General features: G+C 60.5%; 5 protein-coding genes across 5 annotated transcripts; 2 read left to right on the top strand and 3 right to left on the bottom strand.

The window, feature by feature from the left end:
* Window positions 1-6,814: 6,814 nt before the first annotated feature.
* Window positions 6,815-14,507, top strand: PLD4 (phospholipase D family member 4). The gene is made up of 10 exons (XM_060003201.1): window positions 6,815-6,925; window positions 9,340-9,536; window positions 10,242-10,425; window positions 10,595-10,715; window positions 11,154-11,281; window positions 12,206-12,406; window positions 13,074-13,213; window positions 13,378-13,543; window positions 13,618-13,714; window positions 14,063-14,507. The coding sequence occupies exons 1-10, from the start codon at window positions 6,899-6,901 to the stop codon at window positions 14,263-14,265; spliced, it is 1,464 nt and encodes a 487-aa protein (XP_059859184.1). The 5' UTR covers window positions 6,815-6,898; the 3' UTR covers window positions 14,266-14,507.
* A 3,264-nt stretch (window positions 14,508-17,771) lies between these two features.
* Window positions 17,772-50,761, bottom strand: AHNAK2 (AHNAK nucleoprotein 2). The gene is made up of 13 exons (XM_060006405.1): window positions 50,707-50,761; window positions 45,556-45,753; window positions 45,337-45,425; window positions 44,506-44,723; window positions 41,454-41,600; window positions 40,543-40,754; window positions 35,337-35,395; window positions 35,126-35,224; window positions 34,288-34,360; window positions 33,389-33,399; window positions 33,196-33,346; window positions 32,415-32,599; window positions 17,772-32,286 (listed from the first exon to the last, which is right to left on the bottom strand). The coding sequence occupies exons 1-13, from the start codon at window positions 50,759-50,761 to the stop codon at window positions 18,199-18,201; spliced, it is 15,585 nt and encodes a 5,194-aa protein (XP_059862388.1). The 3' UTR covers window positions 17,772-18,198.
* A 4,073-nt stretch (window positions 50,762-54,834) lies between these two features.
* On the top strand, window positions 54,835-64,382 carry CLBA1 (clathrin binding box of aftiphilin containing 1). The gene is made up of 8 exons (XM_060006404.1): window positions 54,835-54,897; window positions 55,413-55,512; window positions 57,035-57,222; window positions 57,536-58,315; window positions 59,462-59,607; window positions 61,063-61,192; window positions 62,221-62,325; window positions 63,268-64,382. The coding sequence occupies exons 1-8, from the start codon at window positions 54,835-54,837 to the stop codon at window positions 63,430-63,432; spliced, it is 1,677 nt and encodes a 558-aa protein (XP_059862387.1). The 3' UTR covers window positions 63,433-64,382.
* A 2,870-nt stretch (window positions 64,383-67,252) lies between these two features.
* Window positions 67,253-78,302, bottom strand: CDCA4 (cell division cycle associated 4). The gene is made up of 2 exons (XM_060003188.1): window positions 78,271-78,302; window positions 67,253-69,249 (listed from the first exon to the last, which is right to left on the bottom strand). The coding sequence occupies exon 2, from the start codon at window positions 69,241-69,243 to the stop codon at window positions 68,569-68,571; it is 675 nt and encodes a 224-aa protein (XP_059859171.1). The 5' UTR covers window positions 69,244-69,249; window positions 78,271-78,302; the 3' UTR covers window positions 67,253-68,568.
* Window positions 78,303-91,907: 13,605 nt separating this feature from the next.
* Window positions 91,908-101,822, bottom strand: GPR132 (G protein-coupled receptor 132). Its single transcript, XM_060006403.1, has 2 exons — window positions 101,759-101,822; window positions 91,908-93,197 (listed from the first exon to the last, which is right to left on the bottom strand). The coding sequence occupies exons 1-2, from the start codon at window positions 101,820-101,822 to the stop codon at window positions 92,170-92,172; spliced, it is 1,092 nt and encodes a 363-aa protein (XP_059862386.1). The 3' UTR covers window positions 91,908-92,169.
* Between the last annotated feature and the right edge of the window lie 11,129 nt (window positions 101,823-112,951).

The raw sequence follows: 112,951 nt of genomic DNA, 5'->3' as shown, positions 1-112,951 counted from the left end.
TAAAATAGGCCATCTCGTGTGCACGTAGCGCAGGAGGGGCGCTGGCGCTGTGTGCCGGGGCCCAGCTGCTCCCAATTCCTTCTCCCTTTTTATGGCTTCAGAGGGGTCTGAGGCCTCGCCCGCTCTGGGGTGACATCACATCACCCAGTGCCTCCAGCCCAGGGGCGATACTGTCCCCCACCTCCTGCTACAGGGAGGACCCAGAAGCAAGAGGGACAGGCAGCAGGAGCAAGCGGCCCACCCCAGAGCCGCTCGCAGGTCACTTGTACCCAAGCAGCTCCCCACGCCTGCTCTGTCCCACACCTGCTCTGTACCCGGACCTGCTCTGTCCCCTCGCCTGCTCTGTCCCACACCTGCTCTGTACCCGGACCTGCTCTGTCCCCTCGCCTGCCCTGTCCTTGCACACATCGTAAACCCCAGAGTCAGCTGTCAGTTCTTGTTGTTTTTTTTTTTTGCGGTACGCAGGCCTCTCACTGCTGTGGCCTCTCCCGTTGCGGAGCACAGGCTCCGGACGCGCAGGCTCAGCGGCCATGGCTCACGGGCCCAGCCGCTCCGCGGCATGTGGGATCTTCCCGGACCGGGGCACGAACCCACGTCCCCTACACCGGCAGGCGGACTCCCGACCACTGCGCCACCAGGGAGGCCCTCGGCTGTCAGTTTTAAAGTCCATTTGCCTTTCCCTGCATGTACCTTTGGTATTCTGCTTTGCCTCCTGGATTTCCATGTTTCCTTCCTTGATCATTTTCCGAAAGCCCTCCACTGAGTTTGTTTTTAGTGGGCGTTTGCTGCGATGAGATGAACGCCAAGGATCATACTCAGCTGGATTTGGCCCAGGGCTATAGTTTGATGAGCTCTGGCCCCAGCCACAGGCCCACCGAAGCGGGGAGCGCTACGCAAATCTGGGACCTCTGTAGGGGCTACACTCTCTGTGTCAGGATAGAAAGGCAAAAATCCACCTGTCTCCGAACTTCTTTAAAAAAATTATTGATTTAATTTATTTATTATTTTGGGCTGCATTGGGTGTTCGTTGCCGTGCATGGGCTTTTTCTAGTTGCGGAGAGCGGGGGCTACTCTCCATTGCGGCACGCGGGCTTCTCACTGTGGTGGCTTCTCTTGTTGCAGAGCACGGGCTCTAGGCACGTGGGCTTCAGTAGTTGCAGCACGCGGGCTCAGTAGTTGTGGCTTGTGGGCTCTAGGAGCGCGGGCTTCAGTAGTTGTGGTGCACGGGCTTAGTTGCCCCGCAGCATATGGGATCTTCCCAGACCAGGGCTCGAACCTGTGTCCCCTGCATTGGCAGGCGGGTTCTTAACCACTGCGCCACCAGGGAAGTAAGTCCCTGCCTTCGAACTTGAAGAAACCTGTCTGTCTCTGCCCCAGCTTCGGATGAAAAAAAAAAAAACCCAACAAAAACCCCCCAAAACTCTCTTGTGTAAAGGATACCGAACAGAAAGCCTTAGGCCCTGCCTGGTATACGTGGAAGATAGTGGGACATGGGTTAGACACACGTAGGTGAAGGAGAAACGCAGCACCCCGTCTGTAGGGCCCCACAGACTTGCACAGAGGCAAGCTCGGCGGGTACTGATGGGCCGGCTGCGCTAGGAAAAGGCGTCAGGGAGGGTGTTAGCCACACTTTACTATCTGTAAGTTGATGCTTTATCACCCACCTGAGGGCCTGTTAGCCATCGCTAAGCACATGAAGACTCGCCTGGGGTACCTGGAGTCCTCACAGCCTCAAGCTATACGCCCGTCACACTCCCAGCAGCTTCTGGGGTGGGATGCCCTTCAAACATAACCGGCCCATCCTCAGCCTGCCTGCCCTGCCTCACCCCCCCTTCCCGCAGAAACCGCAACGAAGGCGCTTCCTCCCGGTTCGCCCCCTGCTTTGCGACCGGCCCAGCACTGCCCTGGGTGCCCTGTGGGGCCAGCTGTCCTCTCCCCGTGGAGCTGGAGCATAGGTGCAAACTACCAGGTATAAAGTGAGTAAGTTACAGAAATGTGATGTACAGCACAGGGAATTATATTATAATAACTTTATATGGAGTGTAATCTCTACAGATGTGGAATCACTGTGTTGTACACCTAAAATTAATATAACATTGTAAGTCAGCTACACCTCAGTGGAAAAAAACCCAGGGAGACAGACCAGATCCCTGAAGATCTCTATGCCGTCAGTGGGAGACGGAGCAGATGCCATCTGGGAGCTCCCACCGCAAGGCCTCCTGGCTGGGTAAAGACTCGTATTAAGAGTTTCTGGGTCCAGGCCTCGATGTCAGCTTGTTCTTTCATTAATCCAACTTGGAACCGTTGCGCCAGCATCTTCCAAACCTACAGGAAGAAAGAAGAGCCGTGAACGCCACCCACGTGTGTCTCTTCTCAGTTTCCTTTGTGTCACGTGGGCCTGGGGCTCAAATTTATGTATACAGCCCCAGATGGGTAAAGAACCTCCAGGATGAGTGATGTACACAGAGTGGTTCTGGGTTGGTCGCCATCCCGGGTTCCCACAAAAGCAAATGCAAATCATGTCTGGAGAAAGGCCTCTTCCGCCCAGGACCCTCCACTGCCCCACAGTACGGCTAGCCCAGGATGAATTCCTGGTCAAAGGTCATAAAACACACCATGAGCGACACTAGAATGAAATAACAAATAAAATTGTATTGGAACTTCCCTGGCAGTCCAGTGGTTAAGACTCCGTGCTTCCAATGCAGGGGTCATGGGTCTGATCCCTGGTAGGGGAACTAAGATCCCACATGCCGTGCAGATTGGCCAAAAAAAACCCAAAAAAAGATTAGAAAAGAGCAAAAGAATATAAACTATAGCCAGAGCTGGAAAGGCATCACACTGAGAAAGATAATGACTCAGAAGAAAGCTTTGTAAAAAGCTCAATAAGAGAATTCAATAACGGGTTAGACGCAGCTAAAATAAGAATAAGTCAGCGGGGACTTCCCTGGTGGCGCAGGGGTTAAGAATCCACCTGCCAATGCAGAGGACACGGGTTCAAGTCCTGGTCCAGGAAGATCCCACATGCCACGGAACAGCTAAGCCTGTGCACCACAATTACTGAGCTCACGTGCCACAACTACTGAAGCCCGTGTGCCTAGAGCCCGTGCTCCGCAACAAGAGAAACCACCGCAATGAGAAGCCCGCGCACCGCAACGAAGAGTAGCCCCCACTCACCGCAACTAGAGAAAAGCCCGCCTGCATCAACGAAGACCCAACACAGCCAAATATAAATAAATAAACTTATAAGAAAAGAAAAGAATAAGTCAGTGATGAGAAAGACGAGAGGAAGTTATCCAAATGCAATGCACAGGAATGTGGAAGTAGAAGCTATGAGGTGGGTTGATGGCAGAGAGGACTGAGTGACAAAGTGGAACATATCTACTTGGTGTTCCTGACAAGGGAAAGGGAAGAGCAGGGGAGAGGACGTATTCACAGAGAGAACAGAGAGGAATTTTCCAGAACTGGGAAAGACATGTGCTGTGGGTTGAATTGTGTCCACCAAAACGATGTTAAAGTCCTAACACCCAGGACCTGCGAATGTGACCTTATTTGGAAATGGGGTCTTTACAGATGACCAAATTAAGATGAGGTCACTGTGAGGGACCCTAAGCCAACATGACTGGTGTCCTTAGAAAAAGGGAAATGTGGACACAGAGACAGATGTGCACAGAGGGAAGATGACGTGAAGACACAGGGCGAACGCCATAGACAGGCCAGGGAACCCCAGGGGCCACCAGAAATTAGGGGAGAGCCTGGACCAGACTCTCCCTCCTGGCCTCAGAAGGAACCAACCCTGCCGACACATTGATTTGGGTCTCCTAGACTTCAGAACTGGGAGACAGTGAATTTCTGCTGTTTAAGCTGCCCAGTCTGTGATACTTTGCTACAACAGCCCTAGCAAACTAATACAACATGTATCCACGGCTACAGGAAGCATAATGTATGCCAGGACAAAAGGAAGAAAAGGAAACTACACCTAGTTACATCATGGTAACAGACATCGACAACGAGAATCCGCTAAACACAAGCAGAGCAAAGGAGTCCCTGCAAAGGAGTGACAGCAGGTCTCCCAACGATGATGGAACCCGAAAGACTTTGGGGTTCCAGACAAAATGACTGTCAGTTAAGAATTCTGTACCTAGAAAAGTCCTGTCAGTAATGAAGGAGAATTAGAGACATTTTCATGTTACTGAAAACTGAGCATCTGTCAGCACGCTCCCAGTTCATGGAAAATAACGGGCAACTGAGAATTTTATCCCCAGCTGAACGGTTAGTCAAGTCTGTTGACGAAAATTCAAGGAACTATCAAGTTAAGAAGCAAAAAGCGAACTCCATTCAAGCCAACTGAGGCTTCTCACTGGGGAAGCAGATCCTCAGACGCTCTGAGGACGGCCCTGCTCGCTCGGAGTGGAAGGCACAGCCACGCACATGTTCGAGACAAAGGATCGTACGTCAGAATGACATGCGGCATTTTACATAAAGGTCCCCAAGGAGGCACAGCCCAGGGAAGCACGTACAAAGTGGGCAGCGGGTCACCGTGACCCCTACAGAGCTGGGAAGGAACGCTATTCCTTACGAAGTTACACTGCCAGCGTCAGAAAAAAGGAAGAATCAATCTCTACGGGGGGCAGGCAGGCCCGCCTTTGAGGACCTCTGGCTACGGTGTGACGCAGACGCACCTGGCACACTAGGGAGGGAGGAGGCCCAAACAAACACAGAGAGAACTTTACGTTTAATTTTTTCTTGTCCTGCCTTAAAATATAAATTTTATATAAAGTCCATTCTAAAAGATTATTTCAGGAAGAAGGACGGTGATCACAGAGGGAAGCTCTGAAATAAAAGAAGGAATGATGAGTAGATAAACCCATAAAAGTGAGGAATTCTTCAACACACCCTGAGTGGATAAAATAATTATAAGGTGCAAAATTTGCTGGGGGGGTTTCTTTTTGTTTTGGTTTGGTTTTTTTGGCTGTGCCGCACGGCTTGTGGGATCTCAGTTCCCTGACCATGGATGGAACCCGGGCCATGGCAGTGAAGGCCCGGAATCCTAACCAGTAGGCCACCAGGGAACTCCCTTTGGGGTTTTAAAATAATAATAATAATAGTATTACAAGCTGGAATTTAGAAAAAAAATGACAACAGCAGAATATAAGGAGGAGATCACTGGAGCTGAAGTATTCAGACGTCCTCACATAGTTCAGGAAGAGGGAAAGATGTTTCTTATGTATATATCTTCTCATGTCTGTGGGGCAAAATTGTAAAGCTAAGCTGAGTCGTGTGGAAACACACCACCTCCTAACACCGGTGGATCAGCACAACCAAAGCACAGTTACTGCTGATGCGAAGTCTGCTGCCGATCGAGCCCGAGGAGCTCTCCTATCGGGGCTGCACGGTCAGAGCCCCGAACAGACAGGAGGGAAGAGCGGTACTTCCTACACCCGGGATTAAAGGCTTCAGAAGAGAACTGACGTAACGCCCTTTCACTCACAATGCACTTGGTCAGGACCTGTTTGGTGACCTGCCGGACCACAGGGTGGCCAGGGCAAAGAATCCTCCCCTGCCTCTGTGTGAGTTTCCATCACAAAGCATCATCCCCCAAAGCCTAGAATGAAGGGTATAGGAGAAAATGGAATAAGAAGAACAATCCAGAGGGCTTCCCTGGAGGTGCAGTGGTTGAGAGTCCACCTGCCGATGCAGGGGACACGGGTTCGAGCCCTGGTCCAGGAAGATCCCACATGCCGCAGAGCAACTAAGCCCGTGCGCGACAACTACTGAGCCTGCGCTCTAGAGCCCGCGAGCCACAGCTGCTGAGCCCACGCGCCACAACTACTGAAGCCCGTGTGCCGAGAGGCTGTGCTCTGCAATGAAGAGTAGGCCCCTGCTTGCCACAACTAGGGAAAGCCCGTGTGTAGCAACAAAGGCACAACGCAGCCGGAAATTTAAAAATAAATAAATTTATTTAAAAAAAAAAAAAAAGGAAGGAATGAAGAGAGCAGCCGAAGGGAGGAAAAGAAAACCAAATCCAAAAACAAAAAGCAAAGAGAAGGGCTATTCTAAAGGCCGCTGTCTGCGGGGGCGGGGGGGGGGGGGGGGCAGGGGGCATGGGGTGGGCGGGGGGTGAAAGGGTCCTGTATTCAGAGAGTCCTGGTCGGCGGGGTGGTGGCGGGATGGGGCAGGCGGAGGCAGAAATCCTTGCTGGGGACCCAGGCTGAGCACCAGCGAACTATAGCCAGGCCTGCCTTTGCAGGCAGCCCAGTAAGCCACCGACCTGCGTTCTCCCGGATGGGGGTCCTAGCTGCCTCCATTTCCCAACCTCCCTTGCAGCTAGATGCAGCCATGTGACTAAGTTCTGAATCATGAGACAAATGGAAGTGCCCTGTGGGACCTCCAGGATGGTTCCTCTGGGATATCCCTTATGCTCTGCTAGGAACATGAGGTGATGGCTGAGCTCCAGCAGCAATTATGGGGCCATGAGGCTGCCAGTCAACCCTAGGGATTGGGAGCTGAGAGCTGGAGGGAGCTGGCTCCTGATGGCTGTGGAGCCAACACCATCCCTAGGCTGCCAGCCCCAGAATCTGCTCAGTGTGATGGAGAAAAACAAGGTTCAAGCCCTGGCTCCTCAAGTCAAGTGTCTCGGCACCAAAACTAACTCGGATGCATAAGCCTGTGACTTGGGGTTGGGGGTGGGGAGGGATTTTCTCTGGATGTGAAAGTTTTCAGCCCCACCCCCTGGCTGGCCCACCCACTTCCAGATGTCTGTCAAGGGCGTGGAGGGAGGTACTCAGGAAGAAAAGCAAGTGGCCAGAAGGGGAAGCAGCAGGCTGCAGAGAGGAGGCAGGTGGGACCTGATCGGGCGCTCGCTGGCTAGCTGAGGGCCTGCGTCTGTGGCAAAGCCAAGATGAACGCCAAGGCAGGACCCCTGGAGGTAAGTGCCGGTGAGGCCAGAGGGGAGAGTCAGGCCAAAGGTCCTGAGACGGGGACTTTGGTCCACTGCCCCCTGGCCCCGTGCTGCCAGCAGCCCTGGGCCCAAAGGGTCATCAAGTCCAGCTAGGCCTGCAGAGCACCCATTCCTCTGCCAGTCTGTGCAGCCAGGACCGCCAGGGCCTCGGCGTCTCCTAGAGAGCTCAGAGCAGGCCCTCCCTCCGCCCCAGCCTGAGCTGGGCAGCTGTGCCACATGCCCTGCGCGGCAGGAAGTCCCACCCCTTCACCCATGCCTGCAGGGTCCCACAGCTGCCCAGCACAGGGCTGGGGGGAGCTCAGAGCTGTCCCATGGGAGTCTCCCAGCCCGTCACGGCCCTGAGATGCCAGCGCTAGTGGGTCATCCTCTCCCAACAGCCAGCCCCACCCCTGGACACGCAGGGTCCCCAGGGCTGCAGCTGCCCAGAGCCTCCTTGGACGGCTGACCTCCCCAGGCCCCGGTAGTTCCCAAGGGGATGGGTGGCCCGGCAGGTGCCTCGGCCGTGCTCCGAGTCCCAGACGGGGGCCGTGGGGGCAGGGCTGCCGCGCCCCAACCTTCCTGTCCGCCTGGGGCCCCGGGCGGTGCGGCAGACGCAGCATCTGTCCAAGGATGGCCCTGGGGCCCCGCCCAGGACCACACCCCGATTGCCTCTCCTGAGGGTCAGTGAAGGGGCCTGGGGCCTGTTCACTGTGAAGGCCTGATGCGGCCCCCAGCCCTCCCCAGGCAGGCAGGGGAGGGGCAGGCCCCCGAGCGCTCCTCTGCGGCGTGCGGGTGGGGAAGCACCCTGACTCCCCTCTATGGGGGCTCCTGGCAGGGAGGGGCGCCGGGCCTTGGGCACTCTGCCTGAGTCCCCCTCTCTCACTCTGCTTTCTGGGGCCCCCGCCTCCCAGTAACGGTTCTGGCTCAGGGCAGATGCAGCCCCCAGGCCCAGCTCCTATGGCCGCCCCTTCCCCACATGGAGGCGGGCCAGCGTGTCCTGTGGAAGGACACCTGCTCCCTGGGCCCCAGCGCATGGCCAAGCTGCACTCATGCAGGCAGCGCAGCCCAGGCCCCAGGCCGCAGGGACCACTTCCCCACCAAGGCCAGGAGGGAGGGCTGCACCCACCCCGCACCCACCCCGCACGGATGCCTCGGAGCTTGGCTGGCCGGGTGGGGCGGGGCGGGGGGTCCCTGTCGCTGCGCATGGGCCCCTCCCTGCCCTTCGGGGGGGCCGCGCTGACCTCGGGAGCGTCCCACTCGTGGTGGCGTTTGAGGCTGCTTTGGGGAGCGGCCCAACCCCAGCCGGGGCCCAGCCGGCCTGGCTTCCAGCTCCTCGTGGGAGTGACCACTCTGAGGGGACAAGACGCGTCCTCCGTCCCCAGCGGGCTGCAGAGTCCTGCTGCACCGGGAGAGCCCTGCTGGCAGCATCAAGGCGTCCCGACTCAGCCCCCAGCCCCGTGAACAGCAACACTCTCTCTGTGCCGGGTCTCCCCAGCCAGGACAAGGGCTGCTGCCTGGCGCCCAGGAGGGGCTGCAAGGGGCCAGGACGGGGGCGCCCAGCCCGGGAAGGGAAGCAGCTGTTTACAGGCCAGCCTTGAGAGGGCCGAGCTGGAAAGCAGAAGTGGCATCAGACTCGTTGAGGTTGTAACTGAAACAAGGAACTGAGATTCAGACACACACATGCCCGCTGAGAGGGGGTCCGAGAGGGAGAGCAGCGGGTCACGTGCGTCCCGGGAACAGACCGGGGCGCACACACACACACGCACGCAGACATGCACACGCACTAGTGATGGGCACGGCACTCGCCAGCTTCAGGCCAGGCTGTGCTGAGGGCGTGACCGTGGGCAGGAGTGGGTGGCTGTAGGGTCCCCACGAGGTGGTGGCCCCTGTGCCCAGCTGCCCAGACCCTGTGGAGCCACTGCAGCCGGGCCTGGAGCTGTGGGTGATGCCAGGTCGCCCCAAGCAGGTGCGGATGCCTATGCAGACCACATTGGTGGCCCCCGCGTGGCCCCGATCCACGCCAGCCCGCAGCCCACGGGACAGGGGGGCACGCCCAGTGGGACTTGGGGGCCTGAAGGAGGGGGCTCAGCAGCCTCACAGGACCCCTGGGCCAGAGTGGCAAGGACAGAACTAGCCACGGGGGAAGCGGGCACCCTGACTGGAGGGCTGCCCGGCACCTGCCACGTGCCCTGTCTCGGGGGACCTGGGAAGATGGCCAGTGACCATGCGGCCCCGGGCTGCGCCCCGGCGGTGGGCTCGGGCCTGCGTGGCCCCGTCCTCGCCAGCCCCGCCCAGCGGCAGCAGAGACGGTCTGTCTCAGCGCTGGAGAGGCCATCAGGCCCACCCGGAAGAGCACGGCCACGCCCCAGGGACCCCGTGGTGACGCCCTCCTCCGGTTGCAGGTGCGGGGGGCTCTGGCCCTGCTGTGTCTGAGCGCGGTGACCCTCACCTACGTGCTGTGGCAAGCGCTCTCTCCCTCCACCTGGGGCCACGTGCACCCCGAGGAAGGGCCCACCACGTCTCAGGGCCTTGGCTCCAGCCTGGCCTGGGCGCCCCTGGGAGGGGAGGCCCGGCGGCATCAGCAGAACGACTCCTGCCGGTGAGTGAGCCTGTGAGGTCTGCAGGGTGGCCACCGCCTGCCTTCCCCCTGGGGCTCCCCAGCGGGACGAGCATCGCCCTCTGCCACCTCCTGTTGGAAGAGGCAGGTTCCGGGGAGGGTGGGCTGTGAGGCAGGGGGAGTGGTCGGGGGAGGGGGAGAAGCCCCGAACTGTATGGGCCGGAGTGGGGGCGGGGGCGGGGACGACTTGGGGCGCTCTTTGCAGCAAACGCAGGCTGCCACCCAGAGACTCCGACAAGGCCGCTAGCCCCGGTCCTACCTGGGGTGGAGTCGCAGCCCCCGCCCCTCCCGCCCCCTGGGGGGCCCTGGAATCCCAGCACACCCCCAGCATACCCCCACTGGCCCAGCCCTCCCTTCTGGGTCAGCCCGGGCGTCTCCAAGGCCTCCACAGCTGCAGGAGCCCAGACCCAACACCTCTGCCGGGCTCCGCAAGCGACAGCCCTGAGCAGACAGCACCTGGGCTTGGGGTGGGCCTGGGCCCCAACTTCCCTGCTCTCAGGCCCCCCACTCAGGCCCCTCCCTGGGGTGCTCCTGGGTGTCAGGCCTGCCCTGCCCAGTCTGGCCTGCAGCGCCCTCCCTGCACCCTCAGCCTGGGCTCAGCCCTCCTGCTTGGCTGGACGGGACGGAACAGGTGATGTGAGGCTGGCTGGTGGCTCCTGCGCTCACACCTGCCACCTCCCTCCGCAGGCTTGTCCTCGTGGAAAGCATCCCCCAGGACCTGCCGCCTGCACCAGGCAGCCCGTCTGCCCAGCCCCTGGCCCAGGCCTGGCTGCAGCTGCTGGACGCCGCCCGGGAGCGTGTCCACGTGGCCTCCTTCTACTGGTCCCTCACGGGGCCCGACACTGGGGTCAATGACTCTTCTTCCCGGCTGGTGCGCCACCCCTCCCCTGACTCGGAGGCTGCGGGCCGTCCAGGGGCCAGGCACACAGCAAGCCTGGCGGGCAGCACATCTGTGGGCGGTCAGAGGCGGCCTCCTGGGGAAGTCTGGGCCCTTTCTGGTGGGATGGGGGTGGCCTCTCACCGCTGGCCTGCTCTCTCAGGGAGAGGCCCTTCTGCAGAAGCTGCAGCAGCTGCTGGACAGAAACGTTTCCCTGGCTGTGGCCACCAGCACCCCGACACTGGTCCAGAACTCCACCGACCTGCAGGTCCTGGTGGCCCGAGGTAGGTTCCTGCCGTCCTGGGCCTGGGGACGGGCGAGAGCAGTGGGGCCGCCCGGTAGGGGGAGGCCGGGAGCCCAGCGCCGCAAGCGCCTTCAAGTGGGCTTCCCCGGGGGCTGGTTCCAGGGAGCCGGACGTGTCATTTCCCAGGGGGCAGAGCACAGGATGGTCTCCGGGCCTTGCTGAGCCCAGCCGCTTCAACCTGTGGGTGGTGGCTTGGCCGGGAGCCAGAGGCAGCAGGGACAATCCTCACAGAGCCGGGCTGCCTGGAGGGACCGAGGCTGGTCAATGCCTCAGTTTTCCCATCTGTAAAATGGGAATAACAGCATCAACTGAGTAGGACTGCTGTGAGGAGAAAGGAATCCACCCAACTGCAAAGAAAGAGCTGAGAATCTGGCTCAGCACGAAGTGGGTTCACCGCACCGTCCTGCACCCTCGTCAGGTGCCCAGGTGCGACACGTGCCCATGGGAAGGCTCACCGGTGGCGTTTTGCACTCCAAGTTCTGGGTCGTGGATGGGCGGCACGTCTATGTGGGCAGCGCCAACATGGACTGGCGGTCGCTGACACAGGTGAGTCCCTGAGCCCCGAGAGGGGAGACCCCATGTTCCCATGTGGGCAGCCCCCCTGGGGGAAGTGGCCATGTCTGTGACATCGCTGTGGTAGAAGCACCCGCAGACGGGTTACGGGATTCTAACGGCACTGAGCTCCTGCTGCGGGAGGTCATTTAACCGCCCGGAAAGATGCTCGCGGCACCTTATCCGGGAACCCATGCAGACAAAGCGCGACCCCTTCTAGGAAAAGCAGTGCTCTGGCCGTGAGTCCAAACGGGGACAGCAGCTGCCGCTTAGCAGTGGAGAGGGATTTTTTTTTCTTTCTTTGTGCATTTATGCGTTTTCTATTGTCTGTTGGTAATAAACACGTATTGCCCTTGGAATACAATGTTGAGGAGAACAGGGACCCGCAGGGCACCCCACCCCATGGCCCCCCAGCACACCCCACCCCACGGCCCCCCCCGCGCACCCCACCCCACGGCCCCCCCCGCGCACCCCACCCCATGGCTCCCCCAGGGCACCCCACCCCACGGCCCCCCAGCGCACCCCACCCCACGGCCCCCCAGCACACCCCACCCCACGGCCCCCCCCGCGCACCCCACCCCACGGCCCCCCCCGCGCACCCCACCCCACGGCTCCCCCAGGGCACCCCACCCCATGGCCCCCCAGCGTACCCCACCCCACGGCCCCCCCCGTGCACCCCACCCCACGGCTCCCCCAGCGCACCCCACCCCATGGCCCCCCCCAGCGCACCCCACCCCATGGCCCCCCCCAGCGCACCCCACCCCATGGCCCCCCCCGCGCACCCCACCCCACGGCCCCCTCCCGCACACCACCTACTACGGGTTCTCACGGGTGATGGCTGCACCTGCCTGGCACCCCCGGCCCAGGGGGTCCACACGGCCCCAGGGCCCTCCCGCAGCGCTGCCCCGGTGCCTGCAGGTGAAGGAGCTCGGGGCCATCATCTACAACTGCAGCCGCCTGGCCCAGGACCTGGAGAAGACCTTCCGGACCTACTGGGTGCTGGGGGTGCCGAAGGCTGTCCTCCCCAGACCCTGGCCGCGGAACTTCTCCTCCCACATCAACCGCTTCCAGCCCCTCCGGGACTACTTTGACGGGGTGCCCACCACTGCCTACTTCTCGGTAAGAGTGGTCGGGGGGCCGACTGGAGCCCCTGCTCTCCTGGCTGGCCAGAGGCACAGGGAGCCCCGCCCACCCTGGGCCTGCCCTGCAGACAGCCCAGAGTCTGCTAGGTCCTCGGGGCCACGGCTCCAGGACCTGGCGCCATGGATGGCAGAGGGGCAGGCCCGGCCCCAGGAGAGGACGCGGTCATCGTCATCCACGGGAGACAGGCAACCTGAGTGCTTGTGGGGGTCGTCCTGTGGCCCTGGGGGCCTCAGAGCACACTGTTGGATGGGGTCTGACTCAGGACCAGGGAGGGTGGGGGAGGACCCGTGCATCAGGCAATTGTCACTCTGGGGGGAGGAGAGGGGGACTGAGGGGCGGGCGGTCATGCCCACCAGCCACGGCCCCCCTCAGGGTACATGGCAGCTACCCCAGCGCTGGGCTACAGTGGAGACCCTGCCTCGGAGGCAGGGACGCTTCCCCAGATGTGGGGACCCAGGCTGAGCCGCGCAGGGGGCTTCCTCCGGGGTCAGGCCAGCCCGGGGCCCCTGTTTAGACCCGACGTCTTGTCTTCCTCCTGGCTCCCAGTGCTGGAGGGTGGGTGCACCGCGGCGTCACGGGTCCAGGGACCCAGTGGCTCAGAACCGGGTGGGCAGTGCCCTCAGGGACCTCTCTGCCCACACAGGCATCGCCGCCCGCACTCTGCCCCAGCGGCCGCACCTGGGACCTGGACGCGCTGCTGGCGGTGATAGGGGGCGCCCGGGAGTTCATCTATGCCTCGGTGATGGAGTATTTCCCCACGACACGCTTCAGCCACCCTGCCAGGTAGGCCAGGAGGGAGCCGGGTGGCCCCGGACAGGGGGGGCCCCTCTGCCCGTGGGCAGCTCCTGGCCTGTCTCCTCGCCCACCAGGACCCCTGCCCACTCGGGGTGTGTGCGCGGGGCCCGGTTGACCTGAGGACCCTGACCCTCCCCCTCACCCCTCCCCAGGTACTGGCCGGTGCTGGACACGGCGCTGCGGGTGGCGGCCGTCAGCAGGGGTGTGCGCGTACGCCTGCTGGTCAGCTGCTGGCTCAACACGGACCCCAGCATGTTCCCCTACCTGCGGTCCCTGCAGGCCCTCAGCAACCCCGCAGCCAACGTGTTCGTGGACGTGGTGAGGACCCACCCCCTGGCCGGGCCGGGAAGTAGCCTCCCTGTTGGCTGACGCACCCTCTCTGTTCCCCCAAGAAAGTCTTCATTGTGCCCGTGAGGAACCACTCCAACATCCCCTTCAGCAGGGTGAACCACAGCAAGTTCATGGTCACGGAGAAGGCGGCCTACATAGGTGAGCAGGGGGGAGGGCTGCGGGCAGCAGCTCAGGACCCCTGAGTCCTCGTGGGCTGCCGAGCGAGCGGACACCAGCAGAGGGCACACAGGCCTGCGGTGGCCAGGCCGGGTGCTGAAGAGGGCGCTGTTCTTCTGTCCAGCGTGGACCCCGGGCGGGGACCTGCTAAAGGGCTCAGGCCCTCCCCCATGGAGGCAGGTGGGGACTCCTGGCACCGAGCCCCCCGAGCACTGAGAGGCTGCGGGGCTGGAGTCGGACCACGGCAGGGTGGCCGCTGGGGCCATCGGGCTGGGCCAGACAGCAGAGGACCCCCCGTGCGGCCCAGTAACCCAGCGTCTCCGCCCACAGGCACTTCCAACTGGTCCGAAGATTACTTCAGCAGCACCTCGGGTGTGGGCCTGGTGGTCAGCCAGAGGGCCTCCAGCGCCCAGCCAGGGGCGGCCACCGTGCAAGGGCAGATGCGGCAACTGTTTGAGCGAGACTGGAGCTCCCGCTACGCTGTAGGCCTGGACGGACAGGCCCAGGGCCAGGACTGTGTTTGGCAGGGCTGACGTCCAGTTCTTCCTGGCTGCGGAGCCCCACTGTTCCCGACCAGGCCTCCCTGCCTGGCCCCCAGTCTGGACCCCGAGCAGCTCCATCCGCACAAGCCCTGGTCAGGGGCAGGACTGCCCAATGCAGGGCAGGCGCAAACTGTTTGCTCTCCAAATCTAGCCCCTCTTAAACCCCCACCTCCTCCACGGAGCCCTCCAGGATGCCCTCCCTGGCTCCCACAGAGCCGCAATTCCTGCCCACACACGGAGCCTTTACAACACTGTGTGCCTCCCTGTTTCTTCTGTGAGTCCTGGGTCAGGCTGCGTCCCACCTTCTCAGCCCCAGGCTGGAGTTCAGCCTCTACCCACCTGGGAGGCGCCTGTGTCCACGAGGCCACATTGAGGCGGGGCTGGGCTTCCGCCACGCTAGCCCCTGACTCTCCCCAGCGTCCAGCCTCCCGCCCACAGGAACCCCACAGGGACAGAGCAGGGGGCGGGGCTGGCACCTGGGGTGGGCCCAGGCCTCATGGGGGCGGGGCTGGCGCCTGGGGTGGGCCCAGGCCTCATGGGGGCGGGGCTGGCACCTGGGGCGGGCCCAGGCCTCATGGGGGCGGGGCTGGCACCTGGGGTGGGCCCAGGCCTGATGGGGGCGGGGCTGGAGCCTGGGGCGGGCCCAGGCCTGATGGGGGCGGGGTGGCGCCTGGGGTGGTGGGCCCAGGCCTGATGGGGGCGGGGCTGGCGCCTGGGGTGGTGGGCCCAGGCCTGATGGGGGCGGGGCTGGCGCCTGGGGCGGGCCCAGGCCTGATGGGGGCGGGCCCAGGCCTGATGGAGGCGGGGCTGGCACCTGGGGCGGGCCCAGGCCTGATGGGGGCGGGGCTGGCACCTGGGGCGGGCCCAGGCCTGATGGGGGTGGGGCTGGCTCCTGGGGTGGGCCCAGGCCTGATGGGGGCGGGGCTGGCACCTGGGGCGGGCCCAGGCCTGATGGGGGCGGGGCTGGCGCCTGGGGTGGGCCCAGGCCTGATGGGGGCGGGGCTGGCGCCTGAGGCGGGCCCAGGCCTGATGGGGGTGGGGCTGGCGCCTGGGGTGGTGGGCCCAGGCCTGTAGAGGCCAAGCTGCTCGTGGCACCCAGTCCTGGTGTATAAGGGGCCAGGAACCGGGCGGTAGAGTTGTAGAGTGGAGAGGACCTGGGTTTGAGCTGGGGGGGAGGGTGACGCCAGCCACATGGGGTTTGGGTGCAGCCCCATTGGAGCTCACCCTCTCTTGGGCCTCGCCCAGCACCTGCCCTGCAGAGGCAGGAGCTGAATCCTGGTCTGACAACTCGGTTCTGGCCCTTCTGCTAGGAATGCTGGGTCAGAAGCCTGTCTCGGCCCTGGCCTCACCACCTTCTGGTTTCTGACCTCGGCTTCAGAGCCCACCTGCCCTCGCAGAGGCCCCCAGGGCACCCGAGGCTAGAGCTGGGGGCTGGCTCAATGTCCAGGAGACCCTGGCCGCTGAGGGAGCTGAGCGAGCGGACCCCAGGCCCACCCCGGGCCGCTGCTCCCCAGTTCCCGCGTCATCTCGGCCCCAGGGAGACCTGACTGGGTCCTCGTCTGCAAGGAAGATCCCCAAACCCAGCCCGTCTCCCTGCCCAGACCCGCGGGGATCTGGAGAGAGCGGCATGGCTCCGCGCAGCCCGAGACGCGCCCAGGGCCCCTGGGTGCTGGTCTGTGCGTGAGCTCCCCTGGCGGCACGCCACTCCCACCGCAAGCGTGCTGCAGGCCAGCGCCCCAGGAGCAGCAGACCCCAGGCCCGCTGCTCTCTAGGCTGATGGGCCGTGGTCCAGGAGGGCTCTGTGCGCCAGGCTGTGGCGGGGCAACGGGGTGAAAGGCCACAGCCAGCGCAAGCCCCCTTCACACACGGTGGGTCTGGTGGCCACACCTCAGCGGCAGCCTCAGAGGCCTCCAAGGCAGACCCCCGTCACAGGAGGCCCGGGGATGAGGCGCGAGAGGCCCTGGGACCCCTTCTGGGGTGTGGGAGACAGACCCTGCCTCCTGGGACCCTGGAACCCAGGCCCTTGTGTGACCCCTCCCTCGAGGGAGGGCACTGGCTGCCTCGCCTGCGACAGGTAGAACGCGCAGAGGTGGTTATGTGACATGAGGTGGTAACAGCATCTTGCCGGGGGCTGACCCTTGCTGTGATGAAGGAGACGCCTGTGAGCCGTCCTGTGGAAAGGCCCCAGGAGCAGCCTCCAGCCTCCAGCCAGCAAGAAACAGGGCCCTCAGCCACCCAACTTGCACCCAGCAGCCTTGTGAGGGTGGGAGGTGGCTCCTTCCCCCGCTGAGTCTGGAGAGGAGGCAGCCTGGCCAGTGCCCCGATGGCGGCCTCGCTGACTGAGCTGCGCTGGGACTCCTGGCCCAGAGGCGGGGGTCGTAAGTGTGTGTTGTTTCAAGCCACTCGCTTGTGGCGATGCTGTGACACAGGGCAGGTGGCTCACACACGTCACACAGAACAGAGGCCACACGGAAGGTGGAAGGGCCTGTGCTGTCAGTGGCTCCCCACAGGCTGACAGCCGCCTGCTCAAGGCTACGATATCTCACGCCTCGACTCTGGGTTCAGAGAGGAACGAAACCCACGGAGCCAGGCAGACCCCGCCGCAGTGTTCCCAGGGGGCTGTGCTCCCCACGTCGGTCTGATGGGCGGGGCGAGGCTGGGGCTGGGAGAGGCCACTGCAGCCTCCTTGACTGCGGGACCCAGTCCCCACTGAGCTTTCCCTCCCCCGCCCCACCTTCCAAAGGGCTCCACATCCCATACCTTGGGGGACCTTCCCAGCCGGCCACGGGAGATGGGACTTCCCATGGTGACCAGGGGGAAGGACCCAGCCTCCCAGGCTCTCTCAGGGCAGCATGGGGAGGGGGTGGGGGGAGTAGCCTCGGGGGCAGCAGGATGCCCTCTGGGCCCAGCGTCCCCCCAACCCGCCCCGCCCAGCCCTGCTCTTTTTCCTGTAGCCGCAGCCACGAGGGCAGCGGCTCCTCTCCAAGCAGAAGGGAGGTGGGATAGGCTCCAGCTCCCACTCCGAGTGCCTCGTGCCCACGGGCCCCTGAGGGGCGTCCGAAGGCAGCCGGGAGGAGGTCTGACCCCTGGAAGTTCATAGGAAACTCCTCCAACTTGTTCCGAATCTGCTTCCCGTGGGCTGCTTGGGGTGGAGGGCCACCACGGCAAAGGAAGCCTCTGAGATGGGCCCCCACCGCGGGCGAGGACCCAGCTCCCCATCCCCGGCCCCCGAGGCCAAGGGCCCCTGTGTGCTGTCCCTGCTGTGCCCACCACCCACGCCTTGCGCTGCCTCCCCGGCCACACTGTGGACTCCTGGGCCCTCGCCTGCTTCCCCTTGGTCTCTCGCAGCCGCTGGCTCAGAGGAGGGTCTGGACAGACAAACGGATGAGTGAGCCGCCCCTGACTCTGCTTTCCCGAGCAACTTAGGACGGAGCGCGTGGGGGAGCGCAGGGATGGATTCCAACCAGAACAAACACCTCACAGTCAGCACTGGGGAAGCAGCACTGGGTTTATTGCCCGTCCAGGGTCCCGTCTGCAGCCTGGCCGCAGCGGGTACACTGAGGGGCCGGGCACGCGGCGGGGGGGGGGGTGTGCCGCGGGCAAGCGGACGCCCACAGACCGTCCCGTGGGAACTCACGGCCTCTGCTGGCTCGCCCGCCCCCAGCCCAGGGCGCGTGCATTTGCCGCGCTGGCGGCCAGGCATCCAACAGCGGAGTGAGCTTGTTGCAAGCGAGCGGGGAGTGGGGTCTCCTGGAACACGCCGGACTCTGCCCGAAAGAGCGAAACGACCTTCACCAGGAGGCAGCAGCAGGACAGGAGTTGAACCCCAAACGACTTCTGCACCCACGGCCGTCACAGCCCCTTCTCCAAGCAGCAGTTGTGTTCTCGAGGGCCTGGTGGGCAGGGGTCTCGAGTAACACGTGTCTAACCAAGACCGTCAGGGGCACAGGACCCCGCGTGGGGCTGGGGTCGCATGGGGCGTCCGTAACAAAGACCGTCAGGGGCACAGGACCCCGCGTGGGGCTGGGGTCTCGTGGGGCGTCTGGGTGCCGCCTCTGCTGCTGAGGCTCTGGGAGGCCGGCGTGTTTGGGGTCCCACTTCGGGGGGGCTGTGTGAGGGCGGGGCCCCGCCGCTCTCGGGCACCTCTGCTTCGCTCTCGGTGCTGTGAATCAAGGTGGACACGCGCGTCCTCACGGTGGGAGCTTCGCTGGGCCTCCTTTCGTCTGTCTGTCTGTCCTCACTCTGTGGTGGGCCCGGGTGCAGGTGCATCCCGCCCTCTGGGTCCTGCTCCAGCAGGACCAGCCCCGTCCTTGCCGTGGACGTGGCCATCGCTCTGGCGCCCGCAGTCTCCGCCGGCCCCCCGGCCCCCTCGCCCTCTGGAGAGAAGCTTTCTGGGGCATCAAAGAACGTGACCGCTTGTTCTTGGGCGTTTTGCTCTGCCAGAGCTGCCTCGTCTTCAGAGCTTTCGCTTTTCTTGGTGGGAGAGGAGGAGAGCCCTAATGTGGGGAATCGCAACCAGCCCGCCCTCTGGGGCTTCCTAGGGAGCTCTGCCTCGGGCCGTGCCCCAGGCTGTGTCTGGAGGGCAGCCGCCGCGCGGGCCTCGCCTTTGGAATCAGCGCGTGGCTCTTCGGCAGAGGAAGAAAAGCCAATGTTCGGAAGCCAAAACCTGAACAGACCAGACCTTCTACCTCCTGGTTTCTCTCCTGGAGCCGAGCCTTCCTCTGCCCGGGAGGTAGCTGCCTCCCCGCTGGCTTCTTTAGGGGGAAATGCGAGAACCTCTGCACCCTCGGCCTTGTCGCAGCAGCTGTCGGCACCCTGGCGGCCAGAGTGCACTTTGGGCGTGAACGTTGGCTGTCCAGGCACATCGACACTGGGCGAGATCACTTCAGACGGTCCTGTGGTGTCCGGCTGCGGACCTCCAGAGGCGGGCTCTGCTCCCGGGGCGGCTTGTTGGGAAGCCTCCTGCAGGCCGTCCCTCAGCCGGGAGTCTCGGACACTCACCCGCGTGCGGGGCTCCGGCACCTTCACCTTTAGCAACGAGAATCCATAAGAAGCCGTTTGGATCTCAGACGCGGGGATCTCCAGTTGCCGCACGACCTGGGTGGAAATAGCCTCGGGTCCCGAGAGGTCAGCCAACTCTGCCGTCACCCTGCTGTGGACGGCGACCTCGGGGCCCTCTCCCTGCGCACGCTGAACGTGCACTCTGACCTCGGAAATGGGGGAAGCTTCCGGGGAGAAGCCAAGGGCCACGGGCTGCCCCCCGGGGGTCCCAGCACCTGCCCTCAGGATGCTGGCGCCCCAGACTCCCGGGCTTCCCTCGTGCAGGGCGTGGGCAAGGCTGCTCCCCGGGCACTGCACTTCTGTCACAGCGGGGATAAAGACGTCGGCCTCGGAGCTGGGGTCAGGAAAGGCGAACCTTGGCACGCTTAACCTGGGCAGTCTGACAGTTACCACGGAGCCTTCCCAGGGCTGACCCATGTTAACGACAGAAACCTGGGACGGCCCGTCGGTCCTGGACGCCTTCAGTTTAATGGGGCCTTCAGGCTGGGAGGGCCATTCCTCTGCCCGCCCCTGCCCCGCAGCAAGGCCTGGTCCTGCAGGCCCAGCAGGAGGGGCCTGGGTTCCTGAAAGCCTGCCGCTAGGCATCTGAAGAGGGAGGGAGCCTTCGCCTGGACGGACCCTGGCCTCGGAAGGGGAAAGGCCTGCAGCAGGTGCCCCTGCAGGGGAGAGGTGCAGCTCTGAGCGTTTGTCCTCAGGACCTCTCTTTAGGACGTCTGCGTCTGCGTGGGACGCGAGTTCCGCTGCTGCCTCGTCTGCCCCTGCCTCTGGGGGCTGCAGGGACATAGCTTCTTCCACCTCTGACCCAGGAACCCCCTGACCCCTGACTGGAGCTGGGCTTTCTCCTTCCCTCAGTGTGCTGGCAGCAGGCGCGGGCACTGGCGCCCCCCGAGCCCCAGCCGCCCCCCTCTCCCTGGCGGGGCGCCGGAGGCTGGGCAGGCGGAGCGCGGGCATCCTGAACCAGCCCCCCTGCGAGGCCACGCTCTCCACCGCGGGAGCGTCCACATCTGCTGGGCTGCAGGACGGCTGCTGGGGGTCTCCTACTGAGGGGGCCATCGCCTCGCCGAGAGGCTGGCTTGCCGGGCCGTCCCGGAGCCCGTGCCCTTGGCTGCTGTGTCCCGGAGACGGAGGGCCACCAGCTGACGAGCTCCCCCCCACCTTGGCCTTGCTGGGTCTGAGGTCGGGTCTGACAAAGTCCAAAAGGGGAGCGTGGGCCTGTGGCAGATGGGGGTCCACGTCCGCTCCTTCTGGAGCGCCACCCCCCGCCGGGGGCCTAGAGCGTGGAGCAGCGGGGTCTCCGCGTGGCAGGCCGGGCCCGCCCTCTGGAGTGAGCCCTGTGAGGGGTGCGTGTTCCAGCACAGCGCAGCCAGGCGACCCCACGCCACTCTCCTCTCCGTCCTTCTCCGGAAGCGCGTCCACAGCCACCTCCACTGCAGACACAGGACGCCCAGGGGGCACGCCCTTGTGACCCGTGTCCACAGCCACGCCGATCTCTGCGTCGTCCAGGCTGCATTCAGGGTCCTCTGGGGGCACCGCCCCCTTCTCTGGGGACCAGCTGAATGACGGAAGCTTGATCCACGGCATTTTTAAGGGACTATCTTTCCCTCCACGTTCAGTATCTTTAGCTGGGCTCTCACCTGCAGCCACTGCTGACGGCCACGCGCTGCGCGGCACAGCTGTGGAGTCCAGGCCCCGGGCAGGGCCAGTAGTGGAGAGAGAGGGGGCACAACCCCCGGGACCGGCCTCCACCTCTGCATCGGCTGCTTCTGGGACAGAAAACCCGAACTTTGGTGGATGAAACTTAGGAAAACTCACCCGACCGTATGACGCAAGAAACATGGGGTCCACAGGGCCTGCGGGACTGTCAGTCTGGGATGCTGCAACTCTCTCCTGGGTTGGAAGACTGGCAGAACTTTCTGAGCTGGGAAGATAGGCATCGTTCTGGGAACAAGGGGCCGCTTCCAGAGGGAGCCCCGGGGAGACAGCGGCTCCAGGGAGAGTCACCTGGTATTTTGTGAGTACCTCACCCTTGGCGTCCTTCAGGTCCAGTTTGGGCCCCTCAATGTCCACCTTGGGCACCTTGATGCTGGGCTTCTCCAATTTGGGCAGGTGGCCTTTGAGCGCAATTCCCAGCGCCACTTCCCTGGGCTCTGCTCTGAGAAGGTGGCCCTCTGGGAGCTTCACGCCCACCTTGGCACCCTTGACCTCCAGCTCGGTGGAGGGCAGCTCGATGCTGAGGGCACTGGTCTTCACGTCGGCCTGCACCGAGGGCAGGGTCACCTGGGCCTGGACATTGGGTACGGACTCTTCCAAGGTGGCTTCGACGGACTTGCTGGGAGCCGACACCCCGAAGGACGGCATCTTGCACTTGGGCATTTTGAACTTGCTGTCTTTGGCGGCCACCTCCTTGTCCCCAAGGGACACGTCACTCTCCAGCTTGGTTCCCGCAGCCTGGGTGTCCACCTCCACACTGGGCAGTAACACCTCCACGTTGGGGGTAGTCACCTCGCCCTTGGCGTCCTGCCGGTCCAGTTTGGGTCCCTTGAGGTCCACCTTGGGCACCTTGATGCTGGGCATCTGCACCTTGGACAGGTGGCCCTTGAGTCCAATTACAGCTGCCGCTTCCGTGGGCTCCACTTCAGGAAGGTGGCCCTCCAGGAGCTTCAGGCCCACCTCGGCGGCCTTGACATCCAGCTCGGCGGAAGGCAGCTCGATGCTGAGGTCACTGGTCTTGACGTCGGCCTGCACGGAGGGCAGGGTCACTTCGGCCTGGGCCTTGGGCACAGACACCTCCATGGCGGCCTGGACGGACTTGCTGGGCACTGAGACCCCGAAGGATGGCATCTTGAACTTGGGCATTTTGAACTTGCTGTCTCTGGCGGCCACCTCCTTGTCCCCAAGGGACACGTCGCCCTCCAGCTTGGTGCCCGTGGCCTGGGTGTCCACCTCCACGCTGGGGAGAGACACCTCCACATAGGGGGTCATCACCTCGCCCTTGGCGTCCTGCAGGTCCAGTTTGGGCCCCTTGATATCCACCTTGGGCACCTTGATGCTGGGCATCTGCACCTTGGACAGGTGGCCCTTGAGTCCGACTTCAGCTGCCGTTTCCGTGGGCTCCACTTCCGGAAGGTGGCCCTCCGGGAACTTCAGGCCCACCTCGGCGGCCTTGACCTCCAGCTTGGAGGAGGGCAGCTCGATGCTGAGGTCACTGGTCTTGACGTCGGCCTGCACCGAGGGCCGGGTCACCTCGGCCTGGGCCTTGGGCACGGACACCTCCATGGCGGCCTTGACAGAATTGCTGGGCGCTGACACCCCAACGGATGGCATCTTGAACTTGGGCATTTTGAACTTGCTGTCTCTGGCGGCCACCTCCTTGTCCCCAAGGGACACATCGCCCACCAGCATGATGTCCGCGGCCTGGGTGTCCACCTCCACGCTGGGCAGCGACACCTCCATGTCGGGAGTCGTCACCTCGCCTTTGGCGTCCTTCAGGTCCAGTTTGGGCCCCTTGATGTCCACCTGGGGGCCCTTGATGTCCACCTTGGGCACCTTGATGCTGGGCATCTGCACCTTCGGCAGGTGGCCCTTGAGTCCGATTCCCGCCACTGCTTCCTTGATCTCTGCTTCACGAAGGTGGCCCTCCGGGAGCTTCAGGCCCACCTCGGTGGCCTTGACCTCCAGCTTGGAAGAGGGCAGCTCGATGCTAAGGACACTGGTCTTGACGTCGGCCTGCACCGAGGGCAGGGTCACTTCGGGCTGGGCCTTGGGCACGGACACCTCCATGGCGGCCTGGACGGACTTGCTGGGCGCTGACACCCCGAAGGACGGCATCTTGAACTTGGGCATTTTGAACTTGCTGTCTCTGGCGGCCACCTCCTTGTCCCCAAGGGACACATCGCCCTCCAGCTTGGTGCCCGCGGCCTTGGTGTCCACCTCCATGCTGGGCAGCGACACCTCCATGTCAGGGGTCGTCACCTCGCCTTTGGCATCCTGCAGGTCCAGTTTGGGCCCCTTGATGTCCACCTTGGGCACCTTGATGCTGGGCATCTGCACCTTGGGCAGGTGGCCCTTGAGTCCGATTCCCGCTGCCGCTTCCTTGGGCTCCGCTTCGGGAAGGTGGCCCTCCGGGAGCTTCACGCCCACCTCGGCGGCCTTGACATCCAGTTCGGCGGAAGGCAGCTCGATGCTGAGGTCACTGGTCTTGACGTTGCCCTGCACCGAGGGCAGGGTCACCTCGGCCTGAGTCTTGAGCCCAGACCCCTCCAAGGAGGCTTCGACGGACTTGCTGGGCGCTGACACCCCGAAGGATGGCATCTTGAACTTGGGCATTTTGAACTTGCTGTCTGTGACGGCCACCTCCTTGTCCCCAAGAGACACATCGCCCGCCAGCTTGCTGTCCGCGACCTGGCTGTCCACCTCCACGCTGGGCAGTGACACCTCCACGTCGGGGATCGTCACCTCGCCCTTGGCGTCCTGCAATTCCAGTTTAGGCCCCTTGATGTCCACCTGGGGGCCCTTGATGTCCACCTTGGGCAACTTGATGCTGGGCATCTGCACCTTGGGCAGGTGGCCCTTGAGTCCGATTCCCGCAACTGCTTCTTTGATCTCTGCTTCGGGAAGGTGGCCCTCTGGGAGTTTCACGCCCACCTCGGCAGCCTTGACATCCAGCTCGGTGGAGGGCAGCTCGATGCTGAGGTCACTGGTCTTGACGTCGGCCTGCACCGAGGGCAGGGTCACTTTGGCCTGGGCCTTGGGCACGGATACCTCCATGGCGGCCTGGACGGACTTGCTGGGCGCTGACACCCCGAAAGACGGCATCTTGAACTTGGGCATTTTGAACTTGCTGTCTCTGGCAGCCACCTCCTTGTCCCCAAGGGACACATCGCCCACCAGCTTGGTGCCCGCGGCCTGGGTGTCCACCTCCACGCTAGGCAGCGACACCTGCATGTCGGGGGTCGTCACCTCGCCTTTGGCGTCCTTCAGGTCCAGTTTGGGCCCTTTGATGTCCACCTGGGGGGCCTTGATGTCCACCTGGGGGGCCTTGATGTCCACCTTGGGCACCTTGATGCTGGGCATCTGCACCTTGGACAGGTGGCCCTTGAGTCCAATTACAGCTGCCGCTTCCGTGGGCTCCACTTCAGGAAGGTGGCCCTCCAGGAGCTTCAGGCCCACCTCGGTGGCCTTGACCTCCAGCTTGGAGGAGGGCAGCTCGATGCTGAGGTCACTGGTCTTGACGTCGGCCTGCACCGAGGGCCGGGTCACCTTGGCCTGGGCCTTGTGTACGGACACCTCCGCGGTGGCCTTGACAGACTTGCTGGGCGCTGACACCCCAACGGATGGCATCTTGAACTTGGGCATTTTGAACTTGCTGTCTCTGGCGGCCACCTCCTTGTCCCCAAGGGACACATCGCCCGCCAGCATGATGTCCGCGGCCTTGGTGTCCACCTCCACGCTGGGCAGCGACACCTCCATGTCGGGGGTCGTCACCTCGCCTTTGGCGTCCTTCAGGTCTAGTTTGGGCCCCTTGATTTCCACCTGGGGGCCCTTGATGTCCACCTTGGGCACCTTGATGCTGGGCATCTGCACCTTGGGCAGGTGGCCCTTGAGTCCGATTCCCGCCACTGCTTCCTTCATCTCTGCTTCGGGAAGGTGGCCCTCCGGGAGTTTCATGCCCACCTCGGCAGCCTTGACATCCAGCTCGGTGGAGGGCAGCTCGATGCTAACACTGTTCTTGACGTCGGCCTGCATTGAAGGCAGGGTCACTTTGGCCTGGGCCTTGCTCACAGACACCTCCATGGCGGCCTGGACGGACTTGCTGGGCACTGACGCCCCGAAGGACGGCATCTTGAACTTGGGCATTTTGAACTTGCTATCTCTGGCGGCCACCTCCTTGTCCCCAAGGGACACATCACCCGCCAGCATGATGCCCGCGGCCTTGGTGTCCACCTCCACGCTGGGCAGCGACACCTCCACGTCAGGGACCGTCACCTCACCCTTGGCCTCCTTCAGGTCCAGTTTAGGCCCCTTGATGTCCACCTGGGGGGCCTTGATGTCCACTTTGGGCACCTTGATGCTGGGCATCTGCACCTTGGACAGGTGGCCCTTGAGTCCGATTCCCGCCACTGCTTCCTTGGGCTCCACTTCGGGAAGTTGGCCCTCCGGGAGTTTCACGCCCACCTCGGCAGCCTTGACATCCAGCTCGGTGGAGGGCTGCTCGATGCTAAGGACACTGGTCTTGACGTCGGCCTGCACCGAGGGCAGGGTCACTTCGGCCTGGGCCTTGGGCACAGACACCTCCATGGCGGCCTGGACGGACTTGCTGGGCGCTGACACCCCGAAGGACGGCATCTTGAACTTGGGCATTTTGAACTTGCTGTCTCTGGTGGCCACCTCCTTGTCCCCAAGGGACACATCGCCCTCCAGCTTGGTGCCCGCGGCCTGGGTGTCCACCTCCACGCTGGGCAGCGACACCTCCATGTCGGGGGTCGTCACCTCGCCCTTGGCATCCTTCAGGTCCAGTTTGGGCCCCTTGAGGTCCACCTTGGGCACCTTGATGCTGGGCATCTGCACCTTGGACAGGTGGCCCTTGAGTCCGATTCCCGCTGCCGCTTCCTTGGGCTCTACTTCGGGAAGGTGGCCCTCCGGGAGCTTCAGGCCCACCTCGGCTGCCTTGACCTCCAGCTCGGCGGAAGGCAGCTGAATGCTGAGGTCACTGGTCTTGACGTCGCCCTGCACCGAGGGCAGGGTCACCTCGGCCTGAGTCTTGAGCCCAGACCCCTCCAAGGAGGCTTCGACGGACTTGCTGGGCGCTGACACCCCGAAGGATGGCATTTTGAACTTGGGCATTTTGAACTTGCTGTCTGTGACGGCCACCTCCTTGTCCCCAAGGGACACATCGCCCGCCAGCTTGCTGTCCGCGACCTGGCTGTCCACCTCCACGCTGGGGAGTGACACCTCCACATCGGGGGTCGTCACCTCGCCCTTGGCGTCCTGCAATTCCAGTTTAGGCCCCTTGATGTCCACCTGGGGGGCCTTGATGTCCACTTTGGGCACCTTGATGCTGGGCATCTGCAACTTGGACAGGTGGCCCTTGAGTCCGCTTCCCGCCACTGCTTCCTTGGGTTCCACTTCGGGAAGGTGGCCCTCTGGGAGTTTCACGCCCACCTCGGCAGCCTTGCCATCCAGCTCGGTGGAGGGCAGCTCGATGCTAACACTGTTCTTGACGTCGGCCTGCATTGAAGGCAGGGTCACTTTGGCCTGGGCCTTGGGCACAGACACCTCCATGGCGGCCTGGACGGACCTGCTGGGCGCTGACACCCCGAAGGACGGCATCTTGAACTTGGGCATTTTGAACTTGCTATTTCTGGCGGCCACCTCCTTGTCCCCAAGGGACACATCGCCTGCCAGCTTGCTGTCCGCGACCTGTGTGTCCACCTCCACGCTGGGCAGCGACACCTCCATGTCGGGGGTCATCACCTCGCCCTTGGCGTCCTGCAGGTCCAGTTTGGGCCCCTTGAGGTCCACCTTGGGCACCTTGATGCTGGGCATCTGCACCTTGGACAGGTGGCCCTTGAGTCCGATTCCCGCTGCCGCTTCTGTGGACTCTGCTTCTGAAAGGTGGCCTTCCGGGAGCTTCAGGCCCACCTCGGCGGCCTTGACCTCCAGCTTGGAGGAGGGCAGCTCGATGCTGAGGTCACTGGTCTTGACGTCGGCCTGCACCGAGGGCCGGGTCACCTTGGCCTGGGCCTTGGGCACGGACACCTCCACGGTGGCCTTGACAGACTTGCTGGGCGCTGACACCCCAACGGATGGCATCTTGAACTTGGGCATTTTGAACTTGCTGTCTCTGGCGGCCACCTCCTTGTCCCCAAGGGACACATCACCCGCGAGCATGATGCCCGCGGCCTTGGTGTCCACCTCCATGCTGGGCAGCGACACCTCCACGTCAGGGACCGTCACCTCACCCTTGGCCTCCTTCAGGTCCAGTTTGGGCCCCTTGATGTCCACCTTGGGCACCTTGATGCTGGGCATCTGCACCTTGGGCAGGTGGCCCTTGAGTCCGATTCCCGCTGCCGCTTCCGTGGGCTCCGCTTCTGGAAGGTGGCCCTCCGGGAGCTTCAGGCCCACCTCGGCTGCCTTGACATCCAGCTCGGCGGAAGGCAGCTCGATGCTGAGATCACTGGTCTTGACGTCGCCCTGCACCGAGGGCAGGGTCACCTCGGCCTGAGTCTTGAGCCCAGACCCCTCCAAGGAGGCTTCGACGGACTTGCTGGGCGCTGACACCCCGAAGGATGGCATTTTGAACTTGGGCATTTTGAACTTGCTGTCTGTAACGGCCACCTCCTTGTCCCCAAGGGACACATCGCCCGCCAGCATGATGTCCGCAGCCTGGCTGTCCACTTCCACGCTGGGCAGAGACACCTCCACATCAGGGACCGTCACCTCGCTCTTGGCGTCCTTCAGGTCCAGTTTGGGCCCCTTGATGTCCACCTTGGGCACCTTGATGCTGGGCATCTGCACCTTGGACAGGTGGCCCTTGAGTCCAATTTCAGCTGCCGCTTCCGTGGGCTCCGCTTCTGGAAGGTGGCCCTCCGGGAGCTTCAGGCCCACCTCGGCAGCCTTGACATCCAGCTCGGTGGAGGGCAGCTCGATGCTGATGTCACTGGTCTTGACATCGGCCTGCACCGAGGGCAGGGTCACCTCAGCCTGGTCCTTGGGGCCAGACCCGTCCAAGGAGGCTTCGGCGGACTTGCTGGGTGATGAAACCCCGAAGGACGGCATCTTGAACTGGGGCATTTTGAACTTGCTGTCTCTGGCGGCCACCTCCTTGTCCCCAAGGGACACATCGCCCTCCAGCTTGGTGCCCGCGGCCTGGGTGTCCACCTCCACGCTGGGCAGCGACACCTCCACATAGGGGGTCGTCACCTCGCTCTTGGGGTCCTTCAGGTCCAGTTTGGGCCCCTTGATGTCCACCATGGGCACCTTGATGCTGGGCATCTGCACCTTGGACAGGTGGCCCTTCAGTCCAATTTCAGCTGCCGCTTTTGTGGACTCCGCTTCGAGAAGGTGGCCCTCTGGGAGCTTTAGGCCCACCTCGGCGGCCTTGACCTCCAGCTTGGAGGAGGGCAGCTCGATGCTGAGGTCACTGGTCTTGACGTCGGCCTGCACCGAGGGCCGGGTCACCTTGGCCTGGGCCTTGGGCACGGACACCTCCACGGTGGCCTTGACAGACTTGCTGGGCGCTGACACCCCAACGGATGGCATCTTGAACTTGGGCATTTTGAACTTGCTGTCTCTGGCGGCCACCTCCTTGTCCCCAAGGGACACATCGCCCGCGAGCATGATGCCCGCGGCCTTGGTGTCCACCTCCACGCTGGGCAGCGACACCTCCACGTCAGGGACCGTCACCTCACCCTTGGCCTCCTTCAGGTCCAGTTTGGGCCCCTTGATGTCCACCTTGGGCACCTTGATGCTGGGCATCTGCACCTTGGGCAGGTGGCCCTTGAGTCCGATTCCCGCTGCCACTTCCTTGGGCTCCGCTTCGGGAAGGTGGCCCTCCGGGAGCTTCACGCCCACCTCGGCGGCCTTGACCTCCAGCTCGGCGGAAGGCAGCTCAATGCTGAGGTCACTGGTCTTGACGTCGCCCTGCACCGAGTGCAGGGTCACCTCGGCCTGAGTCTTGAGCCCAGACCCCTCCAAGGAGGCTTCGACGGACTTGCTGGGCGCTGACAGCCCGAAGGATGGCATCTTGAACTTGGGCATTTTGAACTTGCTGTCTCTGGCGGCCACCTCCTTGTCCCCAAGGGACACTTTGCCCGCCAGCTTGCTGTCCGCGACCTGGCTGTCCACCTCCACGCTGGGCAGTGACACCTCCACGTCGGGGGTCGTCACCTCGCCCTTGGCGTCCTGCAATTCCAGTTTAGGCCCCTTGATGTCCACCTGGGGGCCCTTGATGTCCACCTTGGGCACCTTGATGCTGGGCATCTGCACCTTGGGCAGGTGGCCCTTGAGTCCGATTCCCGCCACTGCTTCCTTCATCTCTGCTTCGGGAAGGTGGCCCTCTGGGAGTTTCACGCCCACCTCGGCAGCCTTGACATCCAGCTCGGTGGAGGGCAGCTCGATGCTGAGGTCACTGGTCTTGACGTCGGCCTGCACCGAGGGCAGAGTCACTTCGGCCTGGGCCTTGGGCACGGACACCTCCATGGCGGCCTGGACGGACTTGCTGGGCGCTGACACCCCGAAAGATGGCTTCTTGAACTTGGGCATTTTGAACTTGCTGTCTCTGGTGGCCACCTCCTTGTCCCCAAGGGACACATCGCCCGCCAGCATGATGCCCGCGGCCTGGGTGTCCACCTCCACGCTAGGCAGCGACACCTGCATGTCGGGGGTCGTCACCTCGCCTTTGGCGTCCTTCAGGTCCAGTTTGGGCCCCTTGATGTCCACCTGGGGGGCCTTGATGTCCACCTTTGGCACCTTGATGCTGGGCATCTGCACCTTGGACAGGTGGCCCTTGAGTCCAATTACAGCTGCCGCTTCCGTGGGCTCCACTTCGGGAAGGTGGCCCTCCGGGAGCTTCAGGCCCACCTCGGCGGCCTTGACCTCCAGCTTGGAGGAGGGCAGCTCGATGCTGAAGTCACTGGTCTTGACGTCGGCCTGCACCGAGGGCCGGGTCACCTCGGCCTGGGCCTTGGGCACGGACACCTCCATGGCGGCCTGGACGGACTTGCTGGGCGCTGACATACCAAAAGACGGCATCTTGAACTTGGGCATTTTGAACTTGCTGTCTCTGGCGGCCACCTCCTTGTCCCCAAGGGACACATCGCCCGCCAGCATGATGCCCTCAGCCTGGCTGTCCACCTCCATGCTGGACAGTGACACTTCCACGTCAGGGACCTTCACGTCGCCTTTGGCGTCCTTCAGGTCTAGTTTGGGCCCCTTGATGTCCACCTCGGGCACCTTGATGCTGGGCATCTGCACCTTGGACAGGTGGCCCTTGAGTCCGATTCCCGCTGCCGCTTCCTTGGGCTCCGCTTCGGGAAGGTGGCCCTCCGGGAGCTTCACGCCCACCTCGGCGGCCTTGACATCCAGCTCGGTGGAGGGCAGCTCGATGCTGAGGTCACTGGTCTTGACGTCGGCCTTCACCGAGGGCAGGGTCACCTCAGCCTGGTCCTTGGGGCCAGACCCGTCCAAGGAGGCTTCGACGGACTTGCTGGACGCTGACACCCCGAAGGACGGCATCTTGAACTTGGGCATTTTGAACTTGCTGTCTCTGGCGGCCACCTCCTTGTCCCCCAGGGACATGTCGCCCTCCAGCTTGGTACCTGCGGCCTGGGTGTCCACCTCCACGCTGGGCAGTGACACCTCCACGTCGTGGGCCGTCACCTCGCCCTTGGCGTCCTTCAGGTCCAGTTTGGGTCCCTTGATGTCCACCTGGGGGGCCTTGATGCTGGGCATCTGCACCTTGGGCAGGTGGCCCTTGAGTCCGATTCCCGCTACTGCTTCCTTGGGCTCCGCTTTGGGATGGTGGCCCTCCGGGAGCTTCACGCCCACTTCAGTGGCCTTGACCTCCAGCTCGGCAGAGAGCTGCTCAATCCTAAGGTCACTGGTCTTGACGTCGGCCTGCACCGAGGTCAGGGTCACTTCGGCCTGGGCCTTGGGCACGGACACCTCCACGGCGGCCTGGACGGACTTGCTGGGTGCTGACACCCTGAATGACGGCATCTTGAACCTGGGCATTTGGAACTTGCTGTCTCGCTCTAGTCCACCTTGGCCTTTCACATCCGTCTCTAACGTTTCTACTGTGATGCTGCTCTCCTTTTCCTTCTCTGTTTCCTGGAGTTGTGTCGCTTTGTCTCCTTTTGCCTCCTTCGCTGGCGACCACCCAAAGGAGGGCAGCTTGAACCTTAGCATTTTCATCTTCCCCTCCTTTTCGTCCGTGTGCGGGCCCCTGCCCTTGCTGTCCTCGTCTCTCTTCTGGGCTGCCTCTTCCTCCGTTGCTCCTCCCTCTTGCACTGGCGGATGGACTGGGGGTTGTCTGGGCCTGTGCTTTTCTGCTTCCCCTGCATCCTCCCCCTTGGCCTCCGTGCCCTCAGCAGAGACCCTTCTCTGCCGTGGTCCCTGCTGGAGAGCTGTCGCGGCTCCTTCTTTCTCGAGCACTTTTTCTTTGTAAAGTCCAAACTTGGGTGTCTTTAAAGTGGGTATGCGGACATGGAATTCTGGTTGGTGGTTTTGGTGGATGCCTTGGTCTGCTGAGTCTTGCAGAGACAGCCTGGCAATGCCGAGCTCCAGCGACTGCGTGCCTTCCCCGGCCCCCTTCCTGCTCTGTCCTGGCGCTGGGCCCAGCCCAGCGTTTCCCTGGGGCACAGTCTCCCCCCTGTCCTTGGCCTCTTTTGTCTTTCTTCGGGGTCTGGGTGCTGGGCCGGCCCCTTCCCCGGGGGCTCCCTCAGTGGGGAGGCCGGGCTCCGTGGGGGGCTCGGCGGCCTCTGGCACCCCTGCCGTCCTGTCCTCTCTCCCGCCATGGGCGGCAGCCCTGGAGGCCTCTCGCCCGGAATCCCGGGGCCCTGTCTCCACCAGGACCCCAGCCTGGACTGTCCCCCCGTGGGCTCCCCTGCCCGACAGCCCCTTCCCTGAGCCCACCCGGAATCTCAGGTTCGGGAAGCTTTTCTTCCGCTGCCTGCCTGGCCCTGCTTCCGGGAGCTGGGCCTCCGTGTCTGTGCTCGTGGGGGACAGGTCAGGCACGTCCCCTCGCTCGCTGGCCTCCGAGGAGCTGTGCGACCTCCGGGGCCCTGGCCCACGCTTGCTCTTCAGAGCTTGGAATTTGGGCCAGGAGAGCCGCTCCCTCTGGGGCTGCCTGCCTCTGCCCTCCCTGGGCTTGGAGATGAGCCTCTCCTGGTCTCCATCCTCCTGCAGCGTTTCCGTGGGGGTCTCCGTGCGCCCTTCGGCGATATCCTGGTCCTGAAACAGGGAGAGAGCACCTTTCGGGCCGCCGTATAGGGAGTCGAAGGCAGGGGCTCCGGGGACGGGAGGGGGCAGTGGGGGTCCCCTCCCAGCCTCAGCCTGGGCACCCGGCCATGCAAGCGCACCTGCTTCTTGCTGCCCCTCGAGCCACGCGGAGCGCCGCCGGAAGCTCCCTCCTCGTCCTCCCGGGCGGGAAGCTGCCGCCTGACTGTGAACTGAACCTTGTACGGCTCTGAGTACTGGAGGATTTTGAGAGCGTCTTCGTATTTAATGTCGTCAAAGAATATGGTTGTGCTGAGCAGCTGATCCCCTAGACGAAGACAGAGCGGTCCCCGCACCTCAGTGCCCCGGACCTCGTCGGGCCTCACGGGAGGGGTCCACAGGGGTGCGTGACCGAGGAGGCGACCCTGCTCAGGCTGCCCGGCCCCTTCCTTCTCTTGAGCCCCGGGTGGGAAGGAGCCCCCATTTCCAAGCGGAAAACCTGTCAGAGCGGGTGGCCCCAGCCCGGACACGGCTAGGTAGTCTCTAGGGACTCAACTGAGTCCACTGTGGCCCGTCCCCCTCAGGCCCCACCCGATCCTGACGGGACCACGGGGACGTGGGGGTGGGGTCGTGGCACCCGATCCTGATGGGACCATGGGGACGTGGGGATGGGGGACCACGGGACGTGGGGATGGGGGACCACGGGGACGTGGGGATGGGGCCATGCTGAGTCCACTGTGGCCCGTCCCCCTCAGGCCCCACCCGATCCTGACGGGACCACGGGATGTGGGGATGGGGGACCACGGGACGTGGGGATGGGGGATCACGGGGACGTGGGGATGGGGGACCACGGGGACGTGGGGATGGGGGACCACGGGACGTGGGGATGGGGGACCACGGGGACGTGGGGTGGGGCCGTGGCACCTTCTCTCAGGCTGAAGAGCTTGGCAGCTGAGGACTCCTTCAGCACCTGCTTGACAAAGATCCCCTGGTCCCCGCCGCCCGTGACAAGGTAGCCACTGGCTCCGGCCTCCACCTTGGTCTTCAGTGTCCCCTCCATCGCCTCCTGCGTGGACTAGAAGCACATCGGGCCCCAGTGAGGATACGCCCGCCCCACAGTGGGCCTGGCTGCTGGGAGGCTGCCTCCCCTGAGGCCAGGGACCCCGGAGTCCTCCGTCATTGGGCAGCTGAGCCCGGGCACGGGGTCCAGGCTCTGGGGGAAGCCAGCTGCCGCCGTCTCAGCTGGGAGCAGCCTCCCCTGTCCCCGACCCCTCCTGCCAGGACTCAGGAGCAGCCCGGCCCCGACCGTCTGGGCCCAGCGGGGCTCGACAAGCAGCGGGGAGGGTCTTCTGCCTGCACGTGGCCAAAGCGCTCCTTCATCAGCTCCTGGCTCACCGCCGCCCTCACTCCAAAGCGCTCCTTCATCAGCTCCTGGCTCACCGCCGCCCTCACTCCAAAGCGCTCCTTCATCAGCTCCTGGCTCACCACCGCCCTCACGCCGAGCACCAGTTACATACGAGGCAGCTGGTGCTCAGACCAAGGAGGGCCATAAACGCTGAGGAAAAGACCGGAAGCGGCAGGGCCAGCCTGGCCTCGGACACGACAGCTCCTCTGGGTCTGGGAGAGAGTTAGGATTGCTGGGGCCACCAGTGACAGCAGGCAGCGCACCCTCCTGGCTGGGAGCCTACAGAGCCCAGCCCTTCCGTGGCCCTGGACGCAGCAGCCGTACCCACTGTACAGCTGAGAACACTGAGGTCCGTGCGCCCGGTCCATCTGGTCAGCAGTCTGGGCCCTTCACCGTGAGAGCAGAGGGGTCTGGGGGCCGGCCTGGACCAGTGTTCCGGAGCCCCTACCCACCCCCGGGCCTGATGAGGGAGGTGGCACGCCCGTCCGCAGGGCACAGGGCCACACTGCCGGCTTTCCGGCTCCTCGCCTTCTCGCTCTGGCCCTGGCTTCCCCCGCCGGAGCCCGTGTGGACGGGCCGCCCCCCCACATCAGCTCCTGGCACACCCAGGCTCATCCTGGAAAGCGTCTGCGAGTCCCCCGAATCCCGCTTCCACCAGGACCTCCGCCTCCTTGGCGTGTCTTCCTGCAGCAGCGACAGACAGCGGGTCACCAACCTGCCCCTGCCCAGGGGACGGGAGGGACTCGGGGAGGCCCCAGCTCAGGGGCTAGATCCCCCAGAGTGTGCTGTGTGCAGGGGGAGCTGAGTTTCTCCAGGGGGAAGGTGACTCTGGGCCTTTGTGATTCCCACAGGGCCCAGCCCCCGTGTCCGCAAGTAGAGGGGGCAAAAAAGAAACAGTACAAGAAGGAGGCCTTTGGGACTTCCCTGGCGGTCCAGTGGTTAGGACTCCGTGCTTCCACTGCAGGGGGCACGGGTTCGATCCCTGGTCAGGGAACTAAGATCCCACATGCCGCCGCACGGCACGGCCAAAAGAAGTAAGTACGTAAACAATTCTGAAGAAAGAATGAGGCCTTCAGTAAACACGCCTAGTCCGTGCCTTCCCCCAGGTGTCTCCAGGGGTGGCCGCGGGACCCTGTCTATGTCTCCTCGTCAGAGAGGGCACGTGTGTGCACATATCCTCTGTCCCGTCGCACGCAGGAGCACGAGGTCTGTTCCCCACACACACACACGTGTGCCATCTCAAGTGCGTCCTGGCCAGCTGATGGGAGGGCTCCAAGGAGGACCGAGGAGTCAGAGAGGACAGCCGAGCGGACGCCGCTGTGGCAGGGCAGTGTGGCTGCACAGGTGCGAGCGTGAGGTGCCCACACGGGGGATGCAGGAGGCGTGGTCACCTGTGGCCGCACACCTGAGCCTTCCCCGAGCCTCTGGCTGTCTGTGGAGCAGGCTTACCGGGAGTCCGAAGCCGGCGCCCTCAGTCACGTACTCGTAGACGGGCGAGGACCCCTGTGGCCGGGGCCGAATGATCTCATCCACAGACCCTTCCGTCACCTGGCAGGAGGAGAGAATCAGGTCACCCTCAGCCACTTGGGCTCTGCTCAAGTCCAGGAAAGGAGGGGGTGGGGGCTACGAGTGGGGCACATCCTCCCTGGACCTCACTTACGGACTGGTCCTCTGCGGTTTCTGCATCTGGCTCTTCAGGCTGCAACTGCCGGCCAGACGCTGCAAAGGGAAAGGAGGAGTCAGTGGAGGCTTGCAGGTGGGCAGAGCAGAGGGTGGAGCTGGGGGCAGGGGCCCAGGAGAGGCTGTGTACCACAGAGGTGGTGTAACCCTGGACCCTGGGTCTGGGAGCACATGCAGGGGTCGGGGGAGGACACACAGCCCCTGAGCCAGGGAGAGTGTGAGATCAGGTGTGATGGCAGTGAGCCAGGACAGACAAAGTAGATGGCTTCACAGAGTTAGTCACAGAAAGTTACTAAACAAACACACAAACAAAGCAATAACTACCACCCTGACGGGGAGAGTCAGGATCCAGAGTTACTATAATAATGTCCAGCGTTCAATAGAAAACTACATGACATGTACAGAATCAAGCAGGTAGGATCCACACTGAGGAGCAGAGCAGTTAATGGAAACAATCTTCGAATGTCCACAGCTGTTGAATTCGGCACAGACTCCAAAGCAACATTCATAAATTTATTCAAAAAAGTGAAGGAGACCATGTTTAAAGAATTAATGAAAAATATGATGACAATGGCCCAATGAAGAAAGAATGTCATAAAGAAATAGAAATTATATTAAGAAAAAAGAAAAAAGCCAAATGGAAACTCTGAAGTTGAAAGTTTCCTAGAGGGGCTCAATAGAGGGCTGAGATGCCAGTGGAAGGAAGCAAAAAACTTGTAGGTTAGGGGAATTCCCTGGCAGTCCAGTGGTTAGGACTCGGCACTTTCACTGCCAGGGCGCAGGTTCAATCCCTGGTTGGGGAACTAAGATCCCTCAAGACACACAGTGCAGCCAGAAAAAACAAAAAATGACCAAACAAAACAAAAAACTTGTAGATTGATAGAAATTAACCAATTTGAAGAACAAGGGGAAAAGGATTGAAGGAAAATGAATAGAGCCTCAGAGATCTGTGAGATGACATTAAGAACACCAATATATGTGTAGTTGAAGTCTCAGAAGGAAACGAGAGAGAGAGAGAGAGAGAGAGAGAGAGAGAGAGGCAGGAAAAAATGTTTGAAAGAATAATGGCTAAAAACAATCTATGGATCTCAGAAGCTCAACAAACCCCAGTAGGATAAACACAAAGGGATCCAGACCTGGACAATCACATCAAAATGTTCAAGGGAAAGAGAAAAATTTGAAAGCAACAAGAGAGAAGTGGCCCATCACATTTACCAGTACAGCAATACAATTACTAGTCAACACCACAGAAGCTAGAAAAAAGCGGAACAGTATATTCAAATTGCTGAAAGAAAAACTTTGTTAACCATGAATTCTACATCTAGCAAACTGTCCTTCAAAAATAAAGGCAAAATAGGGACTTCCCTGGTGGCACAGGGGTTAAGAATCCGCCTGCCAGTGCAGGGGACATGGGTTCAAGCCCTGGCCCAGGAAGATCCCACATGCCACAGAGCAACTAAGCCCATGTGCCACAACTACTGAGCTTGCACTCTAGAACCTGTGAGCCACAACTACTGAAGCCCGTGCACCTAGTGCCCATGCTCCACAACAAGAGAAGCCACCGCAATGAGAAGCTCACGCACCGCAATGAAGAGAGTGCCCCGCTCACCGCAACTAGAGAAAGCCCGTGCGCAGCAATGAAGACCCAATGCAGCCAAAAATAAATAAATGAAATAAATAAATTTATTTTAAAAAAAGATGAAAAAGATGTGTAGCTAGTAAGTCAGTAGTGGAAATAAAATGCAATACTAAAAATACACGTTGTTTTATACATATATATAATGTATATAAATAATTTACATTAATATATAAAGTTAATATATAATTAATTATATATAACGTATACATCTATATTCATTTATAGATACAAAATTTATATTTATATATGTAATATATGTTATTAAGTAATTATATACCTGTGTATATATTTAATTAATTCTAAAACAAGACAAGGAACCAGGGAAAGAGGAGCAAAGGATGGATGGAATAAAATAGAAAGCAATTAGCAAGATGGTAGGATTTAAACCAGCCATTTTGACAATACATTAAATATAAAAGGACTTAAAATTCCAATCAAAAAGGTAGAGATTAAATTTAAAAAGCAAGACCTGACTACATGCTATCTAGGAGAAATGGACTATAAACAAAAAGAAGTTAAAAGAAAAGGAAATAAAAAATACATACAGTGCAAAAACTAATCATTTCATAATAATAAAGGGCACAATTCATAAAAAAAAATAATAACAAACCTAAGTCTGTATATACCTAGTAACAGAGGCTAAAAGCACTGAAGTGAAAGCTAGCAAAAATGAAAGGACAAAAAAGACAAATCCACAATTACAGTAGAGATTGTAACATTCCTCTCAGTAATCGATAACCTTACAAGACAGAATAGGTAAGAACACTGATCCACCCATCAACCAATGAGGCCACGGCGGAGATCACCCCTCCTGACAAGAGCAGAGCACACATTCGTCTTAAGTGCACATGGGACATTCACCAAGATAGATCATAGGCTAGCTCATTTAAATGTCTCAGTAAATTTAAAATAATTAAGACCATTTCAAATCAGCTAGGTATTTTCTCTGACTCTCAACGGAATCAAGACGGTACAGTATAACCACAAATATCAGTGAAAACGAATAGGAAGTCCAGAATGGTCCCACACTTTGTAAGATCAGTTAACTTTTGACAAAGCAGCCAAGTTATTTCAATAGAAAAATAATAGTCTTTTCAGCAATGGTGCTGGGACAAGTAGATATTTATTTGGGGAAAAAAACCCTAGACCCTTACAACATAGCACATGTAAAAATTAACTCAAAATGAATCATAGAGCTAAATGTAAAACTTAAAACTTCTAGAAGAAAACACAGGAGAAATTCTTCACCACCTTGGCGGGGAGGCAGTGTTTTCTTAGGCAGGATACAAAAGTGTGAATCATAAAAGAAAATCTGATCAATATATTTCATCATAATTAAATACTTCTAGTCTTGAAAGACATTCTTTAGAAAATGAAAAGGCAAATTCAATATATCCGACAAAGAACTTGCATCCAGAAGAATTTCTGCAAATGAATAGAAAAAGACAAAAAATAAAAAAAACCTCAATTAAAAGTGGGCAAAAGATTTAAACAGACACTTCACAAAAGAAGATGTACCAGTAAGCACGGAAAAGATGGTCAACTTCTTTAGTCGTCAGGGAAATGCAAATTATTAATAAAACCAATGGCACAAAACAAAGGTCCCGGAACCAGACTCATACAGATATAGCGCTGTGGGAAAGTAATGATCTTTTCAGTCAGCAGTGTGGGGTCCACTGGAAATTCACAGGGAATAATATTGATATCGACCCCTAGGTCAGCCCCAGGAAGTATTAATTCCATGTGGATTGCAGATCCAAAGTTTAACGATACAGTTTCCAGAAGATAAACCAAAATGACACTGGAGATAGGGAAACAATTCTTAACCAGGACACAGACAGCACTAGCCTTAAAGGAAACAACTAATTGTTAAAATTATTAAATTAGGGACTTGCCTGGTGGCACCGTGGTTAAGAATCCAATGCAGGGGACACGGGTTCGACCCCTGGTCGGGAAGTAAGATCCCACATGATGTGCAGCACCGCCAAAAAAAACAGTAGAACGAAAAAGACTTGGGAGTCTCTGTCCGATGAACTGCGTCCACAGACAGTGTGGGTGAATTTCCCAAACTTAGTGCTGCAATAGAGCTAGACATAAAGAGCTCAGGCAGAACCCGCTGCGCGCAGTTCACAGGTGCACTGGTGCTGGAAGCCCTTTGGGAGGGGGCAGGCCAGCGGGGGAGAGGCCTCTGGTGAGGATAAGGGGCACTGGTTACACCAGTGTGGCCACTTTGGGAAAATGCATCCAGCTACACACATACGATTTGTACCTTTCCCAAAAACTGTTTAAATTCTACATAAAATTGAAATGAGGAAATTATAAACTTTATGCCAATAAATCTGAAAATGTAGAGGGATTGGACATATTCCTGGAGAAATAACTGCGAGCACCGCGCAAGGGGAAACAGGCTCCGCAATAGCCCTGTGATGGTTCAGCAACAAAAGCCCTTCCTTAAAACCGGTCCACAGGCACCTCCGGGCCCAGCGCCCCCAGAATTGTCCTCAGTATTCCAGGAGAAGCAGCCCAGGATCTCACACTAGGTCTGGCCCTGGGCTCAGCCACACCGTCTGCGTCTGTGACTGCATTGCTGGTGAGGAGGGGACACGGGTGCCCACTCCCAACCCACCGCAGCCAGCAGGGCTCAGAGCCGGGAGGGAATCCCTGTCCCACGGGCCGGGCAGCCGGCATGGGCACCAGGCGCGTCCCAGCCCCCGTGGAACACACGGGGGAAGCCCAGTCCTGGCGGGGTGCAGGTTTGGCTGCTGCCCCCTGGCCAATTTGCTGTGTGACCCTGAGCAAGCCTGTCCCTTCTCTGAGCCCTGATTTCCCCATGGATGTCAGAGGGCTACTCTGCCCACCCAGAAGCCCAGAGGGACCGCAGGGAGTGGGAGGTGGGCGGAGAGGAGGTTGTGGAGGAGGCGGAGGGGCGGTGGGGGGGGGGGAGCGCGGCGGGGAGGGGGGAGCGAGTCCCAGGCTGATTCAGGCCCCGCCCCCGGGAGCAGTGGCGATCAAAGCCTGTCCCCCACCGAGCCCGCTGCCCTGCGCGGAAGCCAAGGGCAACGGCAGCTGACCCCACTCTCTCCGGCCGCAGTTCCCCTTCCAGTTCTGCCGAGACCCTCACCCCCAGCCGCAAAGTGGGCGCGCTGTGGGTGAGCAACGAGGAATCTGAGGCTGGGGGAGGGGAAGCCACTGGCCCGAGGGGGCTCAGCCCGCGGGGCTGCGCGGGGACTAGACGCGGCGGGCGGAGTCCAGGGTGGCCGCGCTCCCACCCCGGCCATCCCGGGACCGGTCATTGCGGGGCTGCCTCTCTCGCCCTGTGACCGGCTGGGGGTGTCGGAGGGTCCCCACCGGCCTGGGCTCGGGGCTGGGGCAGCCGGCAGAGCGGCGGGGAGGTCTGCGGAGCTGCGCGGACGCGCCCAGAAAGGCAGCCCGGCCTCCCCTGAGCCCCACAGCTTTTTCTGAGTCACCGCAAGGCAAGGCCCGGACTGCCCTCCGCGCGGGGCAGGCAGGTGTGTCCCTGGGGGCGAGGGCGGCGGTCCGCCCAGACCTGGGAAGGCTCTGGACCGCGGCTGCTGGAGGATGGGACCCCGAGCGGCTGTGCGGTCGCGCCAGCCAGCGGGGCCTTGAGCTGGGCGCTGTGTGTCGGGGGCGGTGCGGTGGAAGGTCCCGAATTCGGGCGGGGACACCCGGGCCCTGAGAAGCCGTACCCCCAGATCCGCTCCAGGGCAGGGGTGAGGAAAGGTGTTAACAGCCGGGAACCTGGGGACGGGGGAGGCTCAGCCAGCCCTGCTCCAGCTGGACCACCGCGCCTGCCTCTGGGCCCCCACCCGGCCCAGTCCTGCCCTCCCAGCCACCTGCTTGGGTGCAAGAGCCCTACACCCGAGGTAGGAACAGAAAGCGGGGCTCGGGGAGGCGGGGACAGGCCTCGCCCAAGGTCAGACCGCTGGGAAGATGCCCGGCGGGTCCCTCTGCACCCTTAGGACAGAGCCCCAGGCTGGTTGGAGCCTGGCCGAGATGCACAAACAGGAAGGAGGAAATCCTGCCTGCCACAGGGCAAGGCCGCCAGCAGCCCTGCCAGCCTCAGACGTGCCCCTGGGGAGGGAAAAGGAGGCACTCAAGCACCCCCCAGAGCACTGTCCTGACAGTCCCCATGTCCTGAGGGCCCCACCCCCTGAGTGCAAGGGAGGTGTCCTAACAGCCTGCCTGGCCTGGCCTTGGCCCCACAGATAGCCCAGACCCAGCAGTCGCCTCGAATAATGACTAATAAAATAAGGTCACCAAAGCCCCACTTTACAGAGAAGGATGTGGAGGTGACATGCTGGCGCCTGGTACGTCGCCAAATGCCCTTCCCCCCGTCCTCGAGGCTCAAGGCCCTGCTGTGGCCCCAGCACCCTGGTTGGGCTACGTGTCCATCCAGCCCCTCACCCTAACTCTTCCATGGCCTCAAACACTACCTACCGGGGGCCTTGGGTGCGGGGCGTGGTTGGCACCAGGCCAGCTGAAAAGCTTCGCTCCCGGGAATTGTAATATTCTGGGGTGGGACCTCCAGGAAGTGAGTCTATGGAGGGGGCAGAGCCGAGATGTGCGATGCCGGCTGAGGGGGACCTGGTGGAGGGGGTGCAGAAAGGGGGCATTTGCCTGGCTGACTTCCCCATACTCACCTTGCCCTTTGGGCCCCGGACTGAGTTGGGGCCTCTCCCGCCAGCCCCCAGCCAACTGGGGCTTCTTAGGGGGCCCAGAGCAGGGCCACTCGTGGGTGTGGCAGTTTTGCTTAAACAGAACCCAAGTTTGCATCCAAACTGGCCGCTGCCAGGGCCCAGCTCCAGCCTCCAAGTGGGGCCGGGCGTGGGCGCAAGTTGGTGTGTCACGAGGGCAGCGGTGGGGCTGGGGGACTGTGAGAGCGGTGGGGAGGAGAGCTGCGAGCAAAGGAGGGCCCTAGATAGTGGCCTGAGTGTCCAGCCTTGGGTGCGCGTGCGCGTGTGTGTTTATGAGCACGAGGGCGTCTGCTCACGGGGTGTTCGTGCTTGTGCTGGGTGTGTGTGTGAACGTGCACAGCCTCAGCTGAGGCCCCCGGCCGGCCCAGGGAGCCGAGAGAGTGGGAGCCCCGGATGTAGGCTCCCTCCTCGGGGGATGCTGGTGCCCACAGGGGCGCACGGGACGCTCGGCCTCACCCCATCCTGGAACCCCACGAGGAAAGTGCCGAGCTCGGCTGACTTGTCATGAGACCGTCAGACTTTCTGAAGCAACACCCACGGGCAGCCGAGGGCCCGCCCCGCCTCCCCAGCATTTCCCAAGATGAGCCTGCTGCACAGGGGGGCATCCCAGCCTCCTGCTCTGCCTCCAAGGCTTCGGGAGGGCCCAGGAACCAGCCTCGGCCTGCCCGGGCCTGGAGGCCAGCACTCCTCACCCGCCCCGCGGCCACTGCCACTGCAGCCGCAGCAGCAACCAGTTTTCCCATCGCCCTCTCCGGCCTGTCAGTCCTCCTGGCCCGCCAACATCGGCAGCCTCCCCAGTCTGCACCGCTGCTGCCTGGGCCCCAGACCTCCGGAGCTGAGCTCCAGAGCAGGCTCTGCCCCGACCTCTGTCCTTTCCACATGCAGTTTCCTCCGCTTGGCCACCCTGTCATCATCTCTGGCCGCTGCCTGGTCCCTGGTCCCTAGAGCAGTCTCACAAACGTTCAGAGCCCGGCCCCCACTAGGTGAACGCTAGTGCTGGGCACAGGTGGGCAGAGGAAGGGAAGGTGAGTCCCGCCCAGCCTGAGGGCGCAGCGGGGTCTCGAGGGCTGGGAGGGGCAGCAGGTGGGCCCGGCGCTTCTCCTCCTGCACCTGGAGACACCGAGACCGGAAGCAGGCCCACCAGTCCACCACCTCCCTGGGCCCGGCAGCCGAAAGGAGCATCCCCACCTCCTGTCCACCCCAACAGGACCAGCGGGCCCGAGTCTCCTTCTCTCTGGGCTGAAAGGCCAGCACCTAGATGCCCAGCATGGTGTGACCCTGTGACAGGGCAGCCCACCACCACGGACACCCCCCCCGCCCACCTGGCACCTGCAGGTAAGCGTGTCTGAAGCACCCTCCCGCCACCCCCCAGGGCTCCCAGTGCACCAAACGGCCATCTTCTGAGGACCCCCTGCAGGCCACACGGCCCAGCCTTGGGGATCTGCCTGTCCTGGGACTGAAATGGCCATGCTGGTGCCCTTGAGCACCCTCCAACATCGGCTGGAGCTGAAGCAGGGCAGAGTCAGGGAGATGCCCGGCCTGGCTCTGCCACCCCCCACCCCTGTGCCCCCACCCTCCACCTGCTGGGTGGTGAGGTGATCAGGTGCCCCAGGGCTAAACCCAGGAAGGCAGGGGACAGGGGGCGCAGGGTGGGCACAGAAGACAGCGCAGCCACTTACCGAGCCCGACGTCCTCCCAACTTGCCCAGAGGTGAAGGTCCCAGGTTTGCAGCTCCCTCTGGCCGTCCTCCCCACTCCTCGCCTCCACAGCCCCTCCCTCCACCGCCCCGCCCACAGGCCCCTTCTCTGCTGTGCCAAGAGCCCGCCAAGCCCCCTGCCAAGCCCCCTTCGCCCTACCAGAGGGACTGGGCGGGTCCCCTTACAGGCCCCCACAGCTGGGCCAGGCCCCCGCCCCTCCCCCAGAGCGCCCCCGGACTGGGGGAGGAGACACCGCCCAGCTCGGGGTGTGTGAGTCACTACACCGCCCCGGTCCAGTCTAGTCCTGCTGTGTGGACAGACTCAGATGTCACACAGGACCGTTCGGCAGGCTGTGCACGAGCCTGGGACAGAGGCTGAGGGCTGTCGGGCTGGGGGTACAGGGGAGGGGTGTGGAGGCATAGCCCAAGGCGGGGACGGAGGCCCTTCCAGGAGGGAGCCAGGATGGGCACAGGCTACTGCTGCCTCTGGAACCTCAGTGCTGCACGGCCCCCCAGGCTCTGCTGAGACCACTGCCCAGGGCACAGCCAGCCCCTTCCACAGCCAAGGCCACAAAGGCCAGAGCGGGGCCAGACCAAGCCCACCCACGGCCTGGGCCAGTGGCCTTGGGGAAGGTGGCCTTGGCCACTGCCCCCCTGCCCATGCCCTTGGAGGGTGGGTCCCCGGAACCAGCAGTTTTAACCACCCCCTCCCCAGTCGTCGCCCAACTCCCCCGCTCCCCAGACCCCACCTGCCGGGCCTGCCCCCTCCTGTCACCTCACCCTTCTGCCCCCAGGACTCCCAGCTCCTGCCCTGGGGGACCCCTGAGGGGGGCGGGAGAACGCGGATTCTGGTTCCAAGGCCCCTCCCAGCTCCAGGAGCCCAGGCAGGCCCGGCAGGCCTATCTGCAGATCTGCTGCTGGTCCGGGGGCTGCCCTGCCCTGCGCCTCTCAGCCCCGTGGGGTGGGGCCCAGCTGGCTGCGGGCACCTGCACCCCACAAGCAGGTCGGAGCAGGCTGGCACAGCTGAGGGGCCCAGGCTGGGGTTCAAGGGTGGCGATGGGTCAGCCCGAACCTGCACCTACACCCCCACCAGACACACCAGGCCTGCAACGGTGGCCGCAGAGCTGAGGGCTCCTTGCTGAGGGCAACAGGCACCGGAAGCAGCTGCTGGGAGGCCGGGCCCCACCAGGACAGGGGAAGCCCGGAGCGACCTGAGGTGGGGTGACAGCAGGGGAAGGCCCCCGGCCGCTCGGAGGGCTCCCGGGTAGGCGGAGGGCTCCACCAGCTCGAGGCCAGTTCCCGGCACTGCTGGGAACACTGGGTGAGAGGCCTGAAGGAGGAAAAGCACCCAGGGCCCCCCCGGCCTGTCCCCCGTGAAAACCTAACGGTCATAAAAGACTCTAGTCACACTGAGACAGGAAACCGGCCAGGCCTGCTGGCCAGTGACCTCACCTACCCCACCGGCCCACACAGTTCTCACCTGGGAATTCTTTGTTTACTGCTTGACACCCCACCAGACTGTTACCGACACCCCCAAACGCCCCGCCCCCGGGCAGGGCCGGGCCTGCTGACTCAGCTGGGAGGCGGGGGTAGACGCTGGCACGGAGCAGGGTCACCCCACCCCGCCTCGTCCCCTCTGAGCCTGGGCGCTCCATCACAATGAAGCCGTCCGCCATCCTCCTGAACCCTCTACCACCTCCCCTGCGGCCACCCGCCGGGCCCTGGACCATTGTGACAGCCTCTGCCGGGCTCCCGTCTCCTGCGGCCAGGCACCCCCACCCACTGGCTGGAGGAGGCCTCGGCCACACTCTCCCCGACACCCTATGCTCTGACCCCGCCCCCCACAAGCCCTCTCCAGACTCCAGCATCCACCTGCCCGGCTCAGACCCTGGACTCGCTCCCTCAGGAGGCCAGCGCCAGCAGCCCTTGCCGTGCTGTGCGGGGGCAGCTCCAGGGCGATGGGAAGTGGCTGGGGAGGGAAGGAGTCAGCTGCTGGCACGGGGCTCTGGGTCAGGACCACTGTGACCCGGTAGCGGCGAGAGTCAGGGGGCCACTCCTCACCACGCCCCTGGGCTGGTGTCAGTCCCGCAGGCTGTACCTGGCTCCCCAGCGGATAAGGGCTCTGGGTGAGGAGGCCCTGTCCACCCACCTTGGCTCCCGGGGACCCCACCTGCCGGGCCCCTGGCTCCAGGCAGGTGCTGGGCCAGCTGGAGGGACGCTGGCCGGGCAGCTGCTGCGCTGCCACAGCTCCTGGCCTGGATGCGGGCTGCCCAGCACGCGTCCGCCGACCCCCGCTGCACCGGCAGCCGCAGCTCAGAGCCGCCAGGACTCCAGGCCCTTGGAGTCACTGTGGGAAAGGGCGGGGCGGGGCCAGGGGCGGCTGATGGTGAATCCGCCGGCGAGGAGGTCGGGGCAAGCGTGGCATTCTCAGGGCATGTGTCACGGAGGAGCCCGCAGGTGCTGCCACCCAGGAGCAAGGCCTGCCGGGGCGGGGGTGCGGGAGGAGCCGCCTGGAGGGGTCCTGCATTCAGGTGCCGGGTGGGAGGCCACCCTCTTCCCGCCTGGAAGGGTCTGGCAGCACTGGCAGCTCTTGGGAAACAAGGGCACCAGCCAGGGTCGGGGGAGGAGTAGGAGGGGCGGGGCCCCCAGAGCCCAGTATGGGCAGCCCACGGTCTGACCCCCACCCTGGGGTGGGCAGCCAGCCGGAGGCTTGAGCCCCAAACAAAGTAGCCTTGACCTGGCCCAGCGGGGCCTCACCTCCGGGGCCTCCAGCCCACGCAGACACCGGCACCTGGGTGGACCCTCCAGTGGACAACGGGGCTGAGCGAGCCTGTCACCGCACTGTTGTGACAGGGAGGCCCAAATAAGGATCCCACCCCAGGTTTCCTGGCCCGCTCCTTTCTGAGCCTCGGCCATCCTCTCGGCAATGGACACCCACATCCGGTGCTGTGTCCGGGCAGGAGCCCATCTTGGACCTTCCGGGGACTCCTGGCAGTTCAACCAGCTAAGAAGGTGGAAAGCCCGCCTCTGCTGGCGGCTGGGAGCCACAGCTCCGCCTACCGCTCCAGCAGCAGCCCTGGGCGCGACGCGCCGGCGAGTGTCTACGGCCAAGCTCTCTGGGGAGGGGCCCAACGCCGCGCCTCACCCTCGGGTACACACACTGGGTCCTCCGGCTCCCCGCAGGGCAGGAACCAGGTGAGCAGTGGGCACGGTGGGACGCCACCTCCCACCCTGCCCGGGCCCCTCAGGCCTCCTGGGCCCAGCTCCATCTTTCCATTTTAGAAAGTGCTTCTGACTATTAAATATTTATCCCAGCGAGGTGGACCTTTAGCGCCCAGCCGCCTGTGCCTCCAAAGAAAGAAAAAGGGAAACCTGAGGAAGAGGCCAGGCGGGCAGGCAGGGCCTGGAGGTGCCCCTGAAGGCGCCCGGTGTGCCCGGACCCGGCCAGGAGGGGCAGCTGCGCTTAGAATGGGGAGGGGCTCAGGGGAGCGTGGCCAGCTCTCGCGTGTGTGCAGCTGAGGCTCCCCGTCCACCCTCCCCACCCTCAGCCTCAGCTCCTCGATGCCCCTCCTCCGCCCTGCTGGGCCTTATCCCTTCCCATGGGACCTGCCCTGAAACCCTCTGAGGCTCCCCGGTGCCCTTGGAACATAGCCCTCCCGCCTAACAGCACGGTCCCTACACCTCTCCACCCTTAACCCCACCCCCATCCCCAGACCCACCCTGTTAAGCTACGTGCTGCTCCCCAGTCAACATTCTCTCCAGGCCTCTTGCACACGATGCCGCATCAGGCAGCCCTTCCTCCTGGAAGCCCTCCCTGACTTCCCTGTGCACCGAGGTGGCACTGATGGCAGAAGCCCCACCTGTCTCACCTTTGATGAATGAACACTGGTGAATCCCTGCTCCCCAATGTGTGAACATCTAAGGCCCAGAGCCCCTGGGATGCACAGATGGACGGGTGGGTGGACAGGCAACCCCGCTTCGCATTAGCCCTAGGCGTAGGGTCTGCCTCCTCCTGCTCCTGTCCAGGCAGAGGGCCAAGCTGGGGAAATCTGGGCTTTTCACCCCTGAAATGGGTGGCGGGGGCCCCCAGATGGCCCATGCCCCACTCCACCTCCCTGGGGTTCTCCTCGCTGGGACCTCCACTTCCCCACCCCCAGGCAAAGCAGCCCCAGTCTGAACCTGAAACACAGCCTTTCAGCAAAGGCAGTCACAAGAGAAGATAGAGAGAGGGTTGGAGTCTGAAGGAGAGCAATCCAGGGGGTTTCCTGGAGGAGGCAGCTCCTGGCTGGGCCCAGCATGGAAGACTGGCCAGAGGGAGAGAAGGCCATGGCCTTCACAAGGGCAAGGCCATGATCAGCCCCAGGTGGAGTGGGCGCACAGTGGGAGGCAGGTGGTTTGGGGCACTGGACCCTCCTATCCACTCCTGGGCCCCACCCTGCTTCCTGAGGCTGGATCTAGGCTATCCAGAGTGTTTCTCCACAAAGAGAAGAAGTGGGGGTGCTGTCAGGAACCCGTATGCTATCACCAGCGGTGGCTTTCAGAATCGTCCTCATTAAAGTGTCAGGAGGGTCGGTGCTCCTGCCCAGGATGGCCTCTGAGGCCTCTTCTCTGTGCCCGGCCTTGTGGGCCCCCTGCCTGGTGGGGCAGGGCAGCATCAGAGCGTGTGGCATGGCTGCTCTGACCCCTGTGGAGGTCAGAGAGGCTCCACTTTGGTTCGGGGCTCTGCCTCACTGCTCTGAAACTCAGTGTCCCTGTCTGCAAAATGGGGACACAGCCCTCTGCCAGTGTGGACAACCCAGGCAAAGCCACCAGTTTGGACTGCTCACTGGAGCCACCCCTTGGCCTCCCTGGCTACACGGCTCTACCTCTCTGCCCCGCCTGGGCCGTGAGCAGCCATGGTCGCTCCTGTTCATAGATTCGAGATCCAGCCGTAGCCCAGAGTCCAGGCCTGTGCGGAGGCCACCGGCCCTGTTCAGAAGGGTGAGGCCACCACAGGGGATGCCCGACATTGCACTGCTTTCGGGAAAGGCCCCAGTGTTGCCGTGGCCCCCTGCCAGGGAGAGACCACCCAGATACGCCTCATGGTGTCATCTGCTCCTGGGGCTCTCTGACCCTTGTGGGGGCTTCTCAGGGTGGGTGTGGGAGGGGCCTCAGGCCAAGCCAGGGGATTGAAGGTGCAGCGCAGAGGCCCAGCCTGGGAGTTGGGGGCTCCCTATCAGTAGTCTAGCTGCCTAAGACCCAGCTCTGCCTCGGGAAGGAACCAGCTGCCCCTGGGATAGGAAAGGGGGGCCCATTCCAGGTGGAGGTCGCCTGGGAAGGCAGTAGTGGGGTGGGGGTGCGCGGGTGCTACTCAGACTGGCCAGGCACAGGGAGGCTAGGCGGGTCCTGGGCTGGTGTGTTCCCAGCACAGCCACCAGGGGGCAGCCTCCGAATGCAGGCTGGACCAGACATGGCTCCCTCCCCGGGGCCCCTGTCTGGGGCACCGACAGGATGTGGGAGGGGTCTTCAGAGGACCTGGAGGGACTGGTCCAGGAGGGCAGGTGTGGGCTGGGCAGAAACACGAGGGGCGGGGAGGGACGGGGAGGGCCTGCCCATCTCTGGCCTGCTAGGAGGGAACTGCAGCTGGAAAATGCCTGGACTGAATCCCCATGGCTCTGTATTAGGAATGCATGTTCCCTGGCCCCCTCAGAAGGATGGGGAAGCCTGGGAATCTGCATGCTGGACACAACCCCCCAGGGCCAGGTCTCCTGCCAACGCCCATGAAAGCCACTGACCTTGTTCCCTAAGAGGGGATGGTTTTGCAGGCTGGACACAAGGAGGAACTGCCCCAGAGGCCAGAGAACCACATGTCAGAGTAAGAATGAGGGCCTCAGCTGGGGAGGTGCTCCCAGCACAGGCCTCTGCAAGGCAGGAGGGTGGATAAGATGGCCTGAGACCCTGCAGCTTGGGAGTCTCCAGGCGGCCAGTAAGTGAGGAGAAGGCCATTGTGGGATGCGAGGCAGAGCAACGGCCCCAAGTCCTTTGGGCCCCGCTCCTCTCCCTGTGACGCGGCAGATTCCCAGGGATGTGGGCCAGGCCCGCCACAGTCAGGAAGAGGGGGCTAGGGACCCATGATTCTCCCGTTGGCTGTCCAGGGAGAATCGGGGTGCCTTGGGTTCCCACCTGGGCAAGGGAGGCCGAAACAGGAGGTCAGATGGGCTTCAGTGCTAACCAGATTAATGGGCAACAGAAGGGACCATGGGGGCTCCTGCTGCAGCTGAAGGGGAGCCCCACCCCCCCTGCATCAGCAGTGCCATCGTCATCGATCTCCGCTTTCCCCAGGGAGTGGGGTTCCACCTGTGCTAATGCAGTGTGGCGCCAGCCCCCCTTGCTGGCAGCTGGCCAGGTGTCCTGGGTGTGGCCAGGCTGCGGCATTACTGACCCTGGGCTGGAAAGACTGTCCCTGCCCCACCCCACCCTGCCCTCCACGATGCTGAGACACCCAGACCCTGGAACCAGGCCCAGTGCAGGGACAGACAGATGACAGACAGAGCACCTGGTTCTCATTCTGCGGCCAGAGGTGCAGAGGGAGGGGTCCTGCCCCATGGGCAACCCCCACCTACCCTTGCTCAGAACTGGGGGACCCTGTGGCCTGAGCTCTGACCCCACTCAGGCCCCTCACCAAGCCCCAGACCTCAGCCACCACCTAGCCAGTGAGCCAGCACACAGCAGCCACACGCTGGAGCCAGCCCAGCCCAGCCTAGCAGTCCTGGACCAAAGCCAACAACCCCAACTCCTGGTCCAGCCAGACTGCTCTCCCCAAAAGCAGATCAGAGGGCAGTCCTGGCGGCAGGTTCCCACCGCCTGCTGACCCACGGCAGTCATGCCCCACTTACACGTGCGGCCCGCCCCAGGCGGCTGCCTCTAGGGACAGCACACGTCCCAGAGGGCTACAGCAGGGGTACAGTTGACAGAGAGGGAGAGACAGACAGTGAGTTACAGAGAGGCGAGGAGTGACAGGGTGGTAGAGGCGCGTCAGCGACCCAGAGAAACAAAGTGAGCGGCAGGGATGGAGAGGGGTGGAAGGCCAAGGGACAGGGACAGGTAAGAGATGAGACGCAGGAGGAGGGAGGCACAGACCCGAGCAGCCCCCGAGGCGCAGAAACGCGCTCGAGACCGCGGGCCGGTCCCGGAGGCTCCCCCACCCTGGCCGGCGCCGCAGCCCACCCGCAACGCGCGCCCCAGGACCCGCCCGGCGCGCGCCCCGCGCGGAGCCCACCCGCCCCGAGGGGAGCGGGCTGCAGGCGGGGAGGAGGCGCACCGCTGCCGGGGGCTTCGGACCAGGTGGGCAGCATCATGTGGAAGCAGTCGCACATCTTGGCGGCCGGGCGGTGCTGGCCGGCGGCGGCCCGTCGCGTCCAGTCGCAGATCCCGGCTCCGCCGCGCGGGCGGCCAGGGTGCGGGCGAGCGCAGCGCTCTGCCTCCGCTGCCCTGCGATGCCGCTGGCTGCAGGCCGCGGAATGCGGGCAGAGCCGGCGCCCCCAACCCCGCCGCCGCCAGGACCCCGCCCGGGCCAGCCCAGCCCGAGCCCAGCCACTGCGGAGCGAGCGCGGGCGGAGCCGCCGGCCTCATTCAGCCCATTGGCTGCTGCCCGCCAGGCCACGCCCCCTAGTGGCCACGCCACGCCCCTGTCCCTCCGGGAACCGGCTTGACCCAGGCCCCGCCCACTAAGGCCCAGCCTCTCAGTCCGGACCCCGCCAACGTCCCACCTCCAGTCCGATCACCGGCACAGGCTCCGCGGCAGGCCCGCCCCTCCACTAGATTGGCCCCGCCCCGCGCCCCAACAGAGTCCTGAGTGTTGACTTTGGACGCCTGCCCGGGGGGGTCGGGGGTGGGGGGCCCGGGGGCGGTCCCCGGACGCCGCGCCAAGACTCCCGGACTTGACCTGCGCGCCGCAGTCTTGCCTTCCAGTCCGGAGACAAGACATTTCGGTCACAAGCTGGGGAGCAGGGCACCCTGGGCGAGGGCGTAGGGGCAGCGGAGCCCAGGGAGGCCACGGCATGTGATCTGACTCCACTAGCCCGGCCCTGGGGGCTCCTGGTCTGGAGGTGTGCGCAGCGGGGTAGCATGGTGCCACGGTGGGGGTGGGTAGGGAAGGGTCCTGGAAGGCTCCGGGCAGACAGTCTAAGCTCGGACTTCAGGAGTAGGGAACAGAGTTCTGGACCGAAGCAACGCAGTAGTGTGTGTGCAGAGGACAGACGGAGTAAGAGAGCCGAAGCTGGTTCACACCGCGGAAAGTTAGGCTCAGGGGGGTTGGGGGCAGGGGGCAGCAGGGCTGACTACCAGGTGGCTGGGGGATGTCCCTAGGGGCACAGTGCTGGAGGTCAGGAGCCCCGCAAGAGGGTGGGGGCTGGACCGGGGCAGGGTTGTGATGAGGGAGAAGGGTCCTGGATGTTCCGGAAGCTGGCAGAGGGGACTTGGAAGACCACTGGGGAGGTTTAGGGGCCACCCTGGGCTCCAGCTTGGGTGTCGTGCAGACGTGTGCAACAGGGCACGTCTGGGGGTGTGGGCAGGGAGTGGGGATGCCTGGGAGAGCTCTGTTTCCGAGGAAGTAGGGGGTTACCTGAGGCCCAGCCTGGCGTAGACCTGAGGAAGGGCCCCTTGGGGAGTGCGGGTCCTGCTGGGGTGGGGGTGAAGCGCCGGGGCCAGCGCATTCCTGGGGGCTGCCCTGAAACGGTGCCGGTAGTGCTGGGGCAGATGAAACACACACAGTCAACTTTTCCTGGGGCAGAAAGGGGCCAGGCTGAAACAGGAGGACCACACAGACACACAGACTTGACACAGACACAGAAACACACGTAGACACACACATGACACAGACACACAAACGCTTGTAGACGAGATGTCACACACTGACACCAATACACAGATACAGGTCTACTTGGATATGTCCCCACGCACTCAGAGACAGGCACACACACGCACGCGCGCGCACACACACACAAGTGCTTGGGAACACACTCATACACGTGCACCCACTCAGGCCCACGTGCCGGGATGTGCTCGACAGGACGCAGACACACACAGGTGCACACCCAGAGCACACTACTTATTCCTGGGCTCACTCAGGGATCGCACAGCTGGCAGGGCCCAGGTGAGCCTGCCCAGCGGGACGAGTCATGCCTGGCAGTTCCCGCTAGCTGGGCTGCAGCCAGACGGCCTTCCAGCAAACGGTCAGACAGACACACACATCACTGCCGGGAAGAGGCCCTGGCGGCCTCCCGTCTCTCGAGCCCATGGCATGACGGGGCACAGCCCTGTCCTTTAGGTGGGGACATCGGGGCTTGGGTCTCACCCCTCCTGCCCTGGTGTCTTCTCTCAGGCCAGGCAGCATTGCCCTGGGGCCCGAGACCCTGCCCTACTCGGTCCGGATGGGAATCAGTTACTCGTGGGCACAGGGAGAGAGCTGTATGTGTCCCTGGGTGTGTCTGCCGTCTGCTCGGGCCTGTCGGGAGTCTCAGCCTGCCTGTCCTGTGTGTGTGTGACTCTGGCCTTGTGGGCCTGGGAACAAGGGGCAGTCTGTGCAGTCAGCACAGCTCTCTGGGCCCCTGCCCAATTAGGCATGTGAACTTGGATAAGTCGTGTGGCTCCCGGGCCCCGTTCAGCTGAAGCGGCCTCACCCTGTGTGGCATATATCCTGATTTTCCAGCATGGTGCACACAGGGCTGCGGTGGCTCCTGTCAGCTCTGTGGGGAGGCGGAGGGGAGGCCAGGGGGCTGCCCCACCTAAACAGAGGCCACTGAGGGAGAGTGGAGGTGGGCACCGCTGGCCCCTCTGGGGACAGTCCCTGGGCAATTGGGTGCTCCCTGGGAATCCAGGCCAGCCGGGGCCTGGAGGAGGCTGAGGCAGGGACCCTCCCTGGGGCCACTTCTGCCTTTGGGCTTGGTGAGGGCTGGGTGGGCTGACATTTTCCTGCTGGGGCCGAGTTCACTCTGCAGCCAGGGAGTTGACTCAGCACTAGCTCAGGGCCCCAGATCCAGGATGAGGGTAGGCAGGGACACCCCCGCCCCGGCCAAGGGGTTGCCCCTTCCCCTCTCTTGTGTCCCCTGAGGCAGAGGGCTGGCCTCACCCGCTGTGCACACCCCTATGTACCAGCGGGGGCCCTGTAGGCCCATTTCATCTCTGGAAGGGTGTGGTCCCTCAGGCAGTGTACCCCACAGATGGCGGACTGCAGCTGTGTAGAGGGAGACTGCCCAGGAGTCAGCCCCCAGGCCAGCCAGGCCTGGCCCTGCCTCCTCCTACCAGTCCCTCCTCCCACCTGTGGGGGCCTTGGAACCCCGGCCTGGCCCCAGGGTCGCAGCGCCTGATGGGGAGAAGGCTGCCCGGGTAGGACCTGCGCGGCCCATCTGTGCCTGACCCCTGCCCTCCCTACCGCCCAGCTGAAGCCTGGCCGGGCTCCTGCCGCAGAGCCCTGCGCGGCCAGGAGCTCCTGCCATCACGCTCCACTCCAGCCCGTCCTGAGGTCCCCCTCTGGGGACAGATGCCCCGCTGGCGGAGGCCACAGCAGCTGGGCATGGCTCAGCAATAGCTGCCCCTCAAGAAGCATGGAGACGCGGGCTGACTCACAGCCACCCTTGGCACACACGAGGCCCCGCACCATTTCTGAGGGGCGCCCCTGGGGGGGCGGCCTGTGGGGGCTCTGAGCAGCCCGCGCTCTCTCCTGCTGGCCCGCACTTGCTCAGCCCCCTCCCTAGGAGCACCGTGCCGGGAGGCTGGTGCCACACCCCAGCCCTGGCCCGGCCCCGCTGGTCGCGGGTCTCAGACTGGGTACCCAGGTGCTGTGGCTGGCAATGCAGTGCACTGCTGGGGACAGGGCGAGGGGCCAGGGCTGCTGGCTGGCGTAGCTCCTTAGGCCCCCCCTCCTCAGCAGAGCCCCAGGCCTGCCCCACCCACCTGGCTGGCTGCCCTCGGTGCCGCTCCGGGCAGGCAGGGATGCCCAGAGCATCGATGATTGATGCCTCCTTGCGGCAGCCGCGGCAGCATAAGCAAAAATAGCTCTGCCACTGTCCCTGCCCCAGCCCAGCCCAGCTGGAGGGGCACACAGGCTGCTGGGGGCGCCTGGGTCGCCCTCCACTGCCATCTGCCCTCCCACCCAGTCCTCTGCACAGAGGCGGGGGAAGGGCTCCAGGTCCGCTGCCCCCGGCCGCTAACTGCCTCACTCTCCCCCAAGCTGAGTGCCCACTCCAGGCCTGGGGACCGGCGTCCTCCTTGACTCACTCTAAGGACTCAGGGCTGAGGAGCGGACCAGCTAGGTGCTCCCTGGAGTGAGTGGCCCTCCCCATGGCTCATCAGGTGATGTGCAGAGTTGCTAGGATACCGTGGGGCTCCAGGCGGAGTGGCAGCCGGCCCCTTCTTCCTGAGGCTGTGTCAGGGGAGGCTTGGTGGGGCAATGGCAGAGGAGAAGCTGCCCACACCACCGTTCAGCAGGGCTGGGGCGCAGGGCTGGACCGAGGTGTTGACAGACGAGCAGCCTGGGAGGGCCACATGGGCTCTCTCTTCACTACACTGTGCCCAGCCCGCACAGCACCTCGGGAGTCGTGGCTTGTGTCCCCTGCACCCCCACTTTAATAGGGACCTGCCCCCTCTGGCCAGTCTCCCCCAGCACGTGAAGCCTTTCAAACTTCAACAGCTGCCTGCCCTGCCCAGCCACCTGGAGGCCTGGCCCTTGGCTTCTGCCCCACGTCATGCCCAGAGCCCCCAGACGCCAGCCTGAGGAGCCAGGGGCCACCTGTCAGCTCCTTGGGCTTCCCCCACCCACTCCTGCATCCAGGGCACGGCACCCAATGTCGGGGTCACCTCTGCTGCCTCCTCTGAGTCTTGGTTCCCCCAACGCAGCACCTCCTTAGAGGCGTAGCCAGGGGTCAGCCAGGTGTAACCACACTCACACACACACACACACACACACACACACACACACACACACACACAGGCAGTGGCTTAAACCAACTCTCATTTATTCCCTTACAGTTCCGGTGTCGCAAGGCTGCATTCCTCCTGAGGATCTGTTTCAGGACAGGTCGTGCCCTGGCCTTCTTCAGCTTCCGAGGCCACCTGCGCTCCTTGGTTGGTGGCCCTGCATCACTCTGACCTCTGCTTCCGTCCCGCCGTCTTCTCTCTCAGACTCTGACCCTCCCGCCTCCCTCTTGTAAGGACCCTTGTGATGACATCGAACTCAATGGCGTAACCCGGGACCCTCTTCCCATCGTGAGAGGCGTAACTTGATCATGTCTGTAGAGTCCCTACAGGTTCTGGGGATCAGCAGGGGCTCCTGCAGGAGGCTTTATTCACCTACCACACCACATAATGCAGAACAACCCACCCGCAGGCCAGTGTCTTGTCGGGTCACCTCATTCTGTCCCCTGAGGGTCACAGTGCCATCCTCACTCTTCACCGAGGTCCAGACAGCGCATGGGGAGCTGCCGAGGGTCTGGAGAGCAGGCTCCAGCCCCAGCAACACTTCTTACTCAGGCCTTCGTGCCTGGCCGTCAGTTTCCTCACCGGGACATGAAGACAACAGCCCTCCTACCCCTCTCCAGCCCCTGGACTGTAAGGATGGCAAGGACAGTGAATGAGGGGGTCCGAGCAGTGGGTGGACAGCACAGGACCGATCTCCCTGGGTGACGTCGAGGCAGGAGAGAGCCGGTGTCTGGTCACCTTCCTGCAGGGTCACCCCAGTGACTGCCCAGCACTGGGCAGTCTGACTGCATTGCTCCAACACTGCATTGCTGGCCGTTGTGCCCCTCGGGAAGCAGGGGATGGGGCAGATGGCTAAGGTCCGGGGTTCAGAGAACGATCTCATCTGGTAATTTTTAAAATGGAAATTTTCGGTAGCTTAGCTGCGAAGGACCATTGAGAGAGCAGGTGATTCATGCAAACCGGACAGGGCCCAGGGAGGCCCCCAGGAGGTCCCAGGGTGGAGAACTCTGAGCACGAAGGCAGACTGGGGGACCGCGTGTGGTTCAGGGCTTCAGCCGGGGGCCTGATGGCCGCATCTGCGGAGGGCTGATCTAGGCAGATGGGGAAAGGCCAGGAGTGCCTGGGAAAGGAGCTAGCAGGAGGGCAGGGCTAGCCCACGAGCGGCCCTTGCCCTGGGGCATGTGGCAGCAGGAGGGGCTGGTGGTCCATGGCCCAGACTGGCCCTGCCTTGCCTTGGGGCTGGCTGGTGACCAGGCCGAGAATCAGGGCTCTACATGGGACGCGAGAGGGAGGGGGTCGCGCCCCCGCTCCTGCCCGCCAGGAGGCCCACGCTTGGAAGTACTAGCTTCTGGGGATTCAGGGTGTGACAAGACAGATGGCACAGCTACACACATCCCCACTGAGGCGGGGCAGGGGCACGAGAGGGCATCCAGGGCGGCCCGGGTCGGAGGGCTGCAGCTGGCCGCCGGGGCTGGGGGGATGGACGTTGGCGGCAGCACGCGCCTGCTCACTCCCGGCCGCGGGGCGTGTAGGGCGCCCGCTCCACGTTGGGTGGCAGCACGAGGAGTCGTCTAATTAACCAGAGCCTTTTCGCGCGGCGGCTGAAAGGCGCGGGGGTCACGGGTCCCGCCCAGGCCGGGTACAACCGGATAGTCCGCTCCCTACGCTCACAGAACTTCGCCGGCGCGGGGGCGGGGCCTGGCGCTGCCACGCCCCGCGCGGCGCCGGCGCACTGACGCCAGGGCTGCAGACGACGGAAGCTGGACAGTCGCGCGTCGTTGCCGGGCAACTGTCCAGCGCAGGCCGAGGAGACCCCCCGCAGCCTGCTGCGCCCGCGGGCGGAGGCGGAGACTTGGCCGAGGTGGGTGCGGGCCCGAGCCGGACGCCGGGGCCCCAGCGCGCTCCAAGTCCGCCCCTCGGGAGCCGTAGGCCAGGCCAGATCGTGGTCCTCAGCGGCCACCTCGGACCCCCGCCCGCGCCGCGAGGGGACTACCCGAGCCCCCAACCCAACTCTCGGGGACCCCCGGGCGCCGCCCTCCCTCGGGCGCCCGGACTCTCCCCGGCTCTGCCAGACTGGGCCTCGCAGACCCCTGCCCACGGCGGCCGAGACAGGACCCCGCAGTTCGTCCACCCTCCCAGGCAGTGCTGACCCCCAGCACCTGGTTGGTCTCTAGGACACGCCCCTGTGCTGGACCGTTCGCCCAGACGCGTGGAGGAAGAAGCCGGGCAGCGGCTCCGGTCACTTTTGCCTGGGTGACCAGGCTGTGTATGCGGTCTGTGTCCGTTCCGCAGCGACAGTGGACCCACACCAGCCCATCCGTACTCCCGAGGGAGCCGCCGGCAGCTGCTGGGCAGTGGGCGAGCAGGCAACCCCGTCGGGCCCTGTCCAGCCCCGGGCAGCTCCCGCACAGCGGTGTGGATGTCTCCTGAGCATCTTCCCATCGCGTCTATGCGGGCTTGGCGGCACCAACATGCAAGGCCAGCGGGAGCTGGGGGGAGCACCTGGCCACGTGCCCCCTCTCTGCGCGTTTCTGAGTGACCTCGCAGAGCAAGCAGGCGGGGTTTCCTTCTGCCGGGTTTCTGAATACAGCGGTGCAGGCTCGGCACCTGGGACACAGGGCGGTGACGCTGTGGGGTGGGCGAGTCCCCGCTCCCTTCTTCCCCCGCCCGATGGGGATGGGGAAGCCAGGATCTCTGGGCGCAGCGGAGAGGGCTTGTCTGCCTCCGCCAGGGGTCCAGACCTAGGGGAACACAGCGGTGCCTGGGGAGACTTTGAAGGCTTTCGGGAATCCTCAGCCAGGTCTGAACAATTCTCTCAGTCCTTTGAGCTCCCGGAGAGGCCCACAGAACCTCAGCCGACGAGAACCATTTCTGCCCAAAAGGAGCCTGGTTCTCACCAGTCTCACCAGGGTGGACCTGGGGTGACAGGAACCAGCGCCATCACACCTTCTGAGGTATTTCTAAAGTATTCGTCTTTGCCATGTTGCACAGGAAGTGTTTCCTGTGCTTTGGTGGGCTGGCCAGGGAGGGGGTCTGCTTCTCTCCGGGCTTCATCCCACCCCCACTTTCCTTTCCCTCCACCTTCCTAAGGGGAGCGTCTGCCCACTCTCCATCAACCAGGCTGTGTTTTCCTGGCCCGTTTAGGGCACGTGGTGAAAGAGCATTTCTTTCATCTGAGTTGTCAATCTACTTATTTAGAAAACCTCACCAAGAGTCACATTTCAGTGTGCATGCACTGACCGGGCACTGGGGGTGGCCTGGAGAGCCCAGGACTCGCCCCCTTGCTCCGTCCACCTTCCTGCCCTGCCCTCCAGGGTTTCCCTTCAGTGTGACTGGCTCTCATCTTCCTCTTTCTCTGCCTTCTCTTCCCAAATGGTTTACCCCAAACACCAAAAGTGGAACAGAGAAGGGAGGAAAGGATTTGCTGGTTCTAAGGATGGTCCGTTTGTTTTCTAAACCAGGACCTCTGACAAGATCCACTCTTCGTACATACAGTTAGCTCTGCTTTAATGCTTGTTTTGAAGACAGGACTGTCTTCCAATGCGATTACTGTATCGGGGAACAATTGAAGCATAATGTGAACTTTGCAGGAAACCCCAGGTGGATGCAGAAAACCACACCTGCTGAACTGAGGCCCATGTGAATATGCACCATGCACACGCCCACCTCTCCCAGCCACCTCGGTCTACCAACACCCACCCAGACATCAGACAACCCACCTTCCAGCACTTCACACTAATTCACAACCTGCAAACCTCTTTTCCGGGAAGGGCCATGTTTATTGTAATAGGAATGGATTTCTCAACCAATTAACATGTGGGAAACAGTGCTCACATTTTCATTGTGTGCATATCTTTTTTCCATGTGTCACTGATGAAGTTTATGACTATTGTGCCCTAATCACACTTTTCCACACACACTGGTTTCCATTGCACGATGCACAGTGCAGTGATTTGCAAGAACGAACATGTCATGTTTCAGTAGCAGCAACGGTATATAATCATTTACAAATTTCATTTGTACCGAAATTATATATTTGGAATAAGGTGACATGATGTGTGTATTTCCCCTAATTTTGGTATGGTTTTCTTGTTTTTCAGCCTATTGTCAGCTATGAGAAGATTTTTAGGTTCGCTTTTCAAGAAGTACCAGTCCCACAGGCAACTGAAGATGTTTCCACCTTAGACCATTTCTTAGAAACAGGCAATGAAGAAAAACTTGGCCTTGAATCTGTGCATAAACTGTGGTAATGAACTTGGATTGGCGCTCACATGTCTTCTGGCAGCTCTGCATTTATGCCTTTGGTTGATATGGTGGACGCATGGGGTCTTCTGTCTTTACCTCTATAGAGGGCTTCGTCCCTCCCGAGGTTCCACCACCTGTGGTCCAAGGGTCGAAGGACCGGGTGGCACAGGTGCAGCAGCTCCTCCTTTTGGAGCCATGTCCAGCCCTTCCCCCACCCCCCACCAGCTCACCCGGAGCAAAGTGGGCCAGGGAGTGCCAGCTCCTCGGGTCTTGGTGAGAGTGCTGGGGGTGAGGGAGGGGCCCGTGGGCTTGGGTGGCGGGCACAGGGGCTCCTGGGGGACTGGACCGAGTGACCCTTAGTGCCCTGGAGACACCCCAGCGCCCTGGAGACATTCTAGGCCCACCGCAGGGTCAGCCCACCGGTGCTCCTGGGGCTGCCAGCAAGGCTGACACTCCCAGTAAAGGTCCCTAAGGGAGATCACAGAGGCACTTGTTTGTGGACGGCCATTTTCTAAGACACCCTTTCACTGAGCACTGAGCGAAAAACCAGTTTAGCTCGAGTGGATAAAATATAGGCTGAGCAGCCTGGGACCTGCTGGACCCAGGCCCCAGAGGGAGGAGGTGGAGGTGTGTGGGAGCTAGCTTCCCTGGTCCCTGCGCGCTGCCGGGCAGGCGGGCAGGTGGAGACTTTGTCAGACAGCTCTGCAGGTGGGCTCTCCTAGGCTCTGGCCGCGGTCCGAGCTGGGGTCCCAGCCAGCGCCTGCCCAGAGCACTCTCCCCCCACCCCAGCAGAGGCCTGGGGACCAGAGCCAGAGCCTGGATGACCAGGACAGCCCAGGTGGCTGGTGTGCCCTCTGGGCATGCTGCTTCCCCAGGTCGTGGTCCAGGGCAGAAGGCGGGCCGTGTGATCCTGGGGCACCTGCAGGCACAGGTGGTCCTGCGTGTCGGGACCGGGCCGGGCTGGACGCTGTGGTGACACAGAGGGTCAGGGTTACTCTGGGGTGGTCTGGAAGCGACTCGGCACTTGGCGAGTCTGTCCCCCTGTAGCCATTTGCGCGCCTGCCCGTGCCTTCTCTCCTGGAGGCCAGGCTGAGCAGCAGGGCGGGGCCCCGGCACACACTCGTGTTCATCCCTCTCGGCATCTGCTCCTCTCAGTTTCTGGACATCTCTGTGGTACCTGGCGTGGTTCTAGGCACCTGAGATCATCAGGAAACAAGACTGCGGAATATCTGGCCTCCCAGGGCTTCTGCCCTCGGAGGAGACACGTGATGGTGAAATTGGTCATTCAGGCCAGGGCTGTGCTGGGCACTTGCAGGACAGTAGATGCTTGAGTAAACGAGCAAAGTGGCGAGAAGCCGGGGTTCTGTGGTCAGAGTTCTGAAGGGTCAGGCGCCCTCTTTGCCTCCCGTCTGAAGCCCTTCTGGGCTACTTTGTAATTAATGCCGCTCTTTTCCAGTTCTGAATCCAGAAAACTCTGGAGAGCTCTTCAGAGCACCAGGACCGTGATGACTTCCCGAGGCCTCTGGAGCGAGTCCCGTTGCCGGGATAACTTCCTTCTTGTTCTCGGAATAGATGCTGCTCAGAAGGTGAAATGACCTGGGTGGAGGTGGGCTCCTGGGGGCTGGCAGGACTGCGAGCATCTCTGCCAGCCACCCTGTGCGCCGCTCCTGGACGGGGCGGGAGGTGGGGCGCGGGGCGCGCACCTGCAGCCGGGACGCTGCCATCTCAGGGCGGGAAGGGTGAGCCAGGGCGCCCTCGTCTGGCTCCGGCAGCTCCTCGGCGGGCCATCAGGCGCAGCCCTGCCCTCGGCGCCTGGTGAAGGAGGTGCCCTGGCAGCGCGGTGATGTAGTGGTGCACTCTGCCGGGGGCTGCAGGGCGCAGCCACCCCACAGGTGCTACTGGAGGCGGTGGGCTTGGCGGCCGGGGCTCTGGCGGGGCCGGGTCACTGTGAAGGCCGCGGGCGGGGGGTGCAGGGGAGGTGTGGGGTCTGCCGTCAGGCGGGCCCTGAGGTGGGAGCCAGCCAAGCCGGAGCAGAGCGGTGGCCGGGGACGCGCTCAGGAAGGCCACGGCCAGAGGCCACGTGTCTCACCGAGCACCAACTCACAGCCACTTACACGCCGTAGGGCTCATGAGTCATCAAAGAAACGCAAATTGTAAGGATGGTCATCTTTCAGGCACCAAGGTGGCGAAGATCTTTTTCCATTTTTTAAGTATTATGGAAATTTTCAAAAGTGGAAAACACAGAAGGGGCTGGCAGGCAGGCCCCGGTGAACACGGGGCACAGGAATGGTGGCCGTGGCCACACTGGCCAGGAGGGGGCCTGCGGGGCTGGACAGTGACCCGGCTGGTGAGTCTCTGTGGGAGGAAAACAGTGGGAGGAGGGGGGGAGGAGAGGCGGCGAGAACCTCGGTTGAGAAGGGCACCTGAGAAGGGCACCGCGGTCCTTGGCCTGAGGGCCGCGTGAGCCGGGGTGGGCGGCTGGCAGCCCCCAGCGGAGCCCGAGTCGGGGCCACGTTGCCATTTTACAGGGAGACGTGCCGGAGGGCCCAGGTGAAAAAGAGAAAACGACCTTTTAATCTGCCTTCCTTCTGCTGACACTGGTTTACTTCCTCAGAGCCCTTCCGAGGGCCCGGGACGCACTCTGGGAGACCCTGGCCTCCACGAGCCTGAAGAGCTCGGCTTCCGCCTGCACCGCTGCAGAGCCCTGATCCAGACCAAGGTGAGAGCCCGGGACGCCTGGGGCCTGGGTCTCGGGTTCCAGTCGCTTCTATCCTTTAACTCTCATGGGCTCGTAAGAGTCAGAGGGGCGGCAGGCGGCCTCCGTCCTGGGGCTCCTCTGGAGGAAAAGCCTCTTCCGGGAACAGGGTCTCCCGCCCACCCTGGGACCACGTGTCGGGGTGCGCGGTTAGCAGCCCAGCTCCCGCGGGGCGCGAGCTCAGCCTGGAGAGGTGCGTCCCCACCCCCGCGCCCCAGGACCCCGTGCTGCCCCGGATGTGGAGCTGGCTCTGAGCGCCCCCCTCCCCCAGGGAGAAGGCGGGGCGGCACAGGGTGGAGTGCGGGGTGCCACGCAGGGGGCGCCGAGGCCAAGGGCCTGATCCGGAGCTGGGGCGGCAGGAGGGCGTGGAGGGAGCGGCGCGCGGAGACAGGGCTCTCGGCGGGAGCCGGGAGCCGGGAGCCGGCAGCCGGCTCCGGTGTGAGTTGGCGCCGCCCGGCTGGCGGGAGCCGGGCACAGGGGCCACCCCTCTGCCCTGTGAAACCGCGGGGCAGGAGACGGAACCTTCTAGAGGCACGTGGCTGGGACCGCCTTAGAGCAGCAAGACAGAAACGTCCCCAGCAAGCCCCCCACCCCCCACCCCGGGCAGCCCCTGCGGGGACCGCGGCCGCGGCACCAGCGGTTCGTTGGGAATGTCCCTGGGGCCACCGGCCGGGTGGGAGGAGGACGAGGAGGGCGACAGGGGCCCGGGGCAGTCCCGTTTGCTCCGGGAGAAGCTGTGGCTTCTGTCCCCGCGCGCCTCTGCGGTGGCAGCGCGTGGGGAGGGGCGCAAGATGAGGGTAAGGAGACGCCGCCAGAGACGGGCGAGGGCCCCGGGCAGGCGCGGGCGGCCGGGGGCGTCTCTGGGGCGCGCGTGCTCTCCCCGACCTGTCCCTCCTTTCTTGCCAGTTCCCAGGGACGCCGGGCGGCAGACAGGGCAGCCTGATCACGTACAGCCTCTTCCTCAAGACCCCCATACACGGAAGTGGGCAATGCATCACAATTCCAAGGAACAAGAAGACTTTCGGTCCTCGCAACCTAAAGATGGCGTTGTTTAACAGTGGCGTTCGCTAAAGCGGAGGACGGTGTGTCTTGATGGGGGATTTTACGGCTTCTTACCGGTTTGGTTTGGCACTGGAAACCAGAGCTATTTCGTGGAGGGGTGTCCTGTATCAGGGCTGACGCTTTGATGGGGGGTGTGTCCCTCGGCAGAGCCAGTCACCAGGAAGGGGGCACCCGGGACCCCAGGAGCCCCACCCCAGCCTGGCTCCAGGGACCCCCCCCGGGAAGGTGTTGCCAGCCGCTGGGGGCACCTGTGAGGGACCCCCAGGCCTGGCTGCCTGAGCCATGCTGCCTGGGACCCCAAGGTGGCTTCACACGTGGCTGGAACTGTCACTGGGAGCAGCCGTTCAGGGACCCGGTAGGCCCTGCGTGCGTTGCTGCCACACCGGCCCCTGGCCTGGGTGTCCACGTGGCAGGGCACGCGCAGGGGTAGGTGCTGTTCCCGCAAAGCGAGTGTGCTCGCCTGCCCGGTGCCTGGGTGCGTATCCAGTGGTGATGTCTGCCTGCGGGCAGGCGAGCCATCCTGTATCAGCTGAGGGAACCTCTTATGACCGCAGAGCCCAGCAGTCGGCACTGCCTTTCGTAAAATTTTATTAAATAACAACAACAGCCTGGGGCTTCCCTGGTGGCGCAGTGGTTGAGAGTCCGCCTGCCGTTGCAGGGGACACGGGTTCGTGCCCCGGTCTGGGAAGATCCCACGTGCCGCGGAGCGGCTGGGCCCGTGAGCCGTGGCCGCTGAGCCTGCGCGTCTGGAGCCTGTGCTCCGCAACGGGAGAGGCCACAACAGCGAGAGGCCCGCGTACCACAAAACAAAGAAACAAACAAACAAAAATAAATAAACAAATAACAACAGCCTGGACAAGCTGTGTTCTTGCTGAATCACTGGCTCTGTGGGGACTGGTGCTGGAAACCCCGGCAGGCGGCCCTTCCAGTCCCTCAGGGAGGCCTGGGGATTGAAGGCTGGCGGGGCCCGGCACACGCACGGCAGGACCCCGGCATCACTGTCCCTGCAAGGCCACTGTCGAGTCTGGGAGACCACAGCTGGGGGCAGCCTCAGACGCCAACTCCATCGATGGAGGTGTCAGATCCAGACAGAGGCCAAGTGGGGTCACAGTGACCAGCAGATGCCACCTGTCACATGGGAGAAGGAGGTGGCTGGCTGTCACCCGCACCCCAGCACCCTCGGCCACTCCACAGACCACCTGTGGATCTGAGGCTTACGTTAAGAGGTAACATTTTGGGGGGCTGTATGTTTGGGAAACCTGCCTAATTTCTCATTTTCAGCCGGAAAGAGGTGGGAGTTTGGAAACTGCTTTCTGCCACGCTGCTTCCGCCAAAGGGGAGCATCCACTCGGGGGTCTCCCAGGACCCCTCCAGCAGAGGTCGCCTGAGCCGTGCCGTCATTTCCTAGCCTTTGGTTAAAGTTAGACGTGACAACCCAAAATACACCATTGTGCTTCCCCCCCAGATTCAAATTCCGATGCTGTCATTTCACTGTCCTCACAGCTGCCCTCCCTGCCCCCTGGCTGCAAGCCGAGCTCCCCTCCCCTCGCTGGCCCAGTGTCCAGCTGGGTCTCCAGCCGCTCCTCACACAAGTCCCAGACTCCACGGGCCCCAAAGCCGAACTTCCCCCCGACCCCGCTCTGCTCTTCCGCCACCCACCCGCTCCTCAAGCCGGAAACCACTGCTCCCCCCGCCTCACTCCCCGTCTAATCAAACACCACGTCTACCTCTGATTCTGTGTCCTCGTGTCCAGCCCATCTGCTGGAGGAGGGGACTCCTTGAGTTGGGAGAGACAGGCTGGCACACGGTTAAGTGCTGACTGGTCCCCTGATTCAGATGTATAGGGTGTGAGAGGCGGTCACTCTTACCCTGAGCAGAGCAAGCCCAGTCAGCTACCCAACCATGGTTTAAAATAAACACGGTCGAGACTACAAAGAAATCTAAAATACTTACTGAAATTAGGCAACAGAAGAGGCCCACAGCCGCTCTCATCACCGCAGCGGCGACAGAGGAGACTTTCAGCTCCACGCTGGGCCAGCAGAGTCCAGTCCTGAGCAGCGGCGGGCAGGTCTGGACCCATCCTCCAGCCCGGGCGTGAGGGGGAGAGCTGCAAGAAATCCCCCCGGAGCAGAAGGCAGCTCTCTCAGAAGTCGGAGGGGGTCGGAGAGCAGAGAGCAAGCCCCTCCGTCGGGCACTCTGGGGTTTCTGCCACCAAGTCTCAATCAGCGTCACAGAGCTGGGTTCAGAGACATAGGCCTGGAGAAACCTTGGCCACTGTGTAAAAAGGAGCCTGGCTTCCTTGAGAAGGAGTCCTGAGTGACCACAGACGGGAGCCCAGAGAGGCCCAGGGACCCCGTGTTGGAGTCTGCCAGCCCAGGAACCAGCCACGTGGGGGAGGAAGCAACAGACAGCCAGGAGGACACGTGATAATATTTATTCTAAAAATGAATGACAAGGAAAATACAACATCAAGATATGGAGGGAGGCAACGCCAGCAGTGCTTAGAGTGGAATCCGTAACTCCAGAAGGTAACAGAACTGGGATTGATCACTGCCCGACACATCTCAGTACTTCAACCTGCATCGCCTACGAGCTTTTTAATCACCTTCTCGTGTGATAATCTCTTATCGTCTACTGCCCATAAAGATAACTCGACTGTTTATTAGCGACGGTTCAGAAGTTTCAGTGTGAGGACTTGCCACTGGCCAAGGCTTGTACCTTGAACTGCCCTCAGGGCTGGGAACCCCTCCGGAGTCTTTCCTTTCGAGGGCGGGCCCCTCCCTCCACGTGCTCCCGGGACATGGAGGCGGGGCGGGGGAGGCGCTGGCCAGAGCTCAGCTGTGCTCAGAAGCAACTGCGAACACGCACCGTAACTCGCTCCCCACAAACCCAGCTTCCCTACCCGGAGCCCAGGACCAGCCCAGGAGAGGTGGTGGGGTGAAGGCAGCAGCCTTCCTTTTGCAGTTTACAAACACGTGACCACACGCACACGGGAGTTTAAAGCCCCACCCCACCCCACACTTCCATATTCAATTCAAATCCATCATCAGTAACTGGCCACCTGCCTCCGCTCCTCTCTGGAGAAACTCTGATGCTTCCAGGGGAATCGGTGTCCAGCAGGGCCCCACCTCGCCCTGCCCGGGACGTCTAGGCCATCAGCACCTCAAGGGAGCTGCCGAAATGAGAGTGCATGGCTGGGAAGGAACCCGAAGAGCAAAGGGAGGAAGGAGGGGTCACTACAGGGGCAGAAAGGAGGCTGGGTCTCAGCCTCTCAGGGGAGGGGGACCTGGCTATAGGCGCTGTCCGCTCCCCACCCTGAGCCCTGTTTGTGTCCTACTGCAGAAGGCTGCCAGATAAGACACCGTAGCTGCCCTGAAACTGAGCAAATGTTTTAAAAAGCTAGGAATGCCATAAAGACACAAAATACCGCTATAGGTTTGTTGCTTATAAAACATACACTTAAGCTACTTTCCACAAGGAAATACTTTCAAACTCGGAAGGAAGCCACCCCTGGATGCTGAGAGCCACAGCCTGCCTCTCACCCACAGCTTCCTGACCGGGCTGGGCTCCCACCATCGGCCCAATCCAAGGCGCTGTCCCTCACCTGGCTTCTGCCACAAGAGCTGGGGTGGGGAGAGTTGCCTCAGAGCCCTGCGAGGTCAGGTGATGAAGACGTCCCGCAGCCTGCCTGTCAACAAACCCACGTGGAATCTCTTCGCAACCCCACGGTCTCCCTTAGGTAACCTGGCTGAGCTCAACTAGGGTAAAAAGACCAACTCGAGGACTACAACATGGTAGATAATTGACAACACATTTCCACTTTGTTGGATAATTTTTTAATAAAATGAGGTGCACACCACTGATACTAAGAATGGCATATGCGCAAACGAAAACAACCCTTTTTGGCTAAGGGCTGGAGAAGGAAGAAAAAGCACGAGAAACGGGAAACGTGGGGTGGGCGTGCGGAGAGAATACAGTCTCACTTGTAAACAAGTGAAAAAGATCTAAAAGTCGCGGGCGGTCTCGGTGCCTGGGGCAGGGTCACAGGGCACACACACCACCCAGCCAACCCCACCGTCAACGACCCTCAAGATCGAGGGCCCACAGATGACATGTGTACAGACTTCTTTAACCCTAGACTTAAATTTATGCCACCATTCTCCAATCCAGTGGTGCATGGACACGCGCCTTCCCCAAACATGCTGGCACACGGGCCCAGCTGACGCGGGTCGGGCAGCCCGGCCAGGCAGGGGCACGCGGAGGGCAGCAGCTTTGGGAGGAAGGTCAGCTGTGCTGGGAACCCGCGCAGGAGGGGTCCCGAGTCTCAGACCCTCTGGAGGCACCGCCCAAGACACCTCAGGGCACGCATGATCCCCACGCAGACCGTACTTGACCGTCGGCTCTGAAGACACTTATACATAAATAGGCATAAATAAAACCCTCTAACAGAGACGTGTCTCGCACAGCAGATCTGGTGAAGGCACCGCCGTGCAAGGCCTTCAACTCTGACCTCGCTCTGACCGCACCAGCGCGTGCGGGCAAGGCTCACACCCGAGTCGAAAGCGGAAATCACAATGTGTGGACACTGCAGACTCAGGGCAGTGACGCTTGTTGGGAAAAGAACAGTGTGTGTTAAACCTTAAAAAAATGAAATACACCAACTGCAACTGTTTAGGTTATAAAAGTTTCTAATGTAGCAGCAGAGGATGTTTATAGAAAAAATATATTTTTAAGAAAATAGCTAAAAAAATCTAAAGTGATAAAAGTATAAAAAGTTCAAAAATATATCTTAAGACAAAATATTGCCCAAAACGTATAAAACTTAGTTTTAGAAAATTCCCCTATCTAAAGTAGAATGAGGCTGGATGCGGAAGGGGGCTGGCATCCTCCAGCCGGGCTGTAGCAGGACACAGACGAGGGCCCAGGGCGGCCGCGACGACCGGCCTGCGGGAAAGCAGCCCAGCCCTGGAAGGGAGGGAGAGAGGGGGGGAGCGGGCGGACCGGATGCTGTTCTAGGCCAGTCTCCTAATCGCAGACAAACCAGAGGCCAGCCCCAGCTGCAGGGCAGCGGGCACCCACACCCCCAGCGCGCCGGCTGTTTTCGTGGGCCTCACAAACACATCTGCTGTGTGCCGCGGCCGCGGCTCAGGTCTCCACCAGGATCTCCACCACGTGGTCCAGCTCGCCCAGGTCCGACTTGCAGCCGGCGCTGGGGGGCGGGGCGGCCGTGGAGGCGAAGGCCTCCAGCCCGTCCTGGCCCGACTTGGCACCGCCCACCATGCCGGTCAGCACAGCGTCCAGGTCGTAGTAGGAGCCATCCACGTCGGAAAACAGCTCCTCCACCGCACCGGGGCTTTGACTCTCCAGTGTTTCAAATATCTGATCGAGCGACTTGTGAAAGCTTCCTCTGTTTTCTCGAGGACCGTCCCCGTCCCAAACGCCACCAGGAGGGACCCCGGGAGCCTGTGCTGCTGGGACCACTTGGAGCTCAGACGCCGGGTCTCCAGGGTCAGGGGCCGGGCGCGCCCCCTCGCGCGCTGAGCGGCACAGGATCTCCGTGGACACCAGGCGGTCGCGCGACGCCCGCCCCGCAGTCTGGGGCACCGGCACGCACCAGCTCCCGTCCTGGGTCATCTCCTCTTGAATCTGCCGGACCGTGTTGGCGATGAGGACCGAACGGCACAGGTTGGGCTCCACCAGCATGTGGCACAGCTGGAGCTTGACCAGTGACATGTCCAGGAGCGACTGGCGCTGCAGACTGTACGCAGGCGAGGCCTCCTCGTCCTCCGCGCACTTCCTCTTCAGCCCTCGCGCAAACATCGTGCCCTGCGGAAACCGAGAAAGATGCCGTTGAGCCCACTTCAGGGTCCCTGCAGACTCTGCCCCAGGTTCAGTCTCAACATCAGGGGTGATCCACGCAGACAGGGGCGCGGGCCGGGGCAGAGGGGCAACTCCAGGCTGCTGCAGTCCCTGCGCCCCTCTAGCTCAAGCCCAGCCACAGAGACCCTGTGAAGGTTGTTCTAGACGCCACCTCTAAACCACAGCGCAACCATCTCCATCAGAAAAGATAAATGGGGCTTCCCTGGTGGCGCAGCGGTTAAGAATCTGCCTGCCAGTGCAGGAGACAGGGGTTTGAGCCCTGGTCCGGGAAGATCCCACATGTTGCGGAGATGCTAAGCCCGTGTGCCACAACTACTGAGCCTGCGCTGTAGAGCCCGCGAGCCACAACTACTGAAGCCCATGTACCTAGAGCCTGTGCTCTGCAACAAAAGAAGCCACTGCAATGAGAAGCCCGCGCACCGCAACGAAGAGTAGCCCCCGCTCACCGCAACTAGAGAAAGCCCCCGCACAGCAACGAAGACCCAACACAGCCAAAATAAATTAAAAAAAAAAGATAAATGGACCAAAAATAGGATAAATCCATCTTAAAGAACTCAGCTGAACGGGAACACCAAATTTCCGAGTGCTGGCGCCCTGGGAGGGAGGAGTTTGGGCACAGCACGGGGGCCGCGGGCAGGACGGGGCTGAGTGATGCGCAGCCGGCTGACTGAGGGGTCCCAGCCACCAACAGCCATTCCTGCACAGCAGGCGCAGGCTTCTCAGTGCTTTCACCAGCAGGGGGCCCCCACGCATGCCGCACAGCCCCTCTGAAAAGCTGTGCCCCAGAAGTTTCAGGGGAGATGTCGGACCTGCAGGGAGCCCCCGGGGCACTGGTGGAGCAAGCCGGGACGAGTGCTCTCCCTGCAAGGACAGGCTCTGCCAGGCTGGGCTCTGCCCGCTCTGCTAGGCCACCAGCCCCCCTTCCAACTCCCCCCCACCTCTGTGTCTGGAAGGCCCAGGCCCAGGGGCAGGGTCCTCACCAGGGCTTGGGGCAGCCTACATCCACCCAGGCGGCATCACTGAGTGGACTCCGTACCAGCGCCACGACGTGAAGGTGCTGGCTGGTTCCTGGGCCTCACCCGGACCGATGCTGACTGGACGCAGCCAGCTCGCTGCACCCCTGCTCCCAGAGGCAAAAATACAAGGAAGCTTTCCCTCTGAACAGAGTCTAAGTTGGGAGGCCTTTGGGGAATTAAAAAGCGAGCAAGAAGGGGCAGCGTTCCCCCGGCAAGCACTCTGGCAAGGTCTGTCCTTCCAAGCACAAAGTTAAGCTATAACGCATGAACTGTCTCTCTCTTCAAGTTCATAAAGTAGATAAACATTTTTATTTCAGATAATCCATTTGAGTTATTCATCAAGAGGGTTAGAATTTTTTTTTTAATAAATTTATTTATTTATGGCTGCGTTGGGTCTTCGTTGCTGGGTGGCGAGCGGGGGCTACTCTTCGTTGCGGTGCGCGGGCTCCTCATCGCAGGGGCTTCTCTTGTTGCGGAGCACGGGCCCTAGGTGCACGGGCTTCAGTAGTTGTGGCTCGCAGGCTTAGCAGTTGTGGCTCGCAGGCTCTAGAGCACAGGCTCAGTAGTTGTGGCGCATGGGCTTAGTTGCTCCGCAGCATGTGGGATCTTCCTGGACCAGGTCTCGACTCCGTGTCCCCTGCATGGCAGGCGGATTCCTAACCACTGTGCCACCAGGAAAGCCCCAAGAGGGTTAGAATCTTTTAAATACGCAAATTTTTGGATTTCCTTCTTCAAAAAACAGAACAATCCTGTAGCTTCCTGTGGCTGCTGCTGGCCTCTGACTGTGGTGTGGCCAGGGGCTCTGGGACCAGGTGGCAGCGCCTGTGCTGACCTGCTGATGGGAAGCTCTGTGGTGAAGGAAGAAGCAGCCCCGCCCCCACCTGCCCCCGAGCCCCACCAGCCACAGCCTTAAACGGACAGAAGAAGGTCCCCCGGCCTCTGAATCTCCTTTCAACGTCGCAGCTCTCACCTCCTGTGGACTTAACATTTAAAACACTTTTTACAAGTGACTTCTTGGGCATTTATCCCAGAGAAATGAAAACCAATGTTCATACAAAAATATGTACAAGAATGTTCACAGCAGCTCCACTCGTAAGAGCCCCAGACTGGAAACCGAGCCCTCCAAGTGGGGAGAGGCTGCCGCTCAGGTGCCGCACACAGCGCGCCGGAGCGACCAGTGGCTGGGGTACTCGGGTGGGTCTCAAGGGGGTCACGCAGAGCGAGAAGGCCAATCTCAGAAGGCTGCCCAGGGCAGTCTCCACCTCTGTAAGGACCCTAACACAACAGATGGGTGCGCGGCCAAGGGTGAGCCCAACGGGCTCTCTGGGGTGAGGATATGGCTCCGTGTGGGGACCACGGTGGGGGGTCCAGGAAGTGCCACGGGAGCTCCGACTGCACAGAACCGCACACGAGCGCGCGCACACGCGCACACACTCTCTCTCAATCCGAATCAGCTCCGCGGCTGCTCGGAAGCCAGCTTCCTGGTGGGGATGCGTATCTGTGCATCTCACGCAGACGCCCACACTGGGCGGCAGGGCAAGGATGTCCCTCCAGGACACTTCTTTACAACTGCCCCTGGACCCATAACCACTGATATTTCAAAACAAAAAGTTTAAAAACTAAGTGACTATAGCTCATTCCCCTCAAGACTAATTTCCCCAGAACAGCAAACAGGTCTAACTTATCAACATAACCCCCAGGCCACAGCCAATCATAACACCTTGCACACACCCACTTATTAACTGTCTTTAAGTGAATGACAGTGTAACCGGGCAGGACACCATGGGGGTCTTCCCGGTACAGGCCATCCCCCATATCCTCTGCTTTAGCTCCTCTCAGAAGTACCCAGACGATAGTAATTGATGCACATTTCCTGAAGTTGTTTTGCAGATGTGAAATCCTCCCCCACCAAATGGAAGATGTTAACTACTTGATAACCATGGGCGCGTAGCCCCAGGCCTCCTGGAGCCTAAGGAATGATGACGTGAACCCCTGTGACACCACCCTGTTCCCTCAGCATCAGCCAATCAGAAAATTGCGCACGACCTGATCACATACCCTGCAACCACCACTCCCTCAACCGGCCTTTAAAAATGCTTTGCCTTTAAAAATGCTTTGCCTTTAAAAATGCTTTGCCTTTAAAAATGCTTTGCCGGGGCTTCCCTGGTGGCGCAGTGGTTGAGAGTCCACCTGCCGATGCAGGGGACACGGGTTCGTGCCCTGGTCCAGGAAGATCCCACATGCCGCAGAGCGGCTAGGCCCATAAGCCATGGCCGCTGAGCCAGCATGTCCGGAGCCTGTGCTCCGCAACGAGAGGCCACGACAGTGAGAGGCCCACATAACGCAAAAAAAAAAAAAAAAAATGCTTTGCCGAAAGCCTTCAGGGAGCTCGAGGGCACGAGCCTGCAATAAACCTTTCTCTGCTCCAAACTCTGGTGTTTCAGTTTGTTTGGCCTCACTGTGCATGCAGCGTTACAAAAGCAGCAGCTTACCACCAAAATACAGGGAAAATACTTCAGTGACTTCTAGTAATAAAGGATTCAAGTTTTTTGTCTTGGCTGCAAATTCAACTTTTACAGTCTTTTTTCCCCAGTTACTTGTGTAAAAGTCACTGGCTTAAATTTTCTAAGCATATTGAGAATTACTATAAATAGTGTCAATAAAGACATAATTCGTTTATAATATAAACTAATTTATAATTAACTATAATTAATTTATAGTTAATATGAATTATGTCTATAAAGAGACACCCTGTGTTGGGGGGAAAAAATTAAGTTTCAAGGGTTCCTCTAATCACCTCTGGCTTTTAGCATCTTTTCGACCAAACCTAAAATCCTGACTCTGCACAGCGACCAATTTAATTTAGGGCCCAGGGACTTCCCTGGTGGTCCAGTGGTTAAGACTCCGCACTCTCACCGCCGAGGGCCCAGGTTCCATCCCTGGTCAGGGAACTAAGATCCCATAAGCCCTGCAGCATGGCCAAAAAAAAAAAGATTATTTAAGGCCCAAACCAAACTCCCTCGAATAACACAGTTAAGCCTGAGTTTACCAACAGAGGAAGTCGAGCCACCCTCCGTGGGCCCCATGCAGCTCAGGTCAGCAGCCACTCGGGATGGCGGGGCCGGGCGGGTGACCATGGCCGACCCACAGCCAGGAAGCTACATGGGAAGCCCTGGGACCCCACCTCCCTTTCCTCGAGGGGTCCTCAGAACACCCAGCCCACGAACTCACGAGTGGTCAACCCAGTGGGGGCCCCGGGGGCTGAGCTCGGGGCCGGCTGCAGCTTGGTGTGGTCAGCACCTGGGGCAGCACTGCCAGGAAAGAAGGGCAGAGGGCACGCTCACGGCTATTTGCTCTGAGACTGAACGGACACAGCGAGGAGACCCAGCCACCATCACAGGCACCAGCCCAGGAAGCAGCCTGCTCCCTCCGCGCCAGACCTGCAGGAAGTCAGACCTCCATCTCTAGCGACAGCCCAGGAAGCCCTACAACCGCCCTGTGACACCCCCCACAATGGCCTGGCTTGATCAATAACCCACGGCGTCCATGGTCTTTGTTCTCGCTTCTGACTGAGGACCAACCGGAGAAAACCGGACGTGCCCCAGCCATCGCAGTGGTGCCCGGGTCTCGTCAGCCGTCCAGCTTCCCCAGCCCCGCAGCCCCCAGCAGGACCCCGAGCCCCCTCTCCACTGGCAAGCGCTCCCACTCCCCTGCTGCCCGAGTCCCTGCTCAGCCCGGTGGTGGCAGTGGTGGTGGCGGCTCCCCAGCCGCAGCAGCTTGGAATAAACAGCCTCTGCTCTTCTCGCAAGGCAGCCTTCATTCACCTCCACAGTCACTGCAGATGATCGGGAAAGAAGCAGAAGGCACAAGAGAGACACTTGGGAACCAGTCATCACGCCGGCCCCCAGCGCTTCCCGACCACGTTCTCCTCTGCGTGTTTGAGTCTTGGCAAGTCCTGCTTTCCTTGCTCACCACACCTTCCATGTTACTCAGAACTTTACCACTTCTGACAGCCGCGAGTCTGTCCCAACATACAGCGCCCTGATCATACTGACGGCTTATCCAGGGCTCTGCCCTCCCAGCCTTCCAGGCGGTGGAGGCGGCCCTCCCAGCTCCAGCACTGCCTCCTCAGTGCGTCTGCCGGGCGAGGGGCAGCGCGATTTTACCAAGCTGTGTTCAGGAAGGAAGGGACCAATTCCCCCTCCGCCGTTTCTCCCGCACTGATCTGTCACAGCTGCTGGTGGGCTCCCACTGTGCTTCACCGACAGTCCCAGCCCCAGCTAGATCCTCCCTGACCACATCCCTACCCTCCCACCCCACACAGCACTTCTGCCTGCTCAGACCCCCCCACCAGCCAGTTTCACCACCCGACGTAACATTACTTATGACTGAAAATCAGCTAGTTGAATGGGTGAAGAGTGGTGTATCTGACAACGGGACACCACTTGGCAAACAAAACCCACCATGAGACGCAAGGACACGCCACGATGGATCTCAAAACACCACGTGAATATGAGTAACAAAGCAAGAAGAGGAACACAGGGACCGTACTGCTATGTACATGAACTCACTGAACAGGCAAAGCTAACCCAAGTTGTTGCCACTGATGAGTCACGACTGGCGGGAACTCCCTGGGACGGTGGGAATACAGCTCCCTCCAGATGGGCGCCTGGGTCACACGAGAAGATGCATTTGTCAGAATTCACTGAACTGCACAACTAACATCTGTTCATTTCATTGCATCAAATTATACCTTCATAATAAACAAAAATGCATCAATAACCAATGTGACGGGGGTGGTTACCACATTAAACCTAAAACACTTTATATAGATACTGCCCCCCGCCGCGCCCCCACGGGCAGGCCAGAACACATACAGGCTCAAAGTCAGCCCAAATTATTCCCCGCAAATGTTCCAAAGCCTAAGCGACTGTTAATTCGTGCCACGCTCCACAAAAGATGCTGGCCGACTCACATCTACGGAAGGGAGCAGCCCATGGGCAGTGCCCCACCGCCCAGAGGCTGGGTGAGTGGGTGGGGTCACGACGATCTCAGAAGGTGGCCTGCGAGGGTTCCCCCTCCTCAGACCACTGTGTTTGGGACAAAGTCAGAATACAGCATGGTTCGGAAGGGACCCTGAGAGATGCTCAGGGCAGAGGTGGGGACCCAGAACCCCCAGGCTGGCCTGCTGAAGCACAGCTCCCTGCCCAGCAGTGACTGTGGCCTGAAGGCACTGAACCCTTCTAACACGGGGTGACACAAGGCCCTACGCCTCTGAGGCTGTCCTAACCGCACAGCCTGACTCACCGCTGAGTGCTGAGCAAAAAAATGTTAGGCATTACCCACCTCCGTCACCTCCACAGTCGGTTGGAAGGTCTCGCCACGTAGCTGGTTAAACACCCGAGGCCCGCCGAGTCCTCAGTTAGCACGTTCCACACAAAACCCTCCAACATCCCTGGACAGCCGGCCCGCCAGGGTTGACCCCCGTCGCCGCACAGCACCACCCTCAGGCCTCCTCCAGACCAGGCGCAGGCGGGACAGACAGGCCACGAGTTCCACGTGGCGGTGAAGCGGGGGCGGGGGGGGGGGACGGGGACGGACACGGACACTGCGCCCGCCCACCCCGAGCAGTCCCAGCAGAGACCCCCGTCACAGCCAGGTCCCCATTCCTGAGCAGCTCTCACGCCACATGGCCACCATCCCCAGAGCCGGTGGAGAATGCAGATCCCCAGATCCAGAGCAGCAGGGCTGTGGGGGCACTGGGGACAGACTCGTCACCATGACCTTCCGCCACGGCCAAGCACTCTCGTGAGTTTCAGGTTTTTAAGGCAAATCAACATGAACACTCTCAGTTTCTGTCTCACTATTTGGCTTTGAAATACTCATTAAAGAAAACTGCAGACGGAGCAAGCAAAGCTAAATTTTGAGAAGGCTACCTCTAAGCTGTGTGGCAGTCACCCCTCCACTATTGCCTGTCTGCAGCTTTCAAAAGCTAGCACAAAAAAGCTGATTTCAAGTACTTTTGTTTTCGGCTGTGCCGTGCAGCTTGTGGGATCTTAGCTCCCCAACTAGGGACTGAACCCGGGCCCTCGGCAGTGAAAGCACACAGTCCTAACCACTGGACCGCCAGGGAATTCCCTCAAGTACTTCTGTTACTTGGAATACAATACACAAACCTTCTCTGCCTGGGAATATGTTCTACTAGCAAGTTGAGGGAAACTTCCAGCCCTCCTTCCAAGACAAAACCTGCCATTCTCTCTCTCCAAAAAAAAGAAATAAAAAAAGGTCGTAACTGATTTTTTTATTCTGAATTTCAACTTTAATTATAAAACATGGTGAAACTTGAAGATAAAGAGCAATTGTATGTAGGAAGTTCACAGAATATTTAACTTAATTTTGTAAGCGGACAGTATCTTCTTTGCCTCATTTTAACAGAACAGTAAACTCAGTCTGGCTGTTCTGTGTAAGCAACACAGGGCCCCACAAGAGGAAACACGGCCATTTCCAGCAGAGGAAAACCCTCTACTTGGACCACAGCTTCTCCCAGCAAACAGTTACCTGGTGGATGCTTTCCCTGGTAATCCTGCTTTGGGGACAATAAGCTTTTGAAATCGTAGAGCTGAGCTTGCCTCTGACTTGTGGAAGTGAGTGCCCGGTACTTTTCCTAGTCCTCTGACTGCAGCAGGATGGGGCGGAATAAGGAGCCCGCTGAAGACAGCTCCCTTAGCAGCCAGGGTCTGGGAGCCCTCCTCCCCCCACATCCTGCTCCCCTCCCTGATGTCCGTCTCCACTGGCCTGGGCAGCTTAGGCCAGCCTGCAGGGGAAGCAGACAGAGCACCAGCTTTAGACCACCCAAGGCTGGCATCTCTTGCTCCCTGACCCCCCGACCAGCTTAGAGAGAAGCTGGGTCTCCTACAGTAGGGAGCAGGGAAGCTATTGCAAAATATCCCTAACATTCCTTTTCAAAGCAATTAAAATTGAGACACAAAGGAAAAGAACCCAAACTGAACACTCACAGGCACGCAGCTTACTACAGGGAGGCAGCCCTGCCCTCGGGGGTTCCAGAGAAAGTGCCCCGGCCGGGCCATTCGCAGTGTAGCACTGCAAATCCCAGTTCTGCTACAAGGACCTAGGATGAAATTCAAGTGTTCCATCGCTAACACTCACCACCCACTCCTCGCTCTACAAGGAATGCAGATTAGGGAGAAAACCTAGAAACATGGACAGATGTGGGTGGATAAAAGGATGGACGAATGGACGATGGATTGATGGATGGGTGGGTAGATGGGTGCATGATGGATGGAAGGATCGACCGGTGGGTGGAAGGAGGTGTAGGATGAGGGATGGATGAGTGACAGAGGAGCGGCAGCTTGGTGGCACTGTGGTCAGGGCTGTAAATCCAAGTAGGCCAGACAAGTGACTCCCCAGGGTCCCTACCGGTCTCCCAGGAGGGTCTTCGTGGGAAGCAGGAGGAGGAGGGCCTGCACTGACCCCTTCCAAGTCAAAGGTGAGAAGACAATGTAGGGACTTCCCTGAGGAGGAGCCCAACCGACCCAGCGTAACTGTTTCTCCTCTTAAGAAGAGCCCCCAATTAGGTTAAACGCAAGGCTACATATGACTTTTGACTTGAAATGGTGCGGAACAGCCAAAGTTTAGTCTGCGGCTGCAAAGAGAGAATCCCAGGAGGCCGGTCACTCGTCGAGCGGGAAGGGGGCGCCGGTCATTGCGACTGCGCCCCCTCCTCCGACGCGCCCCCGGACCCCCAGGCCGCCCCCTCCCCCGGACTACCCCCAGCTCCCCCCAACTCCCCAGGCTGTCCTCAGCCCTCCGGGCCCCCCGCCCCAGGCCGCCCCCCAAGGACCCCACAGGCTCCCTGGGCCCCCGCCCACGCCCGAACCCTCCCGGGGACCCCGCCGCCGCACAAAGGCCCGGGCCCAGCCGAGAAGCTCACCTGGCAGCCCGCGTCCGCGCCGCCCGCGCCACCGCCGAGGGAGGGGCCGCCGGGAGGGGCGGGGCCGCCAAGGAGGGGCCGCCGGGGGCGGGGCCGCGCAGCGCCCACAATGGGTCGCCGTGGCGCCGGCCGCCCCGCCCGCTGATTGGCCGGGCGCGGGGGCGGAGCCTCTGGTTCAAACCACGGGCGGGGCCTGGCGCCCGAGTTCCCGCGCGGCCGCGTTGGCCGTTGGGCCCGCGCCCTCGGCCGCCCCGCCCCCGGCGGCTCCCAGGTCTCCGCGCGCGGCCCCAGTGCGCCTGCGCTGGCCTCCGGAGGGCGGGGCTGGTAGGGCCGGAGAGGACGGGGTGGGGGAGGGGGAGAGGACGGGGTGGGGGAGGGGAGAGGAATAGGGTGGGGGAGGGGAGAGGAATAGGGTGGGGGAGGGGGAGAGGACGGGGTGGCGGAGGGAAGCCCGGCGCCTCTGCTCCCTGGACTGCTCGTCTCTCCAGGGGCTTCAGGTTTACCTGTAAGAAATGAAATCACAAAAGTCGAAAGGAGGGACTTCCCTGGTGGCTCAGTGGTTAAGAATCCGCCTGCCATTGCAGGGCACACGGGTTCGTGCCCTGGTCTGGGAAGATCCCACATGCCACGGAGCAACTAAGCCCGTGCGCCACAACTACTGAGCCTGCGCTCGAGAGCCCGCGAGCCACAACTACTGAAGCCCGCGCGCCTAGAGCCCGTGCTCCGCAACAAGAGAAGCACCGCAATGAGAAGCCCACGCACCACAACGAAGAGCAGCCCCCGCTCGCCGCAACTAGAGAAAGCCTGCACGCAGCAACGAAGACCCAACGCAGCCAAAAATTAATTAATTAATTAAAAAGAAATGAAAAAAAAAAAAAAGAAAGAAATGGAGGGGCTTCCCTGGTGGCGCAGTGGTTGAGAGTCCGCCTGCCGATGCAGGGGACACGGGTTCGTGCCCCGGTCCGGGAAGATCCCACATGCCGCGGTGCGGCTGGGCCCGTGAGCCATGGCCGCTGAGCCTGCGCGTCCGCAGCCTGTGCTCCGCAACGGGAGAGGCCACAACAGTGAGAGGCCCGCGTACCGCAAAAAAAAAAAATGGAAAGGAGATGAGGTTTCTTTAAAAAATAACTTCTTAGTGGAGAGGTCCTAAATAGGATACACAGAAGGACTCACAAAACTAGATGAAAACTGTTATTGTCATGGTTTATTACTGCAAAAGGATGCAGAGATAAAGATTACGTCTTCCGTGTGTGGGGCTGGAGCCAGGAGGATCCGTGCTGTGCTCGCTCGGGGCTTTCCACACCCCCCCCCAAATCTCATCGTAGACCATGTGGTGTGGCCCCAGGTCCCCAGCAAAACACTACTAGCTGGCAGGACATCCCCTCCCAGGACCCGAGGGCAAAGACCACACCTCTCCTCGGGCAACTTTCTTTTCTTTACTACACAACAAGGGAAATCCCCAAGCTCAGCGAAGATCTTATTTCTGTCATCTACTTTTAAATTATGACTGATGACATTATATCAGGACATCTCAGAATTTTGGGAATTTCATACAATTTTGGAATAGTTATATTAATACATACCCATACGAATATAAAGTTAAAAGGTTTAGTATTCCTTCTTCTTTAACAAGCGTCCCATGTAATTTAACATCAAATAAGCCTGAGCAGTTTAACGTTTTACCGGGTGAGAGACAAATCCTTTGAGCTTTTGCAAAGGCCTGCTGGAAGAGCCCAGAGTTACTTCAAGGTCAGAAAGACTTCACTTAGAACCCAACTTTTGGAAAGTTTGTCAAAAATATCAAAAGATTTTGGACATTTGCTCACACAGGACAATGGACCATTAAGAAATGATGCTTAATTATCTATTTGACCAAAGTAATGATAAAAGATTTCAAAGATAAATACAAAAAGTTACATAGTTGTTAGCAAAATGTAGCTCTTTTAATATTGAGAAGATTCAGTTTTCTTAAGGAATCAAATACCTGATTAAGACAACCTGAAACACAGGAAATAATCTGGGTAAAACACAACTTTGGCTTTCTAAGCAGATTACTAAAAGGTAAGGAAAAACCTTTCACAATCTCTTATCAGAAGCAGGCAACAATTCAAGAAAACCTTGTCCTGTTAGCATATGAAACTTAGGTTTTAGTTTTACATAAGTACACTACTGATTTTAAAGCTTATTTTTAAAACCCTTGTAATAGCAATTCAATTTTAGCCATCTTGACCACACATAAATTTCCTTTTTTTAAGATTCCTTTTCCACAAACCTACAACTTAGTATTACCATCCAGCTTCTGTCCTGTCTTTCCTTTTTCCTATTCTGAAACAATCAGATTCACTTTAGAACAAAAGTGCTTTCTTTCCCTCAACAAAGTGCACTTCCATTCCTCATACCTTTTCTTACCAAAAACACACATCCTACTTTCCTTGTGTACAGAGTTGTTTTCCTTTATTATTTCTAGTAGTTTTAAACAATTATGAATGGTCTGTTACTAGCAAATGTATCAATACAATTCATAATTCCTAAAAGCATATTATCCTTGTAGTAAATTTTCCAGTGTGGCATGTTTACCAATAGACCAAAATATCTATTTCCTTTGTAAAGGAAGCCAAAAGTGAATGAAACTATTTTTAGTTATGTTTCAGTATTTTATCTTATTTGGGAATAATCTAGATGTTTAATGACTACCCATCATTTAATTTAACTTAGCAGAACTGTAAGGTTTCAGGTTACCAAAAAGGTCCGAGGAACCTATGTAAAAGGTTTACCTAGAAACTTGTGTCTCATCCACATCCGTTCAGTTCTTTTGTTCTCAACAGTCATATTTAGATCACTCAAGAAAAAGCTTATCATACCCAGTTTTTTTTCTTGCTGACAAATTATTTAACAAAGATAACATGAACTTGTCTGACCAACAAACCCGGGTAGGGGACTTTCATGGTGGTCCAGTGCATAAGACTCTGTGCTCCCAAAGCAGGGGGCCCGGGTTTGATCCCTGGTCATCCGGGAACTAGATCTCACATGCATGCTGCAACTAAAAAAGATCCCATGTGCCACAACTAAGACCCAGAGCAGCCTAAACAAAAAAACAAACAAATATTAATTAATAAATAAATAACTCAGGTAGAATGCCTGCTTTTTTTTTAAATTTTAAATCTTTTATTGTAGTTTGAGCAGATTCATTTCTTTTTTTTTTAACATCTTTGTTGGAGTATAATTGCTTTACAACGGTGTGTTAGTTTCTGCTTTATAACAAAGTGAATCAGCTATACATATACATATATCCCCATATCCCCTCCCTCTTGCATCTCCCTCCCACCCTCCCTATCCCATCCCTCTAGGTGGTCACAAAGCACCCAGCTGATCTCCCTGTGCTATGCGGCTGCTTCCCACTAGCTATCTGTTTTACATTTGGTAGTGTATATATGTCCATGCCACTCTCTCACTTCGTCCCAGCTTACCCTTCCCTCTCCCTGTGTCCTCAAGTCCATTCTCTACGTCTGCATCTTTATTCCTGTCCTGCCCCTAGGTTCTTCAGAACCTTTTTTTTTTTTAGATTCCATACATATGTGTTAGCATACGGTATTTGTCTTTCTCTTTCTGACTTACTTCACTCTGTATGACAGACTCTAGGTCCATCCACCTCATTACAAATAACTCAATTTCGTTTCTTTTTATGGCTGAGTAATATTCCATTGTATATATGGGCCACATCTTCTTTATTCATTCATCTGTCAGTGGACACTTAGGTTTCTTCCATGTCCTGGCTATTGTAAATAGAGCTGCAATGAACATTGTGGTACATGACTCTTTTTGAATTATGGTTTTCTCAGGGTATATGCCCAGTAGTGGGATTGCTGGGTGATATGGTAGTTCTATTTTTAGTTTTCTGAGGAACCTCCATACTGTTCTCCATAGTGGCTGTATCAATTTACATTCCCACCAACAGTGCAAGAGGGCTCCCTTTTCTCCACACCCTTTTCAGCATTTATTGTTTGTAGATTTTTAGATGATGGCCATTCTGACTGGTGTGAGGTACCTCATTGTAGTTTTTGTCTGTCTGTTTGTTTGTTTCTTTTTGCATTACGCGGGCTTCTCACTGTTGTGGCCTCTCCCGTTGCGGAGCACAGGCTCCAGACGCGCAGGCTCAGCGGCCACGGCTCACGGGCCCAGCCGCTCCGCGGCATGTGGGATCTTCCCGGACCGGGGCACGAACCCGTGTCCCCTGCATCGACAGGCGGACTCGCAACCACTGCGCCACCAGGGAAGCCCCTCATTGTAGTTTTGATTGGCTTTTCTCTAATGATTAATGATGTTGAGCATTCTTTCATGTATTTGTTGGCAATCTGTATATCCTCTTTGGAGAAATGTCTATTTAGGTCTTAGAATGGCTCCCTTCTTTTCAGCGTTGATAACTCCAAAGACATGTTTATTTTAATTAAACCAACAACTCCAAGTTAGCTTTAATTCACCAAAATTAATCCTAGATCACATAAACCCCCAAAGCACCTAGGCCAGTCTGTTATATTTTAATTCATATAAGGGCTTGTTTGTTTTTAAACCACTTAATTAGTGCCCTTTTCCAAATTAATGTTAACAATACCAACCAGAGATAGAAGAGAAAAATAATACCACACACCTACAACACATATATAGACACACATGAAAATACAGATAGATGCAAACAGGGACCTTACAGTTTCATTTAAAATTCTAGCCATGTCTCAGATATAAGCTCAAAAGAATAGTTAGATCCAAACTGTGCTGTAAGGATCCTTTTCGAGCTGTTTATGTTATGGAGTCAATTTGTCTTTTAGAAGCTTCTGCATACCAATCAAAGAACGCATTACATAGTCTCCAGAGACGTTTGGAATCCTCTCTTTTAAGGGTGCCCCTTAAGGTGGACTTATTTCAAACAAAGGTTCCCCCTTTAGAACAGGATGGTGACTTACCAAAAGGCTTCAACAAACAGAAACAGAAAGCAAGTTTCCTCCTAGAAGTTTGGAGTATATTTGTCTATAATCAAAACCTAGGGGAATTGCTATTTAAACCTTTCCTTCTAGTTGTTATTTGCTCCAGTTAAGGTAGAAACAGTAATTAAAGGTTTAGCATTTGGATCCAATTTTAAAGGGGCAGGTTTTTGCTGAGGAGGAGAGAGGGAGATGGTGCTGAGGGCTGAGGCTGAGACAAAGGGGGTGGGGTCTGAGTCAAGGGGGTGGGGCCTGAGACAAAGGGGTGGAGTCTGAGACAAAGCGGGCAGGGAAGACAAGACAAAGAAGCTGGGGGAGGGAACACAAGGAGCCCCAGGCTTCATAAGCCATTTGTTCTTTTCTACGTTTTTGTTGTTGTTTTGGCCAATTTAGAAGCGGTATCTTGCAAAGAGGCAATTTTAGAGTTCTGTGCACGTTTGGAAGCTTTTAGGTGCCAATAAAAATAAATCTACCATTCATTTTGTTTAATTTTCGGACCACGGTCCTCCAATGTAATCCTAACAAAAACGAGTTTGAGATTAAAAGTTCCCCATAATGTGCACTGTAATTCCGGATTACTTTTAGTTTGTTTGGCCCACTTAGTTAAAATGTGCATATGGGGGTCCATAGTTTTTGCATATGAAACTGGCCGGAGTCCCTGAAGGCGGGCTGCCCGCAGAGAATTCAGGAGACTGGGTTGCCATTTCCCTAAGTTCTCCTGGAAACCCAAGATAGTTGCTAGAATCCTTGCCCAGATACCAAAAGGAATAAACGTCCCAGTTAGCATGCTCCCCCAAAGAGAACCCTGTTACCGCACTCCAGAAAACAACTGAGTACTTACCAAGGACAAAGCCTTGAACCGGAAAGGACAAAACCTTTCCAGATCCCATGTAAAGTCTGAGAGCTCAAAACACAAAAAGAGCGGGTCCAAGAGCAGACGCACCAAACCGAAAGCAGGCGGCAGCTCACAGAAGTGATGAGCACAGGGGCTCAGTGTGGGCACGTCACTGCATTCCACGAGCTGTCATCTCTCGGGGTTTGCCTCCTTTGGACCCCACTTCTGACACCAAATATGTCAACTTTAATCATATAGTAGCCAGTTATTTTACCAGCAGAAGTGAGTTTATTCAGGAATAGGCAGAGGAATAGCAATTCTGCATATGCGAACTATGGTGGACCCCAGGCAAATTCAGAAAACCCGGAGGAGGAACTCGCTTTTATAGGGAAGAGAAGGGAGTTGGGAGGGGCTGTGACACCCAAAGAGTGGGAGCGAGCTCAGAGTCCCAAGTATGAAGGCTTCTCATTGGTCGGGCTCGTGGGGCGAGAGAAGTTTTCTTCTTCCTGTTGGATTGTAGCTGGAGGCGCCTTTTGTGGGAGATGTAGGTAAACGTCGTTTCCTGTTTGGGGTAATTGATAATGCATAGTAGGCATGAGAGCTCCCCCTACAGGTCTGTCCCGGCTCCTACTTTAGTCTCTTTAATTCCACAAAACTGTGTGTGCTGCTTTTCTGTAAATTGGAAATTATTTCAAAACTAAAAGTTAGATAAAAGTATATACACAGGGGCTTCCCTGGTGGCGCAGCGGTTGAGAATCTGCCTGCCAATGCAGGGGACACGGGTTCGAGCCCTGGTCTGGGAAGATCCCACATGCCGCGGAGCAACTAAGCCCGTGCGCCACAACTACTGAGCCTGCGCGTCTGGAGCCCGTGCTCCGCAACAAGAGAGGCCGCGATAGTGAGAGGCCCGTGCACCGCGATGAAGAGTAGCTCCCGCTCGCCACAACTAGAGAAAGCCCTCTCACAGCAACGAAGACCCAACACAGCCAAAAAGAAATAAATTCATTAATAAATTAAAAAATATATATATACAGAAAATAATTCTATATAGTTTCCATGGGTGCCTATATAGGCAAGCAAATGTTTAGGAAAAGTGCAACTTCTGTAAGTATACATGGATGTAATAACAAAGGAGAGAAAACGGTGTCCTTATGAAACTGAAGAGACGTGGCAGGGGAGGCCGCGTGAGAGAGCCGAAGGGAGTAAAAGGGGGCGATCAGCGTGTGGCTGGCACAGCTGCTGACAAGGAGCAGGTCCTGGGCACAGGGGCTGAGGTGGACTGGAGGCAAATGCCACCAGCCCTGAATAGGCCGAGGAGCAGGATGGGCCGGTGCAGAGCCCAGAGCCCCTCCCCTGCGTGCGGGCTTCCCGCTCAGACGGCGTTGCCCCCAGAGTCTCAGAGCGGCTGCTGCAGCACCAGACCTTGGCACCCAGTCTCACAGGAGTTCTGGGGAAAGACAGAGCCTTTCGTCCAGGAGGCAAACTGAAGTCCTGGCCCACCTCTCACTGGCCACAATTGAATACATGCCTTTCCAGTGGTGTTCGGCTTGGGGCAGAGGTTCTCCAGGTGTAGGCCTGCACCCCCCAGCAGCAATATCTTCTGGGAACTTGTCATGGAGGCAAATTCTCCAACCCAGAAGCTCCGGGGCTAGGCTCTGTCCGTCTGTGTTTCAACAGGCCCACCAGGGGATTCTGATGTAGGCTGAAACTTGAGACGCAATCAGAGCCCTCCCAGAGCGCAAACGCAGCAGTGGAGGGGTGGGCAGCGCAGGGCGGGCTGCCATCTCCAGGCGGGTCAGGAATGGTCATGATGGAGGAAGGTGATTATCTCCTGAGCATCAGAAACAACAGGTACCCTGCTTACCTCACCTGACACCCTGGGGTGAGGCAGGCTGAGGGCAGAGCCCACTGGGGACCCTCAGCCACCCTGCCCACGCTGCCTGCCCATTGCCTGAAACCTAGGCCTCTGTCACTAGGGGGCTGTGGAGCCCCAGAGCCATGAGCAGGGGTTACATGGGGGCCACTGGGGCTGAGGCCTCTCAGCCCACCCCCCTTTGAGCTGCGGTGGCCCCGGAATGTCCCTTCAGGGGCCTTGGGGCTGCAGTCTGGATGAAGGGGGTCTGATGTGTCTTTTTTTTTAAAACAGTTTTATTGAGATGTGACCACATACCGTACAGCTCACCCTTTTAAAGTGCACAAGCCAGTGCTTTTAGTGTATCCACAGATACGTCAGTGTTAGAACACTTTCACCCCTCAGAAAGTCACGCCCTACTGCCCCGCCCCCAGCCCCAGGCGACCACTGTCTCCCCTCTGTCTCTGTGGATTTCCCGACTCTGGACGCCTCTTAGAAATGGCCTCATGCTGTATGTGGCCCTTCGTGTCTGGCCTCTCACTTGTCACGTTTTCGAGGCTCAGCCACACTGTAACAGGGGTCAGAACTCCATTCCTTTTCGTGGCCGAGTGCCAGTCCGTTGTGTGATAGACCGCGTTTGCTATGGACATCTGGCTACTGGGGATAATGCTGCTCCCAACATTGCGCACACGGATGCCTTCAACGCTCTTGGCTACGCCCTCGAGCGGCATTGCTGGGTCACGTGTAAATTTGAGGCACCGGCAGACCGTGTCCACAGCAGCTGCCCCGGCTGGTGGCGGGTGTGCTCTGGGCGCCTCCCGGGAGGGCCTCCCTGCTGCGCGGCCCCGGCCACCTCCGCTCTGCCCGGAGCCCAGGGACAGGGCCACCGCCGGCCCTGCTGGTCCCCGCCCTCCCCGCCCCAGGGGTGCGCTCCCATCCCCCGGAGCCCAGCCCCGAAGCCCCGTGACCCTGCAGTTTCTCAGGATTCGCACGAGGCCGGGAGCACCGGTTGATGTCACCGTCAACCATCACGTCACTGTCACTTGTCACCGGGCGCAGGGCCGCTCTCGGCTTCTCTTCCCCTTCTCAGACCGGGCTTTGGGCCCGGCTCCGCACGCCCCGCCTGCGTGGCCCCGCGCCGTTTCTCCCGTTAGAACCGCTCTAGCGGGTCCGGATCCGGCGAGGAAGGGGCTCTCAGACCCAGGCCGCGGTGGGGTCGCCTAGTCCGCCGCCGCCGCCTCGGGTGGTGCTGCCCCCTGGCGGCCGCGGGCCAGACATGCAAGGCGCGTTCAGCCTCGCGGGCACCCTCTAGGGGCCGTCACTGGGACAGGCGGGCCTTGGTCATCAAGAACTTGGGTCTTCGCAGGACCCCGGGGAAAGACCACCCAGGAAGCTGAAACGAGGCTCTAAGTTTTGAGCGCCCACTCGGTGTCAGGCACAGCTTAAGCGGGGGACAGACATGATGTCAGTGAACGTCCCCAACAGCCCTGCGGACAGGTCCTGTGGCCATTCCCAAATCCCAGGTGACGACGCTGGGCTGGCGGGGGTGAAATACCTCAACCAAAGCGAGCTGTCCTCCGACGTCCGGGGTTTCCGGAAGGTCTTAGAGTAACACGGGGGGCGCGGCTGTTTCCCCGCTAGGACCAAGCACTCCCATGAATGTCAGCGTGCTTTCCTGTCCACTCAGGAGGGCCTCCCCGGCAGGTCCCTCTAGCGGGTCAGGAGGCTTTGGGCAGCAGTGTGCCTTCCTGGGGCTGTGCCGCCTCTTCTAGACCAACTCCAGACCATGTGACCCCAGGATTCCCAGCCAAACCGTTCAGAGCTCACCTCCCCCGCCGCTGCCATGGCTTCTCCTTGGGCCTGTCCCCACGGGGTCTGCCCGGGGTGCACACCTGTGGGCTGCAGCCACTCGCGAGCCCGGCGGAGTGAGGGTGGGCCCCGGAGGGGGCCTGACCCTGCACCGGATGTGCGGGTGTATTTGTCAGGGCTGGGAGCCGGGGTGTGTCTGGTGGAACGGGGCTGTTAGGTTGTTGACTTTTCAAATACTTGGACACATGTGAGTGCTGAAATGTCGGGGGAGCCTGGGTGGGTCTCCCCAGCTGGCAGGGTGATCGCCCACGCACGCGACCATCGGTCCCCCAGGGAACAGCAACAGGCCCTGCTTAGGCACAGGCCCTGTCCAGGGAGCTGCGAATACATCAGTGAACAAATAGCAGGGTGTCCCTCCAGGGACCGCTGGTCTGGGACACACTTGAGGAAAGAGCCCGGGAGTGTAGCCTGGGCTGCTTGAGGTGGCCGGGCAGCCCCGAGGGGTCTCGGGGCTCCCCTCCTCAGTTCCTGCCTCCTTCCATGGACCCCAGGACAGCAAGGGTAGGCCTCACTGTGCCTGGCTCCCTCCCCACCTCGTGGAACTGTGGGGAGCACTTTGTGGAGGGGTGGATGGAAGAGGGGGAGGGAGGGTCAGAGGGAGGGGGGTGATGGAGGGAGGGGGGTGATGGAGGGGGGGTGATGGAGGGAGGGGGGGTGATGGAGGGAGGGGGGTGATGGAGGGAGGGGGGTGATGAGGGAGGGGTGTGATGGAGGGAGGGGGGTTGATGGAGGGAGGGGGTGATGAGGGAGGGGGGTGATGGAGGGAGGGGGGTGATGGAGGGAGGGGAGGCTGTCTGACCGGCTCTCAGGCTCTGTAACCCCACTATGAACGTGAGAAGTTTCCCTGAGCGACGTGAGTCAGATGAAGGAGAAAGGTTGTGGTCGGTGAACGAAGGTTCAGCTACGATATTAGGGGAGGGGAGGTGTGTGTCGGGGAAGACTGTGCCGCGGGCCAAGGTGGGCCCTTGACCACTGCCTCCCCAGCTGCTCCCCAGGGTCTCAGCCTCAGGGGCAGGGCCGCCTCACGCCCTGGGTGGCCCTGTGTCCAGCACGGAGCTGGCAGGTGACCGGAGCCCAGTCTCCCCCTCTGGGCCCCCCGGGAAGCCCCCCCACCAAGGGCTGTGGATGGCGGATTGGGACCTGGCTGGACCCTGAGCACGGAGCCTGCCCTCCCCAGCAGTGACAGCCCCTCCACGCAGCCACCTTCTAATTTCATGTGGCCCCATGTCATCCTGCAGGCACCCTCTGAGACTCCCCAGGGGCAGAGACCCTCCAGGCCACCCCTCCCAGCAAAGTCCTGGCAGCCCCTCTCCTGAGCCAGCAGCTCCCGGGGTCTGAGCCCTGCCTCCGCCACAGTGGGGAGCTGGTGGGCCGGGCAGCTTGACGGGATCCTGCCCGGGGAGAACGGGCCGTTTATTGGTTGCATGATGTCAGCAAAAGATGGAAAAGCAGGCAGTTCCCAGCCTGGGTGTGAAGAGGTGGTGGTGAACTAACGGGGAAGCCCCTTCGCTGGGGGCTGGGGGCTGGGGGCTTGCGTCCAGGGTCACATCGCACACACACACACACACACACACACACACACAGACACACACACACACACACACACACACACACACACACACACACACACACACAGGCTGTCCTTTGAGACAGTCCCGTGAGAGGACAGAGGGAGAGAGGAGGGGAAGGGTGGACAGGCCGGGCCTACCCCCGGGCCAGTGTGGATGAAGCCCCATGGCCCGAGGGTGGAGGGTGCGGACCCATCGGGCACAGTTCTCACCCAGCTCCCATCCGATTCCCCTGCACCTTGCGCAGCCTGGGCACCCTGGTGCGGGCGAGGCTGGCTCTGAGCTCCCTGGGGAGAGCGGACAGAAAGCAGTGCCCCACCACAGAGCCGCTGGGCCAGGATGACTGTGGACCAGGCAGGGCCAGCGCCGGGCGTCCAGACGGCCACTGGGGCCCACCACGCGGCCTTGAGACGGAAGGGGCAACCCGGAGGGACACAAAAGGGGGCACGTGAAGACAGAAGCAGAGATTGGGGTGATGCAGCCACAAGCCCAGGGACCCCTAGAGCCACCAGAGGCTGAAATGGCAGGAAGGACTGTCCCCTGGAGCCTCTGGAGGGAGCGCAGCCCTGCCGACACCTTGATTTTGGACTTGGGGCCTTGGAGCTGTGAAAGGGTAAATTCCTGTTGTTTTAAGACATTTTGTCCTAGTTTGCAATCATTTGTTTCGGCAGCCCCGGACTCTCATGGATGGAGAGGTGGGGACCCTGCTCACAAGGCCCTGCTGCTCCCCTCGGTGGGAGCACGAGCTTTACGTCCGTGACTGAAATTGAGGCGTAAGATGCCGAACCCCCAGGGCCAGTGACGCTGCCCGAGAGGCTAGGGTGCGAGGAGGGTCCTGGGGGGCGGTTTGCCAGGTGAGGGGGCTGGAGGGAGGGCCCCAGGCTGGGATTTCGGATGCCAGGAACTTCTCCTAAAACTGGCAAGGAAGCGGCATGAGGCTGTCAAGAAAGCGTATTAATGAAAAAGAGAGAGAGACTCTACCATCGTTCTTTTTTGTACAGCAGATTTTCGCAGCAATTGGGAGGCCAGAGCACAGTCGTGGGGTGCTCGCGCGGTAACCGTGTCTTCCCCGCGTTTGTCACGGTCACCGCCAAGTGGACGGTGACAGGTGCGGAGCGACGAGGAGTGGGCAGTGAGTCTGGGGGCCACTCCTGCCCTGGGAGCCACAGAGCATGGTTCTCGCTCCTTCCTGCCATTCGTAGCGGATAGACTGGTGGCCCCGGAAGGATCCGTCTCGTCCTACTCCCCGGAATCTGGGGGCGGGGCCTTATTTGGAAATAGGCTTTGGCTAAGGATGCGGCGCTGAGCTCATCCTGGATTATCCAGGGGAGCCCTAAGTCCAAAGAGACAGAGAGGGGGGTGAACCCGGGGTGGGGGGGCACCGCAGCGCCAGAGGCCAAGAGCGAGGCATGGAACCCGCTGCCTGAGAGCCGCCAGAAGGAGCCCTGCCCACGCCTTGATCTCTGACCTCCAGCCCCCAGAAGGCTGAGAGAATCCTGTTTGCTTTACGCCCCCCGGTTTGCAGCAATTAGTTACAGCAGCCCCGGGAAGTCATACGTCAGATGTTGTCGAAACGTCCTGTGATCCCGGCCCTGAATAATCCAGACTGTTCCTGGAAGCCGGCCCATCACCTGGAGAGCCCAGGCGCACGCCCCTCCCCCAGGGCTTGGCCCTCCAAGAGGGGCCTAGAGGGAAACGTTTGCCTGAGAAGGTAAAATGACGTCACCTCACGTTAGGAAGTTGGCACGGACGTGTATTCTTGCATTTTTATTTCTAAACGTATTTTCTAAATCACATATCCTCTCAGGGTCTCTCACAATGAAGCACGTCCATCGCCGCTGCCTTAGGGAAATGCGAACATGAGCGGTGGGTGTGGTCAGCCCGCAATGCCGACCCGCTGAGGTAGGTGTCACTGGCCCCTGTCACGGATGGGGGAGCAGAGGTAGCGCTGTGACCTGGCCTGGCCCTCGGCGGCCTCTCCCCGACAGCGGAGCTGGGAAGCCTCGGTGCGGAGGACTTACCGCCGTCCTCGGAGCCCGTTGGCGGAGTGTCACCCTGCCTGGGGTGCCCCCCGGCCCTCCCGGCTGATGGGCATTCCTGCCACGAGCACTGGGGCTCCCTCCGGAGGCCATGTGGGTGCGCCCCGCCCCCCGGCTCCCCTCAGGGTCTGCAGCACAGAGAGGCCCCAGCCACGGCCCCGTGAGCAGCTGCCTCAGGAGGGGCACGGTTTGCGCTGACAATCTGGGCCCCGCCATGTACTGTCACAGTCATCCAAGCAACGCTTGCAGAAAAGCGCGGGAAATAAAGCCGTCACGCGGACGCTGACAGGCACCTACCGCACGCAGGGCCTGTGCCAGCTGCCGGCAGCACCACGTGGCCACACGGCCTCTGCCTGCGACCCTGCGGTGCGCTAATAGCCGAGAGCGCCAGCCAGAACAAGCCCTCCCGCCCGCCACGGGCTCCCCTTGCAGCTGGCAGACTCGCCCTTACCCTCGACGTGCTGCCACCTCCCTTGTGGGGCTTCTGCTCCCGGTGGAAAAGGCTGTGGGGCTGGGACCACAAGGGGCAGAAGCTCCAGGAACGAGAGATCTGTGGCGTGTCGTCCAGAGGGGCTCCACAGCCAGCGCTGTGGACGCTGGCGGGCAGACCCCGTGGGAAGCCGAGCGATCGGCCCTGGACTCCCACGCTGGGTTCAGCAGGACCCCTCGGTCCGGCCCTCCAGGGTGCGTGGCGAGGCCGCACGCCCGGCGGTGGCCCCGGCGGGCGGACAGGCTTGGGGAAGGCGTAGCCGTTGGTGAGCTATGTGGGCGATTGTGCCTCCTGCGAATCCTTCGAATACGTGAGCTTGGCGACGTCTGTCTTCATGGACCACTTTTTCCACCCCTTGTGGATTCTGGACACTTCTTGGCGTGAAGCTTCTGTGGCCAGCACGTATATGATGGGGTCAGCCACGCTGTTCACCGTGGCCAGGCTCAGGGACACCACGGAGACCGTGTACAGTTTGATTTCGAAGGCGCTCACAAGGCCCGTGTCTCCTTTGTAGTAGGAAAAGGCTATGGCTTTGGCCAGGAGCACCAGGTGGTAGGGAGTGAAGCAGAGCAGGAAGATGGCCACGACCGCGACGGCCAGGCGCTTCACCTTGGCCTTCTGGGCGGCGCTCAGGCCGGCGCTCATCTTGATGCTCCTGCAGATGCGCTCGTTGGTGAAGGCGATGACGGACAGAGGGATGGCGAAGCCCACGGCGAAGCGCGTGTAGTAGTACCCGGCGATCTCGCGGTCCATCGGCAGCTTCTCAAAGCAGGTTCCCTCCTCCTCCATCCGAAACACCGGGTAGTGGACGAGCCCCACGAGAACGAAGACAGACACGGAGACGAGGATGGCCGTCTTCTGGTGGCGGCGGCCTCGCGTCTCCAGCGCGTACACCACTGCCAGGAAGCGGTCGCAGGAGATGCAGCACAGGAAGAGGATGCTGACGTAGAGGTTGCAGAAAAAGACATAGGCGGTCACCTTGCAGGCCCATGGGCCCAGGAGCCAGCAGTGCCCGTTCTGGATGTAGACGACCCAGAGCGGCAGGGTGCTGATGTACAGCAGCTCGCACAGCGCCAGGCAGAAGAGGTAGACGGCCAGCACGTGGCCCTGGCGCGCCTGCAACAGCGTCAGCCAGGCCGTCAGGCAGTTGGCTGGCAGGCCCAGCATGCACACGGTGCTGTACACAGTCACCAGGAACACCCTGCTGTCGTTGAAGGGCACCTTCGACGTGCAGTTCTGGGAAGATACGCCAGTCGACAGGGCCCCTGGCAGAGGGCTGGCCACCGGCGTGGCGTTTCCTGTGGGGCAGAGACAGCGTGAGGGCGAGTGTCGCTGGGAACCACCTGAATCAGATGTGCTGGCGCAAGAAGGCTCTTGTCAGCTGCGGACTGGGCGCGCCAGGGTTAAAACTTTCCAGATGGTTTCCTAAAGTGACCCTAAGTCCCCCATCCCCCAGCCGACGGCCTCGAGGGTACAAGGTGGGCAATACCACGTCCTTGTCACCAACAGTCATTTTCCAAAGCGCTGTCTGTGGGCTTGAGGAGACTTTATTCTCTATTCGCCTTCTGTTGAGTTGAATTGTGTCCCCCCCCACCCCCCCAAAGAAGATATGTGGAGTCCTAAGCCCCAGGACCTCAAAACGTGACCGGATTTGGAGATGGGGTCTTTACAGAGGTGACCAAGTCAAAATGAGATCTTTAGGGTGGGTCCTAATCCAGTATGGCTATGTCCTTATAAAAAGGGGACATTTAAACCCAGGGACACGCGTGAACGAAAGCCGATGTGAGGACAGGGAGAAGACGGCGATCCCAAGCTGAGGAGAGGGGCCTCCGACGAATGCAGCCCGCCCACACCTCCATCTCGGACTTCCAGCCTCCAGGGCTACAGAAGAAATGTCTGTGATTTAAGTCGTCTGATCTGGGCTTCCCTGGTGGCGCCGTGGTTAAGAATCCGCCTGCCAACGCAGGGGACACGGGTTCGAGCCCTGGTCCGGGAAGATCCCACGTGCCACGGAGCAACTAAGCCCGTGCGCCACAACTGCTGAGCCTGTGCCCTAGAGCCCAAGAGCCACAGCTACAGAGCCCACGTGCCACAACTACTGAAGCCCACGTGCCTAGAGCCTGTGCTCCACAACAAGAGAAGCCACCACAATGAGAAGCCCACGCATCGCAACAAAGACCCAACGCAGCCAAAAAATAAAGTAAAAAAATAAATCACCTGGTCTGTGGTCCTTTGTTACAGCAGCCCTAGCAAACAATACATCTTTCGGATTTACTGAGTTTAGTTCTTAGTCTCTTTCCCCCTTTATTGGTTTGGAGATTGTTAAGCCATTTTTAATCTTTTCCAGAGGACCCTGGATGTTTTAATGTGCGTTATTTAGTAGTGTCTAAAGTTAGTCAGAACCTTCACCTCCTGCGTGGGCACAAACCCTGGGACGCTGTTGCTCTAAGGGCCCCACGTTCGGCTGACGTGCAATTCTGGTCCCAGTTACGTTAGTCGTGTGGGTTCTTTGCCTGTTTAACCCCGTAGGTCAGATGTTGTTATTATTACTATTCCTGCCGTGGTTGTTGTCGTGTTCACACTGTCCCTCCCTGTTCACAGGTGCCCACGTGTCGGCCAGACTTCCGCCCGCTCCCTGTCCTCCATCTGCTGCATTTCCAAGGTCATTCCCTCCTTTCCCTGAGGACGGCCCTCGCAAGCCCTGTGGACGAGAGCCTGCCCCAGCTTTGGTTCATCCGAAATGCACTTTTACCCCAATTCTGGAGGACGGTCCCCCCAGGGGTCCGATTTAGCTCCGGCCCCGCTGCAGCCCGTCTTCTGGCTTCTGAAGCTGCGACGGTGGCCGCCTGCTGTCTAGTTGCCGTGCCCTCGGACCCCTGAATCTGAGACTCTGTACACCCCAGTGCCCCGGATGGCCCCCTGTTTGCCTCCTGGGGCTCTGGTCAGGCACGTGCTGGACCTCTCGCCCCGTCCCCACCTCGCTCTGCACCCTCCCCCCTCCCCCATCCTGCAGGACCATCCGTCTGTCCAGGCAACCTACTGACATTGAACTTGAGTTTGTGAGCTCTTTGTACCTGTGTCTAATTGGTGGGTTTTTTTTTTACTCATTCACTCCGTTAAAATTCAGGGATCATATCTTTCATTTCTAGACACTCCATCTGGCTCCCTTTCGAGTCTCTTGTTCTCTGCTTATGTTTTTCCTTCCGTCTCTGATCTCCTCACATTCACCCAACGTACTGATGTCACTGTGTGTGGCCTTCCCAGCCCCTGCAGTCTTGGAGGCAGGACCCCCGCCACGGCACAGTGCCTGCACCCTCCCACAGGCCGGCTCCTGCGCATGTCTTGTGGCGGTTGTGAGCTCACGCCTGATGGGGTGTTACCCGTGGGCATTTCCTGAGTGGGAGGGGCTGTCCTCCGAGGGGTTATGGGCTCAGGTGGGCGGAGGGCAGGAGTCCTTGGATTCACTCCAGGGCTGGTTTCCATCCAGGCCTCATAGCAGAGCTGAACTTTGGGGTCCCTATGCAGGTGTCCCAATTCAGAGCCCACACCCTCCCCACGTGGGAGCCAGGGCTCACCTGCGGTCCCCTCAAGAAACAAGCGGTAAGGAGTCAGTCCATAAACATGCAACGAGCCCTGAAACCTTAGGCCCGTCAGCGTCCCTCTGCTGATTCTAAGCATCAGTTACATGGGACAGTCGCCACCATCAGCCGTCATATGAAGCCCAGCTCAGAGCGAGCTCGGCGTCACACAACCCAGGGCTCCCCACAGCCCACGGCCCGCTGCCCGCTCCCGACTGCCCTCCACCCCTGCGGGCTCAGGCAAGCTTTCACGACGCTCTTCAGATGTGTCACCTGGGCTTTGCGGGGTTCGCACTGGGACCGTGCAGAGCCGGGCTGGTGGGCCACGGCATGGGAAGTGGAAGCTCACCAGGGCTTTGGGGTCCCTGCTGGGATGGGGGGCTGGGAGGAAGCACAGACTGGCACTGGGGGCTCCTCCAAGCTCCAGTGCCTGCGTGTCAGGGAGGAGCCAGGAGGCTGGCGGGACCTGGATGCCCACCTGCCCTCCCCTGAAGCCCTGCCTGGGACACCAGCTACCACCCCTCTCAACAGGGGGAGGGAGCCAGGGGGGAGGCGCGCTCCAGGCACCTGCGAGGTGGCACCCTCACCCGCCTCCCCACCAGGTGTTTCCGAGGGGACAGGAATGAGGCACAGGACCGAGCGCCCTGCGGTAGGGGTGAGCGCCCTGCTGTAGGGGTGAGCGCCCTGCGGTAGGGGTGAGCGCCCTGCTGTAGGGGTGAGCGCCCTGCGGTAGGGGTGAGCGCCCTGCGGTAGGGGTGAGCCCCCTGCTCTAGGGGTGAGCGCCCTGCGGTAGGGGTGAGCCCCCTGCGGTAGGGGTGAGCCCCCTGCCCCCCGTCTAAGGATCCACGGACACTGCGATGACTCACACCGGGGGCTCCCCGGGCTGAGGGACCCCACACGACATGCGGAAGGAAGCCAGCGTGTCCCAGGCACCCTCCCTCTCCCGCCCAGCCTGCCTCTCCTGGGTCGCTCTCGTGACGGTGACCCCAGCACCCACTGCCTGACCTGTGCCCAGAGCCTCCCTGGACCCTCTCCCTCCTGACCCGCCCCTGGGACCTGCCGTGCGACAGGAGCATCTGGGTGGCCATGGGGGGACGCGCACCTCCCAGAGCCTGTGCCCTGGCCTCGGGAGAGGCTGTCCCGTTTAGGCCCTGTGCACCTCGGACAGCAGACTGCGGGGGGAGCAGCCCCCTGAGGTCAGCGGGAACCACAGGCAGCACTCGGTCGCAGGTGGAGCTTCACGCTGCCGCCCAGCCGCAGCAGCCTCTGGCGGTGAAGGCCCCGTGATCCGGCCAGGGGAGTAGACAGCAGGCTGGACAGGCCTGGGTGGCCTCAGTGACAGCAGAGAACGTGGCCCTTGCTTCCGCAGCCCGTGACCCCTGGGCCTTTCCACATGCACATCCAACAGCCAAGGAAACCTCGGGGCGTCCCAACGCTGACACGGCCGTGGGGTGGCGCGCAGCCGTCGGGGATCCCTCGGGCTTCGAGGGCCCTCCCGAGGGACTCAGCCCCAGCGCCCATGCATGGTTTTCAGCACCCCCCGCCCCCCGCAGGGCGACCTGATGCAGAAGTCAGCGGCAGGCCAGTGAAGGTGGGCAGAGAGCAGTGCTCGTTCTTCAGCTGAAAGCTCGCTGTGAAGGTCCCAGGGTGATGGAGCTGTCGGCCCCCCAGCATGCTCCCGACACCCTTTTGTGCCACTCGTTTTCCCAATTTTTAAAATTCTGGTAAAATATACCTAAGATAAAAGTGACCGTCGTAACCATTGTAAGTGTCCATTTCTGCGGCACTAAGTACAGTCACATTGTGATGCAACCGTCACCATATCCATTTCCAGAGTTTTTCATCTTGCAGCACTGAAACGCTGTCTCCATTAAACACTCACTGCCCACTCCTCCCCCAGCCCTTCCCGTGAGTGGATCGGAACGAAGGTGTCCTTCTGGGGCTTTTTAGCTTTGCATCATATTCTCAGGGTCCATGTGTCAGAACATCCTTCCTTTTTAGGACAGAGTTACAGCCCACTGTGTGGACCGCATTAGGGTTTTCCACTCTTCTGTCTGTGGACACTTGGGCGACTTCCACATCTTGGCTATTGTGAGCAGTGCTGCCATGAACATGGGTGTGCAAATACCTCTTCCACACCTGTGTTCACTTCTTATTTATTTTTGGCTGCGTTGGGTCTTAGCTGCCACACGCAGGCTCTTTGTTGTGGCGCGTGGGCTTAGTTGCCCCGCGGCATGTGGGATCTTAGTTCCCTGACTAGGGATCGAACCCGAGTAGCCTGCATTGGAAGGCAGATTCTTAACCACTGGACTGCCAGGGAAGTCCCAAGTTCACTTCTTTTTTGTGGATTGCTGGATCATATGGTGATTCTCTATTTTAGCTTTTTGAGGAATCTTCATACTGCTTTCCCCAGCAGCTGCTCCATTTTCCGGTCCCACCGACAGCGCACAGGGGTTCCCATTTCTCCACATCCTCGTTAGCACTTGGTATTTTGTTTTTTTGTTTTGTTTGTTTGTTTGTTTTGCGGTACGCGGGCCTCTCGCTGTTGTGGCCTCTCCCGTTGCGGAGCACAGGCTCTGGATGCGCAGGCCCAGTGGCCCTGGCTCACAGGCCCAGCCACTCCACGGCATGTGGGATCCTCCCAGACCGGGGCACGAACCCATGTCCCCTGCGTCGGCAGGCGGACCCCCAACCACTGAGCCGCCAGGGAAGCCCAGCCTCCGGCTTTATTGTTCCTGAGTTAGTTTTTATTTCAAGAAGGCTACTTTTTTTTTGTTTTTAGCTGTGGCACGCGAACTCTTAGCTGCAGCATGTGGGCTCTAGCTCCCTGACTAGGGATCGAACCTGGGTCCCCTGCATTGGGAGCACGGAGTCTTAGCCACTGCACCACCAGGGAAGTCCCTCGAGAAGTTTACTTTTGCATGCTAATTTTTGAAGTAATTTTCCCTGTTATGAGACAAACTGCATTGGTAGAAAAATTCTCATGGGCTCCCTCCTAAATGTTCCAAGTCAAAGGAGACATGGAGTGGGGCTCTCACCTGTCATGGCTGACGGCTCTGGGCTCAGGATGGGGCTGCGGTGTGTGTCATATGACGATCCTGTTGAGACGTTTCCTCCAGAGTTTCACACGACCTGGAGAAAGGGTGGGTTGAAATTGCTTTAGGGAAATCAGATTAAATCACAAATTAAGTTATCTGACAAACGGTTAGTGAGCACGTGTTAAGTGCCAAGTCTTGTCTCCATCCTGTGGGACACGACAGCCGAGGCTTAATATAAAAAGGACTCCCACAAATCCACAGGAATAAGTGTCGGAGCTGATCGTTCACAGAAGAAGTAAAAGTACCTCCTACAAATTGGAAAGCGCTCAGCTTCACTCATGTAGTCAAAGAAATGCGAACGTAAACACCCAACAGTGGTCTTTGCCTTGCCTATCAGATTGGCAAAAATAAAGAACTTTAATTCTTGGTGTTGGCAAGAGAGTGAGGAAGTGGGATCCTTCACTGTGTTGGGAGCATAAACGGGCACAGATGTTTTCTAGCACAATTTGGTAACATGTCTCAAAAATCTTCAATGTGGACTTCCCTGGTGGCACAGTGGTTAAGAATCCAGCTGCCAATGCAGGGGCCACGGGTTCGAGCCCTGGTCTGGGAAGATCCCACATGCCGTGGAGCAACTGAGCCCGTGCGCCACAACTACTGAGCCTGCGCTCTAGAGCCTGCGAGTCACAGCTACTGAGCCCACGTGCCACAACTACTGAAGCCTGCACACCTAGAGCCCGTGCTCTGAAACAAGAGAAGCCACCGCAATGAGAAGCCCGTGCACCACGAGGAAGAGTAGCCCCCGCTCGCCACAACTAGAAAAAACACGCGCACAGCAACAAAGACCCAATGCAGCAAAAAATAAAATTAATTAATTAAAAAAAATTCTTCAGTGTGCTTCACCTTTTTTTTTTTTTTTTTTTTTTTTTTGCGGTACGCGGGCCTCTCACTGCTGTGGCCTCTCCCGTTGCGGAGCACAGGCTCCGGACGCGCAGGCCCAGCGGCCATGGCTCACGGGCCCTGCCGCTCTGCTGCATGTGGGATCTTCCCGGACCGGGGCACGAACCCGTGTCCCCTGCATCGGCAGGCTGACTCTCAACCACTGCGCCACCAGGGAAGCCCTTCACTTTTTTAAAAAATAAATTTATTTATTTTGGGGCCACCAGGGAAGCCCTGTGCTTCACTTTTGAGCAGATAAAATCCTTTCTAGGAATTTTTCCTGGTGAAAGAATGACCTGAGATGCAAAGTGCATGGACGTTGCTCCTGTGAAAGGGCCCGGGACCCCGGGGTGACTGCCCACGACAGAGGTGGACGGGCTCACGGGTGCGGGCAGATGGGGCAGGATTCTGGCCCCCCCACCTCTCTGCTTCCTTCCGGAACCAGAGGTGCCCCTAACGTAAGCTCCATCCTGTCAGCTAGACAGGGTCTGGGGGAGGCGGGCTCTCTAAACCCTTCTTCAGCCAGCCTGGAGCCAGGCCCAGACCCCACCCACAGCCCCTGTCGGGCGGAGCCCCCAGCCCCGTGGGGCGTCGGCAGGTGCAGGCCCCGCCCCCCAACACTGAGCGGGCCAGCTGTGCTGACAACCCATGAACCACCGGGAAATAACAGGAAGCCAAGGTGTTTACCTGAAGCTGCAGAGAGTTCATCGACCTAGATTAGTAAGCAAGACCTAGAAAACACAAAGGTAAGGCGCTGCGGCAGCACAGAAACGCACTGACCTTTCGAAACTGACGTCCTGACGGACTGGTGGGCGTGGGCCTGGAGGGTCAATGGGCCTCCCCTGTCCATCCCTGCACCCCCGTTGCTCAGTCAGCCCCCTGCAAGTCAGGCAGGGAGCCACCCAGGGGTGCTCTGCCTGAGGTCTATGCCTGGCCCTGAGACCCGCAAGCAGAGCGAACTCTGCCCTCTAAGGAGATGGCCCAAGGTGCTCAGGGCGGCCACCCAGTGGGGCCAGCGTGGCACACGGTTTGTGGCCCGGTCAGCTCGGGGGTGAGGGAGGGCTGAGCCTGATGAAGGGGGGTCCAGTAGGGTCTCCAACTGTGAGGGTGGCCCACATGAGCTGCAGGGGTGCCAGCCCACCTGGGAGCTGTCCAGACGCCCCTGAGCCCCGTGAGCCTGGGAGGGACACAAAAGCCTCACCCTGGGCCCGATTCCTTTGTCAGAACTGAGATTCTGGAAAACTGGGAGGCGGTCCCTTCCCCCAGGGGCTGCGCCGCCCGGCTCTTCCCTGATGCAGGTGGCAGCAGAAAGGGGACCACTGTCTCTAGAAGTCACTTCTGCAAAAGCCAGAGGAAGCGGCCCAACTGACACTGTGCGGTCCTGGGGCCCCTGCTCTGCCCCCCTGCCCTGTGCAGTCTGTGCAGAGCAGAGCACTAATTCCAGATCCGGGGCCGTGTCCCTGACTGTCAGGCACACCGGCAGGGTGCGGGGGTCACGTTGAGAGGACCGGGGGCCACAGAAGGCCCAGGCCGGAGCAGCCAGGCTCTGGAACCGCCCCACGCCCGGGTGCGGTCCTGCCCTGCTCGCAGCCACAGGCCTGGGCACCTGCCCCCGGGCCCAGCCCCGGGCTTTTGCCCAGCAGAGCTCAGCCCAGGCTTGGGCCTCATCTTGGCCTTTCCCTGCCCAATGGACACATGGCTTCAGGTCTCCGCCCGCCCCGGCCTCCTCCCGGGGTGGCCGTGGACTGTCCCCTCCTGGTGTCCCCACCCTGCCAGCCCCAGAGTGCCCGTGGCCCCTCCCCACCGGCAGCTGGGGCTCTTGCCGGCCAGGAGACCATAGGCCTGGGTGCCCCCTCGTCCTCTCCCGGGGTCAGGTGCCAAGAGGGACGCATCTTCCACACCAGCAGCCTCACTGCCCTTCCTGCCCCGCATGCCAGCCTGGTGGGCTCAGGGCCTCCGTCCCCTCTCTGGCTCCAGGGGGGCTGTGACAGCCACAGGCCATGGGGTGGGTGGCCCAGGTCAGCCCGAAGCCCCTACGCACCCAGCCCTGGGCTCGGGCGGCCCGTCTCCTGCCCCCACCCTCTCTGGCCCTGGGCACCACCCTAGTGCCTGCACATCCCCGAAGGGCCCATGGCAGCCCCACAGGAAGCACTGCGTCCGGATGGATGCTCACATGACACGGTGAAGAGCGACCTGGCCCCCGGCGCTGGCCCCCGACACCCTACGCCCTGCGTGTGCAGTGGGTCCCTCCCGTCATTTAAGATACGCTCTCAGACATTTCACTCTGGAGTTTTTCAAACAAACGCAAAAGCACAGGGGGCGAGCCCGCGTCCAGCACGCCCGCTGCCCTCACCTCCGGTTGCCCCATCGCACGCCGTGGAGCCTGGTCCCCGGCTACTCATCATCACTGTGGGTTTGCTGGGACGTCTTTACCCTTTCACCATGGCGGGGCCTGTCGGGTGACTTCCAACCTCTCACTCCCACCTGCTCCCACTCAGAGCTTCGACTTTATTTCTGTCTCTGCGCAGGTTACACTTTGGGGAGGGAGCTCCTGACTTATCAGCCCCTGCAGCCCCTGAGCTCCTTGCTCTCAGGCAGCTGAACCGGGGGCCCCATCTCACCAGCGCAGCAGGAGTCCATCTCCATTTCCCCCATTTAGGCAGATTTTTTACAATGTGCCTTCTAAAATGCACCTCCACTTCTTCGATGGCTAGGGGGGTGGAACACCGCGCCTTGTCCCACCGTCGCCGGAGGCGTCTCCGTCCTCTCCCTTCTGCCTGCAGGAACCCCTACAACATCACCTTGTCACCGTCCAGGCAGAGACGCCAGGAAGAACCCCTTCCTCAGCGCCCAGCCCCTGCCCACCGTTCTCGGCAGGCACCTACGGGAGCACCCCCACAGGGCCTGGCGCTGGACACCGTCCCAAGAAGCCTGCGAGCTGCCCAGCCTCAGGACCAGGCTGGCTGCCCACCCCAGCAGACACCCCCTGTCTTTCCGTCCCTCCTCTCGCCCACGTGCCTCTGGCCCCACCAGGCCCTGGAGACCAGGGTGGCCGCGCGTTATACCCACCCCGCCAGGCTCCCCACCACCTCCGAGAATCGGCGGCAAGCACGCAGCCCCGGGGAAGTCCCTGAGTGCCTGGCGGAGGCCCTGAGGGACCTGGCCCCCCCCGCGCTGGCCCCCGATGCCCTATGCCCTGCGTGTGCAGTGGGTCCCTCCCGTCATTTAAGATACACTTTCAGATGGCAAGGAGAGCGTCCCAGGGGGATAAACCCCCGGCTCCCGGCTCCCAGCTCCCAGCCGGCCCAGCACTGCGGCCGGGGGGCGGGGGACTCTGCAAAGGGGAATCTCAGCAGCTCTGAAGGGGCCGCAGAGGGACCGTCCCTCCCCCAGCCCCCCGCCCTCCACCGCATCTGTGGTGCCCCGGGGTCCCTCTTGGTGAAGGAGCCCAGGTTAAGACCCTCCACCAAGCCCCCACCTTTATGCCAACAAATCACTCTGCTTTCAGACCCCCACCCCGACTGCTCCCCGCACAGGGGCCCGGGACTTACTCAGGGCCCGCCCGGCGCCAGCCTCGTGCTCCCTCCTTGCAGGCCCAGTTGAGAGCTTTCAGGAAGTAGCAGGAGTGTCTCTAAAACTCCCCAAACCGCAGACAGAGCGAGACCTCAAGACCTGGGGTTGGCCAGCCCGCCGGGGCGTCTTCTCACTGGTGTTGAGACTGTGGTCTCATGGCTTTGCTGAAAATGGCCTCAGTGCCACTTCTCATGGTCCTGGCAACACCCAGACCTGCCTTCCCTCAAGACCTTCCTAGGCGGCTCGGGCCGCACATGGGACCAGCTCGCATGAGCTGCTGGTGCCTACTGCTCCCAGACAGCTGCGGCTGGGCACCCAGGGGCAGGGACCCCCGGGGAGACGGACCCCAGCTCCGCAGGCCCAGGCCTGGCATGGCCCCTCACAGGCCGCTGGGCACAGAGCAGGGCTGCCTGCAAGAGGCCTTGCCTTCCCAGGGACACCCGTGGGGCACTGGGAGCAGAGCTGCTGCCCGGCACTGCCCGCCGTGGCCCCAGGACTGCACCTGTCCCCAGCGCCCAGACGTCTCACATGGAGCTCGCCCTCCCCACTCCCCATCCTGGGGTGGGCCAGCACACCCCGTCTAGGTGGTGTCTCTGAGCCCCTAAAGCCGGTCCCAGCCAGGCCAGGTGGCCTCTGAGGGTGGGTTTCTCTTGAGAGGCCGCGTGGGACCCCCCAGGGACCCAGTGTCCACGCTGGCGGTGGGGGGGTCTGTGTGTCTCTCTCCGGCTTGCAGGATCACAGCCTAAAGCACGTGGCCAGTGTCCTCGGAAGATGCGGGGGGCTGCAGGTGACCGCCGCCTTGCCTGACCACCCTGGGCTGGTTCTGGATTTCAGGGTGAGACGGAGGCACCGTGGGCCCCTCTCTGCATCCCCACTGCAGACCTGGCTCTTCAGCCCAGGGCACGGCTGGGCCCACCAACATTTGTGGGTGACCTGTGTCCAGCACCACAGCACGGGCGGTAGGCGGCGTTGGAAATGAGGCCACCGCGCCCCCCTCACGTCCAGGGCCCGGGGAGCCTAGGAGGGCTGGCCCCCACTCTGCACTTTCCCTCGGACGTTCATCTGGTGGCTGGAGGCCGGCTTCCTCTCCGTTCCCCCACCTCCACCGCACCGCAGCTTCTCGGGGTGGTGGGAACATGGGCGCCCAGAGAGCTGGGTGTGCAGCACGTGCGGGTCTGAGCACAGGCTCATCGTGGCCTTTCCGGAGCACCTGCCCGGGGCAGCTCTTCCCAGATGAGCAAAGGAAGGTAGAGCTGAGGCTCTGGGTGGGCCGGGTGGTACCCACACCCCTGGGGTCCGAGTGAGGCAGGGCCTCAGCCGGGGCACTGCCCACATCCGGCCAGTGGGCCAGGCACCCTCAGGGATGGCGGGGGACAGCTGTCATCATGGGGGCGGCCCAGGCCCTGCCCGGGACTGTTCCCTTCTACACGCCCACCTAGAGGTCCGCGTATTCCCAGGCTGCCCCGCACCCAACTGATACGCTTGGGCCTAAAACCCTGGCCACCGTCACCCTCTGTGCCGTGGCTGTCGGGTCAGGGGTGGCAGCTGAATCCTCCCCTTGGGATCTTCAGGGGGGCCTGGGAAGGGAAGCCTGGGCCCCTGCGGTGGGAGTGGAGGGCTGTGAGCTGGGGGGTGGCAGCTGTGCCCACGCCACCCCCTTCCAAGCACAATTCCTGACCAGCAAAGCAGGTGCGGGGAAGGGGTTTTGCGGGGGTGAGGGGGCTGGGTGCTTTTCCTGGAGGCTGAGTGTCTTTCAGGCAGGACAACGGGGGACCCTGTAGCCCCCTCTTGACAATGTCCCGGGGGCCCCCTTGAGAAGAGGCCACTAGTTTCCGTGGTCCCACTTCCACCAGGCAGGTGTCTGTGAACCCAGAAGGGTTTCCTCACTGACCCTGTCTGCAACCTCACTTCCATCACCTCATGACAGGGGAACATTATTCACCGTTCTAAGTGGGTCGAATATTCATGGATTCAAACTCAAGGCGGTGGCGACGCTCTCCGGGCATCTGCCGGGCACATGCACCTCCGGGCAACGTCTCCACTCTCCTCACTGCTCCTAAAGGTTTTATAGGGGAGGGAGGGGACCACCACCCACGTTCAACAGGCACGAAGGTCCCTGAGACGGGCTTTGTGTTTGAGCAGAATGCGGCCCCTGGCCCGGCACCCAGACCCCCGAGCTCACCTCCAGAGCCACGCCATGTCCTGCCTGCCCTCTGCTCCCCTCGGCCCCGGACAGCCGGCCTGGTTGTCCCCAGGTGTTTACAGCAGGGACGGCGCGCCTGGTTGGCCTCAGGCCTCTTGGTCTCCTCACGCGGAAGCAGCGCCCCGACCCCTAGCGCCCGTGACTTTCGCTTTCTGAAGGGGCCTGTCTCCTAAAGTGTCGCATGTTCTCGATTTGCTTGATTGGGTCCTCCCAGAGTCATTGTACGTGGTTCTCCAGCACGGGCTTCCCGTGACTGGGAAGGGGTTCTAAAGCCCCGGCAGGTTCAGTTTGACGTTTCTGGCACCGGGATCACGGCGACAACAACCACTCCTTCGACAGGGCCGGTGATGGGTGGTGGGGTGGATGCCCCCCGGCACCCTGGCCGGCCCTCCTGGAGCTGTACGCCCCACGCCCCATCCCAGGGCAGCCACCTTGCTTGGCTGGCTAAGTGGTGACTTTCCCATTATGTGACGTTTCCACCTGTGTCCTCCGGCAGGTTCGGGGCGGGGGGAAATGAGCTGCCCCTCCCCTCTCCTCCCAACCGATAGGCAACAGTCACCTCCTGCTGTAGCCAAGGTCTTGGACCCTCTCTCACCCTCTCGCTGAGTATCATTAAGGACTCAGGGATTTTTATTGTGGTAAATTATACATAACATAAAATTCACCATTTTAAGGGCTTCCCTGGTGGCACAGTGGCTGAGAATCCGCCTGCCAGTGCAGGGGACACGGGTTCGAGCCCTGGTCTGGGAGGATCCCAGATGCCGCGGAGCAACTGGGCCCGTGAGCCACGACTACTGAGCCTGCGCGTCTGGAGCCTGTGCCCCGCGACAAGAGAGGCCACGATAGCGAGAGGCCCGCGCACTGCGATGAAGAGCGGCCCCCGCTCGCCGCAACTAGAGAAAGCCCTTGCACAGAAACGAAAGACGCAACACAGCAAAAATAAATTAATTAATTAATAAACTCCTACCCCCAACATTAAAAAAAAAGCTTGGGAAAAGAATTGCTTAGGATACTTTCAATTACTTTAAAAAATAAATAAATAAAAATAAAATAAAATTTACCACTTTAACCACTTTTAACCACTTTAACCACTTTTAACCACTTTTAAGTGGTAAATTTTATTTTATTTTTAAGTGGTTAAGCGATAAGTATACTCACATAGTCATGCGACCACCACTGCCATCACCCCTGGGACTCTTCACCTCCCCAGACAGAAACTCCGTCCCCATTCGACACTCACTCCCCATCTCCTCCCCCAGCCCCTGTCCCCACCATCCTACTTCTGTCTCTAGGACTTTAACTGCTCCAGGGACCTCATACGAGTGGGATCACACAGGATCTGTCCTTTGGGGACTGGTTTACTTCACTCAGCACGAGGTCCTGCAGGTCCGCCCGTGCTGGAGCAGGTGTCAGAACTTCACTCCTCGTTATGGCTGAATCCGATTCCATGTGTGCACGGGCCACATCTGTTTATCCATCATCCGTCCATGGACACGTGGTCGCTTCCCCCTTTTGGCTGCCATGTGTAACGCTGCTGTGAACACGGGTGTGCAGGACCCGTGGGTTTTTGTATCTTCAGTGTGTTTCTGTCGACCACAGTTGTTACTCTTGAGGACACTCAAATTATCCCACTCGATGAACCACCCGCCCTGCCTCTGTGGGGATGATGACATGGTCTGTCTCTTTAGCTTTGTTATTACGGTAAATTTTGTCCGTCGATCACCAAACACCACGTGCCTGGACTGAGCCCTACTCCGTCGTGTGTGTCAGTCCGTTTGTGCGATGCCGGATCCCATTGGCTGAGATGACCGTTTTTTTTCTTCTTCCGGTGAGCCTGCCAGGCTTCCCTGACTGCTGACCTCTCCCCCCTCCCCCACTTTTGAGCCTCAGTGATGCTGAGTCACTGAATCGGGCTGGGGGAGGGGGAGGTAGGGGGCTTCCGGGGGTTTCCATGGGACTCAGTGCTCTCATAAGAGGGCAGGAGTTCCCGGCACCAGCCAGGGAAGGGGCTTTCAGGGCAGTTTCGGAGAGTTTCCCTGAGAGAGAAGAGGCTGGGAATGGAAAGGGGCTTTTGGGAAGCTGTCACCCCAAGAGCTTGGTGATTCTGAAACTCATTACCAGCCCGTGTTCCTCTGACCAGGGCACACTCTGAGTGTGAATCATAGATCATGGTTTCAACAAAGTTATAGTGTGCCCTAGATCAGCCCAGGACAGGCTACCCATCACCTCAGAAACCCCAGACAGCCATGCTGAACACACAGGGGTTTTCCCTCTCCCTCTCCCTCTCCCTCTCCCTCTCCCTCTCCCTCTCCCTCTCCCTCTCCCTCTCCCTCTCCCTCTCCCTCTCCCTCTCCCTCTCCCTCTCCCTCTCCCCCTCCCCCTCCCCCTCCCCCTCCCCCTCCCCCTCCCCCTCCCCCTCCCCCTCCCCCTCCCCCTCCCCCTCCCCCTCCCCCTCCCCCTCCCCCCCTCTCCCTCTCCCTCTCCCTCTCCCTCTCTCTCTCTCCCTCTCCCTCTCTCTCTCTCTCTCTCTCTCACTCTCTCTCCCTCTCTCTCTCTCTCTCTCCCCCCCCCCCCCAGGGCTGGCTCAGCAGCTGCCATGGCCTTAGGAAACCAGGTGCCTTGACTCTTGGTCAAAAATGACTACCTGAGCTCCAGCCTTCACATCTGCATTCCAGGTGTCAGGAAGGAAGGAACTGGAGGACTGTGCCGCCAACCCCCCCCCCACCCCCCCCCCACCCCCGCCTTTGAGGAGACATCCCAGAATCCCCACCCAATGCTTCTGGTCTTGCCTCCTCAGGAATGCAGTCCTGTGGCCACGCCCAGCTGCAGGGGCGGCTGGGAACTGTGGTCTTTGATTTCACTGTGCCCACTGACCCTGGGTGCTCTTCCTAAGCAAGAAGGGGCATTTAGGTATTGGGGGTGTGCTGCCTTGGGCACGTGTGGTCACCAGCTTCCCTTCCACCTGGCAAGGGCAGGTCCCAGACTGGTGGGTGAGGCGCACACTGCCCAGGCCCAGGGACGAAACTGCCCCCAGATGAGAAAAGCGTCCAGAGGGGGGTTGATCTGGGAGGAGGAGGACCCCAGAGACCAGAGAAACTGGGAGAGGGGGTTTGGGGGAGGGATGAGGCGGGGAGATGGAGGGGAGAAGGCCCCAATGTAAAGGCCGGATCAGCTCCCCTGAAGGTGGCTTTCTCCCCCCAGAAACCCCAGGAGACCCACCACCCCCAAGCCTGGGAAGCAGGACCCACATGGAGAACCGAAACCATAAACCCACGTGGCTTCTGGCCCACATGGCTCTGGCCCACCAGCATTAACAGAATTTGCTGCACCCCTGTCTCCACTGACAGAATGGCGCCCCTCCCAGGGAAGCTAAATGTGGCAAATAACCTTATTGTTCATTCCAGAACTTCTAGAAAGACTCGTCAGCTCTTCAGTAGAAAGCGTCAAGGGACTTCCCCAGTGGTGCAGTGGTTAAGAATTCGTCTGCCAATGCTGGGAACACGGGTTCAAGTCCTGGTCCGGGAAGATCCCACATGCCGCGGAGCAGCTAAGCCCGTGCACCACAACTACTGAGCTTGTGCTCTAGAGCCCATGAGCCACAACTCCTGAGCCCACGTGCCACAACTACTGAAACCCACATGCCTAGAGCCCATGCTCCACAACAAAGAGAAGCCCACGCACCGCAATAAAGAGTAGCCCCCGCTCACCGCAACTAGAGAAAGCCCGCGCGCAGCAACAAAGACCCAACTCAGTCAAAAATAAATTAATTAATTAATTTTAAAAAAGAAAAAAGAGGGCTTCCCTGGTGGCGCAGTGGTTGGGAGTCCGCCTGCCGATGCAGGGGACGTGGGTTCATGCCCCGGTCCGGGAAGATCCCACGTGCCGCGGAGCGGCTGGGCCCGTGAGCCATGGCCGCTCAGCCTGTGCGTCCGGAGCCTGTGCTCTGCAACGGGAGAGCCCACAACAGTGAGAGGCCCGCGTACCGCAAAAAAAAAAAAAAGCATCAAATGACACTTTGTCCCGGTGATATTTTGGGGACCCATGATCACCAGTGTCTGTTGGGGGCACCAGCGGGTTCCAGACATTAGGACAGGGTCACCGTCACACCAAATCCTGCTCGTATGACAGGGCCTCCCCCTCTGTTTGTCCCTCTAGTCCAAGGGGATGCCTGGACCAAGTTAACGCACGAAGACAGAACAGGAGAGCACGGGTGCTACCATTAACAAGAATTAATACTGAAGGTGTGCGAGGAGCTTCTGCAGGTGGAGACGTGCGGGGGAGAGGCACCGGCAACTGCGTGGACGCGGCCCACGGCTCCCCAGCCATGGCGGGTCCACGAGCCCCCAGGGCGGTCACTGGCCTCCCCAGGGAGGGAGGCTCAGCAGGCAGATGCCCGGTGGAGTGTGTCCACGGTTCTCAGCACGCCCGGCCGGGGACCCCAAGCCAGCCTGGCTGGCAGGTGCTCACCCTGTCCAGGGCTACCCACCGCCCCCCTCCCCCCCGAGGACTCGGGAAGGTGCCGAGTGAGTGAGCCTCTCTGCAAGACAGGATGTGCACAGGGCCGCACAAGGAGGCCATTCACTCGGCCAACAGCTGTTTTATTAAGCACCTACTGTGTGCCAGGCCCAAAGCAGGGGCAAGATAGTCTCCCCGTCCCAAGTAAGGGACCCCTGCCCTCCCTCAGCCCAGCTGCCCTCCCAGGAGTGTGGCCCTCGGGCCCTTGCAGTCCAGCCTCAGCGGCCTTTGGGAGCTGCTTGTTTTGTCCTACAGATCCCATGACACAGGAAGGGTCCCAAAGACCAGGGCCACCCCCAGGCCGCCCCCAGAGGGACGGCAGAACGGCCTCTGCCCAGCAGAAGTGCAGGTGTGTGCAGCCCTTCACCTGCCCTGCCCCAGGCGCTTTGGAAAACTCCGTCCAGCGAGAGCTGAGGCGGAAGCGGAGAGGCAGCGCGGAGCAGCCCGCGTGGCAGGGTGGCGGCTCAAAGACGTCGTGTCCGAACGTCTGCCTTCTTTCCAGTCTGCCTCCCGGCTCAGCTGTCCAAGGTCAGCCACAGATGGCAGGTCGGGAGTGAAAGCACAAGGCTTCCCGCTGGCTCCCCTGCCTCGGAGGCCCCGAGGGCCTCACTTCCCTGCAAGCCATCCCGGCCCAGGACCTTGCCCGGGGTCCCCAGATGGGGCGATTTCTTCGCCAGGGGACATTGAGCCTTTCTGGAGACAGTTTTGGGTTTCACAGCTGGGGTGCAGGTGCTGCTAGCATCGGGCGTGGGGGGCCAGACAGGAGGCCAGACAAACCCTAACGCCCAGGACAGCCCTCCTCCACCACAGGGAATTTTCCAGCCCCAAATGTCGGCACTGCCTTCGGGGTAGGGAGCCCCGAGGGCCTGTGGGCGGGTTTAAAGCAGGCCCCCTGTTAGGAATTGCTCTGATGCCCCCATGGGAGGAGGGTGGGCGGGGACCCAGGCTGCCCGGTAGCCCTGCCAAGAGGGGCTGCCCCTGACCCACCACCAGCCCAGACCCGGGACGCTGCCCAGGTGCCAGGAGGGCGGGGCGAGAAGGTGCTTCCAGGTCCGTAGCTGCACAGCAGGGTCTGCGGCGCTGTGCCCTCCCCCACCTGTCATCCGCTGCCACTGGGTAAAAAAGCAGAAGTGACCTGGGGAGGAAAACTGCCGGGGTGGGGCTGCCGAGGGTGTGGGGTGAGGCTCCCCTCCCCCCTCGCTCCCCTCTCCCTCCACCCCCCTCCCCAGAGAGATGAGGCAGAGGCAGCAGCCCCACGTGGAAGACACCCCTGCTCACGCCGGAAGCAATCGGTTTCCTCTGCAGGGTGCTGGAGCTCCGGCCAACCTCCTTAACAGCAGGTTAGGTAACACCCAGGGGGGCTGCTGGGCTGGGGGAACTAGGGCTGGTCTGGCCATCAGCTCAACCCAGCGAGCATTTACTGAGCACCTGCTGTGTGCACTGCCCCGCGGAAGGTCCTGGAAGGCAGGGATCACGGCCCTCCAGGAACCCACGGGAGTGGGGGGGGGGGGCGGGGGGCGGGGCAGCGCGAGGGTCAGGCGTGCGGGGCGGGCCAGGCCTGCAGCTGCTCTCCCGGGGTAACCATGTACGGGGTGCAGCCAACCCACTGAAGGGGCTTTGCTCAGGGCTGGGGAGAGCCCAGGTGGGAGAGGGGTGTGCGTGTGCAGCTGTCTCTTCCACTCCAATCGCATGGGCTCCTCCCACCTCAGAAAATTCAGGTCAGTGGCAGAACTGCTCCCACTTCCGGCTCCTCACCCGAAGCTCCGCACCCTTGACCTGTCACTGCCCTCACCCACCGGGATGGGCCTCTTCCACCGCAGCCCTGCTAGCACGCCATCACTTCCTCACCACCTGTGACACCAAGGCTCGCTGCTTTACCCACACGCGAGTGAACCCGGGGCACGCGCGTGCGGCACGTAGGCTCACATGCACTCACGCAAACGCACACGCACGCTGTCGCACACGGACGTGCAGGAACCCTCGTAAGGGCCCCAGGCGAGCGGGAGGAGCGGGGAGCGCTTGGAGTCACCCCCCTGCCCCCCCCCACCCCGGCCCATCTTCCTCCTTGTGCCGGTCAGGTGGCCTGGCTCCCCCAGTTAGGATGGGGTGCGGGCAGGACCCCGGGGGGGGCGTTAGCACCTGCAAGGTGTGGGGCAGAGCCGCCCCCCCGGCTGAGCTGACGTCAGTGGACGTCAGGCGTCGGCCGCAGACTCGGCTCCCCGTCCGGCTTCCTTCCCCGCGCGGCCTCGTCCCTCCTGCATCCGCCCCCTTGTCCCTGTGCCCGCTCCCTAAGTCTGTGCCAGCCAGGCTCCGGGGAGGTGGGGAGGCGTCCATCTCTGCCCCAGGAGGGTTAGTTCCCTGGGCTGTTTGGGGTCCCTTAGGCTCCATATGAGTTTTAGGATGGATATTTCTGGGGGAAGAAATGCACATTGGGATTCAGGTAGGGTTTGCGGTGACTGCAGACCACTTTGTAAGGACGGTGAGCCCTCCAATCCCCGCGCGTGGGACGTGGGCCCTTCACTTGTGTCTTTCTTCACTTCTCCCACTTCACTTACTTCTCTGTGGCTTCCATCGTACAAGACGTTTCTTTCCTTGGGTCAGTTCATTCCTAAGTATTTTATTATTTTTGATGCCCCTGAAAATGCAACTGGTTTCTACCCCAGACCAGCTACATCAGCCTCCCTAGGGAACTTGGTAGAAATGCAAGTTCTCCGGACGCACGGTAGGAAAGAAAGAAAAGGAAATGGAACTGATCTCTTTATTTCCTCTCCAGTTTCTTTGCTGTTAGTGAATAGAAACAGCTGATTTCCAGGTTCACTTTGTATCCTGCTACTAAGCTGACGTCATCTCTTTGTCCTAACAGGTTTTTTTGCGGAATCTTTAGGATTTTCTACATCTCAGATCACACCACCTACCAACAGAGGTCTTTTTTTTTTTTTTTTTTTTGCGGTACGCGGGCCTCTCACTGCTGTGGCCTCTCCCGTTGCGGAGCACAGGCTCCGGATGCGCAGGCTCAGCGGCCATGGCTCACGGGCCCAGCCGCTCCGCGGCATGTGGGATCTTCCCAGGCCGGGGCACGAACCCGTGTCCCCTGCATCGGCAGGCGGACTGCCAGCCGCTGCGCCACCAGGGAAGCCCCAGCAGAGGTCATTTTACGTCTTCCTTTCCCAGCTGGATGCCTTTGGGGCCAGTTCCCCGGGGATGGC

The sequence above is a fragment of the Delphinus delphis genome, chromosome 2 (assembly GCF_949987515.2).
Source record: "Delphinus delphis chromosome 2, mDelDel1.2, whole genome shotgun sequence".
Classification (NCBI taxonomy): Eukaryota; Metazoa; Chordata; class Mammalia; order Artiodactyla; family Delphinidae; genus Delphinus; species Delphinus delphis.
Note: the sequence above shows the minus strand (reverse complement) of the source record. Positions and strands in the feature narration are given on the sequence as shown.

Excerpts from the sequence above, each read along its gene's own strand:
- GPR132 (XM_060006403.1), bottom strand. The coding sequence starts at position 101,822 with ATGGGGCAACCGGAGGTGAGGGCAGCGGGCGTGCTGGACGCGGGCTCG. Across the intron at positions 93,198-101,758 it reads CTCGCCCCCTGTGCTTTTGC|GAAACGCCACGCCGGTGGCC; the intron begins GTTTGTTTGAAA and ends TCTGCCCCACAG.
- AHNAK2 (XM_060006405.1), bottom strand. The coding sequence starts at position 50,761 with ATGTGCGACTGCTTCCACATGATGCTGCCCACCTGGTCCGAAGCCCCC. Across the intron at positions 35,396-40,542 it reads GCGGTCCAGAGCCTTCCCAG|CGTCTGGCCGGCAGTTGCAG; the intron begins GTCTGGGCGGAC and ends TTCCCTTTGCAG. Across the intron at positions 35,225-35,336 it reads AAACCGCAGAGGACCAGTCC|GTGACGGAAGGGTCTGTGGA; the intron begins GTAAGTGAGGTC and ends TCCTCCTGCCAG.
- CDCA4 (XM_060003188.1), bottom strand. The coding sequence starts at position 69,243 with ATGTTTGCGCGAGGGCTGAAGAGGAAGTGCGCGGAGGACGAGGAGGCC.
- PLD4 (XM_060003201.1), top strand. The coding sequence starts at position 6,899 with ATGAACGCCAAGGCAGGACCCCTGGAG. Across the intron at positions 9,537-10,241 it reads CAGCAGAACGACTCCTGCCG|GCTTGTCCTCGTGGAAAGCA; the intron begins GTGAGTGAGCCT and ends CTCCCTCCGCAG. Across the intron at positions 11,282-12,205 it reads ACTGGCGGTCGCTGACACAG|GTGAAGGAGCTCGGGGCCAT; the intron begins GTGAGTCCCTGA and ends CGGTGCCTGCAG.
- CLBA1 (XM_060006404.1), top strand. The coding sequence starts at position 54,835 with ATGGCAGAGGAGAAGCTGCCCACACCACCGTTCAGCAGGGCTGGGGCG. Across the intron at positions 57,223-57,535 it reads GAGGCGGAGACTTGGCCGAG|GACACGCCCCTGTGCTGGAC; the intron begins GTGGGTGCGGGC and ends GTTGGTCTCTAG. Across the intron at positions 61,193-62,220 it reads GAATAGATGCTGCTCAGAAG|AGCCCTTCCGAGGGCCCGGG; the intron begins GTGAAATGACCT and ends TTACTTCCTCAG.